Source organism: Mobula birostris, chromosome 5 (genome assembly GCF_030028105.1).
Source record: "Mobula birostris isolate sMobBir1 chromosome 5, sMobBir1.hap1, whole genome shotgun sequence".
In the NCBI taxonomy this organism is placed as follows: domain Eukaryota; kingdom Metazoa; phylum Chordata; class Chondrichthyes; order Myliobatiformes; family Myliobatidae; genus Mobula; species Mobula birostris.
Window position 1 is genome coordinate 136,016,357 of NC_092374.1, and position 144,179 is coordinate 136,160,535.

A 144,179-nucleotide genomic window follows, 5' to 3' on the forward strand; every position below is an offset into this window, starting at 1 on the left:
GTCGCTTATAAATTTCAATTTTGTTTAGAATGAAAACAAAATAGTGCATTGCAATTATGTCATCCCATAATTTATCAAGTTATTCTTCATCATAGTCATCTCTGAAAATCCATAATTTCATTAAAATTGCTTTCCTCTTCATCTTACAATGGGGTTCTTCCCAAATGTGATAAACAAAAATAACAATTTCATTTATATGACACCTTTAATATTGGACAGCAAATTTACAAGTTACACAAACTATGCTGAGCTAAGTAAGGAGATAATATGATGGATGGCAAAAGGTTGGTAAAAGAAGCGGTTTTGAAAGGAGAAGAGAAAGATACAGAAGCAGAGAGATTAAATGAGGGAATTATAGAGTTTAGGCAAAGAGATTAAATTTGAGGATGAACTGAACTGAAGAGGCTCTGATAACTTAGAGTGTTTTATGGTTAGATACAGAAATGGGGATAAGAAAAAGCTTGGAAATCTTAATAAACAATTCCATCTCCTTGCTAAATTGTTATGTTGTTGATCCAAGAATCTTAACTGAAGCTGTTTAAACATTTGTGAGCAACTATTGCTAAACCCATTCACAGTCGTGAAGAGATTCTTTGAATAATTTCCGTTAAGACACTAAAGCTAGAGGAACTCAAGATGACAGTATTATGAACAAAAGACAACTTGTTAAAGAATACACACAAAAAAGAGGCTCATTTTTTGAATTTTGTAGTTAATTCATAAAGAGCTTTTGAAATATTAATCAAGTTTTATGAAACAGTTCTGAAAAACTGCATTTCTATTAAGGAACTTGTTAAAAGATGTTTGCTCACAATTTTGCTTTGAATTTCAATACATACATATAGAGGCTGTTAGTCCTATTTCTTCTATTCCTTTCACAAAAAAACTTTTCTAGTAATAATTTTTTACCACATTATTTTTTATCTATTTCCCACAGTCTCTGCTGCAAGCGTTTCAAATATTAAAATCATCGCTGTGATTACAGACAGCACAAATATCTAAATGCCCCGAAAAACTCCATCAGTCTTTAATACCATATAAACATTGTCAATCATTAAACCACAGAGGTTTACAGAAGCAAAAAAAAATGCTTTCTTTGCAGCATTCATATTTCAAGAATCAGAGAGATAACTGCTTCAAAAGTGGGATAAGACTGGATTATTACAAAAATACATTAAATTGTCATGTTTTTCAATGACCTAGATAAAAACTTCACCAGCCTTTTTCTCCTAAGGAGTTTATATCATAATACATTTCCACTGCCGGAGATACTGCCCACAGGTTAGCAGGCCTCATTTCAAATCTCTGACAGCAATACGTGTCATTTCATGCTTCATCATGATTTCACATGTTCAACAGAAAGTGAGGTCACTCTGTATATGGAAATCACTGTCTGCAGGGCAAAAAAATTAAAAAAGGTGATACTCAGGCTAGATTGCTGCTTTAACCTTGTTGGCCTTGGCAAATATGGTGTGGCCTGATACATTATACCAGCAGGAATTATTTATCAGGGAGGAACAAGCTTGATATTTCAGAAAATAATGAGATGGCCAGACTCCAGCTGAAACTTTATGGTCCACAGAGCACTAAATCATGAATCTAGAGAAATTCTGTCAGTATATTCAATAGGTAATTTTTTGTATTGTGTGAGACGTTACTGGGAAACACTCTCAGGCTGAGTTTGGTGCAACCTTGAAAATGAGTAAAAGTCCATTTTTTTGCCACCCCTTATCTTTGATATGCTGAATTAGTGGAGATAAAAGAGGATTACTACCTTGGCTTGCCGCAGTTAGACATTAGTTGCTATCTAAATGTGTTAGCATCAACAAGTCTTGGTAAATCTGAAGCCAAAGAACTTTATATTTTACACAAAGGAAGACAGATGTATTTATCATTCATGCTTTAGGATGTCACTATAATCATTCCTTAAAGCATTGTCATGGGCCCAACCATCTTCAGATGTGTCATCAATAGCCTTCCTTCCATCATAAGGTCAGAAATGGGGATATCCATTGATTAACACACTCCATTTGATTCCTCTCAGCAAGTTAAGAAGACTACATCAACATGCAGCATACCTAGACTACATTCAGATATAAGCCAATAAGTTGCCCATATCATCTGCGCCAAACAGGTGCACGTATAAAGTATTTCTCCAATGGGAGATAGTTTATTCTCTTATTGATAGCATTCAGAGTTATTTAATTATGGGATCTCCCACTGCTGACATCCTGGAGGTTAACATCAATACAAAACTTAAACAGACCAACCAATAAGTACCGTTGCAACCAGGTATCGGACAAAATTTAGGGGGTGGAGTAAATATTTTCCTCTGACTTAAACGCATTCCACAATCAAAAACAGGGCAGGTCTCTAATTTGGTACCCTGTCCTCCAGTACCATTCACCCCTTCCACAACCAGCAAGCAGTGCCTGGCTCACTTAGGTTACTCCAACTGCAACTCTCGGTCTCCCAGCCTTGAGCACCAAGGAGAACATGAGCAGCAGACAAGAGGGACACAGCCAGCTGTACATTCCCCTTCAAATCATGCACCTTCCAGACTTACTCATCATACATTGTTGTAGTGTCTAAACCCTGGAACTAAGAGCAGGGAGGTTATGCTGCAACTGTACAGGGTACTGGTGAGGCTGCACCTGCAGTATTGTGTGCAGCTCTGGTCTCCTTACTTGAAGAAGGATATACTGGCTTTGGAGGCAGTGCAGAGGTTCACCAGGTTGATTCCAGAGATGAGGGGTTAGACTGTGAGGAGAGATTGAGTCGCCTGGGACTGTACTCACTGGAATTCAGAAGAATGGGAGACGATCTTATAGAAACATATAAAATTATGAAAGGGATAAATAAGATAGAGGTAGGAAAGTTGTTTCCACTGGTAGATGAGACTAGAACTAGGGGACATAGCCTCAAGATTAGGGGAAGTAGATTTAGGACAGAGATGAGGAAGAACTGCTTTTCCTAGAGAGTGGTGAATCTGTGGAATTTTCTGCCCAATGAAGCAGTGGAGGCTACCTCAGTAAATATACTTAAAACAAGGTTGGTTAGCTTTTTGCATAGTAGGGGAATTAAGAATTATGGGGAAAAGGAAGGTAGGGTGGAGATGAGTCCATGACCAGATCAGCCATGATCTTATTGAATGGTCGAGCAGGCTCAATGGGCCAGATGGTCTACTCCTGGTCCTATTTCTTATGTCCTTATGTTCTAACTCCTACCCAACCGCACTGGGAAGTACCTTCACCAGACGGACCGGAGTGATAGAGGAAAGTGATTCACCTTCATGATTATTTTCTTCATTTATCTACACATTCTTCCCAGGAATTACCCTCGAGAACTTCTGTATATCTTTCCATGTAAGCACATCTAACCATAATTGTGAAGATTACAACTGTATGCATTACTCTAGGCTCACCAGTGCCCTGTAAAGTTTCAGCAAAATTTTTTTTTGATATTCCATCTTCGTTGCAAGAAAAATGAATATACCAATAGCCTTTCTAATTATTACTGTACCTGACTGCCAGGTTTTTTTCTTCAGTGTACCAGGACTCCCAACTCACTTTGTACTGCAATGTTTTTTTTTTTCCAAAGAAGAGAACCTCACGGTTTTATTATATTTCATTTGTAAACTTCTTGTCCACTCACTTAACTGAACTATATCCTTTTTTGTCTCCTCCATACAAGAAATAAACTTATCTATTTTGTAATAGATATTCACTGTCCAGGGGGCCTTGTTTTTCTTTGCCAAGTTTAGATTTCTAAACAGTAGCAGCTGACACTTCTAAAGATAAAAGTGTTGTTTTTGAATAAGTTAAACTTCCATCCAATATTCTTCATTTAGCTTTTTGTTTTAAATGGAAGCCAGTCTTTAATTCTCCATGTGAATTGCAAGTAGTTTGAAGTTAAAAAGACAGTTTTGCAAAGAAACAGTGTCTATAACACAGGATGCTGACTCCACAGCACCTGGTCTAACCATTGAAGAGGTGCAGTGTAAATCAATAGATTATTTAATTAAGCTTGTTTCAAAGTAGACAGTGTTGGCTAAGTTGTTTAGGTCAAGGAAATTTGCAGACCAGATTGATATTATCACTTGACAAATTGTATCACCACCTGATAAGAGAATTGCAAGGAATCTGACTGCAAGACCCTACAAAGGATTGTGAGGACTGTTGAGAGGATCATCAAGGTCTGCCTTCTACCCGTCCAAATATTTATCAGAAGTGCTGTGTAAGCAGATCCTCAGAATTCTCGAGGTTCCCTCCCATCCCACAATCTCTTTGATATCCTACTATCAGGCAGGAAGTACCATAGCATTATGATAAGGACTGTCAGGATAGGAAACAACTTCTTCTCCTAGGCCGTAAGACTACTGAACTCTCTGCCATCACCAAGGTCATCACCTTTGAAGCACCGGTAGCATTATACTGTTCACTTTTTGACACGTGTCGCAAATGCACCTTATGTTAAATGTCAACTTCTGGAATATATTTTATTATTTGCTAATTTATTTGTGGTAATATTACTTTATATGTTGCATGTGAGTTACATGTACTGTGTTGTGCACCTTGGTCTGGAGGAACATTGCTTCATTTGGTAGTATACATGTATATGGTTGAATGACAATAAACTTGAACTTAAACGATATTCATGTCTGTCTAAAAGCCTCGTAAAGTGAATGTCAAATTAAATTTATTATCAAAGTATGTATATGTAACTATATACAGCTTTTGATTCAGCCGGTAACAGTGGTGTTGTCGCAAAGTTAAATAATTTAATAGCAAATAGATCGTCTGGGGTGCCACCAAGAAGGCTAATCAGGTGAGCAGCTCTGATGGAAAACGCCAAATAATCCTGTTTCAGCCTGCTACAGCTGAGAACCACAACTACATCTAAGGTCTGTACAGTCAGTAATTTCATTTTAAGGTAGTTAAGACATCTATCGCTACTCAAAGTCGACAGAACTTGAATAGACTCTGGTCTCTGACGTGGTTTCCCTTTAAGTCAGCGGAAGAGAGAATGCTACCCCAGTTTAAAAGTTCACCTATGAAAGCATGGCTTTCAACCCCATTACCGACTATCTTGCTGGCCAGCGTACAGTCTCTGGTAAATAAAACTGAAGATCTCCGAGGAACCTTAAAAGCTGTTGCATTTTTTGTTTCACGGAATCTTGGTTATCCCCCACCATTCCGGACGTAACGATACAGCTTGATTGGTTTACAATACACTGCCAAGATAGGACTGCCAAGTCTTTCAAAGGCAGAGGAGGTGGCGTATGCTTTTTGATATATACTACTATATGCTATAAGGTAGTAATATATACTCTAGGATATATATTAAAGTTTACTTAATAAAATAATGTAACTCCTGATGCCTTTAAACCACTTCATCAATGTGTTCTGCTACTTATAAAGATGTGTGGACACATTAATTGGCTATCCCATCTCATTCTTATGGCAATATTCATCACTTTACTCTCCTCCATCGATGTTACTTCAAATAACTTCTTTCGGTCCATTCTTGCTGAACTAAAACTGGTATTATCCCAGTTTGGAGTCTTTACTGCTACTTTGTTTTTCTCCTTTTCCATAGCTACAGTAATTCAAACAAAGCAATGATCATTGCAATACAAACTCTTTTTACCTAATAGTCCCTTTATGCACTCAGCCTCTTTCCCTAAAGATAATTCCAGAATTGTCTCCTTTCCTTTTAGAGTTACTGCTTTTTAACTCCCCCAACACCCGCCCCGACTCTCCACTTTCCATAGGGGTTGTTCCCTCTGTGATTCCCTTGTCCATTCATCCCTCCCCACTAATCTCCCTCCCGGCACTTATCCCCGCAAGCAGCACAAGTGCTACACCTGCCCATTGACCTCCTCACTCACCTCCATTCAAGGGCCCATACAGTCCTTCCAAATGAGGCAACACTTCACCTGTGATTCTGCTGGGGTCGTCTATTGCATCCAATGCTCCTGATGTGGTCTCCTCTACATTGCTAAGGCCCATCATAATTTGGGTGATCACTTCATCAAGCACCTCTGCTCCATTCGCCAATAGTGGAACTTCCCAGTGGCCAAATATTTTAACTCCTATCCCCATTCCCATTCTGACATGTTGGCCCATGGGCTTCTTAATGAGACCAACCTCAGGGTGAAAGAGCAATGTCTTATATTCCATCTGGGTAGCTTCCAACCTGATGGCATGAATGTAGATTTCTCCATCCGGTAAAAAAAAATTCCCGCCCCTCCCCCCGCCCACTGCTTCCTCTGTTCCTCACTCTGGCCTCTTCTGCCTTCTCACCTATCACCTCCCCCTAGTGCCCCTCCTCCTTCCCTTTTTCCTATCGTCCACTCTCCTCTCCAGCCTTTACTTTTCTCACCCACCTGGCTTCACCTTCAATCTGTCCTTATTCCCTTCTCCCACCTTTTTATTTTGGCATCTTCCCCCTTCCTTTCCAGACTTGAAAATGGGTTGCAGCTCAAAAACTCCATTGCACCTCTGATTTTGTCCTTTCCTTCTTGTTTAGAAAATAGTCTACACCTTTATTTCTTCTACCAAAGTGCGTGACCATACGCTTTCCTACTCAATATCTTCATATGTCATTAGGTTCCGTATGATATTTGATAGTTCCAGGTAGGACTGTTCTTTGCAATGTCTGCTTTTCTGTCCTTAATTGCCACATCCTGGCACAGCAACTGAAGTTAATCCCGGAGGAGAAATGGAGCAGTGTGTGCCATAGTGGGAAATTTAGCATAGATTCAACAAAACCACCTGGAATGATATTGTAACAGAGACCTTTATTTATAACAGTGCCACGTGGAAGTGATCATGGAGAAAACTAAAGTTCTCAAGTTAAAGAGAACTAACTTGATAAACCGTGGTTTCCACTTACCTTTCTCCTCTGAGAGACTGATTTAAGATCATGACCCACAGTGGAGAATCTTCAACAATGAGCCTTCCATTGCCTCCTTATTGTTTGCATCCATACCCTGTTGTTTGTGTTCAAGTTCTAGGCCACACTTGGAGTACTTCCTATAGTGAGGCGACCAGAACTGGACACAAAGGATGTGGAAGCATTGGAAAGGGTACAGAGGAGATTTACCAGGATGCTGCCTAGTTTAGAGAGCATGCATTATGATCAGAAATTAAGGGAGCTAGGGCTTTACTCCTTGGAGAGAAGGAGGATGAGAGGAGACATGATAGAGGTGTACAAGATAATAAGAGGAATAGATAGAGTGGATAGCCAGTGCCTCTTCCCCAGGACACCACTGCTCAATACAAGAGGACATGGCTTTAAGGTAAGGGGTGGGAAGTTCAAGGGGGATATTAGAGGAAGGTTTTTTACTCAGAGAGTGGTTGGTGTGTGGAATGCACTGCCTGAGTCAGTGGTGGAGGCAGATACACTAGTGAAGTTTAAGAGACTACTAGACAGGTATGGAGGAATTTAAGGTGGAGGGTTATATGGGAGGCAGGGTTTGAGGGTCGGCACAACATTGCAGGCCAAAGGGCCTGTAATGTGCTGTACTATTCTATGTTCTATGTTAAAAAATCATATTGTAGGCATTCAACAAACCCACTCTCTTGAGATCCATTACCATTCTGATTTTTCCAATACACCTGCATATTAAAAACTCCCTATGACTATCATAACATTGCCCTTTTGACAGGCCTTTTCTATTTCCCTCTGTAATCTGTGGTCCACATCCCAGCTATTGTTCGGAGGCTGGTATATAAATGCCATCAGGGTCCTTTTACCCTTGCAGTTTCTTAACTCAAACCACAAGGATTCAACATCTTCTGATCTTTTGTCACATCTTTCTACTGATTTGATGGCATTTTTTACCAGCAGAGCCACCCCACTCCCTCTGCCTACCTCTGATACAACATGTAACCTTGAATATTCAGCTCCCAACTACAACCAACCTTCAGCCATGATTCAGTCAGTACTGTAAATCATAAACACAAAGTACTCTGCAGATGCTGGGGTCAAAGCAACACGCACAACACGCTGGAGGAACTCAGCAGGTCGGGCAGCATCGTTGGAAATGTACAGTCAACAGTCCTCTGCCCCTTCCCTCGTCAGTGGTGCCCTCACCCGCATCTCCTCCATTTCCCACACTTCGGCCCTCATCCCATCCTCCCGTCACCACAACAGGGACAGAGTACCCCTTGTCCTCACCTACCACCCCACCAGCCTCCGGATCCAGCAAATTATCCTCTGCAACTTCTGCCACCTTCGACAGGACCCCACCACTAAGCACATCTTTCCCTCTCTACCCCTCTCCGCTTTCCACAGGGATTTCTCCCTCCGCGACTCCCTAGTCCACACATCCTTCCACACGGATCTCCCACCTGGCACTTATCCCTGTAAGCGTAAGTGCTACACCTGTCCCTACACCTCCTCTCTTGCCACCACTCAGGACCCCAAACAGTCCTTACGGGCGAGGCAACACTTCACTTGTGAGTCTGTTGGGGTCACCTATTGCATCCGGTGATCCCGGTGTGGCCTCCTCTACATCGGTGAGACCCAACGCATATTGGGGGACTGCTTTGTCGAGCACCTCCGCTCTGTTCACCACAACAGATAGGATCTCCCAGTTGCCACCCTTTTCAACTCTGCTTCACGTTCCTACTTGGATATGTCCATACATGGCCTCCTCTACTGCCATGATGAAGCTAAACTCAGGTTGGAGAAGCAACACCTTATATACCGTCTGGGTAGTCTGCAGCCCCTTGGCATGAACTTTGAATTCTCCAACTTCCAGTAATTCCCTCCCCCTCCCTTCCCCATCGCAGTTTCACTCTGCCCCCCCCTCCAGCTGCCTATTATCTCCCTCTCATGGTTCCGCCTCCTTCTACTACCCATTGTGAATTCTACCTATTCCTTCTTCACCTTTCCTGCCTATCACCTCCCTGCTTCCCCCCCCCACCCCTTGATCTTTCCCCTTACTGGTTTTTCACCTGGCACCTACCTGCCTTCTCCTTCCCACCTTCCCCCCACCTTCTTTATAGGGCCCCTGCCCCCTCTCTCTTCAGTCCTGATGAAGGTTCTCGGCCCGAAGCGTTGACTATTCGTTTCCATGGATGCTGCCCGACCTGCTGAGTTCCTCCAGCGTGTTGTGTGAGTACTGCAAGTCATGCATCCAATGTATTCAGAGGAAGATGTTGCCTATGAGAGTTGCTCCATTATATCATTTACAATGTACGGGACCACTTGATTTAATGTGTATCTGATTCCTGTAATGTTGCAAGTGTCTTGGTCATCATGGATCACAACACCAGATATGCTCAAGCCTTCTCCACAAAGGATCAGAGAGCATCTACAGTTGCCAAAGTGTTGTGGGAGAAGTATTTTGTTCATTATGGCCTCCCAAGAAGGATACATAGTGATCAGGGAAGGGATTTTGAGAGTCGGCTCATATATGAGTTACTGAGCATGCTTGAAGTCAAGAAGTCAAGGACCACGCCCCATCACCCTCAGGGCGATCCTCAGGCTGAAAGGTTTAACTGGGCATTGCTAGACCTGCTTGGAGCCCTGGATGCCAACAAAAAGAACAAGTGGAGCCAGCATATTGGACATCTGGTACACTGCTACAACTGTACAGAGAATGAAGCTACTGGCTACTCACCGCACTATTTAATGTTCAGATGCAAAGAGAAATTACCTGTAGATCTCTATTTTGGAACTGGTTGTGAAAACTTGCTGCAGAAGATGTATGTGTCTGACAAGAGTAAAGAACTGCTAAAAGCTTATGAGCTAGCAGCGATTTCTACCACCAAGGAAAAACAAGGAAACAAGAGGAGATATGATCTAAAGATTAGTTTCTTCCAACTGATGCCTAGGGACAAAGTTTAAATAAGAAATTTGGGGCTACCAGGGAAGCATAAGTTGGCTGGCTGCTTGGAGTCTACACCTTACGTAGTGGAGAGCCAGGTGCCAAATTTGCCAGTTTCCCAGGTGAAGCCAGGGGATGGGAATGGTCCTGTCAAAATTTTCCATCAGAATCACCTTTTACCCGGAGGGCAGGAAGAACGTGTTGACCCAGAACCTGACACGGAACCTACACCTAGTGGAACTCTGTACAGGAGGAGGAGGAGAAGGCACAGAAGGTGCCCCTTTACAATAGTGTGATTTCAGTGGAAAGAACTGAAGAGGGACCAACCACTGAAAACTGTACAGACTCAGAGGATGAGGAAATGGGAGTGTGGCATGCTTTACATGATAATAGATAGCGAGGGGAAACTGGGCTATATATAATTATATATAATATAAAAAAATATAATTGGGGATAAAGCTGAGTTCAGTCATGTGGCCGCAGCTCCTGAGTCACCAGAAGGTACAAGTGGTAGACAGGAGGAGGCATCCCCAAGTAAACAGGAACAGTCACAGGCGGTGCCTGAGGCTGAAGAAGATGAAGATGCGATAAGAATGTCTCAGAGTCAGGAAAAACCCAAATAGACTGGCACCCAGGAAGCAGAGTGTTGCGTCCATCCCAATAGTGAGGTATGGCCATTTACAAATGGATTGGGGGTCCTGAAATCATAAAGTACATTTGAATACTGTATTATTATTAATGGTTTAGTAAGTTTCAAAGTCATGAGGACATGACTATTTTTGGTGGGAGGAGAATGTAACACCCTGGTTAAGATTTCTACTACTATGCTATGAGGTAGTTTACTTCAGCATTTTTCAGTAAAATCAGTGTGTCCTGTTTGAAAAAATGTTTTGGCTTCAGCCAAAGATAAAGAGCTACGTTGTCCAATTCAAGAGTGTTTTGTCAGAAAGATCAGGATCATGGAATGTGAGAGAAGATTCTAGAGAACTGGAGGTAGGGGTGGGGGAAGAGTTTCCGAAGGGCAGTAGTCTGGTTTGGCGTTTTTTGGCAGGATGGGTGGAGAGGAGAGCACAGAGGAGACACCTGGAGGATCCCATCTGAAGGGGAGACCTGATTGCAGGTAGTGCTTCACGAGGTGATGGAATCCAAGAAGAGAAGTTCCACTTGCTGTTAGTAATGAGAATTCAGTGCCGTGAGTAAAGTGATACATCCAGCTAATACAGGAATGAACTCCAGAGTTCTAGTGCACATTTAGACTGGTTTAACTGTAATGGAGCCTTTTATCTCTTCTTTTTCTTTCTCTGTTAACTGTTTAATGAAGTTAAAAATTGTTAGATATACTTTTCTAAATAATTTTTGCTGGTGTACAATCTGTCATTTCTGGGTTACCAACAACTGTGTATGGGCAATTATTATACAGCATTCACTCAAATCCAGGTTCCTTTAATTGGAACATCACAGCATTCCTGTTTGGTTAAACTCCAAATCATACCAACCCCCTGATGTGTATTGCTTATGAAAGGCAGTCTTCTCACCACTGAGGCACGTGGCTGTTAGCAGAGTCAGCTAAAGAGCCAAATTGGTTTACGAACCTGGTGAGAGGGTTACGGGTACAAAAAGCTGAAAATGTTATCAATGTGGCAAATCCTCCCATGATGCAAATAACTGTTCTTTCAAAGAAAAAACTTACAGAACGTGTTACAGACAAGGCCACATAGAGGGAGTGTGCAAGTCCAACCAAAAGCACAACCAAAGAGAAATGCCACACAGAGTGAAAAGTTTCAAATACAAAACTAAAGAAATGCATAAAGTGACTGAATGTGAAGCTGAATCAGACAGCAGAGAGTGTGATAAAGGTGAGCTGTCATGCATTGAACTGCACAGCATTACTGAAGCAGTTTGCAAAATCATATGGATCACAATAGATGTGCCGGGTGTAAAAACTGAAAATGGAGTTGGATACAGGGTTAGCTTTGTCTGTAATTTCAGAGGCTGACTCCAACAGACTGTTTTCTAAGCTGCCAATAGAAAAGATCTCGGCGATGGTAAAGACCTACAAAGGTGAAAAAGTGTCACTCAAAGACAAGCTGAAAGTGAATGTGACATACAGAGGCAAAACTCAACAGTTTTAGCTTTATTTGTTGAAAAGTGGAAGGCCAGCACTTTTCAGATGTGAATGGTTGAGTGGTTGAGAGAAATCCAACTAGACTGGCACAAAATATAATCCAGTACAATCGTTTCATCTTTGGTGTCGCATCAGCTCCAGCAATTTGGCAAAGAGCAATAGACCAAGTGCTCCAAGATATCCCAGCAACACAATGTTACCTTGATGACGTCATCGTGACTGGCAAGAATGATGAAGAGCACCTCCAGAAACTTGGTAAAGTGCTTATCAGGGTGAGTGAGTATGGACTGCGTGCAAAGAGAGAAATGTGAGTATTTCAAGAATGAAACCTCAAATTGTGGGCATGTCATTGACAAGCATGGCTTACATTAGTCATAAGAGAAGATTGAAGCAGTGCTACAGGCACCAAAACCAGAAAATGTTTCACAACTCATGTCATACGTGGGCCTTGTAAACTATTACCACCGGTTTCTCCCAAACATTGCACCCATTGAACACACTGTTACAGACAGGAGCAAAGTGGGAATGGTCAGAGAGATGTGAAAGAGCATTGAAGGAAACAAAGAGACTAATAACATCAGATGAACTTCCCACCCTTTATGATCCATCTCTGCCCATCAGAGTGGTGTGCGATGCATCCCCTTATGGCATTGGAGCCATTTTGTCACACACGATGAAAGACGGATCTGCTTCAAGAACACTGCCAAGTGCAGAATGCAACTATGCACAAATTGACTGAAAGGCCCTTAGTGTAGTATGAGGAGTAAAGAAATTCCACCACTACCTCCACGGACAAATATTCATGCTAGTGACAGACCAGCAGCCTCTTATATCCACTTTCAATCCCAGGAAAGGAATCCCAGTGATGTCTGCTACCCAATTGCAACGTTGGGCAATTTTCCAAGGAGTCTACTCTTATGACATAGAGTTCATGGGTACCAAACAACACAGCAATGCTGATGGCTTATCGCATCTTCCACTGTTGGCAACTGAAGAATAAAAGTCTTCATTCTGTAACCCAGCAGAAGTGTTCCACTCAGCTTTGGTGGATCAGCTGCCTGTAACAAATTCTAAAATACAAAGAGAAACATTGAATGACCCGACACTGTCAAAAGTCTATGACATCACCATGCAAGGATGGACAGCTCATGGTAATCTTAAGTTTCCAGAGTTCTCAGTGAGAAGAGAACAACTGTATGAATGTCAAGTAACCCTGATGTGTGGATCTCGTGTTGTGGTTTCCTCAAAACTGTGCACCAGAGTGTTGGAGAATCTGCACGAAGGACACCTGGTACAGTCAAGATAAAGAGTCTCGCCTTGCAGCTACGTGTGGTGGCTGGGAATAGATAGACAGATTGAAGTCTTGACCAAATGCCACGAAGTTCAAAATACGCCCTCACAGGCACCTTTACACCCATAGGAGTGGCCATCTCCACCATGGCAAACAGTGCATGTTGGCTTTGCTGGGCCATTCATGGACTCAAGGTTTCTGATCCCTGTGGATGCTCTTTTGAAGTGGCTGGATGTCATACTAATGAAGTCACCCACCTCAGAGAAAAGACTGTTTCCACTCTGAGGACTATGTTCTCCAGAAACGGCCTACCTGAACAAATGGTGAGTGACAACAAACCACATTACACATCAGAAGAGTTCAGACTATCCATGAAGAAAAATGATATCAGACATTTCAAGTCAGCTCCTCACCACCCAGCAATGAATGGGTTAACTGAAAGGTTTGCCCAAACCTTCAAGAAATCCATTAAATCTTTGGACAAGGAGGACATTTCTCTACAGCACATGGTGGGCAATTCCTCTTTGTGTATCGGAACAAATCAAACACCTGCAATGCTGTTCATGAGTAGGTATCTGAAATCTCACATGAACCACCTGAAACCAGATCAACAGAGGGATGTGCAGAATAAATCAGCAAGCAGCTTCAAGGTTGGACAGGAAGTCCTAGTGCATGATTACCGAGAAGACAAGTGGACACGCGGTAGGATATCTCCAAGAACCAGACCACTGATGTACACAGTGGATATTGGAGATCATACATGGAGACGTCATGTAGACCAGATACTGAATGCTCAGCCGAAGAACACTCCTGGGCTGTCTGCATCTAACAAGACAGACGCATTGCATCTACCAGACGTACCTCTAAGTGATGATCATGTCACTAATTGCAATGTGACACCAGCAACGGAGAAAGTTGTCTTAGACGATAGACCTACCAAACCTGATGCCACTTCACAGGTCTAGAGGCGTTACGAGAATGTTGTCATTGACATGACACCTGACAAACCTAATGCCTTTCCACAGGTCCAGAAGCGTTATCCTGAAAGAAGCAGAGCGCCAAAAGACTGAATCTTTAGTACAGTGAAGATAGTGATGGACTGTTATTTAAAAAAAAGAAAAAAATCAAGCAAACACTGTTATTGTGAAGGCATGTTTATCTGAACATGGCCTGTGAAAGGGAAATTGAATATTTTGTTACGTATACAGTGTTATGTTACATTAATATAAAGGAGGAGGAAGTATAGTGTACAGATCTATTTTTTAGCGCAATGACTCCCCTAGCACTAATTATTGACTGATAACTTACCCATGCGCATTGATTTGTTGTTCTCTCTGCAAAGCAAATATACAAGTTAACTTCACCCCCGAGTGCATGCCTTTATTTATTTGATATGTAGTTATACAAACACAACATGAGTCATATGGGGAAGTGCCCAATCAAAGTTCCAGAGTGATTTAAAACCACTTGGAAATGGTCAGTATAGTGTTTCAATCTCTGAAAAGTTGTCTGTGCATTATTATACAATTATACCACTCGATTACAGTATCTTGATGCAGCTTCCTTGAAGATTTTACTGCTTTGATGATGGTGGGATTGTAATTATTTAGTTTTGAACTGGTATCTTGGACTATCTCCTGCTGCTGTAACATTTGTATCAGCTTTAATAAACATAAGTTAGATGTACTGAATGAAACAACTAAAATTCCCTGATGGTTTTGAATTAATCTTTTCATTAACAGCTTCTGATATTGTCTTCAAGTTGCAGATAAGAGAAATGGTGCCTTTTTGGTCCTGATATCAATCTTTTTACTTTTGCAGTTTTTCTTTGTTGTTGGTTCTTTCATTGAAGACATACTTTGATTACCATTCTTTTTGTCAGTTTATGCTTGAACAGATCCTACATTTACAATTAGTGTTTGTTTTGTAATCTGTGTATTTCCATCATGACGCCCATTAATTTCTGTTGTGAATTCTTCCTCATTTGTTTGAACACATTCCCATAAATATCTTGATCTCAATTGTATGTTAACTTTTGCTTTCCTTGTGTAACGCTCAGTTATATTGGCTCGTATATGTCTAGGGGAAATCCCACCCCGCACCTGCCTCAACGTTTCCCACGGAGTCGGTTGCCGCCCGAATCAATCCCAAACATCAATCATCAGCCAGCACGCCCAGTACGTTTTACCAAGTACACTTTATAGATATTACTAATTCTATGACATTAATATAAATTCGATACAGGAAAGGAAGTAATGAAAAAAAAGGTGCCAAGACTTATCAAAGTCCAAGTTCTTCGTGCACAACTGTTGGAGCTCAATCGATTCCTGACGACCACCCGAATTCTGTCGACTCACGGCTCAGGACCACCCGAAGTGATCAACCGGAGCCTTTCCGCACGTCCGTGGTCCTCCCCGTCTCTCCTCCGACTCCCCGTCTCTCCTCCGACTCCCCACCAAAACTCCGTCCCCGGTCATATGATTCAGCATTAACATCCGAAAACAAAACGATACATGACCACCCGTTGGTTAATAGCACCCTGCTATCTATATTAACCCAGGCAAATGTCTAGCTAGAGATTTTCTCAGCATTTAACATAACATAGAAGCATTCCCCAGTATAACATAACAAAGAAGCCATTTTAAATTTAACATACAAAAAAAAGAAAGACCCCGTACACTTGGTTGATTCTTTTTATAAGTTTAGTTCAACAAGTGTTTTTTTTTAACATTTCCTGGAGTCTATTCATTTATTTGTCTGGTTTTCTTCCTTTTGTGATAACTTCTTGTAATACTATGGCAAACACTGCAACTCTTCACATTTGTCACTAACAGCTGAAAAGTGATATGTAGTACTTCCTTACAAGGGAAAGACACTTTTGTTGAAAATGGTTTTATACATTAAACATTTCACTCCTGTCAGTTACAATATGGGCAAATTTAGAAATCCTAGGTTTGTAAATTTAGTCAGCTGCATCATGGGAACTAGCGTCTGTAGTATCAAAGATATCTTCAAGGAGCGGTACCACAAAAAGGTGGCGTCCATTATTAAGGACTTTCATCACCCAGGCTATACCCTCTTCTCATTGTTACCATCAGGAAGGAGGTACAGAAGCCTGAAGGCAGTTCAGCGAATCAGGAAAAGTTTCTTCCCTTCTGCCATCCAACTTCTGAATGTACATTGAACCCATGAATGCCACCTCAGTACTTTTTTTATTTATAATTTTGCACAAATTTTAAGTTTAACTATTTTATATATATATATATATATATATGTAATGGCATTTAATGCTGCTGTATGTATTTCACTTTGTGCTGTTCTGTATTTCACTTTAGCAGTTCTGTGCAAGTTGCTTATTTTCAGCTTATGTTTGGGTTATTGTCGAAGATAAGAGATGAGGAGAAATGTGTGCCATCCATTTAGGATAGCCGAACTGAAGGGGAGGTTTCTCTGGTGAGGGACACTAAGGTTGAGCTTGGGGTGTTTTATTGGTTTAAGAGAGAAGAAGAGAGAAGATGCTGGAGAGAAGAGGTCATAGGATTCAACCCGGAGTGGGACCGTGATTCGGCAAAGTCCGGGGTGAGATCGATTGAGGATCGGTGATCTGTGAACTCCAGCTTGTGCACATTAGACTGTTTCATTAAAATGGGCCCTTTTCTTTTTTTGTTCTTTTCTTTACTAACCCTTTAGTCAAATTAAGAATGATAAAGATAAATCTTTTAATTGTATACGGTGCACTATCTGTTATTTCATGGCGCTCATTTGTAACAGGGTAACAAATCACACAGCATCCACACACACAGGTAGTTTGGGGTGGGCTCGCGCATCAATCTCACAAGTTTGGTGGGGCTGGAAATGGTCTTCCCTAGACTCACCCAGCCGAGGAAACCAGGGTGTTTCAAATATATATAACCCCCAAATCCCTCCTTTCCGCACAACAAACAAACAAAAACAGAACAGGCACATCAACCCCCAAATCTCCCTCCCCCACACAGAAAAAACCAAGAAAGTTCAGGTGAAAAACACAGAATATAAAAAACTGTAAGACTGAAAAAAACAAGTCAAAACGCAGAAAACCTGGGTAATATTCTCTGGGCACAGCACAAGCCTTTCCCTCTCAAGTAGCGGAGCAATCTTCCAGCGATCAAAAGGCGCTCTCCCCTTTCCGGCAGCAGAGCGATCCCACCAGTAATCAGAAGGCAGACTCCTCTCTCGGGCAACAGAGTGATCCCACCAGCGAATGGAAAGCAGGCAGCTGGCGCTCACCTTCCAGATTCACCTCAATGTTTCACTCTCCGTCGTCACTTTAATTGGCAAAATGAAGTCAAACATCGGCTTGCAGACTCCTCGCCATGAGGTTCGCGCACGATCTTTTCTATATTATCGCATATTGCATTGTACTGCTGCAGAGAAATTAACAAACTTCATGACACATGCTGGTAATACTAAACCTGATTCTGATTCCAAAGTCTAATGAAATGAACAGGAATTCTTGGGAAACCCAAGCTTGCTCATGACACAAACAGTAAATCCCTTGTCATACGTATCCAACACATTTCTCCTCATTTCCATTTAGAAAAAAGATTGGAACTTTATTAAGGTGAAGAAAATAGGACTGGAAACTATGCAACTTGAGAGAGACAGTCACTAAAGTGTATATAAGACCATAAGACCATAAGATCTAGGAGCAGAAGTAGGCTACTTGGCCCTTCCTTATCCAGGTCATCCATCTTGTCCAGGTGATTTATTTACCTTAAGAATTTTTAGTTTCCCAAACCACTTCTCCCTAGTAATGGCAAGTTTACTCACTTCTGCTCCTGATTCTCTTGAAATTCCACAGCGAAGGCTGATGCAAATCTGCCATTTCCTTGTCCCCCACTGTGGAAGTCAAACCCAACATAAAAGTCAAAGAGAGGGCAGAAATGTAAGAGTAGCTATCCGACTGCTGGAAAATTATACTGCATATCTCCACAGCTGTACTGTGCAGATCATTCTGACTGTTTACCTGGTATGGAGGCACCAACGCACAGGCTTGCGAAAGGCTACAGAGGACTGAGTCACAGCCAGTCTCTATCATGGGCACAAGCCTCCCCACTTTCTTCAAGAGGTGGTGCCTCAGAATGGCAGCATCATCATTAAGGACCTTCACCATCCAAAGAATGCCCTCTTTTCATTACGACCATCAGGGAGGAGGGACAGGATCCTGAAAACCCACACTCACTGATTCAGAAACAGCTTCTTTCCATATGTCACCAGATTTATGGAATGTCCAGAAACCCATGAAGAATGATCTCATTTTTTTTTGCTCTATTTACTTTGTGATACATAGGAATTTTATGACTTTTCATTGTACTGTTGACACAAAACAAGTTTTTATCTCATATTAGACAGTGACTATAAACCTGATTATGATGGCTGGCAATAACACAGTGGGCTTTCTGAGTTAAATGATTCTGAATTCAGTCAAAAATCATTGAGATTTTCAATTTTCTAATTAAAAATTGATTCTTCCTGGAGTTATTTATCAGATTGTTTCCTAAAATCCTGGAAAATCCAGGTTATTGACACAATTTCCACATCAGTTATGTATAGGACGCCATAATTTTTTAAGCAATGCTCACATTGGTCCTTAAAGAGGGGGCTTAGACTGACTTAAGACCATAAGATATGTGAGCAGAAGTAGACCATTCGGCCCATCGAGTCTGCTCCGCCATTCAATCATGGGCTGATCCAATTCTTCTAGTCATCCCCACTCCCCTGCCTTCTCCCCATACCCTTTGATGCCCTGGCTAATCAAGAACATATCTATCTCTTAAATACACCCAGTGACTTGGCCTCCACAGCTGCTCATGGCAACAAATTCCACAGATTTACCACCCTCTGACTAAAGTAATTTCTGCACATCTCTGTTCTAAAAGGACGTCCTTCAATCCTGAAGTTGTGCCCTCTTGTTCTAGAATCCCCTACCACGGGAAATAACTTGGCCATATCTAATCTGTTCAGGCTTTTTAACATTCGGAATGTTTCTATGAGATTGCCCCTCATCCTCCTGAACTCCAGGGAATACAACCCAAGAGCTGCCAGGCGTTCCTCATATGGTAACCCTTTCATTCTTGGAATCATTCTCGTGAATCTTCTCTGAACACTTTCCAATGTCAGTATATCCCTTCTAAAATAAAGAGCCCAAAACTGCACACAATACTCCAAGTGTGGTCTCACGAGTACCTTATAGAGCCTCAACATCACATCCCTGCTCTTATATTCTAAACCTCTAGAAATGAATGCCAACATTGCATTCACCTTCTTCACAACCGACTGGACCTGGATGTTAACCTTTAGGGTATCTTGCACAAGGACTCCCAAGTCCTTTTGCATCTCTGCATTTTGAAATCTCTCCCCAACTAAATAATAGTCTGCCCATTTATTTCTTCCACCAAAGTGCATGACCATGCACTTTCCAACATCGTATTTCATTTTCCACTTCTTTGCCCATTCCCCTAAACTATCTAGGTCTCTCTGCAGGCTCTCTGTTTCTTCAACACTACCCACTCCTCCACCTATCTTTGTATCATTGGCAAATTTAGGCACAAATCCATTAATACCATAGTCCAAATCATTGACATACGAGGGGTGATTGATAAGTTTGTGGCTTAAGGTAGAAGGAGTCAATTTTAGAAAACCTAGTACATTTTTTTTCAACATAGTCCCCTCCTACATGTACACACTTAGTCCAGCGGTCATGGAGCATACGGATCCCTTCTTTGTAGAAGTGGTCCACAGCAGGTGTGATTGATAAGTTCGTGGCATAAGGTAGAAGGAGATGAGTTATTAACTTCAAACTTTCTGCATTATCACTCAAAGACTTGACCTGTACGTGCAGGTAACAAGAGCATCTTGGACCTCCAGGTGGTCCACAGCAGGGGTGATTGATAAGTTTGTGACCAAAGGTGGAAGGACATGAGTTATACAGCTCTTGTTACATGCACATACAGTTCAACTCTTTGCATGAAAATGCAGAAAGTTTGAAATTTCTCATCTCCTTCTACTTTAGGCCACGAACTTATCAATCACCCCTGCTGCGGACCACTTCTACAAAGAAGGGATCCATATGCTCCACGACCGCTGGACTAAGTGTGTATATGTAGGAAAAATACATGTGCTAGGTTTTCTAAAATTGACTCCTTTTACCTTAGGCCATGAACTTATCAATCACCCCTCGTACATCGTAAAGAGCAGCGGTCCCAACACTGACCCCTGTGGTAACTCCACTGAGACTTGTGTCAGCAGTGCCCAACACTGGTCACTCCCATGACAACTATACTGTAGTAACATTGCACTCCATGAAAGGTTGTTAAACCTATTTTACCTTTGATTCTTTGATTCTCCAAATGCTACAACAATTTCCTGGTCACATTTGCTGTTCAGTCTTATTCATATCCTAAACTGTCAAACCTTTAAACTCAGTCCTGCTCCCAGCAGTGTACTTTGAATGCAAAACTGTATAATGCCCATTTAAACAGCTGAGATTTGCAATGGGTCTCAAGAGAGTCATTGCATGCAATTGAAGATATACCTGCAAAGGACTAATGAGCAGATTCATAGGAAAAGAGCCAAATCATCAGATCACTTTTAACCAGTTGGGCAAAAATAGTCTCCAGTGCTTTAAATTGCGTAGCTACCCTTACAGTGACCATAGACAGCAAAATAAACATGAGCTATAACGTGCAAAGGTCAGGAACAGAAAAATGTAGTTCGGAGTCACGAGGAAATTAAAGAATTAATGGATTCGCATGAAATTCTGAAAATACAGTAACTAAAAGGTATCATAGATCAAAAGAGCAGCAAACAATCTGACAAAATGAAATGTGACCAATGGTGAGTGTTCTAAGGGAAGGCCAAAATAGGCTCTATATCTACACCATAGCTGTTGTCCAGAAGCCAGTAAGAACATAAAGGTAAATTTTCTAGACTGTCAGTGGAGAACAGATCCATTAAAAGTACAGGTTTTTCTACCTCTGGAAGTTAATGAATTTTGTGATGCCTGTGGTTGTCAGCTACCTGTTCAAACCAATGGCAACAGAACACGCAATGAATATTGAAACAGTTTATGAGAGGTGATCCTTGATTGTCCTGAGTGCAAAACTGTTCACCAGAAAACTGATGGATGGGAAAGTATCAATTTGTAGTTTAAATACTGAAATATTGTTAAATATATTAAACTGCAAAAATAAATTTTACAGAACCAACGCACTTCCATTAAATGCATTTCTTGATATTTACATCAACTAATATAGCATTGATGGGGTAAAAATCTTCAAATGTAAAAGGACATCAAATTTAGATGAATAGAAATTCAAGGTTTGGGTCCACACAGGCAGCTCAGTATTTATTACATAGCCCTGTGTATACTGTCAGCTCCTGATGCTCTCGTGACTGTAATTGAAACAAATGAGCCCTGATGTTGACAGTTAGTTGTGATTTCCTCTGGAGAATCCTTATGAAAACAACTGAAACATCTCAAGGTGTAATATACATCTGATAGCTCTGTAGCAGACTCCTGCGGTAGGCAAATGAATTGAGTGGCGACCACCAGTACAACTAGTGTTTTTCAGCCTCACAATTAATCACAAAAAAACAGGCAAAACATGAGCTCTGCTTAGCAGCTGTTCAAAACATGTTACTGAATTGAGGAAATGACAAATTCCACTGAAGGATAATTAAAAATGCCCTATAGCTTGCAAGGCAGATGATTCTTTTCCAGCACTTCAATTTATGTGCTATTTATTATGAAGCCTTTGCCCCTTGGGTGTAATGACTGTAAAGCAACACCTGCAGTCCCTCAGTATTTGATTTACTGGTCTAAATTGGACATCCAGAGTGGATTAAGCTGGAAAGTGATCAAACTTAATTTGCAACCTGATTAGACAAACTGCTATATAAAATAATAGGACTGAAGTAGTCCCCAGTAGAAATGTTACACTCACTTTAGCTAAAATTGATCAGCATCAAGTGACCATATGTCAACCTTGAATTTTCATTATAATCCTTTGTCTATTTATCTCTTAAATAAAAAAATGCATAAAAAGGAAAACAACCCAAAGTGTTCAAGTTGAAAGTTAGATTTAATTATAAAGATGAACTTTTTGAAGACGATTTAGTTTTGCTAATTCTATTATGTTACTTACAATACCATTATTCACAACTTAATGGTCAGTTATTTGAAATGTTATGACATAAAATCAAATAATTATAGGCATTTATTGGTGCGTGGCCAAGTGGTTAAGGCGTTGGTCTAGTGACCTGAAGGTCACTAGTTTGAGCCTCAGCTGAGGCAGCGTGTTGTGTCCTGGAGCAAGGCACTAACCACACATTGCTCTGTGATGACACCGGTGCCAAGCTTTATCAGCCCTAGTGCCCTTCCCTTGGACAACATTGGTGGGGTGGAGAGGGGAGACTTGCAGCATGGGCAACTGCCGGTCTTCCATACAACCTTGCCCAGGCCTGCACCCTGGAAGCCTTCCAAGATGCAAATCCATGGTCTCACGAGATTAACGGATGCCTATTATAGGTATTTATAGCACAGAAGAAAGCTTTCCAGCCCATCATAACCATAACAGCCAAAAGCAGATTTACGTAAATCCCATTCCCTAAATCTTTATGGACGGTGCAACAATTTATAGTTGGTCAAATTCTCATCCAGGCACTTTTTAGTGTGATGAGGACTTATTCTTCCACCTGAGTCCCAGACTTGCTTCTTAAAAATAACTGAAGATTTGTTGAATAATTGTAATAATATTAAGCCACAATTACTGCTTACTAATCTTTGCCATAATGTGTGTGGATAGAAATTCCTTCAGGCATATATTTCAAAACATGGTGCATCATAATTGAAAAGGAAATGTGTGGCATTTCACCATCTCCCCTGAACTTTAATGTATGTTCAATTTTCATTTCAGGTTTTGCACCAAGTTGAAAGTTCCAGTTATAAATTGTGCTTGTTATTTTTTGGTTTAATGTTTCCTGAGAACTCTTCAATGGGTTTCGTTCTGAAGCTGCTACTTACATCAAACACCCTACACTTCACCAGGCAAAGTTTGAGGATTTACTGGTGAATGCTTTTCTAGTCTTCAATGTCAAGGTCTGCATAGCACACCATTCCCCAACCTATCATCCCCTGCCCTCCATCCCGCAAAACAGCTGGAAAAGCTTCAGCATCTCTGTAATAGATGGCCCTGGGCATACCAAGTTATCTAAGACTTTCAGTAGTTCTGGAAGTTTCTGATATTCAAAACTTCAAAAACATTCGACAACTATTAAAAACTGGAAAAGGAAAATATTTTTTAAAAAAATAGAAGTAAATCAATTGCAATGTGAAAGAAAACTGAAAAAGGTGTAAATGAGATAGAACCATCGAATTATAGTCTAAAGCACAGAAGCAGTCTTGCAACCAGTCTATCAACCTTAATCTCATTTCCCCGCATTAGGCCAGTTTTCCTCTACTCCTTCACTGTTCAAACATCTGTTCAAATGCCTTTTAAATCTTGTAATTGTATCTGGTTGTACCAATTCCTCTGACAGCTCATTCCATATAACCACCATCGTTTGTGTGAAAAACCTACCCTTCAGATCTCCAAAGGTATAGAATGAGCTATTGTAAAATGCGAGAATATCTGTAGATTCTGGAAATCCAAGTAATGCACACAAAATGCTGGAGGAGCTCTGCTGGCCAGGCAGCATCTATGGGAAAGAGTAAGCTGTCAACGTTTCAGGCCAAGACCCTTCATCAGGACTGGAGAAAAAAAGATGAGTTAGAAGGTGGGGGAGGGGTGGAAGTACAAGGTGGTAGGTGATAGGTGAAACTGGGAGGGGGGAGGGGTGAAGTAAAGAGCTGAGAAGTCGATTGGTGAAAGAGATAAAGGGCTGGAGAAGGGGGAAATCTTATAGGAGAGGACAGAAGGCCATGGAAGAAAGGGAAGAGGGAGGAGAACCAGAGGGTCGTGATGGGCAGGAAAGGAGGTAAGATGTGAGAGAGAAATGGGAATGGGGAGTGGTGGGGGAGGCATAACCGTAAGTTTAAGAAATCGAAGTTTGTGCCATTAAGTTGGACGCTACCCAGATGGAATATAAGGTGTTGCTCCTCCAACGTGAGTGAAGCCTCATCACGGCAGCAGAGGAGGCTGTGGACTGACATGTCGGAATGGGAATGGGAAGTGGAATTAAAATGGGTGGCCACCGAGAGATCCTAATATCTCTGGTGGTCAGAACATAGGTGCTTTGTGAAGCGATCTCCCAATCTATGTTGGGTCTCACTGATATACAGGAGGCCACACAGGGAGCACTGGATATCATAGGTGACTCCGACAGACTCTCACCTGGAAGGACAGTTTGGGGCCCTGAATGGTAGTGAGGGAGGAGTTGTAGGGGCAGGTGTAGTACTTGTTCCACCGGCAAGGATAAGTGCCAGGAGGGAGTTCAGTAGGAAGGGACGAATGGACAAGGGAGTTGGTAGGGAGCAATCCCTACAGAAAGCAGAAAGTGGAGGGGGAAGGGAAAGATGTGCTTGGGGAGGGATCCCATTTGAGATGGCAGAAGTTACAGAGAATTATGAGCTGGGCGTGGAGGCTGGTGGGAATGGTAGGTGAGGACAAGAGGGACCCTATTCTTGGTGGGGAGACGGGAGGATGGAGTGAGGACAGATATGCGTGAAATGGAAGCAATGCAGTTGAGTGCAGCTTTGATGGTGGTAGAAGGGAAGCAGCTTTTTTTTGAAGAAACGGGACATCTCTTTAGTTCTGGAAAGAAAAGCCTCATCCTGAGAGCAGATGCAGCAGAGACAGAGGAATTGAGAGAAGAGAATAATATAAAGGTAAAATCCCATGGCTTTACTGGAAAGATACTGGCATGGATAGATGAATGGCTGATAGGCAGGAGGCAGCGAGTGGGAATAAAGGGGTCTTTTCTGGTTGGCTGTCAGTGTCTGGTGGTGTTCATCAGGGATCAGAATTGGGACCACTGCTTTTCACATAGTTTGTCAATGATTTGGATAATCGAATTGATGGCTTTGTGGCAAAGTTTGCAGATGATATGAAGATATGTGGAAGGGTAGGTAGTGCTAAGGAAGCAATGTGATTACAGCAGGACTTAGACAAATTGGAAGAAAGGGCAAAAAGTGGCCGATGGAATACAGTGCTGGGAAATGTATGATAATGCTTTTTGGTAAAAGGAACAATAGTGTGGACTATTAGCTAAATGGGGAGAAAATTCAAACATCAGAAGTGCAAAGGGACTTAGGAGTCCTTGTGTAAGACTCCCAGAAGGTTAATTTACTGGTTGAGTCAGTGATAAAGAAGGCAAATACAATGTTGGCATTTATTTCAAGGGGAATAGAATATAAAAACAGGGAGATAATGCTGAGGCCTTATAAGACACTAGCGCAGGCTGCACTTGGAGTATTGTCAAGTGCTTTGGGGCCCCAAATCTCAGAAAGGATGTGTTGTCGTTGGAGAGAGTCCAGAGGAAGTTCAGGAGGATGATTCTGGGAATGAAGGGGTTAACATATGAGGAGTGTTTGGCAGTTTTGGGCCTGTTCTCACTGGAAGTTGGAAGAATGTGTGGGGATCTCATTGAAACCTACCAAATATTGAAAGGACGAGATGGGCTGGATGTGGAGAGGATGATTCTTATTGTGGAGGTGTCCAGAACTAGAGGGCACAGCCTCAAAATTGGGGGTGACCCTTTAGAACAGAGATAAGGAAATTTTTTTTTTAGCCAGAAAGTAGTGAATCTGTGGAATGCTCTGCCACAGACAGCTGTGGAGGCCAAGACCGTGGGTATACAGTATTTAAAGCGAAAATTGATAGCTTCCTGATCAGTCAGGGCATCAGAGGTTATGGCGAGAAGGCAGGTTTGTGCGGTTGAGTGGGACCCAGGATCAGCCATGATGGAATGGCGGAGCAGACTCGACTTGTTGAATGGCCTAATTCTGCTCCTATGTCTTATGGTCTTATGGGTTGGCATCTTTACAAGTAGCTGTGAGAGTCAGTGGGTTTATAAAAGGCATCAGTAGACAAGCTGTCTCCGGAGATAGAGACAGAGAGATTGAGAAATGATCTATTGCTTCATTTGTCCCTCACAGTTGTTTCTGTCTGTTGCATTGGATATGCTCCCCACCCTAGATCTAGTTGGCCCAGGTTCAATGAGTGGATTTCTCAGTGTCATTGCAAAGAAATTACCATAGGTCTACAGTTCATCACTATATTTCATGAGGAGTTCAATATCAGAGCAGAGACAGCAGAGGCAGCATAGAGTGACCCGTGTATTCAGGAACTCCACATGTATGTGGAAATCCCAAGCTAGTACATCTACCATTCACAGCAGAATCTCTGGTTTTTCCAAAGCTTGCTTCAGTGCAATATGTTCTCTCCTTGTGTGAAGTTGATTTTTGCTGACAGGAAGTTTAGAAATAGATAAGCAATATTTTCTGCAAGTTAATGATACAATTTGGTTTCACTTCTTCATAATCCTGTTTTTGGATCTGACTTGTTTCAGAAGTTTGACATGAACCTCAATATTAATAAAACTGTATAAAATATAGAATTGAAAAAAAAACTTGGAAGCAAATCAGTTTTCTATTTACTATGCATTTTGCTTATGGTTCAACCACTATGATTTCTAAAAAGGTCATCAACATAATTTCCTACTCTTCCTTAAGTAACAGCAGGATTTTCAACCCACTGATAAAGTGATCTATTTGAGATGAAATTGTGTTATGTGCCAGTTATCATAAGGCACAATTTGAATTATATCCCCTGGATTCTTATGCATTTCTAAAAATATCATTCATTCATTCATTCATTCTAGATCATTTGATTTACCGTCATATGAACCACAGCTCCTGCTTGTACCGCAAGAGAGTCCTTCTCCTTCCTTATCACTTTGACTGGCTAGAATGGGTTTGCTTCTCTCAGTGGCTTGGCTCAGTGATGCAGTGATGAAAGCAGCTACCTGACTGTTCCAGTGACCTGGATTCAATACTAACCTCTGGTGCTGTCTGTGTGGAGTTCACAAGTTCTCTCTGTGACTGCATGGATTTCTTCATAATGTTCAGTGATTGTGCGATCAGTATAGATTTTACAGCAGGAAGAATGGAAATCTGTTGGTGTTTACCATGACTGTACTGGAATGCAAGATTATTTTGACACATAAGAGCATACATTTTTTAAAAAATTATTTGTTCATGAAACACAAAGCCAGAATTCATAATACACCCCAAACACTTGAACTGAATGACTTTCCAAGATATTTCAAGGAAGAAACAGCCATTTGGAATCTCAGCAGACCTGCATGTTGCTCGGATTTCCAGCATCTGCAGATTTTCTCTTGATTCTGTTTGGAACCTGCCAGCTTGCTAAGGGTTTGGATTCACATTAAGGCAAAGAGTTTAAGGTTGGTAGATTTCCCTGGGACATTTTGGAGGATTGAATGGGATTTTAAGATAAAGGTGATCATCACTGATATTTACTCTATTTTTATTTAATTAAATGAATGTAAGTTCATTTAAGTGTCACCATACATCACGTGTGTTGGGCATGTGGCCAAGTGGTTAAGGTATTTGTCTAGTGATCTGAAGGTCGCTAGTTCGAACTTCAGCTGTGGCAGCGTGCTTGTGTCCTTGAGCAAGGCACTTAACCACACTTTGCTCTAGTGTCTGCGCAAGGAGTGGCGCCCCACACAGACTTCCAATCTGCACCTTGTAAGGCATGAAAATGCTCGATGCAGGCCTCTCATGGTCTGAGTCGACGTTCCCCCATACATCATGCTACCCATTTGACCTTCCTTCACTGGTTGTGATCTTCTGCAGCATTCTCCAATAGAATGAAGGAAGAACGCTTAATTTGATGTGAATTTAGGGTACCTGCTAACTAATTGTGCTGCAAAATATTTTGAAGAAGTTACTCTTTAAAAAGTTTATCATTTAACATGTTTATGATACTTTAGCTTCTGTTGTTATCATTTGCGTATGTTAAAAAATCACTTCGGGCTGTATGAAGTGTCTTATTGAAATTGTGCTTTTTCTTTCCCCGTTTCCCTGTATTGAGATTTTTGCGGCATGTTTCATAACATTACACCTGCATGCCAGGTATATATTCTGAAATTGGTGTCTGTTAGGAACAGATGACAAAAAAAAGACTTTTTGCCAAAGGGATCACTACATCTTATTGAATAACGCTTTCTGCGATTAGCAATCATTGCCTATGGCTTCATTTTTAATTGCAGATCAGTTTTTTTCCCCCTTTCTCCACTTTCATGTTTTTCACTCTAATTTGTCCTTTTCTTCTGCTGAACCATGGTTCGATAAGTACCAAGGTACACATTTATTTCTCCCCCAAAGGGACAGCCTTCTTTTGTGAATCTATGTTAAGTTCCATCACATGATTAGACCATGGAGATATTCAGATCAGATCCAATTTTGTTTTTACCTCATATCCACATGTCTGTATTCACTCTTAGGGGAAGAGCATTCACTCTTAGAGGAAGATTTTAGTTGCGTCCCATACAGTGCCATGTAGAGTCATTAGGGTTGATCATCTGTAACTAAATTACTGAAACACGAATTTCATTCTTCAGGCCAATAAGGCTGATGTTTTGCAGGAGAAAGGCACAGAATTATACATGAGGCTAATATTTTTCAGGGTATATTAACGCATGAATTTAAAACAAGAAGATTTTAATTGAATTCATATTTATGTAGGCAATATGAGTTGATCAGAGCATATATAAGGATGAAAAATTGGACCTGATGATATGTTTGTTCATTTCATTATTCTGAACAATTTCTTTGAAAGATGATTTACAGACAAGAGGATATTGAAGCAAATGTGGGACCAGTGCAAGGTAGGTGTAGTTGGGAGTGACCCTAATTTCCTTATGAGGGCACTCAAGGCTGATTAGGAATATTGCCAGGAGTGGTCTTGTCATCTTTCTTGTCAGATCCATGGATGGACATTTTGAGAGGATGGGGTAAAGTGCAGTTTGTAATGAAAACCAAATTTTGAAAATCTTCAGTGTTGTTAAGTATAATACTTCAAACAACAGTATTGTATTTATTCACAGAAATAGGACTAACACAAAGTTTCATCTTGTTGAGTACATCTGCAACCATGGAGGATTCTTGTGTCTCAACTGTTTCATAGTAGTTATCTATGAGGTACTGGATTTTATTGCTACTGGGGACATCTGCACGAAAAGTTTCATGTTCCTGCCAGGACATCTCCCCTAACTCCTAGAATTCCCTGAGCATATCCATCCAAAAGAGCATTGGGTTGCCTCTGCAGACAGATATGAAGGAAAGTATTTGTCGTTTCCTGAGATGTTATGCAGACTGGCTTCCATTATTTCAGCTGAAAACTGGAGCAGATACCCTCCAAACTTACGCGCATTAAAATTACAGTAAGCAATCAGCATATTCCCCAAATATTTCTAGGGCCTAGAAATTTTCAGTGTCCTGAAAAGCATGCACTTAACATGCAGTGCACACAGCAAGTTTATTCAGGCACCTCAGTGCCGTAATATTTGATTGCATGGAAAACTCAAACATTGTGCACAATGAAATAGGTTTGCATGTTTAATGTGCTCAATAGACTGACCTCTATTCACAGCTCAGTCAACCCAGAATGGGAACTTTGGTACATCTGTTGCAGAGGCATTGAAGATTGGGGCAAAAACATTAGCAAGAAGTCTTTTTTGACTGAAGGAGTTTATTGGCTTAATAGGGGAGTTGGGTTATGCTGAAATGAGGGGAAATTGGAGTAGTGATCAGGTTTTGGACTTGGAGGAGAGTTGCCACAAGGATTAAGTATTGTTTTACTTATAAGACACCCACCTGAAGCAAATTTTCTGTTTAGGCAATCTCCTGCTTTATGTAATGTTTATTCAGATTAGAGATTTACCCGTTGGGGCAAGATAAAGAAGTTTCCAGTTGAGAAAAAGAAGGTTCCATGTTGGCTTAACTGGGCAAAAAAATGGTGGATGTAGTTTATTAAGTATTGCATTTGGGAAGATATAACAAGGAAAGGAAATATATAAGAAACAGAAAGGTATTGAATGATTTGGAGCACCAAATGGAGCTCGGATGTTTTTCTGCAGATCCATCAAGGTGGCAGAATAAGTTATTAAGATTAAAAAATTATAAACCATAACATATAGTAGCAAAATTAGGCCATTCAGCCCATTGAGTCTGATGCATTCAACCCAATTCTCCTCATAACCCAAAACTGCACACCAATCAAGAACCTGTAATTTTCTGCCTCAGATGTACTCAATGACTTGGCCTCCACAGTACTCTGTAAACAACAGATTCCACAGATTCATCACCCTCTGGGTAAAGGAATCCCTCTTTATTTCAGCTTTAAAAGGACATCCTTTCAGGCAAGGCAAAGAAGGGCAGGGTTCTAATGCAGGCAAACAGGATCAGTGTAGATGGGCAAATGGGAGGCATGGACCTGATGGTCCAGAGGGCCCATTTCTGTGTTGTCCATCTCCCCTCATCCTTTTGTATCCATTGAGTACAGGCCCAGAGACACCCAAATTTTCTTATATGAATACATGATTTTAATCAATAAATTTCATTCCAAAGAAAGTATACGTAAATACAAAACAGACTTTCTTTACATTCATAATACCCACCCAAGTCTATGCATTCATCAGGTCATCAAGTCAATACATTCTACGTACAACCACCAATGCCACACATGGGGGTTCTTGGAACAATATACCCAAAAGTGTTTGAGTTGCTGTTATACTGTAGCCACCCTCTCAGTGTGTAGTGGTGGCAGGGCATCAACATTGAAGCCATTTCCAGAAAACTTTCCTCTGGAGATCCAAGATTGGGCATTTCCAACAGATCGCAAAGCAGAGAGAAAAGAGAAATGGCATAACCAACGTTGTTCTTATCCTGATGGAAACACATTTGTCCATCTACACTGATCCTGTTTGCCTGCATTAGGACCCTCCCCTTTTTTTGTCTTGCCTTTTTAATTGTTTGCTTATATGACTCTGAAACATGCAAATGGTATCTCATAGGGTCTGAAGGTATTGAATCATTGTGTGTAAAACTGTGGAAATGCAAAGATAAAAAGACCCTGGTGGAAGTTATATACAGACCCTCAAACAGATGTGGTCTACAAATTACAACGGGAGATAAAAAAAAATGCATGCCAAAAGGGCAATGTTGCAATATTCATGAAAGTAGATTGAGGAAATTAGGTTGGTGCTAGATCCCAGGAGGGGGAATTTCTAGAATGCCTTTTGAGATGGTTTTTTAGAGCAGCTTATGGTTGAGCCCTCTAGGGGATCAACTATTCTGGATTGGGCGTTGTGCAATGAACTGGAATTGATTGGAGAGCTTATGAGAAAAGAACCCTTGGGGCAAGTAATCATAATATGATTGAATTCACCCTGAAATTTGAGAAGGAGAAGCTAAAACCAGATATATCAGTATTACAGTGGAGTAAAGGGAATTACAGAGGCATGAGAGAGAAGCTGGCCAAAATTGATTGGAAAAGAACACTGTTGGGGAAGATGGCAGAACAGCAAAGGCTGGAGTTTCTGGGAGCAAATCAGAAGGTGCAGAATAGATTCATCCCAAAGAAGAAATATTCTGAAGGCAGGATAATGTAACTGTTGTTGACAAGAGAAGTCAAAGCTAACATAAAAGCCAAAGAGAAGGGATACAATAAAGCAAAAAATAGTGGGAAGTTAGAGGAGTGGTAAGCTTTTAAAAACCAAAAGAAGGCAACATGAAAAAGATGGAATATGAAGGTAAGCTAACCAATATTATTAAAGAGGATACTGAAAGCTTCTTAAGATATATAAAGTGTAAAAGTGAGACAACAGTAAAAATTGGACCGCTGTAAAGCAATGCTGGAGAGGTAGTAATGGGGGACAAGGAAATGGCGGACAAACTGAATAAGTATTTTGCATCAGTGTTCACTGCGGAAGGCACTAGCAGTTTGCCGGAAGTTCGAGAGTATCAGGTGGCAGAAGTGAATGAAGTTGCCATTATATACTAGGAAGAAGGTGCTTGGGAAACTGAGGAGTCTGAAGGTAGATAAGTCACCTGGACCAGGTGGTCTACACCCCGGGTTTCTGAAAGGAGGCTGAAGGAGATGATTGTAGAGGCATTAGTAACGATCTTTCAAAAATCACTAGATTCCGGAATGGTTCTGGAAGACTGGAAAATTGCAAATGTCACTGAAAGGAAATTTTAGGCCAGTTAGTCTGACCTCAGTGGTTGGGAAGATGTTGGATTGTTAAGGATATGGTTTCGGCATACTTGGAAGCACATGATAAAATAGGCCATAGTCAGCATTGTTCCCTCAAGGGAAAATCTTTCCTAACAACACTATTGGAATTCTTTAAAGAAATAAAGAAATAACAAGCAGGATAGACAAAGGTGAATTGGATAATGTTACACGAATTTTCAGAAGGTCTTTGAAAAGGTAGGCTTATTCAGAAAGTCAGAAGGCATGGGATCCAGGGAAGTTTGGCCAGGTGGATTCAGATTTGGCTTGCCTGCAGAAAGTAGAGGGTGGTGGTGGAGGGAGTACATTCGGATTGGAGGGTTGTGACCAGTGGTGTCCCACAAAGATCGGTTCTGGGACCTCTACTTTTCGTGATTTTTATTAACGATCTGGATGTGGGGGTAGAAGGGGGGGTTGGCAAGTTTACAGACGACACAAAGGTTGGTGCTGTTGTGGATAGTGCAGAGGATTGTCAAAGATTGCAGGGAGACATTGATAGGTTGCAGAAGTGGGCTGAGACGTGGCAGATGGAATTCAACCCGGAGAAGTGTGAGGTGGTACACTTTGGAAGGACAAACTCCAAGGCAGAGTACAAAGTAAATGGCAGGATACTTGGTAGCGTGGAGGAGCAGAGGGATCTGGGGGTACATGTCGACAGATCCCTGAAAGTTGCCTCACAGGTAGACAGGGTAGATAAGAAAGCTTATGGAGTGTTAGCTTTCATAAGTCGAGGGATAGAATTTAAGAGTTGCAGGGTAATGGTGCAGCTCTATAAAACTCTGGTTGGGCCACACTTGGAGTATTGTGTCCAGTTCTGGTTGCCTCACTATAGGAAGGATGTGGAAGCATTGGAAAGGGTACAGAGGAGATTTACCAGGATGCTGCCTGGTTTAGAGAATATGCATTATGATCAGAGATTAAGGGAGCTAGGGCTTTACTCTTTGGAGAGAAGGAGGATGAAAGGAGACATAATAGAGGTATACAAGATATTAAGAGGAATAGATAGAGTGGATAGCCAGCGCCTCTTCCCCAGGGCACCACTGATCAGTACAAGAGGACATGGCTTTAAGGTAAGGGGTGAGAAGTTCAAGGGGGATATCAGAGGAAGGTTTTTTACTCAGAGAGTGGTTGGTGCGTGGAATGCACTGCCTGAGTCAGTGGTGGAGGCAGATACACTAGTGAAGTTTAAGAGACTACTAGACAGGTATATGGAGGAGTTTAAGGTGGGGGGTTATATGGGAGGCAGGGTTTAAGGGTCAACACAACATTGTGGGCCGAAGGGCCTGTACTGTGCTGTATTGTTCTATGTTCTATGTTCTATGTTCTAAAGTGTCACACATGAGGCTGCTTAATAAGTTAAGAGCCCATGGTCTTATAAGAAAGATACCAGCATGGATAAAGTAGTGGCTGATTGGCAGGAGGAAAGGAGTGAGAATAAAATGAGTCTTTCTGCCGAGTTCCACAGGGGTTTGTGTCAGGACCGTTTCTTTTTACGTTATATGTTAACGACTTGGATGACAGAATTAATAGCTTTATTGCAAGGTTTGTGTATGATACACAGATAGGTGGAGGGGCAGGTAGTTTTGAGGAAGTAGAATAATTATAGAGGGATTTAAACAGATTAGGAGAATAGGCAAATAAGTAGCAGGTGGAATATAGCGTGGGGAATTGCGGGAAATATAATGGTAGATTATTTTCTAAATGGAGAGAAAATTCAAAAATCTGAGGTGCAAATGTAGTACCCCTGAAAAAGGGATATGACAAATGAAACATTGACATGCTATGTTCATTCATCAGTGACTTTATGGAATGAGTATGGCGTGTATTACCACACCCCAGGCATTCTGGCAGGCATGAGCAATCAATCAACCTCTGCCTTAAATATACCTAATGACTTGGCCTACACAGCTGCCTGTGGCAATGAATTCCACGGCCAAAGAAATTCCTCCTCACCTCTGTTCTAAATAGATATCCCTCTATTCTGAGGCTGTGTCCTTTGGTTTTCGACTCCCCATCACATGAACCATCCTCTGTATATCCACTCTATCGAAGTCTTTCAACATTCAATTAGTTTCAATGAGATCCCTCCTCATTCCTCTGAATTCAAGTGAGTACAAGGCAGAGGCATCAAAAGGCTCCTCATATGATAAGCTTTTCAATCCTGGAAACATTTTCGTGAACCTCCCTTGAACCTTTTTCAAGGTCTGCACATCCTTTCTTAGCTAAGGAGCCCAATACTGCACACAATACTTCAAGTGAGGCCTCACCAGTGCCGTATAAAGCCTCGACATTACATCCTTGCTTTTATATTCTAGCACTCTTGAAATTAATGCTAATATCACATTTACCTTCCTCACCTAACAGGAGACAGATCAAATGGCCTGCAGCTAGCATGACTTCACTGTGGAAGCAGTTTGATGAAGATGTTAACCAGATTCTGGAGGCAACGGCGAAGGGAGGGGTTGATAGGATGCTGCAAGCCATGACAACAATTATTGTTAGTATCGCAGCTGAACGGTTCGGAGAAGAGGAGAAGGAAGGCTCCAAAACATCTTACTCGAAGAACCAAAGAGCGTTGAGGATCCACAACATCAGGCAGGAGATGAAAGTGCTGAAGTCCCAATACAAGGAGGCAGGAGAAGAGGAGTGCATTGGCTTGGCCCAGCTGATGTGAATACTACAAAAGAAGATTAGGGTCCTCCGCCGGACAGAGTGGCATCGGAGGCAGCGTCATGAAAGGGCCCAAAAACATGCTGCCTTTATCGCCAACACCTTCAAGTTCACCAAGGAGTTGCTGGGGGAGGAGCGCAGTGGGAAACTGGCCTGTTCTCAGGAAGACATCCTAATAGATGGATGTCTATTATTTTATTATTATTTTATTATTATTATTATATATATTATTATTCGGATATTTCCAACATCCGAAGGAGATATATAATGACCCTGAAAGAGAGCAGGAGTTGGGAGAGTGCGACATCCTAACAGACCCACCTGAACCGGATGTGCAGTTCGACGTGTCAGAGCTGCATCTAAAGGAAGTCAGAGAGGTCGTCCGCAAAGCAAGGGCAAGCTCAGCTCCAGGACCAAGCAACACCTTGTACAAAGTGTACAAGAACTGCCCCAAACTCCTGCTGCGTCTGTGGAAGATCCTGAGAATCTTCTGGAGAAGGGGGAAGATCCCAGAACAGTGGAGAGTGGCTGAAAGGGTGTGGATCCCGAAGGAGGAAAATGCCACTCTAGATAGATCAGTTTCGCATCATCTCTCTGCTGTGTGTCGAGGCGAAGATCTTCTCCAGTGCAGTTTCCAACCGGTCGTGCACCTACCTAGCAAAGAACACCTATATTGATACATCAGTCCAGAAGGGTGGCATTTCAGGGATGCCGGGCTGTCTGGAGCACATCGGTGTGGTGACACAGCTCATCAGGGAGGCCAGAGAGAACAAGGGCAACCTGTCAGTGTTGTGGCTCGACCTGGCAAATGCATATGGCTCCATTCCCCACAAGCTGGTGCAGCTCACACTGACCAAATATCACGTCCCCAGCAGAATCAGAGACCTTATCGCTGATTATTACAGCAACTTCAGGATGAGGGTCTCTTCAGGAGCAATTACATCAACCTGGCACAAGGTGGAGATTGGCGTCATCACAGGGTGCACTATCTCAGTGACACTGTTCTCCCTAGCCATGAACATGCTCACTAAGTCTGCTGAACCAGAGTGCAGAGGGCACAGAATGAATTCCGCTCAACGGCAACCACCTATCAGGGCATTCATGGATGACCTCACAGTCACCACAGAATCAGTCCCAGGCTGCCGGAGGATTCTGCAAGGGCTCGAAAAGCTGGTGGAGTGGGCCCGGATGCGTTTCAAACCTGCCAAATCAAGATTGATGGTGCTGAGGAAAGGGAAGGTGGAGAACAAGTTCCGGTTCAGCATCGCAGGCACAGCCATCCCAACCATCACAGAAAAGCCAGTCAAGAGCTTAGGCAAAGTTTTTGACAGCTCTTTAAGGGACACAACATCCATTCAGGCAACCTGCACCAAGTTGGATGGCTGGCTGAAATCTGTGGACAAGTCTGGCCTACCTGGGAAGTTTAAAGCCTGGGTGTATCAGCATGGCATTCTTCCCAGAATCCTGTGGCCCCTCCTCGTCTATGCAGTTCTGATCTCGACAGTCGAAACCTTAGAGAGGAGGGTTAGCAACCACCTCAGGAGATGGCTGGGGCTGCCAAAGAGCCTGAGCAGCATCGCACTCTATGGACACCACAACAAACTGCAACTGCCTTTCAAATCCTTGGAGGAAGAATTCAAGGTAACAAGAGCCAGAGAAGTGCTACAGTGTAGGGACTCATGCGACCCGAAGGTGGCTAGAGCAGGGATCCAAGTAAGTACTGGCAGGAAGTGGAGGGCAGAGGAAGCTGTTCAGGAGGCAGAGGCGAGGCTGCGTCACAGGAGGCTGGTGGGAGTGGTCACACGAGGCCGAGCTGGGCTAGGATCCTTTCCAACTCCCCGAATGGACACCAGAGGGAAGGAAAGGTGTCGTCTGTTTCAGGAGGAGGTGAGAGCAGTAGTGGAGGAGATGAGAGCCTGCAAGGCGGTGGGAATGAAGCAAGAGGGAGCTTGGACAAGATGGGAGAATGCGGTTGAGAGGAAAGTGACCTGGGCTGATCTTTGGAAAGCTAAACCACACCGCATCCAATTTCTCATCCAGGCAGTGTACGATGTGCTTCCAAGCCCATCAAACCTGCACACATGGGGCAAGGCAGAGTCATCTGTGTGCCCACTGTGCTCCAAGCGAGGAACTCTGGAGCACATCCTCAGCGGCTGTGCAAGGGCACTTGGTGAGGGACGGTACAGGTGGAGGCATGATCAGGTCCTGAAGACCATCGCTGAAGCCGTCAGCGCAGGAGTTGAGTGGACGAAGTGGTCCCGACCCTCCAAGCAGAGCATTGCCTTTGTCAGAGCTGGGGAGCAGCCAATACCTGCCAAAAGAACATCTGCAGGCATTCTGACCTCTGCAAGGGACTGGCAGCTGTTGGTGGACCTCGAAGGGCAGCTGAAGTTCCCCAACCATATCGCAGCCACCACCCTGCGACCAGACATTGTCCTAGTGTCTGAGTCTACTAAGCAAGTGGTGCTGCTGGAGCTGACAGTCCCATGGGAAGATCGCTTGGAAGAGACCTTTGAAAGGAAGCTCTCCAAGTACGCAGGACTGGTCAGCAACTGTCAGCAGGCTGGATGGAGAGCGAGGTGTCTCCCAGTGGAGGCTGGTTGTAGGGGATTCGTAGCCCGTTCTTTATTTAGAGCCTTCAGCATTTTGGGCACCGGGGGAGAGAGGAAGAGGAGAGCCATCCACAGTACCACCGATGCGGCAGAGAGGGCCTCAAGATGGCCGTGGCTGAAAAGGGGGGAGCCATGGAGTCATAAGTAGCCAGCCACCTGGACACTAGCTAGGGTCTGATCAGCCCCGGCTGGGTCACCTGGAGGAGGTTGTATGATGTTGGAAGACCTGAAACACCCGATGATTCCAGGAACATCACTGAAGATGTTTCCAGAAGCATCAATAGATGTATGTACACAACCACCTGCAAATTCACCTTTAGGGAATACTGCATAAAGAATCCCAAGTGCCTTTGCACCTCAGATTTTTGAATTTTCTCTCTGTGCAAAAATAGTCTACTCTTTTATTTCTTCACCAAAGTGCATGATCATACCATTCATGATATTGTATTCCATCTGTCACTTCTTTTCCATTTCTCCTAATCTATCAAAGTCCTTCTGTAATCTTTCTGTTTCCTCAGCACTACCTGCCCCTCCACCTATCTTCATATCATCTGCAGACTTAGCCACAAATCCATCAACTCCATCATCCAAATCATTGACATATAACACAAAAAGAAGCAGACCCCTGTGGAACACCACTAGTCACCAAGAGTCAACCAGAAAAGTCTCCATTCATTCCCCCTTTTTGCTTCCTGCCAATGCTCTCTCCATATTAGTATCTTTCCTGTAATACCATGGACTCCGAACTTGTTAAGTTAAGTAGCCTCATGTGTGGCACTTTGTCAAAGACCTTCCGAATATCCAAGTACACAACATCCATCGATTCTTCTTTGTCTATCCTGCTTGTTATTTCTTCAAACAATTCCAATAGATTTGTTGGGCAAGATTTTCCTTTCAGGAAACCATGTTGACATTGATTCTTGAAAGATTGTTACTAACGCCTCCACAGTCACTCAGCCACCTCTTTCAGAAACTTTTCAGTTTCCCAAGCACCTTCTTCCTCATAATGGCAGCTTCACTCACTTCTGGCACATTGCTTGTGTCTTCCACAGTGAAGACTGATGCAAAATACTTATTCAGTTCATTCGCATTTCCTTGTCCCCCATTACTACCTCACCAGCATCATTTTCCAGTGGTCTGATATCTATTCTCACCTCTCTTTTACACTTTATATATCAGAAGAAGCTTTTGGTATCCTCTGTAATATTATTGGATAGCTTACCTTGATATTCCATCTTTTCCTTCTTAGTGACTTTTTTAGTTGTCTTCTGTTGGTTTTTAAAAGCTTCCCACTCCTTTAAATTCCAACTAATTTTTGCTCTATTATACTCCCTCTCTCTGGCTTTCAGGTTGGCTTTGACCTCTCTTGTCAGCCACAGTTGCATCATCCTGCCCTTAGAATACTTCTGCTTCCTTGGGATGTATCCTGTGCCTTCTGAATTGCTCGGAAAAACTCCAGCCATTGATGTTCTGCTGTCATCCCTACTAGTGTTTCCTTCCAATCATGACTCTCCCATGCTTCTGTAATTCCCTTTACTCCACTGTAATACCGATACATCTGACTTTAGCTTCTCCTTCTCAAGTTGCAAGGTGATTTCTATCATATTATGATCACTGACTCCTAAGGATTCCTTTACCTTCAGCTCTCTGATCAACTCCAGATCATTGCACAACACCCAATCCAGAATAGCTGATCCCCTAGTGGTTTCTACCACAAGCTGCTCTAAAAAGCCATCTTGTATGCATTCTACAAACTCCCCCTCTTGGGATCTGGCAACAATCTGATTTTCCCAATCTACATGCATATTGAAATCCCTATGACTATCGTAACATTGCCTTTTGACATGTGTTTTCTATCTCCCATTGTAATTTGTAAACCACTTCTTTGCTACTGCTTGGAGGTCTGTAAGTAATTCCCATCAGGGTTTTTCTTACCTTTGCAGTTTCTACACCTTCTGATCCTATTTCTAATGATTTTATTTTATCCTTTACTAACAGAGCCACCCTCCCCCCCCCCCACCTGCCTGTCTTTTCAAAACAAAATGTATCCGTGGAAATTAAGCTCCCAGCCATAATCTTCTTTCACCCGTAATTCAATGATGCCTACAACGTCATACCTGCCAATCTGTAACTGTACTACAGGTTCATCTACCTTATTCTGTGTACTGTATGCACTGAAATATGATGCCTTCATCACCTTTTTCAATTTTGTTCCCCTTTTACATTGCAGCTCATCTTGTTGACTGCAATTTTGCCCTATCATTGGGCCTTCCCTTGCAGGCAGCCTCATCACATACTGCATCTGTTTGTAAACAAAGCATCCCCAATACACTGTGGTGAGCACTAGGGTTCATTATAGGCTCAGGTGTTGATGTCTGATCCAAACTGATCGTTTTCTGTCGATGTGTCAGCTGACCTGATATCATGGCGTCTGATTTGGGTAGCATAAAAACACGTGCTAGGACTTTGATGCATGATGAAACTGGGCCAGTGCAGAGTGCACATGAAGTAGATTAGGCCATCTCATTATCATGATTGTATTGTCTATCCTGTGTCAAATCAGTCACATGTTGTCTCAACACTCAGTCACAAAGTGCAGTTTTGTGAGTGGCTGGAATCCATTGAAGGATGTTGGCACTAATTGAATCAATGTTGCTTTGAATGGGAGCTGAGTGTCCATTGTTTGCAATTGCTGGTGGAACTCTGCCCACAAGTTTAAAACAGGTTGCCAAAGTGGTGATATAATGTGGGTGCAGCATTCACAGGCTCTTTGTACTGCTCCTTAGCAAGGCAAATTACAGGGATAGGGCTGTTAAACAAATATCCATTACTGAAGAAAATCAACAATCAATTGACAGCTGGTTCAACACCATACCAAAAAGTCATGCCTCTTCAGACGGGTGATGTTCTTAAACAAACATACCCGAACATTGTCATATTTTCTGAACTGCTTTCCCTTTTTTGGAAAAAAAAGTAGCAAGCTCATACCAAAACATTAATCTAAATGCATTATGCCATCAATTACATTGTTACATACTTGTGAAAATATTCAAGTAACTACTTATTTACAAAGATACTCATACAGTAATACATTTCCTAAATCTCTTGTCCATTTGACCTCAATATCCATGCTGCAATCTAGATCCAATATTTCTGTCTTTTAGCATTGTGTTCAGTGGCCAGTGGATGCAATGTCTGTCGACTGTTTTTGTAAGTTAAAGGTGAGCTCATTTTAAATATTTCATTGATTTATTTTAACTATTAGTTTATTTTAACCTTATTGGCAGTAAACAAGGAGAATAAATCTTTAAACAAGTCACCTGCAGTCTCCCAGGTAATTACATAACCAATACACACATGCTGGAGAAACTCAGCAAGCCGGACGGCATCTAGAGAGGAATAAAGAGTCGACATTTTGTTCCCACCCATTGGAGAGCTTGACTTGCTGAGTTCCTCCAGCATTTTATACGTGTTGCTCGAGATTTTCAACATATGGGAATACAAATCGTGGGTCCTGGTTGTTCAGTGCTGTGTGTGGTGGTCTAAATAATTCATTGTCAAGCAGGTGTAGACTTTGGTGAGATAGAGATTCTTGATCAATAAAGGCAACGTATACATAAAGCAATATCTCCCACTTACTCCAAACTCAAGGGATAGCCATGGGCACCTGCTATGCCTGCCTTTTGGTTGGCTATACGGAACAGTCCATGGTCCAAGTCTTCCCTGGTAATGCTTCTCAACTCTTTCGCATTACATTGATGACTGCATTGGTGCTGCTTCATGCACCCATACAGAGCATGGCAATTTCATCAACTTTGCCTGCTACTTTCATCTTGCCCTTAAATTCAATTGATCCATTTCTGACAATTCCCTCCCCTTTCTCAAGTTCTCTGTCACCATTTCTGGAGACGAACTGTCAACCGACATCTTTTAGAAACCAACCGATTTCCACGGCTATATTGACTATACCTCTTTCCACCCTATCTCCTGTCAAAATGCTATTCTGTTTCTCGCCACCACATTTGTTCCAATGATGATGTTTTGCTTTCCAAAATATCAGAAATGTACTTCTTTTTCGAAGAATGGAGCTTCCCTTTCTCCACCATTGATGCTGCCCTTATCCTCACCTCCTCCATTTCCTGGACATCCGTGCTCACCCCAGCTTTCCGCTGCTTTAACAGGGATAGTGTTCCTTTTGTCCTCGCCTGGCACCCCTTGAGAGTCTGCATCCAGCACATCGGTCTCCTCAACCTCCGCCATATTCAAAGGGATCCTACTACCAAACACATCTTTCCACGACCCCCCCACCCCCCACTCTCTGCCTTCTGCAGGATTTACTCCATCTGTGACTCCCTTGTCCACTCCTCCCCACTAATCTCCCTCCTGGGACCTATCCTTGCAAGGGATGGAAGTGCTATACCTCCCTCACCTCCATTCAGGGACCCAAACAGTATTTGCAGGAGGGGCAACACTTCACTTGCAAATCTATTGGGGTCAGCTATTGTGTCTGCTGCTCTTGATGCACCTCTTCTACTTTGCTGAGATGATCATAAATTGGGGGACCACTTCGCCGAGCTCTTGTATTCCATCTGTCGACAGCAGAATTTCCCATTGGCCAACCATTTTAATTCCTATTCACGTTTCTATTCCGACATGTCAGTCCATGGCCTTCTCTTCTGCCGTGACGAAGCCACTCTCAGGTTGGAGAAACAGTACCTCATCTTCCTTCTAGGTAACCTCCAACCTGATGACGTGGGCATCGAGTTCTCCTTCTGGTAGTTTTTTTCTTTTTCCCTCCCCATGTCCTCTTCTTCCATCCCTCACTCTGGCCTCTTACCTCTTCTCCTCACCTGTCTATCACCTCCCCCTGGTGCCCCTCCTTCCCTTTCACTCTCCGCTCCTATCAGACACCTTCATCTCCAATCCTTTACCTTACGGACCCACCTGGCTCCACCTATCACCTTCCCCTCCCCCGCCTTTTTATTCAGCCATCTTCCCCCTTCCTCTCCAACCCCTATAAAGGATCTCGGCCCAAAACATCAACAGTTTTTTCATTTTCATATTCAGCGCCTATAAAAACATCCACCATCCCCCCTCCCCCAGAAGTTTTCATGTTTTATTGTTTTACAATATTGAATCACAGAGGTTTTAGTTTGGCTGTTTTGAAGCTGATCAACAGAAAAAGACTCTTTCATGTCAAAGTGAAAACAGATCTCTACAAAGTGATCTAAATTAATTACAAATGTAAAACTTGATTGCAGAAGTATTCACCCACCCTTTAATATGACACACCAAATCATCACTAGGGCAGCCAATTGGTTTTAGAGGGCACATAATTAGTTGAATGGTGATCACTGTGTGCAGTCAAGATGTTTCAATTGATTGTAGTAAAAATACGTCTGTATCTGGAAAGTCCAACTGCTGGTGAGTCAGTATCCTGGCAAAAACTACACCTTGAAGACAAAAGAATACTCCATGCAATTCCATGAAAAAGTTATTGAAAAGCACAAGTCAGGAGATGGATACAAGAAAATTTCCAAGTCACTGAATATCCCTTGGAGTACAGTTAAGTCAATCATCAAGAAATGGAAAGAATATAGCGCAGTTGTAAATTGCCTAGGACAGCCCGTCCTCAAAAACTGAGTGACCGTGCAGGAAGGAGATTAGTGAGGGAGGCCAACAAGAGACCTATGGCAACTCTGGAGGAGTTAAAAGCTTCAGTGGCTGAGATGGGAGAGACTGCACATACAACAGCTGATGCCCAGGTGCTTCACCAGCTGCAGCTTTATGGGAGAGTGGCAAAGAGAAAGCCACTGTTGAAAAAAAGCTCACATGAAATCTCAGCTGGAGTTTGCCAGAAGGCATGTGGGAGACTCTGACGTCATGTGGAAGAAGGTTCTATGGTCTGATGAAACCAAAATTGAGCTTTTTGGCCATCAGATTAAACGCTATATTTGGCGTAAACCAAACACCACACATCATCAAAAACTCACAATCCCCACCATGAAGCATGGTGGTGGCTGCATCATGCTGTGGGGATGCTTCACTGCAGCAGGCCATGGAAGACTTGTGAAGGTGGAGCATAAAATGAATGTAGCAAAATACAGGGAAATCCTGGAGAAAAACCTGATGCGAGAGAACTATGACTTGGCAGAAGATTTGTTTTCCAGCAAGACAATGACCCCAAGCATAAAGCCAACGCTACACAGAAATGGCTTAAAAACAACAAAGTTAATGTCCCGGAGTGGCCAAGTCAGAGTCGAGACTTCAATCCAGTTGAGGATTTGTGGCTGGACTTGAAAAGGTCTGGTCGCTCATAAGCCCCATGCAATCTGACAGAGCTTGAGCAGTTTTGTGAAGAAGAATGAGGAAAAATTGCAGAGTAACAGATGTTCAAAGCTGATAGAGACCTATCCACACAGACTCAAGGCTGTAAATGCTGCCAAAGGTGTATCTATTAAATGCTGACTTGAAAGGGGTGAGTACTTATGCAATCAATTATGTTGTGTTTTACATTTGTAATTAATTTAGATCAGCATGGTTTCTTTAAGGGAAAATATTGCCTGATGAACCTGTTGGAATTCTTTGAGGAGATTACAAGTAGGATAGATAAAGGGATGCAGTGGATGTTGTCTATTTGGTCTTTCAGAAGGCCTTTGACAAGGTGCCACACATGAGGCTACTTACCAAGTTAAGAACCCATGGTATTACAGGAAAGTTACTAACATGGTCAGAGCATTGGCTTATTGGTAGGAGGCAGCAAGTGGAAATAAAAGGATCCTTGTCTGGCTGGCCGCCTGTGACTGGTGGGGTTGTTGTTGGGACGCTTCTTTTTATGCTGTACATCAATGATTCAGATGATGGAATAGATGGTTTTGTTGCCAAGTTTGCAGATGATATGAAGATTGGTGGAGGGGCAGGTAGCGTTGAGGAAACAGGTAGGCTGCTGAAGGACTTAGGCAGATTAGGAGAATGGGTAAGGAAGTGGCAAATGAAATACAATGTTGGAAAATGCATGGTCATGCACTTTGGTAGTAGAAATAAGTGTGCAGACTATTTGCTAAACAGGGAGAAAATCCAAAAATCTGAGACGCAAAGGGACTTAGGAGTCCTTGTGCAGAACACTCTAAAGGTTAACTTGCAGGTTGAGTTGGTGGTGAGGAAGGCAAATGCAATGTTAGCATTCATTTCAATAAGGCTTGAATACAAGAGCAGGGATATGATACTGAGGCTTTATAAGGCACTATTGAGGCCTCACCTTGTGTATTGTGAACAGTTTCAGACTCCTTATCTAAGAAAAGATGTGCTGGCATTGGAGAGGGTTCAGAGGTGATTCACAAGGATGATTCTGGGAATGAAAAGGTTATCATACAAGGAACGTTTGAAATCTCTATGTCTATATTTGCTGGAATTTAGAAGGATGAGGGGGTATCTCTTTGAAACCTTTTGAATGTTGTAAGGCCTAGTCAGAGTAGATGTGGAAAGGATATTTCCTTGATGGGGGAGTCTTGGACAAGAAAGCACAGTCTCAGGAATGAGGGGTGTCCATTTTAAACGGAGATGCAGAGAATTTTCTTTAGCCAGAGGATGATGAATTTATGGTACTTGTTACCGCAGGCAGCTGTGGAGCCCAGGTCATTAGGTGTATTTAAGGCAGAGATTGAAGGGCCCTTGATTGGACATGGCGTCAAATATCATAGGGAGAAGGCTGGGGAATGGGGTTGAGGAGGGGAAAAAAAGATCAGCTATGATTGAATGGTAGAGCAGACTCGATGGGCCAAATGGCCTAATTCTGCTCCTATATCTTAAGGTCTTATTTGTTTTCACTCTGACACAATTGAATCTTTTTCTGTTGATCAGTGTCAATAAAGCCAAAGAAAATCCACTGTGATTCAATGTTGTAAAACAATCAAACATGAAAACTTCCAAGAAGGGGGATAAATATCTTTTATAGGCACTGTATGTTGCCTGGCATGTTATATTCCTCCAGTATTCTGTGTGGTACTCTGATTTCCTTAAAGTAAACTGTTTAAACAAAAAAAATAGTTCAGATAGGGATGAATATAGCTACTAGAAATAATTGTGGTCCATCTGGCAACTCAACTTCAACTTAAGTTCTGAGTTGACAAGTTGAATTCTGAGATTTTGAGGATGAAATTCAGCTGTACTCATTGATTTGAGAGTCAGATATACCCCTGAGATTAAATTCTGTGGTATTGATCAGACAAAAGAGACAAGAGGTTATGAATACAAATAAGGAAGCTATGTAAGAGAATCAACCCTTGCACTCATCCAACAGATACAAAGGTTTTGTAGCTTTATGTCTGAGAGCAGAGCTGGGGAAACTGACCACATCACCTTTGTGTAGCTGGGTCATTCAGTTCGATAAACGTTGTCACGTTGGAGGTCAGTATGGTTAGGGGAAATGTAAGTGTTCTCTGCAGCTGTGAATGTGAATCACAAAGACTGTATTATCTGCCAGGTGCCAGAATTATGCACATATCCCTGGGCTGGAAAGGAACTTGGATTAGGGGAGAAAAAATTCATTGCTGATGTCCTGTGATCTGAGGAAGAATATCTAACAGCCAAAATAAAAAGCAGAACTACACATTCTGGATAACCGTCTGGGCCATGTGCAAACTGAGATTGGTCTGTGAGATGTGGGATTTGAATATGTGGCTCAAAGGCAGGTGAAGGATGGGATTCAGTTCATGGGCAATGACATGAGTATTAGAGAAAGAAGAAACTCTTCCAGTGGTGCTTCACTTGAATCATGCATTCTGGTCAATGAGCATAGAGCAGTAAAGCACAGGAACAGAGCTTTTAACCCATCATGTCGGTGCCAACCATGATACCAATCAATCAACTGTCCCATTCTGGCACGTCTGTCTATGGCCACAATGAGACCAAACTCAGGATGGAGGAGTACCCACTCGTATTCTGCCTGTGTAGCCTCCAACCTAATGACATGACCATTAATTTCTCCAACTTCCAGTAATCTCCCCTCTCCTTCACTCTTTTTTCCATTCCCCATTCTGGTTACTCTTTTACCCCTTCTCCTCACCTAACAATCTCCTCTCAATGGTTCCTCTCCTCCTTCCCTTTCTCCCATGGTCTTCTCCTGTCAGACTCCTTCTTCAGTACTTTTCATCTTCCACCAATCACCTCACAGCTTCTTACTTTAGTCACCCTCCCCCACCCACCCACCTGATTTCACCTATCACCTGCCAGCTTCTACTCCTTCTGTTCCTCCCAACTTCTTATTCTGGCTGCTGGCCCCTTCCTTTCCAGTCCTGATAAAGGATCTCAGCTTGAAATGTTGACTGTTAATTCCTCTCCATAGATGCTGCCGGACTTACTGAGTTCCTCCAGCATTTTGTGTATGTTGTCCCTTTAAATTTTTTCCCTCTCACCTTAAAGCTATACTGTCTAGAATTTGTCCTTTACGCCATGGAGAAAATGACTCTGACTATCTACCTAATCAACGCCTCTTATAATTCCATATACCCCTGAGAGGTCAGCCCACGTACATATCCTTTGAACTTACCCAACTTCCCCACTCACCTTCAATGTCCTCTGGAATTAGACTGTTCAAATCTGAGAAAAGGATACTGGCTGTCTACTTTATCTATGCATCTTATAAACCTTTATCAGCCTCTGCTGCTCCAGAGAAAACAATCCAAATGTGTCCAGTGTCTTATAGCATATACCCTCTAATCCAGGCAGCATCTTCTGTATGCTCTAAAGCCTCCACAAACTTCCTATAAAGGGGTGACCAGAACTGAATACAATAGCCCAAATGCAACCTAACTAGTTTTACAAAACTGCAACATAATGTCCTGCCTCTTGAACTGAGTGCTCAACTAATAAAGACAAGCATGCCATACACGCGAGCACTTTCAGGGCACTATGGACTGGGACCTCGAGATCCCTCTGTATGTCAACATTTGCCTTTTACAATGTATTGTACCTTCACATTAGATCGATGAAAATGTAACAGCTCACTTCTGGCCAGATTAGGCTCCACGTATCATTTCTCCACCCATATCTGCAACTGATCAACAATGTAGCCTTCAGTATCCTCTTTGATAGACTGGCTGGTGGCGCAGTGACATCAGCGCCAGACTCCCTAGCGAAGGTTCCCGGGTTCGAATCCAGTCGGGCCGCTCTCGGGTACGCTTTCCATCTGTGCCGGATTGAGTGTCGAGCTCACAACTCAGCCTCGTAAAAACAAAACTGCGCTGTGAGAAGGACATGGGGGCCCATTCACAGAATCTCTCCTCCAAGACAACCACTTGAAAAGGTGGTTGCCGAGGCTCTGGCAGAGTATGACACGCAAAAAAAAAATCCTCTTTGACAGTCTTCTAAACAATCTACAGCACCAGCAATATTGAATTGTCTGCAAACTTAATAAATTATCCATCTACATTTTCAATCAAGTCATTTATATACAGTATATCACAAATAGCAAAGGCCCAGTATGGCTCCCTATGGAACTTATCGTGGAACTTGTCATGGACTCCAGCCAGAATAAGTCCTATCGATCACTACCTTGTGTTCTATGGGTAAAACGGATACTGAATCTGAACAGCCAATTCACCATGGAGCCCGTGGATCTTAATTTTCTGGATGAACTTACCATAAGGGACCATACTAAAATCCATGCAGACAACATCCACAGCTCTACCTTCACCACCCCCTCAAAAACTCAGTCAAGTTAGTAAGATATGACTTGCATGGCAGAAGGTCATGGTGGCTGTTCCTAACTAGGTCATGGTTTTACAAATGCTCTTAAATCCTATCTCTAAGAATCCCCTCCAGTTGCTTCCCTATGACTGGCATGAGACTCACTGGCATATACATTCGGTGGGCACCTTATTAGATAACTCCTGTGCCAAGTAATGTGGCCACCGAATGTGTGTTTGAGGTCTTCTGCCGCTGTAGTCCACTCACTTCAAGGATTGGCATGTTGTGCATTCAGAGATGCTCTCCTGCACATCACTGAAACTTGTGCTTACTTGATTTACTGTTGCCTTCCTTTCAGCTTGAACCAGTCTGGCCATTCTCCTCTGACCTGCCTCATTAACAAGGCGTTTTCACCAACAGAACTGCTGCTCATTGGATGCTTTTTGTTTTTCACACAATTCTCTGTAAACTCGAAGACTGCTGTGCATGAAAATCCCAGAGGATCAGCAGTTTCTGAGATACTCAAACCACCCTATCTGGCACCAACAATCATTCCATGGTCACAGTCACTTAGGTCACATTTCTTCCTCATTCTGCTGTTTAGTGTGAGAAACAACTGAACCTCTTGACCATGTCTGCAAGCTTTAATGTATTGAGTTGCTGCCACAGGATTGGCTGCTTAGATATTTGCATTAACGAGCAGGTGTGTAGGTGTACCTAATAAAGTGGCCACTGAGTGTAGTTTTAAGGATTATCCCTATTTCCCTTCATGAATAATGACGAACGGATGTGGACTTGTCCAAAAGCAGCTGTCTCAATTAATTCCCCTTAATTCCTGTGTAATGTTCTTGTAGTTTATCCTGCTTTCAATCAATATCAGCAAGACCAAGGAACTGATTGTAGACTTCAGGAGAGATAAACAAAAAGTCCATGTGCAAGTCCTCATCAGAAGATCAGAGATGGAGAGGGTTAGCAACCTTAAATTCCTCAGTGTTACTGTTACAGAGGATCTGTCCTGGACACAGCACATAAGTGCAATTATGAAGAAAGCACGGCAGCACCTCTACTTCCTTAGGAGTGCGTGGAGATTCGGCATGACATCTAAAACTTTGACAAACTTCTTCAGATGTGTAGTGGAAAGTGTATTGTCTGGCTGCATTGCAGCCTGGTATGGAAATGCCTATGAATGGAAAATCCTATATATCACCCTCCCAACCATTGAGTGCATCTACAAACGTACATGAAACACTGTCCATCGTCAGAGATTGTCACTATCCAGACCATACTCATTTCTCTCTGCTGCCATCAGGTAGAAGGTATAAGAGCCTCAGGACTCACACCACTCAATTTAAACAGTTACTGCCCCTCAACCATCAGGCTCTTGAATAAAAGGGGATTGTCCATCCATTAAGATGTTCCCAGAACCAATGATCTCACTTTAAGGACTCTTTATCTCAATACCTCATGTTCTCGTTAGTTATTGCTATTTATTGATATTTGCATTTGCACAGCTTGTTGTCTTCTGCACTCTGGTTGATCTTTCCTTGAACCTGGTATAGCTACTATTCTATAGATTAGTTGAGTATGCCCATCAGATCACATGGACAATGGGAATAGGTATGCCAGCTGCTGTTACAGTTTAATGTTCAATACCATCATCCCCTCAGTACTAATCAACAAACTTCAAAACCTTGGCATCTGTACCACTCTCTTTATTTGGACTCATTGAGAGTGCACTGTCAGTATGGATTGTGATAACATCTTCTCCACTGCCAGCCAAAAAAGGCGCGCCTCAAGGATGCATGCTGAACCAGCTGCTCTACTCTCTCTACACTCATGACTGTGTGGTTTTGCATAGCTCAAGTGCCACATATAAATTCACTGATGACAACACTGTTGTTGGCAGAACCTCAGATGGCGACAAGAAGGCGTACAGGAGCAAAATAGATACACTGGCTGAGTGGTGTCACAACAACCTCACAATCAACATCAGCAAAACCAAGGAATTGACTGCGGACTTCAGGAAGGGGAAATTGAGAGAACACACAACACACACCAGACCTCATGGAGGGGTCAGTATTGGAAAGGGTGAGCAGTTTCAAGTTGTTGGGTGTCAATATCTCACAGGAGCTATGCTGGGCCCACTAGATTAATGCCATCATAATGAAGGTGCACCAGTAGCTATAATTCATTAGGAGTTTGAGGAGATTTGCTATGCCAATAACTCTAGCAAATTTCAACAGGCATATGGCAAAGAGCCGTCTAACCGGTTGCAATGTTGCCTAGTAGGCATGCACCAACATACAGGGTCTCAAGGGGCTTCAGAGGATTGTTAACTCAGCCAACTCCATCATGATCACAAATCTCCCCATCACCAAGGACCTTCACCATCTGAGGCATGCCCTCTTCTCATTATCACCATCAGAGAGGAGGTACAGGAGCCTGAAGATCCATGCACAATATTTTCAATTCAGCTTCTTCCCCTCTGCCATCTGAATGGTCTCTGAACCCTGAACACTACCTCACTATTCCTCTTTCACATTACTTATATAACTTACAGTAATTTGTTATGACTGCATTTTACATCTGCCATTAAGTAATAACTTTATGTCAGTGATAAATAAATACGATTCTAATTCTGCCTTCTTTCTTGAAGGAAGTCACAATTATAGTGTCTATGAAGCCCCCTGGCATCATGCTCTTCTTAGATATAGTACATATGGTAGTGAATTTGCAATTACAGTTCTTCTCCTTCAAGTTATTAGATCATTAGTAAAGAGGTACCCAAGCTCCACCACTCGGCCACTCAAAAGAAGATGCAGGTGGCAGCACCAGTAACTCTACTGTACATGGTCATAAACACAAGCGATTCTGCAGATGCTGGAAATCTAGATCAACACACACAAAACGCTGGAGGAACTCAGTAAGTCAGGTAGTATCTATGAAAATGAATAAACAGTAGACTTTTCAGACTGAGACCCTTCATCAGGATTGGAAAGGAAGGGGGATGACACCAGAATAAAAATGTGGAGAGAAGGGAAGGAGGATAGCCAGAAGGTGATAGGTGAAACCAGGTGGGTGGGAAGGGTAGAGGGCTGGAGAAGAAGGTATCTGATAGGAGAAGAGAATGGGCCGTCAGAGAAAGGGAAGAAGGAGGGGCAGTAGGGGGAGGAAGGGGGAGGTAGAAGGCCAGAGTGGGTAATAGAAGAGGGAAGGGGAAAGGAAAAGAAAAAAAGAGAAAATAAATCACTGGAAGGAAAAATCAATATTTATTTCATCAGGTTGGAGGCTACCTAGATGGAACATAAGGTGTTGCTTCTCCATCCTGAGAGTGTCCTCATTGTAGCAGAAGAGGAGGCCATGGACTCTCGTGTCAAAATGGGAATGGGGATAGGAATTAAAATGGTTGGCCACCTGGAAATTCCTCTTTTGGTAGATGAAGCAGAGGTGCTCGACAAAGCGGTTCCCCCAATTTACATCAGATCTCACCATTGTAGAGCAGGCCACATCGGGTGCACTGGTTATAATAGACAACCCCAACAGATTTGCAGATGCAATGTTGCCTCCCAGAAGGACTGTTTGGGGTCCTGAATAGATGTGAGGAAGGAGGCGATTAATCAGGTGTATTAGGCAAATATCTCTTGCATGCAGGGATATGTGCCAAGAGGGAGATGAGTGGGGAGGGGCAAAGGGAGTGATCCCTGTGGAAAATGGAAAGTGGAGGAAAAGCAAAGACGTGTTTGGTGGTAGGAATATGGTGGAAGCTGTGGAGAATGACATGCTGGATGCAGAGGCACATAGGACTGTAGGTGAGGGCAAGGGGAACGCTAGTACTGTGAACACGGTGGGAAGATGTGGTGAACGCGTATGTCTGAAATATGGAGCAGATGCGGGTGAGGGCAGCATCAATGATGGAGGAAGGGAAACTCATTCTTTGAAGAAGAAAGGCATGCCCTAGAGAGGAAAGCCACATTCTGGGAACAGATGCTGTAGAGATGAAGGAACCGAGAAAAGGGAATGGCATTTTTACAGGAGACAGGGTGGGAAGAGGTATAGTTAAGATAGCTATGGGAATTGGTAATTTGTAAAAGATGACGGTTGATAGCTTGTTTCCAGAGATGGAGATAAAGTGATCAAGAAATGGGAGAGAGATATCAGAAATGGACCAAGTGAAATTAAAGACAGGGTGCAAGTTGGAGGCGAAGTTGATGATATTGATGAGCTCAACATGGGTGCATGAAGCAGCATCAAATCAGGATTTAAGAATGTATACATGATTCTTTATTGAAGGCAATGGCTTGAGCATAATCATAGAACACCACAGTACAGTGCAGTCCCTCAGCTCTTGATATTGTTCCCTAAGATCAATTCCTCCCACTTAGCCTTCACTTTTCTTTCATCTAAGTGTCTCCTCAATGCTACTTTCTGTGTAAAACCAAATACCTCTGACATCCCTCCTATACTTTCATCCACTCACATTAAAATTAGGTCCTCTTGTCTCATCCATTTCCAGCATGGAGAAAAGGCGCTGGCTGTCCACTCTATCATCTTGTATATCTCCGTCAAGTCTCCTCTCATCCTTCTTTTCTCCAAACAGAAAATTCCTAACTCACTGAACATTTGCTTATTAAACATGCACTCTAATCCAGGCAGATTATTCATCGTCTGTATTATTTCTGAAACTGCTGCTTATGGAAGGTGTAATGATATCATCAGTGAAACAGTCCTTCTGATTTTTCCATTGCTCACTTAATAATTATTTAGGCTGTACCACAACAGCAATTTATTGAAGATTCATTGCAAATTTTAAGGAAGAAAAGTTGCAATAATTGTATCCAAAGTTCAAAGTGCAAAGTAAAATTTATTATCAGAGTACATACATGTCACCACATGCAACCCTGAGATTCTTTTTCTGCGGGCCAAACTTTGCAAATCTACAGAATAGTAGCTGTAAACTGTAAACATCAGGAACTGTTAACTGTAAACAAACTGTGCAAATGCAGATATAAATAAATAGCAATAAATAACGAACATGAAATAAGAGTCCTTAAGTGAGTGTAGCTATCCCCTTTTGTTCAAGACCCTGATGGTTGAGGGGTAGTAACTGTTCTTGAACCTGGTGGTGTGAGTCTTGAGGCATTTGTACCTTCTACCTGATGACAACAGCGAGAAAAGAGCATGGCCTGGGAGGTGAGGATCATTGATGATGGATGATGCTTTTCTATGACAATGTTTCACGTAGATGTGCTCAATGGTTGGGAGGGTTTTTCCCATAATGTACTGGGCTGAAAGCACTACCTTCAAAGGCATTAGTGTTTCCATACCAGGCTGTAATAGAGCCAATCAGCACACCTTCCACCACACATCTACAGAAGTTTGCCAAGGTTTTCAATGACATGCTGAACCTCCACAGACTCCTAAGGGGACTGTTGTGCTTTCTTCACAATAATATTTATATGATGGGTTCTGGATTGGTTCTCTGAGATCGTGACACCCAGGTATTTAAAGTTACGGACCCCTTCCATCTTTGATACTCTGATGATTACTGGCTCATGAACCTCTGCTTTCTCTCCTGAAGTCTGCAATCATTTCCTTGGTCTTGTTGACACTGAATGAGAGCTTGTTGTTATTACACCACTCAGCCAAATTTTCAATCTCCCTCCCATACGCTGATTCATCACCCCCTTAATACAGCCCACAACAGTGGTGTCGTCAGCAAATTTGTACTGTATATGGTGTGGGAGCTGTACTTAACCACTGTTCAGTATTCCATGTTAAGCACACCTCTAAGCTGAATGCAGTGCATAATCACAATAACACAAGACCGTTACAGAGTACACTATTGTGCTTCATAATTAAATGATATTATCTAACTCCTTAAAATACAGAAGCAAAACTTGTTTGTAAAGTAGTCAACTAGTTTGGAAAAGCATATGGAAAATCAAACCAAAAAAGAGTTTCTCATTATCATGTTTTCAGGCTGTAAAGTTGATATCAGGAGACACAAGAGACGTGTCATTTTGTGGTTTCAATTCCAGGAAGTTATTGAGTTATTTGGTGTTCTATTTTCTTCAGGATAGTGTTTGTCTCAGTTCTTGTTCTGGTGAAAAAAGTGCAAGTAAAATGGAATTTATTTACAAATGTTCTAAGTTAGTTATTTCATTTATGGTGAAAGGCCTTAACAGAGTGCATATGGAGAGGATGTTTCCTATCATGAAAGAATCTAAGACCCAGACGACGCAGCCTCAGAATAGAGGGCATCCTTTTAGAATGGAGATTAGGAAGAATTTCTTTACTCAGAGAGTGGTGAATCTGTGGAATTCATTGCCACAGGTTGCAGTGGAGGCCAAGTCTTTATGTGTGTTTAAGGCAGAGGTTGATAGATTCTTGACTGGTCAGGGCACGAAGGGATACAGGAGAAAGGAAGGAGACTGGGGCTGAGAGGAAAATTAGATCAGCCATGATGAAACGATGGAGCAGACTCGATGGGCCAAATGGCCTAATTCTGTTCTTGTATCTTATGGTCTGTATACTGAATGATTATGGAGTCATAAAACATGGAAATTCCCCATTGGGCTGATCCTATCAACACTAACCAGTGGATACACTTTGGTATTAATCCCTCTTCTAGCACTTGAACTAATGTCCGCAGGAGGAGAAGATGGCAGTGCAACGCAGCTCGCAGTGGCCACACCGGTGCTGATGTCTGATATTTGTCAAGTAGGGTGCCGTGCACAATCCTGATTTGATGGAGACAGACGTGAGAGCACAGAGGAACATCTGATGAAACTTCTGAAATGCCTGTTTTGCTGCTGCTACCACTATGTGGTCCGAAATCTCCAGAGGGGAAGGCCCCGAGTCCTTGACTTTGCTTGTTGCTCGGCAGCCGGGAGGGGTCGGAGCGCTTGGCAGAGGATGGTGCTCGGAGAAGCTGTGTCAGAGGGGCTGGTCAGAGGCTCGAAGTTTTCGGATGGTCTCAGAGTTGGCTGCGGTCGGGTGCTTCCAATGCATCGGCAAGTTGTCGGCACTCGGAGGTTCATAGCAGGGAGAGTTTCTCCCTTCTGCCGCCTGCGTGAGATGATGAGTTGATCGGAACTTTGAGACTTTTTTTTACTGTGCCCATAGTCTGCTCTTTATCACATTATGATAATGCTTAACATTGTTGTAACTATATGTTATAATTATGTGGTTTTGTCAGTTTTAGTCTTGGTTTGTCCTGTTTTTTTTTGTGATATCATTCTGGAGGAACATTGTATCATTTTTTAATGCATGCATTTCTAAATGACAATAAACGAGGACTGAATGTCCTCATAATCTAATCTAATCTAAACTGCACGTCATCCTCCAGCTGAGGTTTGACCAGGGTTTTATAAAGTTGGAGCCTTGTTTTCAATGCCCCAACTAATTGAGGTCAGCAACCCAAATACTTTTAAACCAGGTTATTTGCCTGGCACTGCCACCTTCAAGGACCTTTGGATTTGCATGGCAAGGTCCCTCAATTGCTCAGTACTCCCTTGGACCCTATGTATGTCCTAGCTTAATTAGTACCCTCAAAATGCATCACCTCTCATTTATCAGGATTAAACTGAACCTGCCACTTCTTAGGTCATTTCACCAATACATCAATATCACCTTTTAACTTAAGACTACCTACCCTACTAACAACAACTCCACCAATGCTACTTGGGAGGAATTAAAGCGATGTGACAGGGAAAAAGTAGCAGTAGAAGGCCAGTAAGTGGAGGAACTGAGGGAAAGGTAGAGGTCAGGTCGAATAAGGCTGAAAGGAAGGAGAGGCAGGACCGGTTTAATGAACATGATGGTCTGATGATCTGAACTGTATTTATTTCAATGCAAGGGATATTATGGTTTTAAGGCTATATTTTAGGACTCCAAACAGCTAGCAGGAGATAGAGGAACAGACATTTCAGCAGATTTTGGAAAGAAGTCAAAGCCATGGTAGTGCATGACTTTATTTTTTCCAGTGCTGAGTGGGATTCCCTTTCTGCCAGAGGTTGAAACATAGAACATTACAGAACAGTGCAAGCCTTTGGCCCATGATGTTGTGCCAACCTTTTAACCTACTCTATGATCAATCTAACCCTTCCCTCCTACACAGTTTATTGTCTTTTGTACAGTGGTTGAATGCCCAGGTTGGATTGATTGATGAAGGCCAATGCACCGAATGCTTTCTTAACCACAAAGTCAACCTGTGCAGCAGCTTTGAGTGTCCTATGGACTCAGACCCCAAGATCCCTCTGATCCTCCACACTGCCAAGAGTCTTACCATTAATACTATATTCTGCCATCATATTTGACTTACCAAAATGAAGCACCTCACACTTATCTATATTGAACTCCATCTGCCACTTCTCAGCCCAGTTTTGCATCCTATCAATGTCCCGTTGTAACCTCTGACAGCCCTCCACACTATCCACAACATCCCCAACCTTTGCGTTATCAGCAAATTTACTAAGCCATCCCTCCACTTCCTCATCCAGGTCATTTATAAATATCATGGACAGTAGGGGGCCCAGAACAGATCCCTGAGGCACACGACTGGTGACTGACCTTCATGTAGAATATGACCCATCTACAACCACTCTTTGCCTTCTATGGGCAAGCCAGTTCTGGATGAACAAAGGAATTTCCCCTTGGATCCCTTGCCTCCTTACTTTCTCAATAAGCCTTGCATGGGGTACCTTGTCAAATATCTTGCTGAAATCCATATGTACTACATTATCTCACAGCTCTTGGACTCAATCTCCCAACTAATGAAGGCCAACACAGCACATGCTCTCTTAAATTCCAGCTTCCGCAGAAACTTTGAGGGATCTATGGATATGGACCTCAAGATCCCTCTTTTCCTCCAGATTGCCAAGAACCCTGTCATTAGCCCTGTATTCAAATTTGACCTTCTAAAATAAATGACTTCACATTTTTCTGTTTTGATCTTCATTTTCCACTTTTCAGTCCAGCTCAGCATCCTGCCAAGATCGTGCTGCAACATACAACAACCCTGCACACAATCCACAAATCCACCAACCTTCGTGTCATCTGCAAACTTACAACCCAACCTTTGACTTCCTCATCTAAAATTCAATGTTCAAAGTATCCATAATAGAATAATAACCGTAATAGAATCAATTCAATAAAAGGTCACACCAACTCGGGCATTCAACCACTGTGCAAAAGACAACAAACTGTGCAAATACAAAATGAAGAAATAACAATAATAAATTATTATTTGGAAGAAAGACAAGGGCAGCAAGGTTCAGGAAATAGGGGTGACAAGTGATGTTACAAATGTAGTCAAAAAGAAAAAAGAAGCAGATGTAAGGATGAGGAATTTGAATTCAGATGGGAACTTTGAGGAATATAGGGAGCAAGAGATGGGGTATAGAAAAGGGGGCAAAACTGTGAGCACCAGAGAAGGATAGGAAGGAGAGAGGGAGGGAGTGAGGGCTTCCTGAAGCTGGAAAATTCAGTGTTTACGGGTTGCAGATTGCCTGATGGATTATGAGGCATTACTCCTCTAATTTGCATTGGATCTCACACTGGCAGTGGACAATGCCAATGAACCATGAGTTGGCATAGGAATAGGAAGGGCATGCAATTGTGAACTTTGGATGGCCACTGTGGACAGAGCGTAGGTGCTCTGCAAATCGGTCAGCAAGTCTATGCTTGGTTTCGCTGACGTAGAGGAGATGACATTGGGACCATCCAATTCAGTAGATAAGGTTGGAGAGGAAGCATCTTCACCTCACGAGGAAGAGCTGTTTTTTATCTGCTTTAAGAAGGAGAAAGTGTTGAAGAGTATTAAGATGAATAATTCTCCAGGGCTTGATAAGGAGCCTTTCAGATTATTGATAAAGGCAAGAAGAGGTTGCTGGAGGGTTGACATAGACTTCATAAACTCATCAGTCACAGGTGAGATCCCAGGAGATTGGACAATAGCCAATTTTATTCCTCTTTTTAAGAGAGGCAAAAGTGCCAACCAGGAAGTTATAGGCTGGTGAGCCTTACATCAACGGTATGGAAATTATTAGAGTAGATCATTAGGGATAGGAATTAATTGCATCTGGAAAAGCACAGGAATAGACAACACTGTTTTATTTGGGAAAGGTCAAGTCTTACAAACGTGTTTGAGTTTTTCTGAGGAGGTGCTGAAGATGATTGATAAGACATGGTCCCTCATGGCTGTGTGATTCAGGGAATTAAGACACATGGATCTATAGAGACTAGGCAGATTCCATAGGGAATACTGAGGCCTCTGTTGTTTGCAATACGCGCAAACGATATGAACAAAAATACAGGTGGACTGATTAGTAAGCTTGCAGATGGCACAAAAATTAGTGGAGTTTTGGACAGTGAGGAAGGTTGTTAAAGAACCAAGCAGGAGATAGACAATAGATGCAGGAGTAGGCCATTCGGCCCTTCAAGCCAGCACCACCATTCACTGTGATCATGGCTGATCATCCACAATCAGTATCCAGTTCCTGCCTTATCCCCATAACCTTTGATTCCGCTATCTTTAAGAGCTCTATCCATCTCTTTCTTGAAAGCATCCAGAGACTTGGCCTCCACAGCCTTCTGGGGCAGAGCATTCCACATATCCACCACTCTCTAGGTGAAAAAGTTTTTCCTTAACTCCATTCTAAATGGCCTACCCCTTATTCTTAAACTGTGACCCCTAGTTCTGGACTCACCCATCAGTGGGAATATGCTTCCTGCCTCCAGCGTGTCCAATCCCTTAATAATCTTATATGTTTCAATCAGATCCCCTCTCATCCTTCTAAATTCCAGAGTATACAAGCCCAGTCGCTCCAATCTTTCGACATATGACAGTCCCGCCATCCTGGGAACCTATGCTGCACTCCCTCCATAGCAAGAATGTCCTTTTTCAAATTTGGAAACCAAAACTGCACACAGTACTCTAGGTGTGGTCTCACCAGGGCCACGTACAGCTGCAGAAGGACCTCTTTGCTCTTATACTCAATTCCCCTTGTTATGAAGGCCAGCATGCCATTAGCTTTCTTCACTGCCTGCTGTACTTGCATGCCTGCTTTCAGTGACTGATGTACAAGAACACCTAGATCTCATTGTACTTCCCCTTTTCCTAACTTGACTCCATTTAGATAATAATCTCCCTTCCTGTTCTTACCACCAAAGTGGATAACCTCACATTTATCCACATTAAACTGCATCTGCCATGCATCTGCCCACTCACCCAGCCTGTCCAAGTCACCCTGCATTCTCATAACATCCTCCTCACATTTCACAGTACCACTCAGCTTCGCGTCATTGGCAAATTTGCTAATGTTACTTTTAATTCCCTCATCTAAATCATTAATAGATATTATAAACAGCTGTAGTCCCAGCACTGAACTCTGCGGTACCCCACTGGTCACCGCCTGCCATTCTGAAAGGGACCCATTAATCGCTACTCTTTGTTTTCTGTCAGTCAGCCAATTTTCAATCCATGTCAGTACTCTGCCTCCAATACCATGTGCCCTAATTTTGCCCACTAATCTCTTACGTGGGACCTTATCAAAGGCTTTCTGAAAGTCCAGGTACACTACATCCACTGGCTCTCCCTTGTCCATTTTCATAGTTACATCCTCAAAAAATTCCAGAATATTAGTCAAGCACGATTTCCCCTTCGTAAATCCATGCTGACTTGGATCAATCTTGTTACTGCTATCCAGATGTGTCGTAATTTCATCTTTTATAATTGACTCCAGCATCTTTCCCACCACCGACATCAGGCTAACCAGTCTATAATTCCCTTAACCAGTCTATAATTCCCTTTTTTCTCTCTTCCTCCCTTCTTGAAGAGAGGGACAACATTAGCCACCCTCCAATCCACAGGAACTGATCCTGAATCTATAGAACATTGGAAAATGATTACCAATGCGTCCACGATTTCTAAAGCCACCTCCTTAAGTACCCTGGGATGCAGACCATCAGGTCCCAGGGACTTATCAGCCTTCAGACCCAACAGTCTATCCAACACCATTTCCTGCCTAATATAAATTTCCTTCAGTTCATCCATTACCCTAGATAGACCATTTGGAAACGTAGGCAGAGAACTTCATTCTCTACAATGTAGAAGATTGAGGGGAGATTTGATAGACGTATGCAAAATTATGAGGGATATAGATAAGGTAAATACAAGCAAGATTTTTCCACTGAGGTTGGATGAGGCTACAAGTAGAGATCATGGTTAAGGATAAAAGGTGAAATGTTTAAGGGGAACACGAGCGGAAACTTCTTCATTCAGAGAACTGTGAGTGCGGAATGAGCTGGGAGCACAAGTGGTGGATGTGATTTCAATTTTCATGTTTGAGAGAAGTTTGGATAGGAGGGGAATGGAGGGCTATGGTCTGGGTACAGGTCAATGGGACTGGGCAGTTTAATTGGTTCATCACAGACTAGATGGGCTGAAGGCTGTTCCTCTATTTCTGTGCTGTAGTTTTCTGTGACTCCATAAATGATAGGTGGATTTCAATCCAGACAATTCTGAAGTGTTGCGCCTTGGAATGTCTTAAAAAAGAAGAAATTATGCAGTAAATGGCAGGACCACCAGAAAAATTGATGTATAGAGGGATCTTGAGGTGCACATTCATAGTTCACTGTGGTAATGCAAGTAGATAAGGAGGTAAAGAAGATATAGGACATACTTTCCTTAATCAATGCAACTGTCGAGTTTAAAAATTGGGAAGTCATGTTGCTGCCATATGAATTGTTGGTCAGGTCACATTTTGAGTTTTGTATGCAATTTTGTTCACCTCTATTTGGGGATATTGGACAAATTTGGATTGTTTTCTCATCGGAGGCTGAGGGTGACCTAATACAAGTCAGCAATCCCAACCTGTTCCCTCTGTTGGCTGTGGCCAATAGATGTTAAAGAGTCTTTGAGGCAATCTTTTATACACTTCAACCGTAAGGGATCTATCCTAGGTCACCAGACAAAGCTTTGAGACAATGCTTTCATTATGACCATGCCTAGTTGACTGGCATGAAGCTCCTCGAACACTTTAGCTCTCAGCTTAGGTAGTACAACAAATCTCAATCTCCACATAAGGCAACCTCCATCAAAGGCAATTTCGTCCCGGTGCTGGTAAAAATGGGGGGAGCTGGAATTTTAGGTGTACATTCCAGTCATTCTGGGTGGCCATGTAGACCTGAGACAGTGTGGGGTCCTTTCTACCTTCCCCTTGAATCATCTCTGCCATACAAAGGAGACTTCCACTTTGCATTAAGGAGAATATGATTTTTCAAAATTTTTCAGGTATTTCCTTTTCCAAAGGCAAACAGGACAATCCATCAGCATTTCTATGATTAGTTGTCCTCTTCAATTTGATTTTGTAATTGTGTTCTGCAAGAAACAGAACAAATCTCTACATTCATGTTCCTGTTGTGAGTGGAACACTGTTCTGTGAATTGAAAACAGACACCGATTGTTGTTGGTCAGTAATAAGGATAAACTCTCTCCCATTTAAGTACCGGTTGAAATGTATTACAGCACAAACTAGACTCAAGAACTCTCTGTAAATCTGTGCATAACTTTTCTTTGCAGTGGTAAGGGAACGTGATGGAAAAGCTACGGGGTGTTCTAGTCTACAGTCCTGATCAAAAGGCTACAGAATCTGGGCCTCTGTACCTCCCTCTGCAACTGGATCCTTGACTTCCTAACCAGAAGACCACAATCTGAGTGGATTGAAAATTACATCTCCACCCTCCTGACAATCAACACTGGCACACCTCAGGGAAGTGTGCTTAGCCCACTGCTCTAATCTCTCTACACGCTTGACCGCGTGACTAGGCACAGCTCAAATGCCATCTATAAATTTGCTGATGATACAACTATTGTTGGCAGAATCTCAGATGGTGACAAAAGAGTGTACAGGAGCAAGATATACCAGCTAGTTGAGTAGTGTCACAACAACAATCTTGCACTCAACATTAGCAAGACCAAATAACTACTTGTGGACTTACGGGAGCATAAGATGAGGGGACACAAACCAATCCTTATAGAGGGATCAGAGGTGGAGAGAGTGATCAATTTCAAGTTCCTGTGTGTCAGTATCTCTGAGGACCTAACCTGGACGCAACATGTTAATGCAGCTATAAGGAAGGCAAGACAGTGGCTATATTTCATTAGGAGTTTGAGAAGATTTGGTTTGTCAACTAAAGCACTTGAAAACTTTTTAAGATGTATTGTGGAGAGCATTCTGACTAGCTGCATCACTATCTTGTATGGGGGTAGCTACTGCACAAGATTGAAATAAGTTGCAGAAACTTGTAATATTAGTCAGCTCTATCATGGGTATCAGCCTCCGTAGTACCCAAGATGTCTTCAAGGAGTGGTACTTTAGGAGGCGGCGTCCATCATTAAGGATCACCACCAACTAGGACATGTCCTCTTTGCACTATTACCGTCGGGAAGGGGGTACAGAAGCCTGAAGGTGTGCACTCAGTAATTCAAGAACAGCTTCCTCCCATCTTCCATCTGATTTCTAAATGGACATTGAATCCATGAACACTACCTCACTAATTTTTTCATTTCTGTTATTTTGCACTGCTTATTTTAGCATAACTATTTCATGGACATACTTAATGTAACTAATTTTTTCTCTATATTTATTTATCATGTATTTCATTGTACTGTTGTGATAAAGTTAACAAATCTAGTGATATATGCTGGTGATATTAAACCTGATTCTGATTCACTTCCACTATTCATAACATATGACATGACTGCACCTATACCATAAGCTGAGACATCACAGGTAAGCTTCACCGGACAATGTGGATCATAATTTCTGAGTAGTTTCTTATGTCATCACTTCTTTTGTTTGGTTTAAAGCCATCTCAGACAGCTTTGTCCATTGTCATGTCTTCCCGATCTGTAGTGATGTTTCAAGGGGTGGAGCACAGTAGCCAGATTTGGCAGGAACCTGTTACAGTAACTGACAAATCCTAAAAAGGATCACAACTTTGACCTTGGGAAATCCATCACTGCTTGAAATTTCTCAGCACGTTTGTGTTACTCTTGTGTGTCAATGGTGTGACCACAGTAAGTGATTCTTGGTTTAAAGAATTTACACTTGTCACGTCAAGCTCTGAGCTCATAACTTTCCGATCTTTATAACTGTCTCAAGATTTCGGAGCTGTTCGTTGTCATCCTCACTGGTAACAATGATGTCATCCAGGTAACACTGAGTGCCTGGGCAGCCTTGCAGCACTTGGTCCTTAGCTTTCTCCCAGAGTGCAGGAGCAGATGCTACTCCAAAAATAAGCCTATTATAGTGATAAACCCTTTTGTGTGTGCTTATGGTGAGAAACACTTTGGACTCCTTCCATCTCCATCTGTAGGCAGGCCTCAGACAAGTCCACTTTGCGGAAGTGTTTTTCTCCAGAAAGGTTTGCAAAGATATTCTGTGTTCTGGGCAGGGGGTATTGATCTACTTTTAGTACCGGGTTGATAGTAACATTAAAATGACCACAGATCTTGACAGACCCGTCCTTTTTGGCCAGTCGGAACACTGGCATTGCTCATGGGCTCCACTCAACCTTGGAGAGAATTCCTTCAGCCTCCATGCGATCTAGCTCACTGGCTACTTTATGCTAGATGGTGTAAGCATGCAGATGGGCTTTGTAAAACCTGGGTGTGGCATTTTTGTTTAGCACTATCTTACACTTCATATGTTTCAATGCCATCCTTGAACACTGTTCTGGGATCATCCAGTACCTTTCTTAATTCACTTTCAGTTGACTCTATTGCAGGGTACGTGGCATGCAAATGTGGATGGATCTCCAATCAAGTTGTAGTTGTCTCAGCAACTCATGTCCCTACAATGCTGGCCCTCTTGCTTTTATCACATACAAGCCCAATGTGGCTAGTTGGTTGTTGTACTTCACTGTTACAAATGTCATTCCCATAGAAGTTATCTTTTCTCCAGTACAGGTTCTTAGTTGGATATCTGCAGGCTTCAGTTCAGTATCTTTGAAATGTTGCTCAAGATCATTTTGTGGAATGATTGAAACAGCCAAGCCAGTGTCCAATTCCATTTTAATTAATTTGCAATTCACTTCTAGTGTGAGCCATATTGCTCGTGTCTTGATGGTTTTCGCACTGTAAATGTCAGGACTACCAAATCCTGTGTCACTCACAACACTATCAAATTTTTCATCAACGACAATGCAAATCAGTGCTCCCTATGAAATTGCAACTTGATTTTTATTAGCTTTTTCTCTTTCCTGTGCAATCCATTTATTTTTGTCTGCCCGACATGTTCTCTGTATGTATCCTACTTTTTTGCATTTTCTGCAAATTTCACCTATAAACCTGCATTGGTCTGGTGTATGTGAGCCTCTACCAATGTTAACACAATTAGTTCGGCCCAGCAAGTTTCTGCTTAAACATTCCAATTTTGTTCATGCTCATTCCTGACTGCAACTCAATTGCACCTCTGGCTGCTTTTTCCATTAATACAGCAACTTTAACTGCTTTTTTAAATGTGAGTTGTGCTTCAGTTAGGAACCATTTTTGAATGCTTCCTTGTAACATTCAACAAGCTAAGTGATCTCTCAGTGCATCATTTAGCGCATCACTGCACTGACAATAGAACATAGAACATAGAACAATACAGCACAGGAGCAGGTCCTTCAGCCTACAATGTTGTGCCGAACGAGCTAAAAAGCAAATCAAAAATACCCAAACAGTAATCCCTCCTGCCTACACTGTCTCCATATCCCTCCATCCTCCTTACATCCATGTGCCTCTCAAAACATCTCTTAAAGGCCCTTCATGAATTTGCCTCTCCCACCACACCAGGCAGAGAATTCCAGGCAGCCACCTCTCTCTGAGTAAAAAACCTACCCTTCACATCCCCTTTGAATCTACCTCCTCTCACCTTCGGTGCAAGCCCTCTAGTTTCAGGCATTTCAACCTGAGAAACAAATACTCTGCTCTACTTAAGCCCTCCTTAATCTTGTGAATCTCTATCAGATCCCCTCTCAGCCTCCAGTGCTCCAGAGAGGGGAAAAAAAACAAATTTATCCAGTGCCTCAAGATAGCACATGCCCTTTAAACCAGGCAGTATCCTGGTGAACCTCTTCTGCACCCTCTCCAAAGCCTCAACATCCTTCCTGTAGTGGTGCAATCAGAACTGTATGCAATACTCCAGATTATAAAGTTGCAACATAACCACTTGACTTTTAAACACAATGCCTTGATTAATAAGCAAGCATTCCATAAGTCTTCTTAATCACCTTATCAACCTGTTAGCTACTTTCAAGGAGCTAAGAACTTGGATTCCAGAATCTCTCTGCTCAGCAATACTCCCTTGCCCTTAACAGTGTGCTGCCTCCTTGCATTTGCCCTACTGCAGCATAACCCCAACATTTATCTGGATTAAACTCCATCTACCATTTCTCAGCCCATATTTACAAATACTTTTTACTGTGATGTATTCTCTGCCAGTCTTCTACACTATCCACAACTCCACCAATCTTGGCATCATCCACAAATTTATCAACCAATCCATCTACGTTTTCATCCAGGTTATTTATATACATTACAAACAGCAGAAGTCCCAGTACAGATCCCTACGGAATTCAACTAATTACAGACCTCTGGCTGGAATAAATGGCTTCAACTGCTACCCTCTGTCTTCTATGTGCAAGCTAGTTCTGAATCCAATTCACCACGGATCTCATGTATTTTCATCTTTTAGATTAGCCTCTCATGAGGGACTTTGTCAAATGCCTTGCTAAAATCCATGGAGGCAACATTCACCGCCCTAACCTCATCAATCACTCTTGACACCTTGTCAAGTTGGTAAGACACAGCCTGCCCCACACAAGCCATGCTGCCTCTCCCTAATTAGGCCTTTTGAACTCAATGCCAGATGTTCATATATCCTATCCCTAAAAATTTTCTCAGGCAATTTTCTTACAACTGACGTAAGACTCACCAGTCTATAGTTCCCAGGACTTTTCCTTGTTCCCTTCTTAAATAGAGGTACAACATCAGCCACTCCCCAGTCCTCCAGGACCTTGCCTGTGGCTAGAGAGGGCATCAAGATACTGGCCTCCTTCAACAACCTGGGGGACTTAGCCACCTTAATACTCATCAGGAGGCCCAACCTTTCCTCCTCCTTGACCTCTGAACACCTTAACATATTTGTACACTCAACACCAATCTCCTGGTCCTCCATATCCTTTTCCTTGGTAAATACTGAAGCACAGTACTCATCAAGTACCTCACTCACATTCACTGCATCCAAGCAAATGTTTCCCCCTTTATCCCTGAGTGGTCCCACCCTCTTCCTTGTTATCCTTTTGCTCTTGATGTATGTATAAAATTCCTTGGGATTCCCCTTAATCCTGCTTGCCAAGGACTTTCCATGGCCCTTCCTATCTTTCCTAATACCCTTCTTTCATTCTTTTCTGTCTTTCTTATACTCCTCAAGTGCTCTGTTTGATCCTAACTACAGAAGCTTTACATAGTTTTCCTTTTTCATCTTGAATAAATTCATCATCTCTCTGGCCAAACAAGGTTTTCTTATCTTTGCATCTTTGTCCTTCCTTCTAACAGGAACATAACCCTCTTGTACTCTGTGCAATTGATCTTTAAACGCCCTCCACATGTCTGATGTGGACTTGCCAGAAAAAAAGGTGTTCCCAATTAACGCTTCCTGGTTCCTGCCTAATGTCCTACTCTGATGTAAAACTCTCCTGCAAGGACCAGACCTATCCTTTTCTATAGCTATCCTGAAGGTTTAAGAGTTGTGGTAACTGTTCCCTAACTGTCCACCCGCTAAAGGGTCAGTCACCTAGCCAGGCTGATTACCCAACACCAAGTCCCATACAGCTCCTTCTTCATTTCAGCCATCCACAGTTTGATTTAAGAAACCCTCCTGCATACACTTAACATCTCTGCCCTATCTAAACCCATTCCCAGTTTATATTAGAGAAGTTGAAATCCCCTATGTCAACAACCCTATTATTTTTACACATTTCCTTAATCTGATAACATGTCTGTTCTTCAATGTCCCGATAGCTATTGGGAAAGGGGGGTGATCTGTAAGACAATCCCATCAGTGTGATTGCACCCTTCCTTTGAATTCCACCCAAATGGGCTCAGTGTCTAACCCCTCCATTATGTCTCTCCTGAGTGCAGCTGATCAGTAATGAAACCCCCTCCCGTTTTACCTCCTTCTCTATCTAAAACTTCAAAAACCTGGCACATAAATATCCATACCTGACCCTCTTTCAACCATGTTTCAGTAATGGCTCCAATATTGTAGTTCCAAGTATTGATCCATGCTCTAAGTTCATTAACTTTACCTATAATAGTCATAACATTAAAATATAATGTTTTTGGGAGGAGAAGATGGTTAAGTGCCCTGTGCATGGAGCACTTTGGATAGATATCTCTGACGAGTGGATGAGAGACTCCAATTATCCCCTCAGTTGGAGGGACTTGTGGTCAGATGCCTTGCAATTCCCAAAGAAATAGTATTAATGAATAAATAAGCATTGGGAGGAGAAGATGGCGTTGCGACGCAGCTCGCAGTGGCCACTCTGGTGGTGATGTCTGTTATCTGTCAAGTAGGGTGCCGTGAACAATCCTGATTTGATGGAAACGAACGTGAAAGCACAGAGGAACAACTGGAGAAACTTCTGAAATGCCTGCTTCACTGCTGCTGCTACTGTGTGGTCTGGAATCTCCGCTTTGCTTGTTGCTTGGTGGCTGGGATGGAGTTGAAGTGCTCAGCAGCGGATGGTTCTCGGAGAGGCTGTATTGGAGGGGCTGGTCAGAGGCTCAAAGTTTTCGGATGGACTCAGTGTCGGCTGTGGTCGGGTGTTTCAAATGCACCGGCAGGTTGTCGGCGCATGGAGGTTCATGGCAGGGAGAGTTTCTCCCTTCTGCTGCCTGCATTAGGTGGTGGGTCGGTGGGGACTTTGAGACTTTTTTTTACCATGTCTATGGTCTGCTCTTTATCAAATTATGGTATTGCTTTGCATTGTTGTAATTATATGTTATAACTATCTGGTTTTGTCAGTTTTAGTCTTGGTTTGTCCTTTTTTTGTGATATCATTCTGGAGGAACATTGTATCATTTTTAATGCATGCATTTCTAAATGACAATAAATGAGGACTGAGTGTCCTCATAATCTAATCTAATATACACTTCAAAGTATCTGACCCATCATATCTGTTATTTTGGTTTTGCCTGTCAATACTTTCCCTGACATTTATCTTTTGGTCCATTCCTTCCCTTAACTGACCTTGTCCTCAAACAATTTCTTCAATTGAGCTAAGTAAACTGAAATGGACTCCCCTTTCTCATGATTTTGCTTATGAACCCTACAGTGTACTGCAATTAACAATGGTTTCATTTGTAAATGTTCCTGCATTATGTTCATGATATCTGCAAAGCTCCTTTCAGCTGGTTTACTTGGAACAGTTAAACTTTTAATCAAACTGCATGCTTTTCCACCTACTGTATGCTGCAACACTGGCACTCATTTCTTATCAGCTTTTCCAATCGCTTTAAAATACTGTTCAATTCATTCACTATATGTCATCCAGTTATCTGTTGAGCAATCAAACATCTCTATCTTGCCAATGTAGCCAGCAATTTCTGCTTCTTTAAAATTTATTTTTACTATCGCCCCATACACACTGGTTATGAACTTGTGGCTGTACATTTTGCTTGTCAATTTCATTTGCTTCCTGCCCTTTTTTTAACTGAACTGTCTCCCCTTCCAAAGAAAAACATGCTGCACTTCAACAGATAGGTAGTCATTTTGGATTTGTTTTAAAACTTCCTTGTTGCCACTGTTATGTTTTATAACTCTAGAAACTACTTGAAAGAAGAACACAGGAGCCGGGAAAGTGTGTCTACTTACTTTTTCTTTAGTGAGGCGCTCATATGTTACATGGTGGTGTAATAACATATGCCATCAATGCACTTCTTACATACTGTATAACCCGTAATGAATTATGTAAACAAAGAATGTTTAATCAAGCAATATATTTACAATATTACTCAAATATTACTGAAATATTAAATGCACTACAGCTTTGTTATAAATTTCTTCTCTCACAGATGAGACCTGTATATTTTTATGATTGCATTTGTTATCAAACCAGTAAAACAGAAAATGTTAGGAAGTTTGCAAAGTACAATTATACTCCAAGGTTTTGCTTTTTCCACTGAGGCTGATGTAGAATAGCAGCTGCTCTCTTCATTTTGTAGGTTATGGACTCATGCCATTGGTAACGCACAGGTCTGCCATTGATTACATCTGAATTCTTTGTGATATTTCATTCCTACTCATTGCAATATACCTGCAGAATTTTCATCATGATAAAAGTCATGCAACTTGAGGGAGATTGCTTGCAGAGACCTAAAATATTCTTCAGTGCATTTTAGACTGGAACTGATCACATGGGAAAGCTATGGTTTTAATGAATGAGTTATGCAGAGGAGAGGTGGATCACATTAGCCTCCAGATGGCTGTGGATGAAGAGGTGCGACCTGTGGACCAATGCCGCTGAGCTAGGACACAAGCCAGGGCCTGACCAAACACCCCCAGTTACCCCAGCACATCCTCAGATCTATCTCAGCATCAGATAATTTTGCTGAGAATCTTGTGAAAAAGTGCTTCCGAGCATGAGAATCAGCAATGGTTCCCATTTGTACCGCTCTTACCCTAACATGAAATAATCCCTTTATGCAATGAACTCAGATGATTCTCACAAGGGTACGTAAGGAGCAGAGGAATTAAACAACTCCAATATGTCTGTCACACAGCTTTGCAGGCTCAGGGTTTCAGAGGGACTGTGAATAAACCTTGTGTGGCAGTTGTAGTGTGCTGATAGCATTAACGCTAGAAAGCAGATTGGACTACAGTGATAATGTTGCCTACATCATTACGAGAAACCTTTTTGTGCAAGCAAGGGCAAAGGGAGCTTGGAAATTTCTGGACCAGTCTCTCACTTGAATCAAATTGCCTCCCTGTAAATTGTTGGCAGGGTGACCAGTTTACTCAACTCACTGTCCTTGTTTATTTGTTTTAGTTTGGATATCAGTGCACCAATGTTGCCCTCTAATGCTGCCTTTTCTCAATCGTGATCTAATCTCTCTCCGAATGCTGCTCATGTCTCATCCCTAAAATTTAAACTTTTCTTCTTCACTGCCTATCTACCAAGAGGAGCTTCCCCCAGTATGAAATAAATAAATAGAGCACAATTGGTCTCAGATGAAATGAGTGATGCCAAGTTAGCACACTGTTTGTCTACTTTACAGTTTTCTTTATCTTTGCTCGATTTTATTTTGCAAATGTAAAATAAGACCAGACCTTCGTAAAAACAATTTGTTTTATTCTCTTACCAAAGATCTATTAGAAGCAACTATGGAGCAATTGACAGGCCATTGTATGTTGTGTGCTTATATTCCTGACATGTTTTTCATAACTGGTTTGCTGAAAATGATCTTGACTGTGTCACTGAAATTTATTAGATTATCATTTATTCTTTAATTTAAAAATAAAATGTCGATACCTTAGAAGCAAATCTGGTGCATTACTAACTTACTGAAGTTAAAATTTGTGTGTAATTAAATAGCACATGTAGTACTATGCAAAAGTCTTAGGCATAACTATATAGCAAGGGTGCCTAAGGCTTTAGCTCAGTACTGTAAATATAATCATTTGCCGGGAACTTGAGTTCAGTATTCTTTGCGATGCACTTGCACATGAGCTCATATCTAAAGCCCTATGCTGCTTGAATTGAAGCTACCTCTGAGTATACATCAAGCAACAGGGGATTTGAGTACAGCAGATAATTTCAAAGACTGCTCTTTCTATTTAAAAGTAAAACCAATGCATTCATCCACAATGTACACACAAGGAAATAAAAAAATAAAGGAATGCAGTGCCCTTTATTTTCTTGCTTCTACCTTCATCTGTTAAACAGCATGTTCTTTAGCCTTTATATTTCCCTAGATCTTCACATAGAAGGCAAATCAATATCAATCCCATATTTCTCTAGTACTTATAACTATGATCATGATGTGAGGGCTTTTTCATTAGAAATAGTGTAAAAGGGGAAACATATTACTGCAAAGAAGCATTATTGTGCTGGGAATGTATAAACAGCTTCAAAGAATAGAGCAACATGTTCATAATGGAAAGTAAAAGCTCTTCATTTTTGTCTTCATTGTCTTCCCTTCCTTTCTAAGCAACACTCCTTTCTTCTACTATCAATAGGAGATTCTTCTTAGCAAAATGAAGTGCATTCATTCAGCTTGAAAGAAGCTTTTAAACTTACATTCAGTCCATGCATAACGGGTGGGTATACTGGAGCACAGCAATTTTAGGAAGTGCAATAAAGCAGTTTTCATCCCTCATGGATTGGAAATAAAGGTTTGTTTGCTGTATGACAATCAAAGATTTCTATATCAAGTTGGAAAGAGTTAGATAAGTAGTCCTCATGACAAGCAGCTCATATAATTTTTCCTCCCTTGTCAACGCCGACCCTTTTTTTTTCTTCACATGATCCTTGCCAGATTGTTCTCACACTCTTCTCAGCTTCTAAGACGGGCTTAGGCACAACTATTTGGTCTGATAAATGGGTTCCTTTGATTCGGTAGCAGCCTTCAGGAAAAAGAGAGATAATCCTGGATAATGTGGACACAGTTTTCATTTCTTGTCATCCAATTAAACTGCAATTATCCAAAGTGCAGGAGCAGAAAAAAAAACTGCCGAAAGAATAGAGGGAGAATGAGAAGTTTGGAACTGCGGGGTTCTTTATGATGGTCACATTAGCCCAGATTTGTTCTATTCTAAGAAAAAAAGCACCATTCCAAGCAATTGGCAGCACACAGCAAGAGGCAGACCAGCTGCAACCAGTGGCTGAGAATTAGATGCCAGAGCTTTGCACACCGACAAGTACAGCACAACTAATTTAATTTTTTTAAAGAATACAATTATTTGATTTAATTACACTTAGTAAAATGATTGATTATACATTCTAAAATTTTATTAGTTAAAACAACATTTTAGTAGTGGTATTATAAACATGCAGGAACTGAACAGGAGTTCAAAAATGGTGCGGGGGAGGGGTGCAAATCTTCCTCAAAAGTGACTACCCAATAAATGCCAATAAAACTAACAATCTGAGCTTATATTAGCACCAAAAGAGGGGCATATTGTTTGCCCTTGGATGAATCAGTGAATGAATATGGGAATGCAAAATTTCCCCTCAAAAAATAGTTGAACAATAATCCCAATTAATTTAGTTCTTTGTTATTTCAGAATCAGAATCAAGTTTATTATCACTGACATAAGTGATGAAATAAATTATAATGACATGTAAATATAATGACTAATTATAATGACCATAAATTATAATGACAAATATATACTGTATAGTTATATATTAGTTTATATTTATATTTGTCATTATAATTTATAGTGCATTTTATATATAATGTACGGTACTGCGCAAAAGACTTAGGCACATATGTACAGCTAGGGTGCCTAAGACTTCTGTACAGTATTGTATATAAAAATTAAATAAGTAGTGTAAAAACAGAACAAAAATGATGGGTTAATTGTCCATTCAGGAGTCAAATGGCAGAGAGGAAGAAGCTGTTGCTAAGATATTGAGTATGTGTCTTCAGACTCCTGTACTCCCTCTCTGACGGTAGCGATGAAAAGAATACATGCCTTGTGTGGTGGGGGTCCTTCACGAAGATTGCTGAGGCATTGCCTATTGAAGACGACCTCGATGATGGGGAGGTGAGGGCCCATGGTGGAGCTCGCTGAGTTTGCAGCCCCTTGCAGCTTTTTCTGATCCTCGTACCAGGCAGTGATGCAACCGGTGCAAGCTTGTTGTCACGACACCACTAAACCAGTGATCTTTCTCACTCCTGTATGCCAAATCGTCACCTTCTGAGATTCTACTGAATACAGTTGTGTCATTGGCAAATTTATAGATGCCTAACCACACAGTCATAGGTGTAGAAAGAGTACAGCAACGGGCTAGGCACACATCCTTGAGATACATTGGTGTTGATTGTCAGCGGGGAGGGAATGCTATTTCCAATCCATACTTGCTGTGGTCTCCCAGTGAGGAAGTTAAGAATCAGTTGCAAAGGGAGAAACAGAGATCCAGGTTTTGAAACTTATTGATTATTACTGAGAACATGAAGTGTCAAGTGCTGAGCAGCAGTTATTAAATTAACAGCAGCCTGGCATATGTATGCTGTTCTCCAGGTGGCTCAAGACCAAGTGGAGAGTCAGAGAGGTTGCATCCACTGTTGACTTATTGTGGAGGCAGGCAAACTGCAGCAGGTCCAGGTCCAGGTGCTTGCTCAGGCAGGAGTTAACTCAAACCATGATCAACCTCTCATTAGCATTTCATCACAGTAGATGTGAGTGCAACTGGGTGAGAATCACCGAGGCACCTCACCCTGCTCTTGTTGGGCACCGGTATGATTGATGCCCCTTTGAAGCACATGGGAGCCCCCGACTGCAGCAGTGAGAAAAAAAAGTTTTGAAGAAATCATTTTCCTTAATATGTTAACCTAAATAACTTTTCTTCTCCACCTACCAACAATATTTCCCACTTAAGAAATAAAACATAAGAATATTTTAGGTAATAAAATTGAACTACAAAACAGGCTTTGACCTGTGTCATCGGGAATTTGTTGAACTAAAGAGTGAGTGTGAACCTGTGGAATCAGAGAGTAGGGCTTTCAAATCCATATTACACATTTAAACAGATTTCTATTTGTCACATTCTTATCTGATATCTTCTTTGTCTAGAATACAAACATATTTTAAGGACAGGCCTTTTAAACAATGGCAGACATTTCACTTCACAGTCCAACTATCCACCTGTTATTTTTTTCCCCAAGGCGAAACCTAAATTAAGGCTCAAGCATGATTCTTGTGAGCTATTTATAATGGAATAAGCTGAGCTTGTTTCCTGTTACTTTTGTTGTCCTTATATGAACTTATCCTGAAGGCGGCAATCTATCCATACTTCGGAGAATGGGTCTATTGAACGTCCCAACTTTGGAAAGCATTGAGAGCCTTCGTCCTCCAGAGGTTGCTGAGAAGGTATCCCAAGCAGAATTATTCCATGAACTGCCTTTGGGAGACTGTTGCAGCTGGACAGAGATCTTAAAATCTTCTATGTCCACACATTAGGCACCAGATGAGTGGAGAACAGCAAATGGAAGTGCAGCAGGAACAAGCCAGGCATTTACAGGCCATCTGTTTAACATCAGTGATAGGGAAGTAATTGCAAAAACTATTGCAAGGGACAGGATTAGTCTACACTTGGAGTGTCAGGAATTAATAGAAAAAATAGCATAGTTTTGTTCATGTAAGGTTCTGTTATACCAATTTGCTTGAGGTTCTTGAAGAAGGAATAAAATGTATTGATGGTCCCTGCTGAAGAAGTCTATATGGACCTTAATAAAGCCTTCGACATAACCCCCCTTAACAGGTTGATTCAAAAGGTTAGCACCCATGAGATGCAGGACAAGTTGGATCCAAAATTCATTTAGGCAAAGGCTGATGGCCAAGAGATTTTTTTGTGATTAGAGGCCTATGGCCAGTGGGCTACCGCAGGGTTCAGTCTGTGACCCTGCTTGGTATGTGTCTTCTCTAGCCACAGGCGAGGTCCCGGATGACTGCTGAGTGACTTGTGCTGTCCGTCTATTTAAGAAAGGAACAAGGGAAAATCCTGGGAACTATAGACCAGTAAGTCACATGTGCGTTGTACAGAAATTGCTGGAGAAAATTCTTAGGAATTGATTATATGACCATTTGGAAACCCATGGCCTAATTAGGGAAAGCTAACATGGATTTATGGGGTGTATGGGGTGTCTAGGAAGGGGTAGCACCTCTGGTGGGGGGGCCAGACGTGCCCTTTTCAGGGCAGCTCGTCCACCTTTGGTCCCCATCTGGCGCTCAGCTGTCACCTGTGGCTCCAAGTAGCTGTAACACACGCAGCGGCCACACCCCGGTGAACCGTCTCGGCAGACGGGCCAAACCAGGTGAGGGTAGCTATTATAATCTATTATAATGAATGGTACCGCCCTAGGAAATATTGAGAAATGGATGGACCTTGATGTCCAAATCTGAAGATCTTTGAAATGGCAGCACAGGAAAAAAAATGATGTAAAAGGCATTGGGGATACCTGTTTTCATTAGAAGGCACAAAGCAGAGGACCGGAAAGTTATGGTACAACATTATAAAACATTGGTTAGGCCACAATTGGACTATTGTGTGCAAGTTTATCACCTCACTATAGAACAGGCACATTATAGAATCAGGTTTATTATCATTGCCTTATATAATGTGAAATCCATTCTGTTGTGGCAGCAGAACAGTGCAAAGATAAAATTGCCACAAATTACAAAATAAATAGTGCAAAAAGGAATACTGAGGTAGTGCACATGGGTTTATGGACTGTTGAGAAAGCAGTTGGTGGAAGGGAGAAAAATGTTTCTGTATTGTTGAGTGTGGATCTTCAGGCTCCTGTACCTCTTCCCTGATTCTAATAAAAAGGAGGAGGAATGTACTGGATGGTAAGGATCCTTAATGATGGATGCTGAATGCTTGAGACACTGCCTCTTGAAGAGGTCCTCGATGGGGGGGAAGATTGTGCCCATTATGGAGCTGGCTGCCTCTGCAATCTTCTGCAGCCTCTTGCAACCTCTCTGTAGATAACTTGAGAATCACAAGGATGAAGATGCCTGGGTCAGAGGGTTTTCATTTATGAGAAGAGATGTTCTCTTCTATTGGTTTGTTAGAGTCATAGAATCATACAGTATAGAAACAGGCCCTTCAGCGCACTATATCTATGCAACCATTGAGTACTTAATTCAGATCCTTGTTCAGGTGCATCTTAAATGTCGTAAGAGTACTTGCCTCCACAAACCTTCTTAGGGAATACATTTCAGATTGCAACTACCTTCTCCTTCAAAAAATCAATCTATTCCTGAAATTCCAGCTGAACCTTTTGGGCGTAACCTTAAACCTCTAATGTCCAATCATAGACACCTCTGGCATTGAGAAAAGTCCTTGCTATCCACCGATCGACACCTCCGATAATTTATCTGGTCCCTCCTCAGTCTCTTCTGCTCCAAGGAAAACAAATCAGTTTGTCCTAATAATTGAAACATTTCATCCCAGGGCATATTCTGGGTACTCTCCTCTGTACCTTTGCCAGTGCAATCATGTCTTTCCTAGAGTGTGGTGGTAGAACTCTACGTGATATTCCAGTTATAGCATAAAGAAATGTACTTAATGGGTCAATGGTTCTATTTAATATTAGAAAATGTAAACAGTATACAACCTGAAATTCTTACTCTTCCCAGACATCCACAAAACAAGAAGAGAACCCCAAAGAATGAATAACAGTAAAATGTTAGAACCCCAAAGCCCTCTCCCCCCTCCCATGCACAATCAGCAGCAAAGCATCAAACCTCCCCCACTTATTTCAGCAGGAATCATCAGCACCCACCACCCACTCAATGGCAATCAATGGCAAAATCCTCAAAGAGAGACCATGACCTGCAGTCTAACAAAGCTAACTGGTCACCTGACAATTTGATATGCCACAGGCTCTCTCTCTGTCTCTCTCACTTTTCCACAGTGAGAGGAGAGACCAACAAAAGAAAACAACTCGCTGATTATGTTGTTACAGTCTGCTGTGTTGATTTATTCCGAGTTCACCGACTCGAGAATTGGCAGCAAACACTCCCCTACCATAGAGAGAAAGAGAGAGAGAGGGGGGGAGACCCGAGTACAGAGGCCTCCGACAGCCAATCCACTGTTCGCGGTGTTCCGTTTCTCCTGCCACCTCTCAGTCAGTGACACCGGCGTGCAATTGGCTCGTCCACAGGGTCGCAGGGCCTTACCCCTAAGGTGCGCGAATTCCAGGCCACATCCTGGGGATATTGAAAAGCGGCCATTCAGTAAGCTCCAGGAGCAGGAACCACTGCCATAAAGATCCACAGATTGAGTGCAGCTGTGGATCACAGACTCCAGAATCAGAATCAGGTCAATTATCACTGGCATGTGACATGAGATTTGTTAACTTAGCAGCAGCAATTCAATGCAATACATAATCTAGTGGAGAAAAAAAAAATAACAAGTAAACACGTAAATCAATTACATATATTGAATAGATTTTTTTAAAATTGTGCAAAAACAGAAATACTGTATATTAGAAAAAAAGTGAGGTAGTGTCCAAGGGTTCAATGTCCATTTAGGAATCAGATGGCAGAGGGGAAGAAGCTGTTCCTGAATCACTGAGTATGTGCCTTCGGGCTTCTGTACCTCCTACCTGATGGTAACAGTGAGAAAAGGGCATGACCTAGGTGCTGGAGGTCATTAATAATGGATGCTGCCTTTCTGAGACACTGCTCCCTGAAGATGTCCTTGGTACTTTGTAGGCTAATACCCAAGAAGGAGCTGACTAGATTTACAACCTTCTGGAGCTTTTTTCAGTCCTGTGCGGTAGCCCCTCCATACCAGACAGTGATGCAGCCTGTCAGAATGCTCTCCATGGTACAACTGTAGAAGTTTCTGAATGTATTTGTTGACATGCCAAATCTCCTCAAACTCCTAATAAAGTATAGCCGCTGTCTTGCCTTGTTTATAACTATATCGATATGTTGGGACCAAGTTAGATCCTCAGAGATCTTGACACCCAGGAACTTGAAGTTGCTCACTCTCTCCACTTCCGATCCCTCTATGAGGATCGGTATGTGTTCCTTCGTCTTACCCTTCCTGAAGTTCATAATCAGCTCTTTCGTCTGACTGACGTTGAGTGCCAGGTTGTTGCTGCGGCACCACTCTGCTAGTTGGCATATCTGACTCCTGTACGCCCTCTCGTCACCACCTGAGATTCTACCAACAATGGCTGTATTGTCAGCAAATTTATAGATGGCATTTGAGCTATGCCTGGCCACACAGTCACGTGTATATAGAGAGTAGAGCAGTGGGCTAAGCACACACACCCTTGGGGTGCGCCAGTGTTGATTTTCAGTGAGGAGGATATGTTATCACCAATCTGCACAGATTGTGGTCTTCTGGCTAGGAAGTTAAGGATCTAATTGCAGAAGAAGGTACAGAGGCCCAGGTTCTGCAACTCCTCAGTCAGGATTGTGGGAATGATGGCATTAAATGCTGGGCTATTGTCGATGAAGAGCATCCTGACGTGGGTGTTTGTGTTGTCCAGGTGGTCTAAAGCTGTGTGGAGAACTATTGAGATTGCATCTGCTGTTGACCTCTTGTGGCAATAGGCAAATTACAATGGGTCCAGGTACTTGCTGAGGCAGGAGTTCAGTCTAGTCATGATCAACCTATCAAAGCATTTCATCACTGTAGATGTGAGTGCTACCAGACGATAGTCCTTAAGGCAGCCCACATTATTCTTTTTAGGCATTGGTATAATTGTTGTCTTTTTGAAGCAAGTGGGAACTTCCACCTGTTGCAGTGAGAAGTTGAATATGTCCTTGAATACTCCCACTAGTTGGTTTGCACAGGTTTTAAGAGCCTTACCAGGAACTCCATCGGGACCTTCCACCTTGCAAGGGTTCACTCTCTTTAAAGACAGTCTAACATTGGCCTCTGAGACAGAGATCACAGGGTCATCAGGTGCAGCAGGGATCTTCACAGCTGTAGTTGTGTTCTCCCTTTCAAAGCGTACATAGAAGGCGTTGAGTTCATCTGGTAGTGAAGCATCACTGCCATTCATGCTATTGGGTTTCACTTTTTTCCCAGGATGGAAATTTCAAATACTAGAGGTGTAGCTTTACGTTGAGACGGAGGAAGTGAAAGGAGATAGTGGAAGCAGATACAATAGCAAAGTTGACGAAGCATTTAGATAGGTTGATGAACAGCCAGGGAATAGAGACAGTTAGCCCTTGTGTAGGCAGACGTGCTTTTGAAATTAGCATTATGCTCTATTCAGACATGTTAGGCCAACAGTCTATACTTGTGCTGCAGTATTCTATATTCTATATTTTTATTACTGTGCTGATGACCTCCTTAATCAATAATGCACTGTCCCTCCTCTGTCATATCCTTCTCGATCACACCTGAAACTTCTATACCCCGGAATGTCTTTCAACCATTTTCAGTTCATCTGAGAGTGTGGGTCAGTCAGGTTACTTACGTTAAAATAAATCCAACTTGATAAGTAAACTCTTATGATGAAGATGGCAGTACTACAGTACAATGAACCTCCCTGTAAGGATACTGGCCTTATTCCAGTTAAGGTACAACCCCTTCTGTTTGCACAGATCTGACCTATACCAGAAAAATTCCCAATAACCCAAATATCTAAAGCCCTCTGCCTACACCACCTCTTTAACCACACATTTATCTGACTTTCCTTAGAGGTGCTGGTCTTTAATCTGCTAATAACCTCTAAATTCATGTTAGAGAACTGCATCCCTTTCTTGTACCAGGTCATTGTAGCAACATGTATCACAATGATTGACTGTTCACTCTCCCCATTCAGATTTTCCGGCAGCTGAATCAATCTCCATTCTAATGCATGCCTAGGAGGTATCAGGCAGGTGGGACACTCTCCTTGCAATAGAACATACTGCTCGTATGTTAGAAGTGCTGTCTCCATGCGACTAGTTACCATAATAAACATTCAATGCCGAATGCAATGCAGGTAGAGAACAGATGCGTGGCTCCTACAACTTCCTCTAGAAAAATATTTTGTGTCCATTATTGCAGGGATGGGTCTTTCTGCACTTTCCTCTGTCTGAGTGGTGCTCTTTAGCTAATAATTAATGAGCTGGAAAACACTGCAGGTTGGCCAGTTATTCAGTGAAGGACCACCAGCTACATTCAATTCATGTAATTGCATATTCCAGAATGCGGTTTGGAAGTCAAAACTGTGCTGGAGATTAAATGTATGTTTATCCTGCCTTCATTGTCTCCCACTGAAATCACCATTCCATCAAAGGGAGTTTGTATTTGAGCCCTCAGCTTTACACCATCCATATCTAGCCTGCGCTCTTTATTTGAAATGGTCACTGATCTTCATTCAATGTGTTCTGAATTTTCAAAGTTCAAAGAACTTTTAAACAATGCACTTTATTAGTAGTTTTTAAATGTTTCTGTTTTGGCAACTGTGAAACTATTTATATGGCCAGGAAAATGAACAAAATATATTAATGATGATATGTTACGGAGCTTTGGGGCACAAAGGAATCTGGTGTCTTTGTGCATGATTCACAAAGTTACTGCAGGTGTAGTGAATAAGGCTAAGTTATTGCAATTGCTATATGAATGTTATTGTTATTGTCATGGAAATTAAGTGCCATAGTGGGTGATTACACTTCCGCATTGTGGTTTACTCCAGCTCCAAATTTTTATTTTTGTTTGTTTTTAATCATTAAACACTTCTAGAAACAGTTAAAAGCCCTTCTGTCAGAAGATCAATGGGGTGCTTCATGGGCGGGGTCTTACTTTCAGCTGCCCGTGGCCACATCTCTGCTTCTGCTATACTATGCCTTGCAGTGTCCACCACAGTGAAGGTGACAGAACCTTAGGAGCCTTGCATCCACAAGAGGTTAGTAAAGTTGCGAGGCCAGTGCCAAGGATGACTGCAAGATCAAACAGAATCCTACCCAATATTTCATATAAAAGAGACAAATGGGAACCAATGAGATTTTCTTAATCTGCCAGATATGATTTACTAAATAATCCATAATCAGTCTTGGATTGAGAAGACAACACCAAAGTCTTTTTGACCAAAATCTGTCTCTAATGGATAGGATTTTGAATGCACCTTTGATCATGAATGACTGATGACTGAAATGTGACTGACAATGCATTAAATGAACAGACTAAATTTGTCCTTTTTGTGGTCAGAATGTACCTTACTCCATCAGATCAATCTCACAAATAATAAAAGATTATGTGTTATTGAAGACAACCACACTCAATAGATAACCCTATCTGGTCCAGCAGTTTAGCAAGGTCAGACAATGTGGTATATACAGTTCTTATAAATATATTTATGTCATAATGTTTCCACTTTGAAAAGGAAATAAACCCACACAAACCATTAGATATTTACATTAGTTACAAAATGCATTATGGGCCAGTGGCTTCATAGCTCTTATTAATTTCTAATACCTCTTCAACAGCAATGGCACATTGTTATTTTGGAAGAGTCCACCCTAGTTACCTGTATTTCAGGTAGATCATCTCCTCCTGTAAATTGCATCAGCCCCTTGGTTGTGGATCTTCTGCACCTCCTGAACCATGCAATGATGTTTACATCATAAAAATAATCATAAAACTCAAAACCATCCTCACTTCCAATACCTTGTCTTTCTGTACCAATAGGATCAAACAATGGGTAGTACAAGAGCGGTAAATCTTTCATCCATCTTCAATGTGTTTTTCCTGATTCCTGGCCACTTTCTCCATTGCTTGGCTGTTGGAGCTTTCTTGTAGTATCTCCTACTTGAAACCATCTCTCCCAAACTTATGACTCCTCTTTTTTCCTCCTACCTCTTTTTCAAGTCAGACGAATATAGGGCTAAAGGATTTGCATTTATGGGTCAACAAGACTGTTGCTGGTGGAGATTGGGTCCTGTGCAAGAACAGGTTGCACCTGAGCCAGAGTGGGCCTAAAATCCCTATGGGAACTATTTGCAAGTGTTGTTGTTGAGCTTAGCGTAATTTGGCAGGGAAGAGGGTCCGAGTATATACATCAAATACAGAGCAAAATGAGAGAATTTAGTGGGCAGCACAAACATGCAGGTGACATACCAATGATCAGGATCAGAATCAGAATCTGGATAATTTTCACTGACATATGTTATTAAATCTTTTATTTGAGCAGCAATACAGTGCAATACATGAATAGTTACATAGAACATAGAACATAGAATAGTACAGCACAGTACAGGACCTTCAGCCCACAATGTGCTGACCCTCAAACCCTGCCTCCCATATAAGCCCCCACCTTAAATTCCTCCATATACCTGTCTAGCAGTCTCTTAAACTTCACTAGTGTATCTGCCTCCACCACTGACTCAGGCAGTGCATTCCACGCACCAACCACTCTCTGAGTAAAATACTTTCCTCTAATATCCCCCTTGAACTTCCCACCCCTTACCTTAAAGCCATGTCCTCTTGTATTGAGCAGTGGTGCCCTGCAGAAGCAGCGCTGGCTATCCACTCTATCTATTCCTCTTATTATCTTGTACACCTCTATCATGTCTCCTCTCATCCTCCTTCTCTCCAAAGAGTAAAGCCCTAGCTCCCTTAATTTCTGATCATATTGCATATTCTCTAAACGAGGGAGCATCCTGGTAAATCTCCTCTGTACCCTTTCCAATGCTTCCACATTCTTCCTATAGTGAGGTGACCAGAACTGGATACAGTACTCCAAGTGTGGCCCAACCAGAGTTTTATAGAGCTGCATCATTACATCGCGACTCTTAAACTCTATCCCTTGACTTACGAAAGTTAACACCCCATAAACTTTCTTAACTACCCTATCCACCCGTGAGGCAACTTTCAGGGATCTGTGGACATGTACCCCCAGATCCCTCTGCTCCTCCACACTACCAAGTATCCTGCCATTTACTTTGTACTCTGCCTTGGAGTTTGTCCTTCCAAAGTGTACCACCTCACACTTCTCCAGGTTGAACTTCATCTGCCACTTCTCAGCCCACTTCTGCATCCTATCAATGTCTCTCTGCAATCTTTGACAATCCTCTACACTACTACAACACACCAACCTTTGTGTCGTCTGCAAACTTGCCAACCCACCTTTCTATCCCCACATCCAGGTCATTAATAAAAATCACGAAACTTGGAGGTCCCAGAACAGATCCTTGTGGGACACCACTAGTCACAATCCTCCAGTCTGAATGTACTCCCTCCACCACGACCCTCTGCCAATTCTGAATCCACCTGGCCAAACTTCCCTGGATCCCATGCCTTCTGACTTTCTGAATAAGCCTACCATATGTAACCTTGTCAAATGCCTTACTAAAATCCATATAGATCACATCCACTGCCATACCCTCATCTATATGCCTGGTCACCTCCTCAAAGAACTCTATCAGGCTTGTTAGACACGATCTGCCCTTCACAAAGCCATGCTGACTGTCCCTGATCAGACCATGATTCTCTAAATGCCCGGAGATCCTATCTCTAAGAATCTTTTCCAACAGCTTTCCCACCACAGACATAAGGCTCACTGATCTATAATTTCCCAGACTATCCCTACTACCTTTTTTGAACAAGGGGACAACATTCACCTCCCTCCAATCCTCTGGTACCATTCCCGTGGACAACGAGGACATCAAGATCCTAGCCAGAGGCTCAGCAATCTCTTCCCTCACCTCATGGAGCAGCCTGGGGAATACTCCGTCAGGCCCCGGGGACTTATCCGTCCTAATGTATTTTAACAACTCCAACACCTCCTCTCCCTTAATATCAACATGCTCTAGAACATCAACCTCACTCATATTGTCCTCACCATCATCAAGTTCCCTCTCATTGGTGAATACCGAAGAGAAGTATTCATTGAGGACCTCGCTCACTTCCACAGCCTCCAGGCACATCTTCCCACCTTTATCTCTAATCGGTCCTACCTTCACTCCTGTCATCCTTTTTTTATTCACATAATTGAAGAATGCCTTGGGGTTCTCCTTTACCCTACTCGCCAAGGCCCTCTCATGCCCCCTTCTTGCTCTTCTCAACCCCTTCTTAAGCTCCTTTCTGCTTCCCTATATTCCTCATCTGATCCTTGCTTCCTAAACCTCATGTATGCTGCCTTCTTCCACCTGACTAGATCTTCCACCTCACTTGTCACCCATGGTTCCTTCACCCTACCACTCTTTATCTTCCTCATCGGGACAAATTTATCCCTAACATCCTGCAAGAGATCTCTAAACATCGACCACATGTCCATAGTACATTTCCCTGCAAAAACATCATCCCAATTCACACCTGCAAGTTCTAACCTTACAGCCTCATAATTTGCCCTTCCCCAATTAAAAAGTTTCCTGTCCTCTCTGATTCTGTCCTTTTCCATGATAATGCTAAAGGCCAGGGAGTAGTGGTCACTGTCCCCCAGATGCTCACCCACTGAGCGATCTGTGCCCTGACCCAGTTCATTACCTAGTACTAGATCTAGTATGGCATTCCCCCTCGTCGGCCTGTCCACATACTGTGACAGGAATCCATCCTGGACACACTTAACAAACTCTGCCCCATCTAAACCCTTGGAACTAATCAGGTGCCCTGTTATTTTTGCACCTTTCCAAAATCTGCCTCCCAATCTGCTCCTCTGTATCTCCGCTGCTACCAGGGGGCCTATAGAATACCCCCAATAGAGTAACTGCTCCCTTCCTGTTCCTGACTTCCACCCATATTGACTCAAAAGAGGATCCTGCTACATTACCCACCCTTTCTATAGCTGTAATAGTATCCCTGACCAGTAATGCCATCCCTCCTCTCCTTTTTCCACCCTCTCTACCCCTTTTAAAGCACTGACATCCAGGAATATTGAGAATCCATTCCTGCCCTGGTGCCAGCCAAGTCTCTGTAATGGCCACTACATCATAATTCCATGTATGTATCCAAGCTTTCAGTTCATCACCTTTGTTCCTGATGCTTCTTGCATTGAGGTACACACATTTCAGCCCTTCTACCTTACTGTCTTTACATCGTTTATTCTGCTTCTCTTTCCTCAAAGCCTCTCTGTATGTTAGATCTGGCTTTACTCCATGCACTTCTTTCACTGCTCTATTGCTCTGGGTCCTATCCCCCTTGCAAATTAGTTTAAACCCTCCCGAACCATGCTAGCAAACCTACCTGCAAGGATGTTGCTCCCTCTCGAGTTCAGTGCAACCCATCCAATCTGTACAGGTCCCACCTTCCCCAGAAGAGATCCCAATGATCCAAAAATCTAAAACCCTGCTCCCTGCACCAACTCCTCAGCCATGCATTTAACTGCCATTACAATAAGAGATATAAAAATAAATAGTGCAAAAAGAGAGCAAAATATTGAAGTAGCATTGATGGTTCATGGACTGTTCAGAAATCTGATGGCAGAGGGCAGGAAGCTGTTCCTAAAATGTTGAGTGTGCTTCTTCAGGCTCCTGTACCTCCCCCCTCATGGTTGTAATGAGAAGAGGGCATGTTCTAGATGGTGAGGGTCATTCATGATGGATGCTGCCTTCTTGACGATGCACAACAGAAGAATGGAAGACTAAATTACATCCATATTAATAAAATTAGTCTGCCCAGTAAAGTAGATGAACTTATAGTGTTAATCAGCATGTGAGAATGTGACGTTGCAGGTAACACAAAAACATGGCTGAAATAAAAGCAATTTATTTCACAAGAAATTTGGAATAACACCGAAGATGGAGAAAAGGTCAGTTACATTAGCTGCTCCTTTGCACCATGCAGCTGACACCTTTTTCTGGCTTGCTTATACCCATTCTTGTTGTTTTTGAATATAAGATGGACAACTCTGGTCAGCACAAGCGAAACATTCTCTACTTGTGCAGGACATTGTATTTTTTTGCCCACCAGGAACTCCAAATGTTCCTCCTCAGTCTCTGACATCTCAGGATTGCCTGCAAAGTTTTGTCCGCCACCCATTTTACTGCTTAAGATACAGAGCAGTGCAGTCCCAAGTTCAGTCTAGACTATTCTGAACAATTAGCGTCAAAACGTCGTGGCTATAGTAATTAGCACTTTAAGTGGCCAAAGCATCTCCAGGCTATGTGTGTAAAAAGGAAATATAGATATATATATAATATATATATTATCTGCTGAGGGCAGGACTGGCCTTAAATGATTTACCTCGGCCCTCAAATACCCAGCTGGTCATCACCTTCTAGGTCATGTATAATGAAAAACAATTTGATTGAAATATTGTACTTTGAAAGGGCCACAGGACTGTACCCAGCCTCAGGAAAGAATAGAATTTTTTTACACAGATTTAGATATACATTTAGATGTATTTAACTAGAAAAAAGTCCTCATCTTAATTTTGTATTCATTATTCCCATCTGGAATTCATAAATGTCAAAAGATATTCACAAAAGATAGATTGTTTCTCTTAGTGCTGGAGGATTTAAATTAAGTATATGCTTGGATTTGGCAGTGCAGAGATCATGGTTATTATACTGTCAATTACGTGTGGGCTAACGTAGTTCACACTATATGTATAAAAGAGAATTGCCCTTTTTTCAGTAGCAATAAGCAAATGATTTCGAAGTTCATTACCCAGTTGGTAACACTAACTACACCATAAATTGTTTCAGGCCATTATAATCTGGTTCTGAAACTTATCCCATTAACTTCAGTTGAATGAAATTTAGAGGCAGGGTACATGCACTGTCACTGGGGTCTTTATTGTTATCAATAGGGATGAATGAATGCTTAGGTAGTATGCGATCAAAGTTCAAAGTAAATTTTATCATCAGAGTACATATATGTCACCACATACAAACTTGAGAATCATTTTCCTGTGGGCAAACTCAGCAAATCTATAGAATAGTAATGGAGGGGAGGAGAAGGTTGCGGCGCAATGCAGTGCGCGTGGCCGCTCTGAAATGATATCGTATTTGTTAAGTAGGGGCCATGCATAATCCTGATTTGATGGAGACAGACGCGAGAAGCACGGAGGAACATCTGGAGAAGCTTCTGAAATGCCTGCTTCGCTGCCGCTGCTACTGTGCGATCGAGAATCTCCGGCGGGGGAAGGCCCCAAAACCTCGGCTGTGCCTATTGCCTGTTGCTGGGGCCAGGGTCGAAATGCAGAGATGGTGCTCGGTGCTCGGTGTCGGAGGGCTGGTTGGAGGCTCGGAGTTTTCGGACGGACTCAAGAGTCGTCTGTGGTCGGGTGCTTCCAGGGTGCTGCATCGGTAAGCTTGCGGTGCTGGAGGTTCATGACAGGGAGAGTTTCTCCCTTCTACCATCTGAAAAAGATGATGGGACTTTCGAGAGACTTTGAGACTTTTTTCTTACTGTGCCCATGGTCTGTTCTTTAGCAAATTACGGTATTGCTTTGCACTGTTGTAACTATATGTTATAACTATGTTGTTTTTGTCAGTTTTCTTAGTCCTGGTTTGTCTTGTGTTTCTGTGATATCTTTCTGGAGGAACATTGTATCATTTCTTAATGTATGTATTACTAAATGACAATAAAAGAGGACTGCATGTCCTCATAATCTAATCTAATCTAATCTATAACAAGATCAACCGGAGTGCAGAAGGCAACAAACTGCAAAGGCAAATATCAATTAATAGCAATAAATAATGAGAACATAATTCAACAAGATAAAGAGTCCTTGAAGTGAGATCGTTGGTTGTTGAAACATCTCAGTGCGTGAGCAGCTGTGTAGTTATCCCCTTTTGTTCAAGATTGAGGAGTAGAAACTGATGTTGAACTCGGTGGTGGGAGTCCTGAGTCCTGAGGCTCTGATGGCAGCAGAGAGAAAAAGAGCATGGCCTATCTGGAGAGGATCTTAGATCTCATGGATGTACAATAGTGTTTCATGTAGATGTGCTCAATGGTTGGGAGGGCTTTACCTGTGATATGCTGGACTGAATCCACGACCTCTTGTAGGATTTTCCGTTCAAAGGCTTTGGTGTTTCCATACCAGGCTGTGATTCAGCCAGTCAATACACTCTCCACCGTACTTCTATAGAAGTTTGTCAAAGTTTTTGATGACATGCCAAATCTCTGCAGACTCCTAAGGAAGTACATGCTGGGCCCAGGACAGGTTCTCTGAATTAGTAACACCCAGGAATTTAAAGATGCTAACCCTCTCTACCTCTGATCCTCCGATGAGGACTGGCTCAAGGATCTTGGATTTCCCTCTCCTGAAGTCTACAATCAGTTCCTTGATTTTGCTGATATTAAGTGAGAGGTTGTTGTTATAACACCACTCAGCCAAATTTTCAGTCTCCCTCCTGTATGCTGATTCATCAGCACCTTTGATACACCCACAACAGTGGTGTCATCAGCAAACTTGAATATTGCGCTAAAGCTGTACATAGCTGCACAATTGTAGGTGTAAAGCAAATAGAGCAAGGGGCTAAGCACACATCCCTGCAGCGCTCCTGTGCTGATAGAGGTTATGGAGATGACCATTCCAAACTAACTGGATTCTGCAAGTGAGGAGATCCAGAATTCAATTTCATAAGAAGATATTGAGGTCATGGTCTTGGAACTTAATGATTAATTTTGAGGGGATGATAGTATTAAATGCTGAGCTGCAATTGATAAAGAGCATCCTGATGTATGCATCCTTTGCTGTCCAAATGTTCCAAAGTTGAGTGAAGAGCCAAAGAGATGGCATCTACTGTGGACCTGTTGCTCTGGTAGGCAAAATGGGGAGGATCCAAGTCACCTCTCAGGCAGAAGCTGAAACGTCTCATCACCAGCCTCGCAATACACTTCATCACTGTAGATACAAGCACAACTGGCCAATAGTCATTGAGGCAGGTCTTCTTGGGCCACCAAGCACTGCCAAAGTAAGAAGTTAAAGATATCCATGAACACACCAGCCAGTTGGTCAGCACAGGTCTTTAGTACTCAGCCAGGTAACCCATCGGGTCCAGATGCTTTCCTTGATTAATCCTCCTGAAGGCAGTCTGCATGTTAGCTTCAGATACTGAGATCAAAGGACCATCAAGAGATGTGGGGGCTTGCAATGGTCCCTCCATGTTTTGGTGATCATCTGGAATTGAAGACCTGCTGTCCCCCATGTCACTTAATTTAACTTTGCCATAGCTGTTGAGCATCCCTTGTTGATTCCAATCTGGTCAGGAATCCTCACTTCACTCATGAGTTGGCTTTACGGAGATCATGTCTGTACCTCTTGTAGCATTTTTGGTCTTCAGACTTGAATGCCTCTGATCTGGCCCTCAGCAAATTTTGGATCTGATGTGTTTCAATAAACCAATGCTTATGGCCAACTCAAAGAAGTAATGGGATTGAGTTATGCTGTAGTTCTAAAAGTGAAACTATCAACATTCATTCTTAACCTTTTGAAACTAATGGCAACATTGGAATTTCACTGAGTGCATAACTTATTTCACAAATCTCCACTGATTATTACAAGTGATTCAGTATAGCTCTGTAGGCTGTTTGTAACCTTATCTGCCACAATCAAGAGAAATCACTTGATCTGCCTTGAAATTCAGGTGTTTATGAATTAGCCTCATGCAAAATATTTTAAACTTTATATATGTAAGGTCTAATTGAGTTTTAAAGGGATGTTGTCTTAATTATGGACTATCAAACTATATGCTCACAGTATATACAGTATATTGGGATAATTTAAATGAATATTTCAAAATATATGTCTTTTTTAAAACAGGGTTACAATATTTAACCCTTGCATTGATAATATGTCTGTCTGAGATCTGCAAAATATCTAAAAAAGTTGGATGAGCTTTAGTTTCCTGGTTTGAATTTAATGAAAATTATTTAATACCTCAAGCTGTGCAGCTAGTTTGATGACATCATAGCTGCTGACTCTTTGTACAAACTTTACGTTGAGTTCAGCTGAGAGTTTTTTTTATTTAGAGATACAATACAGTAACAGGCCTTTCCGGCCCAATGAGCCCATGCTGCCCCATTAACCTACTAACCTGTTAAGTCTTTAGAATGTAGGAAGGACCTGGAGCAGCTGGAAGGGAACCCACACAGTCATGGGGAGAATGTACAAACTCCTGACAGACAGCAGTAGAATTTAACACGGGTTACTGGGGCTGTAATGTTGTTACACTAACCACTAGGCTAAGTGTTGTGTTGTTGTACTGCCACTCTCTGCATCTGCATGTAACACACTTTGAAAACACAGACCGCGTTGCAACTGAGGCCTGCTTCTTGCAGTCACCACCTGTGCCAGACTCACAGCAGCATAGTTTTGCAGCTATTGCAACCTACGATGCTATCGCAAACCTTCCATGAGGTTTTGCTGACTGCAAGGAGAAACTAGGCTACGAGCAGCCGTCCGTGTACCACCTTGATGGCATTCTAATAACTCAAGCTATCAAAACATCTTTTCACCATTTTCAAATACACTTGGAGAAAAAAATTAAGTGAGAACAAAATTTTATAACTGACATAACATGTGCCAAATGGTTAGTAATAAGCTGTGGGGCCAAGTGCAATGTGTATCCACCTCTCCTACTCAACATCCCACAGAATGTCCCTGGACACAATAGCGAATCTATGGACAAAACAAGAAATCAGTCGTATGTGAAGAAGCTAACCAATCATCCAGTAAAGACTCAGTCATTAGTTGCCAGTGTGATCATACACTGTAATATTCCAGCGAGATTGTAGTGCAAGATTAGTCCGTTAAATACCTTACCCCTCTACCAACTTAACTCTTGTTATATAGTGCTCTGTTTTTCAGACTGTTGAAGTCAGGATTTAATGCAAATAGCATGCAAACCACATCTTGATATGCATAATATTTATACACGTGAAACTACCAAATGATCACTGTGGCAAAATTTAAAATTATATATTTTATAGTGTGTCTTCAAATAATTTTCATATCTTTTAACATTTTAACTAGCAGATCGATATGCTAAAGTTAGCCCTGCATTCAAATAGGAGATTATTTTCCTTTATCCGTTTTTGTTGCAGTTCAATAACTACTGGGAATGGCCGAATGTACTTTAAAAGTGTGAGCCTGTATTTGATTGAAATGGGAGGTAAAGTGGTCTTAGTGGACAAATAAATGGGAAGAGTACCAAGTAATTGCATGGGTTCAGTGGTCCTGTGATAAATGAAGAAACTTTAAATGTATCTGAGATGTATTATCACAAGCATAGCCATGGGCAAGTTTTATACAGCAGTGAGGCAGCTGGGCCCTGTGAGATGGTGCTGATAGGAGGGGTACTATCAGGAGGCAGGCTGGGTAATTACAATGCTCTATTTGAACTACCATGGTGATATTGTACTTGATAACCAGAGAATAATAATGAAAAAGGAGCAGTGATAATGCAAGGCTAAATGGTTGAAAATAGTCTGTCACAGCCTTAGCCCTGAGGGAGTCTGTGGGGACGTTGAGCTATCTTCTGCAGTTCTCAACCAGAAAAGAAAGACATTTTGCCTTTGTCATTCTTTTTTTCTGAATTTACTCCTAATAGGATTGTAGCAAAAATCTGAAGAGCAATCACTGAGATGTGAAGCAAATTTGATTTATAGTAATAATTGCTTAACTCATTGAAACTTGTGACACCAATACACTTGCAAATATTATATCAATTACTTCATGGAATTTTGCTTCTGAGACTTTTAACTCAAATATGAGCAGGTTGGATCATATCAAAGATTAAACTGTCAAAATTGTGCAACAGGAATCAACCAATTTCAAAGCTGGTTACAGTCGAGGTAAGATGAGAGAAGAGTGGAAATCATGGGAAGAGCACGAGTTATTTAATAAGAATGTCTACTTTCTTTTAATAATCATTGTACTTTCAACCACCAGTGGTTGAATTTCCAGAAACCTTGGTAGCTTAAAATAGACATGAAGGGCTAAATTTATTGCCTTTATAGCACTGCTTATGAATCAGATGGAGCTGAAGTGTAGTCTTTAAATTACAGAGTACACCATCTGCAAACCCATTCCCCAAAGCTGCCAACCATCCCAAATTGAAAAGGTCTTCCCATATTTCAAAAATAAATTACTGAGCCATTTATAATTGATTTGGAACACCTTATATCCTTGCTGATTTTTCAGATCTAGAAGAATGATCCAATAACTGGGGTCTTCCAGTCAGTAGAGATTACTGGTAGTTTCACACTGGCTTTTTTAAACTTACCTATTACAAACATATAGTGATCTCCCTGCGGGCACTTCAGGGATCAACTGAGAGAATTTTGCCCAGTGAGGGATAATCCTCACTCATCAAACCTACAGTAGCTCACAACAACTTTGCAGTAGTACTCAGTGATTGATGGTGGGCTGGGCTATGGGGGTATATGTAAAATTTCATGTTAGTGATCCAAGTTAGTGATGACAACATTACACTTCAAACTAGAAGCAGATTGTAGATGGGGCTTGTCATCATGGCCAAGACTTACTTTGTCTCTGAGTAGGATCCTTAAATATTAATCCAGGTAGATCTTCAAAGAATGGGGAAATTTTAATAATCATCAGCTATTTGCAACAATGAAGATTTTGAAGTTTAACCATTTTAAGGGTTGTATTTATTTTTTGAGTAGATATCTGTAGTTCTCAGTGCATTACATGGCACCGTCCCATTTTGTATTGCTCATTTACTCGAATTGCTGTCTTGGTTTTATTGTCATTTTCACATTTATTTTAGCAAGAATTTTATGGGAATTTTATCAGGTTTCTTTCTCTCTGCTGGTACGAGGTGTCATACAACTTTGTACCTGTGTTTGGTATACAGTAATACACAAAATGTACTGAGAAATTTCCAACTTTTTTAAGGTTTGCAATGAGAATTGGATATCGCCGTATTAGCTGTAGTGAACATACTTATTTTCTATTCAGTTCTCCATGAAGATTGTTAATATCAATCAAATAAATGTGAATGGCAAAAACAGCTTTCTACATATAGCTTATTTGGGCAAATCTATTTGTATTAAGAACAAACTTTGTGTGGCAATATGATTTCCTCTTTTCCTCTCAGCTTCTCCTTGTTCATGAATGAGTCAGGTACTTTATCTAATTTAATTATAATATAATCTTTGATGATTCCACTGAGCCTTCGTAACACCAGTGGCTTCGTCAGCACTTACGCAGGTGACCTCACGGACTTCCTGCTTTCCAGTGCTGGTTGAACTTGACACCATTATGGTGATAGTGTTAAATGAATGGAAAGAATTCGTTCTTAGGAAATATGTAAGCAGATTTTATTTATTATTCATTTCATTTAGTTTGAATGTTTAAAATTGATCTTTAACATGTGGATGTAGGTTTCAGTGGGCTGACTGTAAAAGTCAGATTATTTTTAACAGATTTAAACATCAAAATATATCTCTGACAATCATAAACATTAGCCTGATAAATAAGATGGCTCTGAGAGCTGGTGATCTAGGGGAGGAATCTCACCAACTGATAAAGCTGTCCTGTGATTGCTGCCAGTGCTGAGACTCTGTCTCATGGAAATGGTGGGAGTTGAACTCCCATGGAATGCTGCACCCAGGGCCATGCTGAAGCAAACAACTACATGACCCAAGGAGTGGTTGCCAGTGATTTTGGAGCATTAATTCATGTTCTTGACTCCTGTCCATTTCTTCCTGTATAAATAGGACTCAAATAATTGTTCATCTCAGTAAGTTAGTGCTGTTCCTCAAAACTCACAAACTATAACAATTCCAACTGGCATTTCTCTGCTAATATTTGTCATCCTAATATGCATTACCTAACACTTGTCTCGATTAAATTGCATCTGCCACCATTCCACCCAACTTTTGAACGGATCTATGTCCCACTGTATCCTTTATCCTTTCACAGCCTTCGTAGCTGGCAACCAGCCCACAAACTGTTGTGTTGTCGGCAAACTTACTAATGCAGTCCATCTACATTCCCATCCAAGTTATTTATAAATACCGTATATGACAAATAACAATGAACCCATTATGGATCATAGACCCCTGTAATACATTAGTTATCAGAAAAATAACATCCACCACCTCACTCTGCCTTCTACCGCTGTGCAATTTTGGATTCAGTTTAACAACACACCATGGATCCTATGATCTAACCCAGCATATCATCCTGTTGAACCATAAGGCATTAAGACATAGGGGCAGAATTGGGCCCTTCAGCTAACTGAGTCAGCTCTGCCATTCCATCAAGGCTGATTTATTATCCCTTTCAACCCATTCTCCTGCCTTCTTCCCATAACTTTTTAGGCCTTTTACTAATCAGGAACCTATCAACCTCCACTTTAAATATACTGAATGGCATGGCTTCCACAGCCATTAATGACAATGAATTCCACAGATTCACCACCCTATGGCTAAAGAAATTCCTCTTAATTTCTGTTATAAATGGATGTCCTTGTATTCAGAGCCTGTGCTCTCTGGTCCTAGACTCCCCATTATAGGAAACATCCTCTCCACGTCCACTCCATCTGGGCCTTTAAATATTTGAGCAGATACCCCCTCATTCTTCTAAACTCCAGTGAGTACAGACCCAGAGCCATCAAATGTTCTTCATACATTAACCCTCATATTCCCGGGATTATTCTTGTGAACCTCTTCTGGACCTTTTCCAATGCCAACACATCCTTTCTTAGATAATAGGCTCAAAACAGCTCACAATACAACAAGTGCATTCTAGCCAATATCTTATAAACCCTTGTTTTTTATATGTTACTGTTTTTTCTGATAATTTCTCTTCAATTGATGCAAGGCTCAATGGCTTGACGTACCCCAGCTTATCCTTACTGGCCTTTTTGAATAAGAAACAACATTATGCATCTTTTCATCTTCTGGTACCTTGCCTGTGGCTAGCAAAGATGCAAATTTCTCTGTCAGAGCCCCAGCAATCTCCTCCCTCACTTCCCATAGCATCTTGAGATAGATTCCGTCAGGTCTTAGAGGTTTATCCACCTAAACATGTACAAGTATTTCCAATGTTTCCTGCTTCCTGAACAAACTAGTTACGGAATATCAGCATCCCCTTCCCTGACTATCCATCATAGAACATAGAACATCACAGCACAGTACAGGCCATTCATCTCTCGATGTTGTGATAACCTTTTAACCTATCCTAAAATCAATTCAACCCTTCCTTCTGACATAGTCCTCCATTTTTCTGTCATGTTTGTGCCTTCATCTTCCTCCTCCTTTTCCCTGGTGAACACTGATGGGAAGTGTAAAGTATTTATATAGGATCACACTCATATCCCCTGGCTCCACACATTCGTCAATGGCCACGTTATTAGGTACTTCCTGTACCTAACAAAGTGGTCACTGCGTATATGTTTGTGGTCTTCTGCCGCTGTCACCCATCCACTTCAAGGTTGATGTGTTGTGCATTCTGAGATGCTCTTCTGCACACCACTGTTGTAACACATGTTTCCTTGAGTTACTGGTTACCTTCCTGTCAGCTTGAACCACTCTGGACTTTCTCCTCTGACTTCTCTCAATAACAAGGCCATCTCACTCACAGAACTGCCACTCACTGGATGTTGCTTTTCGGTCGGCTTCTTGTGTTAAATAAAAGCAGTCTGTCCTATTTGTCCTCACTTGCTCCCTATTCTGCTCCTGCTTATCCTACCTACTACACTTCTTATGCTTTGTTCTTATTCTGATCAAACCTTCAATTTCCTTTATTAGCCAATGTTCCCTAATCCTTGCATCTTATACTGAGAGAATCCTGCTGGTTCTGAACTCCACTATCTCACCTTTAAACATCTCCCACAATGGATGTTAACCTTCCCTCTGGCAGCTGCTCCCAACCTACTTGAAGCATGTCTTGCCTTATATTGTGGAATCAGCCCTATCCAAATATGACCTCAATTCTAGGACCAACCTTATCTTTTTCCATGACTATTTTGAAGTTAGCTATAGTCTCTGTTTCCAAAGAATTTCTCCACAGACACTATCACCACTTACTCATCCTCATTCCCCAAGATAAGGTCAAGTACTAACCCTTCATTAGTAGGACACTGTACATAGCGTTTGTTCGTTCATTATATGCCGTATCATTTCCGTGGGCAATCATGCTCTTTCCATTGACCAGGACTTGCAATATGAACCAGCTGCACATACGACCATCCACCACCTGCTCCCATGGCTTCACGCGACCCTGATCGGGGGGCTAAGCAGATGCTACTCCTTGCCCAAGGGTGATCTGCAGGATAGCAAAGGGAAGGAGTGATTTACATCTCCTTTGTTAGAGATGTATCTCCACCCGCCATCCAGCACATAATGTACGCTTGAAAGAAAAACCTCTTGAACATATTTTGCAAATTCCATCCCATCCAAGCCCCTTAAACAAAGGCAATCTCAGTAATATTGGGAAGTTAATATCCTCCACCTCTACAACCCTATTATTTTTACACCCCACTGTAATATGATGGGGTTATAGTATAGGCTTTTCAATATGGTGGATGTTTGTCAAGTCGAGTTTATCATCATATGCTTAAGTATGTGTGCATGGGGTAACAAAACCCTTACTTACACCACATTACCGGCACATAGCAACACAGAAGCAGCATACACAAGATAAAAACATAAATGAACACTTCATCAAGTGCACGTTTAAGTCATCTGTCCATACATATATGAATGATAAAAGATAGCACTGGTGAACCATAGCGATGTTCTATGGGCTGAGGACGATATTTGTAAATTTATTTTTAAATATACCTCTTTGGAATTACTCTCACTGCAATCTGCAGCATGTAATTTCCCGCTAAACAATGTACCGTTAAATTGACTTAATGATCTACAGATTTCTCGATCACCTGAAGGTCTCGGCGAACCAGATATGTATGGCACCTTTAAGTGGACAAAGGTTTATTGCCATGGCTGGAAGTGAGACAGGATGAGGGAGACTTCCAAGCCAGGCTGAAACGTAGAGGGATAAGGCCCCCTCTACTCAGCATATTATTAACAAATGTGCAGTTGCTGAAGAACAAAATTAAGGATTAAGGGCAAGTTACTGTATCAGGGAGAAATGCGAGTCTGTTATATTCTATGCTTGACCAAAACATGGCTTTTTCCCAGCCCACCAAATACAATGAAACTGGAAGGCTTCTCGGTTTACCAAATGGAGTGAATGGTTGATTTGGAAAAGGCAAAAGGTGGAGATGTGTGTTTCATGATAAACTCACGGTGGTGTTCTGATGTAATATTTTGTCAAACTGGTATTCCCCAACCTTGAATACCTAATGGTCAAATGCTGTCATTTACCTAGGGAGCTCTCCCACATAATCCTGACTACAGTTTACATACCACCAGTGGCCGACTATAATCAAGCACTTGAGAGACTGCATGATGCTGTCTCCAGAAAAGAAACAGCCCCTCCTGAACCACTTCAAATTACAGTCAGAGACTTCAACCAGGCTTGTTTGAAGAAACCCTGCCCAATTACCATCAGGATATAATCTATAGCACCAGAGGTCGCACCACACTAGACCACTGTTATACAAAGATGAGGAATGCCTACCATTCCATGCCCTGACCACATTTTGGTAAACTGGATCATCTGACTGTCCTTCTCCTAGCTGCATGCATGCAGCGGCTAAAGAGCAGAGCTCCAGAGATAGAACATCAAAGAGGTGGTCATGGGAGGTAGAGGAGCAGCTATGGGATTGCTTCGAGTCAGTCGACTGGGCCATGTTCAAGGACTTACCTCTGAACCTGAATGAATACACCATGGTTGTTGTGGACATTATTAAAACAGTTGTAGATGAGTATGTCCCCACAAGATCATACAGTCTTCCCCAAACAGAAGCCCTGGATGAACAGTGAGATGCGCAATCTGCTGTGATCAAGTTCAGAAGCATTCAAGTCCAGTGACCGAGAAAGTTGAAAGAGGTCCAGGTATGATCTCCAGAAAGCAATCTTCACGAGTGAAGTGGCAGTCCTGGACTAAACTTGAATCAATGAAGGGTGTTCGGCAATTGTGGCAGGGCATGAATTCTATCACCTCTTATAAAGTTAAATCAAGCAGCATAGGTGATAGCAGGCCTACACTTCCCGATGAGCTCAACGCCTTCTAAGCTCACTTTGACTGCCAGAGCATGGAGGAACCATCATAAAATCCCACAGCCCACAATGAACCTGTGATTTCAGTGGAGTAATGTAATTGGTGGAAATGTACACAATTCACAACTACTGACATTGAGTCACTGTAAGAGGCTGGTCTTATGTGATGATGTACTATGTGAAGTTCTGTTACTGTGCTTCGTGTTCCATTTTTGAGGAAGAGTAAATGAGTTGTTATGGATTTTCTTAAACATAAAATGCTTTATTTGCGAAAACCTGCGTTGGTGACCCCGATGCTCTAGGACAATTCCAGAGTTACTGAGCATTTCAGCCAACACAGTTGCTTTGAAACTGCTGGAGTTTTGACTATTGGAGTCAAAGTGTGCCAAGCAGATGCTCTCCTTGCCCAGCCTTGGTGATGCTAAGTTGTCAGAGTTAACGGACCACATGCTGTCCCTCCTGGGAAATCACTATCCTTGTTTTAGTTTTAAAGAACTCTTCATCCAGCAAATGCCTGATCAAGTTTGCATGCCCCTTGCTAATGCACCCGTGAAGGGCTATAGGGAGCTTGCTAAAATGGCTGATAGTCTACACACAGCTGGGCAGTTGGTGCATAATTCTACCCCTGAGCACCAGATTTCCACAACTGGCCCACAAGACTGTGCACACATGCATAGATTGGACCAGAAAAGCTGGCAATTGTGAAGTCTGAGTTTGCCAACATACAAAGACTTGGTATTGTACGCCAGTCAAATAGCCCCTGGGCTTCACCCCTCCATGTCCAATGGTGGTCGCCGCCCTTGTGGCGATTACCAACACCTTAACGAGGTCATCACCCCCAGTCATTACCCGGTACCAGACACTCAGGGCTTTTCTGCACATTTAGCCGGAAAGTTAATTTTTTTCAAAGTCGACCTAGTTAGGGCTACCTTCAGGCACCTGGGTGCTCAGAGGTCATTCCCAAAACAGCTGTAATAACCCCATTTGGCCACTTTGAGTTTCTGCACATGCCATTTGGGCTGAAAAATGCAACGCAGACTTTCCAACAGTTGATGGACTCTGTATCAGATAACTTAGGTTTTCTTTTTGCTTACTTGGATGACACACTTGTCACTGGCGCATCCAAATCCGAACACGAATCCCATCTCCGCACACTTTTTTGAGCACTTAAGCCAACACGTGTTGACTATTAACCCTACTAAATGCCAGTTAAGGTTGTCAACCATTGACTCACTGGGCCATTGAATCTCCACAGAAGGTGCAAAACCCCTCTCATCAAAAGTAGCTGCAATTATGAATTTCCCACCATCCCTCACTACTAAAAACTACAGGAGTTTTCAGATATGGGGAATTTCTAACAACACTTCATTCCACAAGCTGCTGAACTTATGCCCCCCTCTGTAGTGTGTTTAAAGGCGATACCACTAATCAAGCACTTGTCTGGTCAGCAGACGTGACCAGAGCATTTGATGGTACCAGACGAATTCTTTCTAACACGACCCTATTGGTGCACCCTCTCCCAACGCACCGATAGCCATTACTACTGATGCATCTTCAGCCAGAGCTCCACCCCCCCACCCCCGAAAGGAAGTACATCACGTTTGACCATGAGCTTCTCGTTTCCTGTCTGGCAGTTTTCTACTCAAGGGCCACCATATCACAATATTTCATTGACCACAAACCCCTTGAACATGCAATAGCCAAAATATCAGACCAGCAACAGCAAGGCCAACACACCTACATATCAGAATTCACAAGTGATATACAACATATCAAGGGGCAAAATAATGCAGTACTCCCAAATAATTAGCTATCATTATTCTTTCACTCAGCTTATCATGGTTTATCAAGTTTTTGAAGTGGTTCAAAAATGCATATTATTATTTTGAACATCTGAAATTTCTTTTCAACTTTATGCTATAACAAAAGCCTGCAGAGAATTCTTCACATTTTTATTTTTTAAAAAAAGGAATGGAGATATAGCTAAATATTTCCTTTTGTTGTAAGCAGCTTCCTTTCAATGGCTGATATGATCACAAAGCTAGATGTATATGAAAGCCTGTCATGCAATTTCCAAATGAAATGCCTGACTAAGAGTCCCCTATCGCTATTGCTCACCTAGCCTTTGACCAACCTTGCTGCACAACAGATCCAGATGCGGTCCCCTGATCTGGCTGCAGCTGTCATTTTCTCCTGAGTGGCAATTCCCCCAACAACATTCAAAATGACAATTTTGTTTGAGAGGTGGCTGCCACAGGAGATTCCTGCACTACTTGTCCTCCCTTTGTGGTGGTCACCCATCGAGCTGGTTGAAACTTCACGAAACTCCTATCCCTAATGATCTTCCTCCACCTAACTACCTCTCCAGCTGACCCACACAGTCCGAGACATAAACTCAACATGACTAACTTCTGCAACTGGTCATAGATTTGAAGAACTTCTTGTTTTGCAATAGCTTTATAAGCAGAGTAATATTGTTATAGCAATGTTTCAAGTGGTCTGTTATGGCATAGCAATGAACCTTCTTGCACTTTGACTCAGGGTGTAAAGGGTTTCAAGACCCTTTCAAGGGACTTGAGGCACAGAATCCAGGCAGATAGTTCAGTGCAATCAGTGTAGCATAGCTTGTTTCAGCATTAACAAGTAAGGATGACTAATCTATTTGTAGAAATATAGAATATATAAGAAATGCTAATTTGTATTTTTAAAGTGCACATCCAGTGTCTAATTGAGCAAGTTCTGCTGAAGAGCAATTCCAATTAGTGAATCAAACTGCAGGAAAAGCAAATAATTATCCTAATAATGCCTTCAAACCAAATGAACGGAAGTCACAAAAACCAAGCCATTTAAACATAGACGAGCTTCTATGTAGGCTGGGTGCACAGGCAAGTACATATAGACAGCACTTAATGTTGGAGGGAATTCTGAGAGACAGGATCTATTAACAATTGGAGAGACATAGTCTGATTCAGGACAGTCGGCATGTCTTTCTGCATAGGAAGTTGTGTCTGACAAATCTTTAGGAGGTCTTCAAGGAGGTAGTTGAGGGCAGGGCTGTGGATATTGTCTACATGGATTTTAGTCAGGTCTTTAACATGGTCCTTCATGGCAGGCTTGTCTGGAACATTAGACTGCATGAAATTCAGAAGAGCTAGCTGCTTGGATTCATAATTGGCTTAGGGAGGGAGCAGAGCGTAATGGTCAAGGGTTGCTTCTTGGTCTGGTGGCCTGAGTACAGTGGAGTGCCTTGGGAGATGGTGTTGGGACCTTTGTTGTTTATTGCTATGTATAGAGCAATGACTCCCCTTAGCAATACATATGGACTGATATCTTACCTATGTACATTGATCTGTTGGCTATGCATGTGCATTGATCTCTCTCTCTCTCTCTCTCTCTCTCTCTCTCTCTCTCTCTCTCTCCCTGCTATGTGTCCCTGCTATGTGAATACATTATTTAAAGTCAACTCTCGCATGTGTGCTTTTATTTAATTGATATGTAGTTGCACAGACACAACAAATTGGCAATGAGTATACCAGAATATTAGCGAATATCACCAATGGCACTAACAGTTACAGGACGACACACTTCAGAGAGGGACTAGGAGAGGAAAGAGTTAAACAGTACAGAGAAGGCTGTCATGGACACTAACAAAGGGACACATGATTAACTGCATTGTACACAGTGAAAGATGCACAACTAGCAAAGTTAAAATGAAAATAAAGTGTTGCAATTTTACAAAATCACTTGAGGCCTAGACCACTACAAATAACTGAGTGATTTAGATTTTGCAAAAGGGACCAGTCAAAGGTTGAAAGCATTTCTGAATACATTGCAGAATTGCGCAAACTTTCCCTGTACTGTGACTTTAGAGGTGGACCTTCTGATGCATTAAGTGATAGGCTTGTATGTGGTATGCATAGTCAAAGTATTCAAAAGAGGCTACTGTCAGATAGAGATCTAACCTTAGAATGGAAATTGACCATTGCAACATCGTTAGAGACTGCAGAAAAGGATGCAGCAGAAGTAAAAAGAAAGAGAGTTTAAATGTGAAACACAGAAAATGTCTCTGAATGGTGTAAAAAGCCAAAAATGTTATCAATGTCGCAATTCCTCCCATGATGCACATGACTGCTGGTTCAAAGTAACAGTTTGCAGAAAGTATCACAAACAAGGTCACATAGAGAGAGTGTGTAAGTCAGACAAAAAGCTCAATCAAAGAGAAAAAGCACACACAATGATAAGTTTCAAACACAAAACTAAACAAATGCATAGAGTAACTAAATGTGAAACAGAATCAGACAGCACAGAGTCTGACAAAGGTGAGCTATCAAGCCTAGAACTGTGTAGTATTATTACTGAAACAGATCACAAAATCATATGGATCATAATGGATGTGTCTGATGTAAAACTGAAAATGGAGCTGGATACAGTGTCAGCTTTGTCTGTAATTTCAGAGGCTGATTACAACAAATGGTTTTCTAAGCTACCATTAGAAAAGACCTCAGACATGCTAAAGACATACACAGGCGATAAAATGTCTCCCAAAGGCAAACTGAAAGTAAGTGTGATGTACGGAGGACAAACACAGCACTTAGAGTTGAAAAGTGGAGGAACAACACTTTTCAGATGTGAAGGGTTGAGAAAAATCCAACTACATGGGCACATAATAAGAGCTATCAATGTGTCATCAACAGGCAACTGAAGCCCAAACGGTAATACTAACCAGAGGCTGTCACTGCTGCTTAATGCTATTGAGAAGGTGTTTCTGAAGTGTTTGGTAAACTCAAAGGCATGAAGACCAGAGCTGAAATGGGTGCAACAGCAACACCAAGATTCCATGAAGCGTGTCCAGTGCCTTATACACTGCATCTTGAAGTGGATGCTGAACTGCAGAGCTTGGAGGCATCCGGAATTTTTCCAAATTGGGCAATGCCCATTGTCCTGAAGATCAAGAAAAGGAAGGCCGGAGCTGTTAGCATATGCAGGGACTTCAAAGTGAGCATCAACCTTGTACTGCGTACTGTGCAGTATCCCCTGCCACGAATAGGAGACATGTTTGCATCTTTGGCAGGCCGGGAGAGATTTTCAAATGTTGACTTGTCACAAGGCTATCTGCAAATGGAGATTGAGGAGTCAAGCAAGAATTTCCTCACAACCAACACTCACAAAGGACTGTTCCAGTGTAATTGTCTTGTCTTTGATGTCACATCAGCTCCAGCAATTTGGCAAAGAGCAATGGACCAAGTGCTCCAAGATATCCCAGGAACACAATGTTACCTTGAAGACTGGCAAGAATGATGAAGAGCACCTCCAGGACCTTGGTAAAGTGCTTAGCAGTGTGAGTGAGTGTGGTCTGCGCACAAAGAGGGAGAAATGAGAGCTTTTCAAGAATGAAATCTCATTTCGTTGACAAGTTATTGACAAGCATGGCTCACATAAATCACAAGAGAAGATTGAAGCAGTGCTACAGGCACCCAAACCAGAAAACGTGTCACAATTCAGGTCATATGTGGGCCTTGTAAACTACTACTGCTAGTTTCTCCCAAACATTGTGACAGTGCTGCATCCATTGAATGTACTGTTACAGACAGGAGCAAAGTGGGAATGGTTAGAAAAATATGAAAGAGGGTTCAAGGAAACAAAGAGTGTAGTAGCATCAGAGGAGCTGATCACCCGTTATGACCCATCTCAGCCCGTTAGACTGATGTGCAATGTTTTCTGTTTTGGCAAAGGTGCTGTTTTGTCACACATTATCAAAAATGGATTTGAACATCCAATTGTATTTGCTTCAAGATCACTGACAAGCGCAGAACACAACTATACACAGATCAACCGAGAGGCCCTTGGTCTAGTACGGGGAATAAAGAAGTTCCAACACTATCTCTACGGACAAAAGTTTATGTAAGTGACAGATTGCCAGCCCCTTGGGTTCATTTTCAGTCTCAGGAAGGTAATCTCAGCATTGTATGCTACCTGGTTACAACGTTGGGCACTTTTCTTAGGAGACCACTCTGATGACATCGAGTTCAAGGGTACCAAACAACACAACATTGCTGTCGGCTTGTCACGTCTTCCACTACTGGCAACTGAAGAAGTAAAGTCTTCACACTGTGACCCAGCAGAAGTACTGGTGACCAGTTGCTAGTGACAAATTCTGAAATATAAAGAGAAACAAAGAATGACCCAACATTGTCAAAAGTCTTAGACATCACCATACAAGGATGACCAGCTCATGGTAATCTTATGTTTCTAGAGTTCTCAGTGAGATGAGACTAACTATCTGCATGTCAAAGAATGCTGATGTGTGGATCTCGTGTTGTGGTTCCCTCCAAAATGTGCCCCAGAGTGTTAGAAAATCTGCATGAAGGACACCCGGGTCCACTAAAGATGAAGAGGCTCACCTGAGGCTAAGTGTGGTGGTCGGGAATAGATAGATAGATGGAAGAATTGATCAAAAAGTTCAAAATGCACCCCCCACAGGCACCGTTACATCCATGGGAGTGGCTGTCTTCACCATAGAAAAGAGTACATATTGACTGCAATGTGCCATTCATGGAATCCATGTTTCTGATTGCTGTGGAATCAGAAGTGGCCTGAAGTTATTCCAATGAAGTCAACCACATCAGAAAAGACTGTTACCACTCTGCAGACTATCTTCTCCAGAAATGGCTTACCAGAACAAATTGTGAGTGACAGAGGATGACAATACACATCAGAGGAGTTCAGACTATTCATGAAGAAAAACAGCATCAAACATTTCAAGTCAGCTCCTCACCACCCAGCAATGAATGGGTTAGCTGAAAGGTTTATCTAAACCTTCAAGAAGTCCAGTAAAGTGATGGATAAGGAACCCATTTCTCTACAGCACAAGGAGGAGAACTTATCTATGTGCATTGATCTCTCGCTCTCTCTCTCCCTGCAATGTGAATACATGAGTTAAGCTATCTGCTTCATGTGTCCTGTTACTTTAATTGATATGTAGTTGCGCAGGCACAACATTTATAACTTATATAAAAATTGGATGTAAATGCAGTTATATAAGTTGCATGATACTAAACCAGTTGATGTTGCCGGTAGTGTGGAAGATTATGAAAAAATTACAAAGAGATCTTAATCAGCTAAATATGTAGGCTGATGAAATGTGTCAGCCTGAAATATTGAATGGTTATTGCTTTCCAGAGATGCTGCCTGACCAGTTGAGTTCTTCCAATGTTTTGTATGTGTTACTCTGGATTAACAGCATCTGGAGAATCTCTTGTGCTGAGGATTGGCAAATAGTTTTGAATCCAAATAAATGTGAGGAGTTCCATTCCAGGAGACCAAACCAAGTTAGGACTTGTACAGTGATTGGCAGGGCCGCAAGAAGTGTTAGGAACAGAGGGATCTCGGGGTGCAAGTGCATAGTTTGCCGTAGTATTGGTTTTCACAAATCAAATAGCAGAAGCATATGCTTCAGTAAAAAACGATGCAACTCAAAACTTTCATGCGGTAACAGTCCTTTATGCAACTACATCATCACATCAAGTCAGATCAGCCTTGCAAAGTGAAAGCTCAACTCAATGCTGGTGGTTGTGAATTATTCAGGGTTCCACCAGTTATATGACCCTACACAGGCCCGCGCAGAATTCACTAAACCAGCATCGTGAATCTGTCCGGAGCTCAGATTGCATGTTCCATGGGTGGAGGAACCGCAGATGCCTCTGGCTCATCCAGAGACCTGTTGATGTGCTTGTGGTCGTGTTGTGATGTCAGTAGTATGGCGGCATAATCCTCCAAATTTTGGTGAGCCGGTTTAATATGCTCTACCAAAATATGTTCAGGCTTGCCCCTCTTATCAACATTATGTCTTTTCTCCCCATTCTAAAACTTAGAATGAGCCATTGTAAGGGGGCCTAAAGGGATACTGGTGTGCACTACAGCAGACGAAAAGAAACGAGGTGGAGCGTAGGTGTACAGGAACCCAAGTTTGCTGTACACTATGATGGGGAATTGTGAAAAAGAAATTAGTTTACTGAGGAGGGTGGAACGCTGCTGAGAGGCCGGCCAGGTAGTCATAGCTTCAGGAGTGAAATCACCTGGCACTCGGAATGGCTTTCTGTACACCAGTTCAGCTGCAGACCACTGCAGGTCCTCTTTTCTAAGCCCCTACAGGACCCATGAGAGACGAACATGCCGACACTCATTGGTCAGGGAAACTCACAAAGCAGCCTTTAAGGAGCAGTGAAACCGCTCTCATAGGCCATTGGACTGCGGGTGATACGCAGTGGTGTGATGTGACCTAACACTGAGGTTCTGGCCATCACATTCCAGAGGACTGAAGTTAATTGGGAACTGTGGTCAGAGGAAATATCAGATGGGGTGTCAAATCGAGCAAAACACCCAAGCCACATCTGTGGTCGTTGTCAATACTACAGAGACAACACCTGACTACCTGGTGGTATGGCCCACCATGGTAAGGAGGTGTGTGAAACCGCGAGAGGGAGGAAGAGGACCAGCAAGGTCCACATTGACATGTTAGATCATCGCTCAGGGACCTCAAAAGGTGCTAATGGCGCCTGAACATAATGGTTACTTTTTGCCCACGCAGGCTGCAGTCCAATCACGCATGTCCTTTCTAAGGTTGTGCCACACAAACTTTGGTGCAACCAGTTTCTGTGAGGCCTTCCAGCTTGAATGCAAAGGCCAATTATAGGCATCCATTAGCCTTGTGAGACCATGGATTTGCACCTTGGAAGGTTTCCAGGGCACAGGCCTGGGCAAGGTTGTATGGAAGACCGGCAGTTGCCCATGCTGCAAGTCTCCCCTCTCCACGCCACCAATGTTGTCCAAGGGAAGGGCACTAGAGCCGATACAGCTTGGCACCAGTGTCGTCGCAGAGCAATGTGTGGTTAAGTGCCTTGCTCAAGGACACAGTATGCTGCCTCAGCCAAGGCTCGAACTAGTGACCTTCAGATCACTAGGCCGACGTCTTAACCACTTGGCCACGCGCCAACCCAGCAAGAGCCAGTAAATGGAGCCAAAAGCAGTTTGCGAGCACTATGGAGTAAGGGTTGAGACATTGCACGGGAGAGAAGCCCCAGTTCCCTTAAACTTAATGTCAGCCAACTGCAGGCTGCTGCTGTTCGGTAAGCCTGGACCTCTGGGTCAGTAACTTGGTCAGCTGCCATACCAGCATAGTCAACACTGTATGGGGTCAACATGACTAGGAGAGGCAATCAGCCACTGTATTAGTTTTCCCCCTGATACGTTGTATATCATTTGTGAATTCCGATATGTAGGTGTGTTGGCCTTGCTGTCGTGCAGACCAGGGTCTGATATTTTGGCCATTGCGTGTGCGAGGCATTTGTGGTCAATGAACATTGCGGTATGGTGACCCTCCAGGAGGAAACGAAAATAGTGGACAGCCAGATAGAGACCAAGAAGCTCACAGTGAAACGTGATGTACTTCCTTTCGGGGAGTTGGAGCTGTCGGCTGAAGAAGGTGAGTGGCTGCCATACGCCTCTGACCGACTGCTCCTGCACAGCACCCACAGCATAGTCTGAAGCGTCAGTGGTAATGGCAATGGGGAGAGGGTGCGCCAGTAGGGTCACGTTAGAAAGAGCTTGTTTGCCATCATCAAATTCCCTGTTCCTGTCCGCTGGCCGCTCAAGCACATGATTAGGGGTACGTATTCCCTTTAAGTATGCTATGCAGGGGAAGTATAAGTTCAGCAGCTCGTGGAATGAAGCGGTGATAGAAATTCATCATGCCTAAAAACTCCTGTAGTTTTTAGTAGTGCAGGGCAGTGGGAAGTCCATAATAGTGGTTACTTTACATGGGAGGCATTTCACACCTTCTGCAGAGATGCAATAGCCAAGAAAGTCAATAGCTGACAACCCAAATGGCATTTAGCAGGATTAGTAATCAACCCGTGTTGGCTTTAGCACTCGAAAAGAGTGCGAAGATGAGATGCGTGTTCATATTTGAATGGACTTGTGACAAGTTTGTCATCCAGGTAAACAAAAAGAAAATCTAAGTCTTTTAATACAGAATCCATCAGCTGTTGGAAAGTCTGTGCTGCATTTTTCAACCCAGACGGGATGCGCAGAAACTCAAATAGGCCAAATGGGGTTACCACAGCTGTTTTGAGAATCTCCTCCGAGCACACAGGCACCTGATGGTAGCTTCTAACTAAATCGACCTTGTAAAAAATTAGCTTTCCGGGTAAACATGCCAAAAAGTCCTGGATGTTTGGGACCGGGTAACGATCGAGGGGGTGGTGGCCATGTTAAGGCATTGGTAATCGCCACGTAGGCAGCAAGCACTATCAGACTTAGGGACCATATGGAGGAGCAAAACCCAGGGCTATTCAATTGGCATTCAACACCAAGTCTTTCCATGTTGACAAACTCAGACTTCGTGGTTGCCCGGCTTTTCTGGGTCCAGTCTACGCAGGCGAGCATGGACTAGCGGACAAATAGTGGAAATGTGGTGTTCGACCCCCATGTTTTGTGACTGTAGTGGAGAACGAAGGCTTGGTAATGTTTGAGAATTTGCCAGCAGTCGAGTAGACTCACATGCAGTGGTGCATTCACTTGACAGAGTCTTTGTGGGGAACTTGCTGGAGGAGCAGGGTAAGGATCCCAAATCCTTAAAATCCACAAACTGGCAGTTCTTAAGATCAACTAATAATCCTTGGGCACACGGGAAATCTGCATTGGGCAGTGGTCTCACCACTTCAGCCAGAAAGAGGTCCCATGTGTAACGTTGCCCACTGAAGCAGAGCATCGTCCATCGTGTCCTGTAGGTCTGGATCAGCTGCCGTTGTTAGCCTCCTGCAAGATTTTGTCACTCTTTGCCTTCTCATCAATAGGCAATTCTGGCAGTACACTTACATGAGTACCCATGTCACACAGGAAGCGTCGCCCTGAAAGGGTGTCTGTAATGGACGGTAGACATCCCTGGCAGCTGGAACCCACAGTGTTCACAGACCTCAGATGTCCCAAAGTGCTGGCACTGATGAACCTGCAAGACGTATCGGCACTTCCTAGCATTCGTACAAAAGCGAGTGTGGTAAAAACACAGACCCGGCATTGCCTGTTTTGCAGCCATGGGTGTTCTTATGTTGACTGCCTTGCTGACTGGGCTTACTGAGGTAGAGAACAGAGGAGGAATGATGCCCCGCTGGCCGGCTGAGTGTAGACTATCAGTCATTTTAGCAAGCCCCTATAGTCCTTCATGGGTGCATTAGCGAGGGTCCTGCAAACTTGATCAGGCATTTGCTGCATGAACAGTTCTTTGAAAATAAAACAAGGACGGTGATCTCCCAGGAGAGACAGCATGTGGTCCAATAGCTCCAAAGGCTTAGCATCACTGAGGCCGGGCAAAGAGAGTGACCGTTTGGTGTGCTCAGACTCCAACAGTCCAAAAGTCTGTAAAAGGTTAGTTTTCAGCATTCGGTATTTATCACGTTCTAGTACACTCACCACTCATGCTGCCGTGGAGTTACTGAACGATGCTACCACATAAAATTATTTGATGTTGTCGGCAGTGATTTTGTGACAGCATGAACTGGGCCTTAGCTGGTAAAAACCAAGGCAAATTCAAGTTAGTTTTCATTAAAGTAACTTGAAATTTGGATGTTTGCCTTCTGGATAGAAGAACATTTATCATTCATTGTTGACCGGACGTAACAAACTTGCTCTTCTGGCTATTATTCTATTTACTTGACAACAAGTCATAAAGTTTAATAATACAGTGGTGTATGAATTTGAAAAGTAAGTAGCTGTTCAAAGTATTTGGCAAGATCAGCATTCTGGGAGAGACCAATGTTATCAGCAATGAAGAACATGCATCCTTGACCTCTCCCGGTACAACAAAAGTGGGAAAAGTTTATTGTTTATTTGAAATTACTCTGTTCATTTTGAACAGGAAATGCTGAGAGTTTCCGATAATGGTAAGTTTGGACAGTCATGGTCAAAAAAGCAGAAGTACTCCATGAAAATGGTAATGACGGAAGCAGGTAAACCATCAGATATAACCAGAAACACTGATAGCGTCACTATTTAGAAAGTACTCCCAAATAATTAGCTATCATTATTCTTTCACTCAGCTTATCATGGTTTATCAAGTTTTTGAAGTGGTTCAAGAATGCATATTATTATTTTGAACATCTGAAATTTCTTTTCAACTTTATGCTACAACAAAAGCCTGCAGAGAATTCTTCACGTTTTTATTTAAAAAAAAGAAATGGAGATATAGCTAAATATTTCCTTTTGTTGTAAGCAATTTCCTTTCAATGGCTGATATGATCACAAAACTAGATGTATATGAAAGCCTGTCACGCAATTTCCAAATGAAATGCCAGTCTTTGAACTTCACTGAGTTGGCACTGTAACAATAATTTTGCAACAGGACTGAACAGATAATACCTCAATTGAATCTGATGTCTTTTTCTCTTTGCCATCTGAAAGAACTAACCTATTTTTAGCTTCAGGATCAACACAATGTCTGCAGTCCCACCCAATTCTCACATATTTTATTTTATTTCAGAAATTGTTTGATTGCTGCTCATGCAACATTTTGGAGAGAGATGTATAACTGAGTGTTCACTGTATCAACAGAGGGTTGGTTAGCTCATAGAAAATAGATTTGTGGATTTTGCAGCTTTGTCCAGATCGATGGCTAAAATAAATACAGACCGTTTTAAGTTTTGGACTTGAAAAAATCTGAACGGTTTGGAAATTCAGAATGAATACGTGCATACGGCTAAAAAAAAAAGAAAATGTTAATATTTCAGGCTTTCATAAGAACTGAAAGAGATATTTTGGCCAAGGACAAATTTATGACATCAGTGTTGGAGACATTGTTTCTGATATACTGTATATGAATGATTTGGACAAAAAAATGTCAATAGGCTGATCAGTAAGTTTGCAGACAACATAATTTGTAGGTGGGGAATCCAGGGGGGGGGGGGATGATGAGGAGATGAGGAGGTTAAACCAGAGGGAGGTGATGGGTGATGGGTGATGGTGGGGAAGGCCAAATTCAGGCTGGAGGAACAGCACCTTATATTCCACCTGGGTGGCCCCCAACCTGTTGCCATGAGCATCGATTTCTCTAGCTTCTGGTAACTTCTCCCCTTCCCTTTTTCTTTCTTTTTCCATTCTCCACACTGCTTACCTTCTCACCCCTTCTCTTCACCCCACTTGCCCATTTTCCTTCTCTTTCTTCCATGGGCCACTGTGGTCTCCTACTATTCTTCAACCCTTTATCTCTTCCATCTATCACCTCCCAGCTTAGAGTCATAGAATCATAAAACAAGTACAGCTCAGAAACAGGCCCTTTAGCCCATCTAGTCCATGCCAAGCCATCTAAACTGCTTAGTCCCATCGATCTGCACCCGGACCAGAGCCCTCCATACCCCTACTATCAATGTACTTATCCAACCTTCTCTTAAACATTGAAGTTGAACTCCCATGCACAGGCAGCTCATTCCACACTGTCACAACCCTCTGACTAACGAAGTTTCCCCTCATGTTCCCCTTAAACTCTTCACTTTTCACCCTTAACCCATGACCTATACTTGTAGTTCCACCCAACCTTAGTGCTTACATTTTCCCTACCTATACCCCTTATAACTTTGTATTTCTCTATTAAATCTTCTCTCAATATTTTACATTCTAGGTAATAAAGTTCTAACCTATTCAATCTTTCCTTATAACTCAGATCCTCCTGTCCTGGCAACATCCTTGTAAATTTTGTCTGCACTCTTTCAATCTTACTTACAATTTTCCTATAGGTAGGTATCCAAAACTGCAAACAATACTCCATATTAGCCCTCACCAATGTCCTCATAACAACTTCAACATAACATCCTATCTCCTGTACTCAGTACATTGATTTATGAAAGCCAATGTGCGACTTTCCTTATGACCCTATCTACCTATGATATTACTTACAAGGAATTACGAATCTGTCTTCCTCGATCCCTCTGTTCTACCAGACTTCTCAGTGCCCTATACTTCCGGTCTAGATGGTGCCAGTGGACAACGATTCCTCCAGCGACATCTTCCAGATGGTCAATCATTTCAGTTTTTCTATGCCTTCTACTTATTCTTTTTATCTTAATTTTGTTTCCAAATGGCTAGAGCTTGTGACTTACAGTCTGTAGCTCGATCAAGTGAGCTATCACTCTGCTGACCCCAAGAAAACTCTACGAGAGAAAGGCGAGCACGTGCTACCACAAGGAGAAGCTTTGAGATGGGACAAGGATCATGATCGATTATATTTCTCTCCGATTAAAGTGCCAAGGAAGATTGAAACATTGAGGCAAGTACAAAGGAGAGCAAGCGGTTCTCGGAGAGGCCGCTGAGTTTGAGTCACTGCCCTGGAAGGGCCCCTGGTTTGAGTCCCTGCCCTGGGAGGGGCTGCTGGTTCGAGTTGCTTCCCTCGGACTGATACATCTGCACCGTCCATTCCCCATTGGAAAGGCCTCAGGGCTCTCAGGTTCTTTCTAGAACACAGATCCAATCAGTTCTCTTATGCTAATACTCCTCTCCATCTGGCAGAACATGTCCCTACCCAAAACAGATTTACCTGCGATTCTTGTCACTTTCTACAAGCCAAAGTTGTAGCCATGGGTAACCACATTGGCCCAAGCTACATATGCCTTTTCATTAGCTAAGTGGAGTAGTTTTTGTTTAAAACCTACTGTGGCACCATCGCTAAGCTCTTCCTCTGCTACATCAGTGACTTCACTGGTGCTGTCTTTCAACTTATGTAGAACTCATCAGTTTCATTGACTTTGTCACTAACTTAAATCTGCCCTCAGGTTCACTTGGACTATTTCTGCCACTTAGCTCCCTTTTCCTGATGTCTCCACCTCCGCCTGAGGAGACAAATTGATTTTAAACCCGCTGACTCCAAGAGCTATCTGGAATATCCTTCTCCCGCCTTGTCAACTGTGAAGATGCCAGCCCTTTCTCTCAGTTTCTTCGTCTCTACTGCAACTGTTCTCGAGATGAAGCCTTCCACTCCAAAATATCTCAGGTGTCCCTTTTCAGGAAATATGGCTTTCCTTCTAATGTGGTTAATGAAGCCCTCACCCACGTCTTCTTTATTTTCTTCACTTCAGCTCTCACCTAATATTCCCCCAATCTGTGTTGGGATAAATATCCTTGATCCTTGCCTTTTACCCTACCATTCTCAACATCCAGCACTTCCTTCTCTGATATTTCTGCCAGCTTTAATGTGATTTCTACTATCATCCACTTCTTCCTCTCCCCACCTGTGATTTGCACAGGAGCCACTCTCTCCGTGACTCTTATCTCTGACCCTCTCCAGGCACATTCCATTGCAATCATAGGAGGCACAAACCACACATCAAAGTTGCTGGTGAACGCAGCAGGCCAGGCAGCATCTGTAGGAAGAGGTGCAGTCGACGTTTCAGGCCGAGACCCTTCGTCAGGACTAACTGAAGGTAGAGTGAGTAAGGGATTTGAAAGTTGGAGGGGGAGGGGGAGATCCAAAATGATAGGAGAAGACAGGAGGGGCAGGGATAGAGCCAAGAGCTGGACAGGTGATTGGCAAAAGGGATATGAGAGGATCATGGGACAGGACCCCCAGGGAGAAGGAAAAGGGGGAGGGGGGAAAATACCCCAGAGGATGGGCAAGGGGTATAGTCAGAGGGACAGAGGGAGAAAAAGGCGAGTGAGAGAAAGATTGTGTGTATATAAATAACGGATCGGGTACGAGGGGGAAGTGGGGCATTAGCGGAAGTTAGAGAAGTCAATGTTCATGCCATCAGGTTGGAGGCTACCCAAACGGAATATAAGTTGTTGTTCCTCCAACCTGAGTGTGGCTTCATCTTTACAGTAGAGAAGGCCATGGATAGACATGTCAGAATGGGAATGGGATGTGGAATTAAAATGTGTGGCCACTGGGAGATCCTGCTTTCTCTGGCGGACAGAGCATAGGTGTTCAGCAAAGTGGTCTCCCAGTCTGCGTCGGGTCTCGCCAATATATAGAAGGCCACATCGGGAGAACCGGACGCAATATATCACCCCAGCCGACTCACAGGTGAAGTGTCACCTCACCTGGAAGGACTGTCTGGGGCCCTGAATGGTGGTAAGGGAGGAAGTGTAAGGGCATGTGTAGCACTTGTTTTGCTTACAAGGATAAGTGCCAGGAGGGAGATCAGTGGGGAGGGATGGGGGGACGAATGCACAAGAGAGTTGCATAGGGAGCGATCCTTGCAGAAAGCGGGGGGGGGAGGGAAAGGTGTGCTTAGTGGTGGGATCCCATTGGAGGTGGCGGAACTTACGGAAAATAATATGTTGGACCCAAAGGCTGGTGGGGTGGTAGGTGAGGACCAGGGGAACCCGATTACCACAACACCTCCTTCTTCTTCTTCCTCCTTCCACCTTCCTCCTTCGCAACCATCCTGAAACCAAACAGGAAGAGGTCAACGTGCATCTCATCCGGGCTCCTTTATTGCATTCAGTGCTCTTGATGTGGTCGTCCCTACGTTGGTGAGACCAAGTGCAGCCTCGGGATCAAATTTGCCTATCAACTGCACTGTGACTGCGTTGGCCATCTGGAGCTCCTGGCTGCACTTCAGCTCATTTCCCTCTGCCCATTCCCACACCAACTTGTCTCCTCAGTCGGCTCCTCTGCCAGGGTGAAGCCAAAGGCAAACTAGAAGATCAACCTCTGATATTTCACCTGGACACTCTATAATCCACTGGCATGAATATTAATTCAAATTTTAAGAAACCCACTCCCCCTCTGTCCCTCTCTCTCTTCTGATCTACCCAGTTCCTCTCATACACTCCTCTGCAAACACCCACCCTGCACCCAACACCCAGCTGCCTCTGCCACCTACCCTATGTACCCATCGCCACATACTCCTCTGACTATTCCCATCTGTCCACTCCAGTCTCTCATTTGGTTCCACTCTTCACTTTCCATTCTTATTATTTTCTGGAGCTCTTTGTTACCTCCAATTATCACCTCCCATCCTCTGTTATTACTTCCCTTGCTCACCTGATTCCATTTGCCATTCATTTGCTCCTCCTCAGATGGATTCATCTGTTGCTTGCCTGCTCTTGCCCTCCTCCTCCCCCTCGTCATACTGGCGAGCTCTCCTCTACTCTTCCTGTACAGGTGAAGAATCTTGACCTGAAACATTGTCCTCCATAAAATGCTGTCTGTCCCACTGGGTTTCTTCAGTAGTTCTATTTTTAGTTCTTGACACAGTACACACGGAACAACAAGAAAAGAGGCCATCTTGGTCCATGTAATGGAAATGAGTCTGGCCAGGTGATCGGAGTTTCAATGGGAGAGCATTTTGACATCAGCCATCACAACTATGTAAGTTTTCAATAGTCATGGATAAGGATAAAACTGGAGCTCGGGAGAAAGTGCTAATCTAAGGGAGAGGCTAAATGTAACAGTAATGGTCAGGACTGAGAGGGAGTAGGTTGGGTGCATCTGTTTTTGAGTAAGTCCGCCCCGACATGTGGGAATGGTTTAGCCGCAGGCTGGACACAATTCAGGACCCGCGACGAAGAATGACAAGGTTGGCAAGGCTCAGGAATCTTGGATAATGAGAGATTTTGCAAATTTAGTCAAAGAGCAAAAAAAAAAGGATATGAAATATGATATGGCCTGTCAAACAAAAAAATATACAATGCTGTTCCTCCATTTCAGAAGGGTGATAGAATAATAAAAAGAAGATGAGAATCTCACAGAAGATTAAGGTACATAAGATGCATGGGGTTTGTGAAATTGGATTAAAAATTGGTTTGGCCATAGAATACAGAGGGTGGAGGGTGTTATTCTGACTGGCAGTCCACGACCAGTGATGTTCTTTGAGATTTGTATATAACTATAGCTGGGCTGATAAATAAATTTGCTGACGGCACAAGAATTGTTGGGGTTGTGGAAAGAGAAGCAGGTTGCCAAAGTATACAGTAAGATATAGACCAGTTGGAAATGTAGACAGAGTAATGGCAGATAAAACTTAACCTGGAGAAGTGTGACACTCTGGGAGATCAAATGTGAAAGGAATCTATGTAGCAAATGGCGGGAGTCTTACCATTGTCTTACCTTATACAGAAGGTTTGTGGGTGTAAGACCACCACTCTCTGAAAGTGGCAACAGAAGTAGTTAGGGTGATAAAGAAAGAATACAGCATACTGGTCTTCATCAGTGAGCTTCAAAGGTCCGAAGATTCATTTTATTATCAAAGTATGTATGCAGAATACAACTCTGAAACTTGTCTTCTCCAGATAGCCACAGAATACATCAAACCACATAAGGAGTTGAAGGCAGGACATCAATCCCCCTGTACGAAAAGAGAAGGAAACAAAGACACACAGATCCCAAACACCCCAACACCTCCCTCACACAAAAACTAACAGATTATCCAAATTCCAGCCCACCAATCCGCAGTGAGAAAGAAAGGGCAAAAAATAAACATAGAACTGTAAGAGGCCAATACGAACTACAGCTAGATTGAACTTCAGTCCGATTCATAAACCTCACAATTTCGCTAACATCTCTGAGAGCAGCGGGACCCAGTGGCTCCTCTGAGGACAGTGACTCGATCCAGCAGCCCCCCTGAAGACAGTGACCTAAACCAGTGGCCTCTCAGAGGGCAGCAACTTGAACCAGTGCCCCCTCCATGTCAACGACTCGATCCAGCAGCCCCTCTGAGGGCAGCGACTCGAACCAGCAGCTCTCCAAGAACCGCTCACTCTCCTCTGCATTTACCTCGATGTTTCAATCTTCCTCAACATTATAACAGGCAAGAAATGTAGTCGATCATGGCCCCTCGTCTCATCTCCAAGCTTCTCCTTGTGGTAGCATGTGCTGGCATTTCTCTCCTGGAGTTTTCTCAGGGACAACAGGGTGATTGCTCTCTTGATCGAACTACAGACTGTAAGTCACAGGCTCCAACAGTTTCAAAGACAAAACTAAGATAAAAAGAGTTAGTAAAAGATATAGAAAAGCGGAAATAATTAACTACCTGGAAGTTGTTGCCCGAGGAATTGTTGTTCGCTGGCGCCATCGTGACCAGGTTAGGGTGTTAAATATAAAAGTTGGGAAGCCATGTTACAGCTGTATAAAACTTTGCTTTGGTCACATTTTGAATTCAAATTCAGAAAGATATGAAGGGTTTGGAGAGGATGAAGAAGAGGTCCACTGAGATGTTGCCTGAATTAGGTGGCTGGTCTTGTGCTTGAAGGAGAGATTGGACAAACTTGGAATTGTTTTCTCATAAGTGCTGGGGGATGAAGGGCTATCTGATAGAAGCATTTAAATATGTGAGAGGTATAGGTAGGGTAGATAAATCAGGGTCTCATTCCCAGAGTGGAAATGGACATAACTTGTGAGTGGATTAAAGGAGGCAAGTCTTTCACACTGAGAGTACTAGTGTCTGTAACACACTGCCAGGGAATGTGATAGATACAATAGGAAGGATCATGAGGCATTTAAATAGGCACATGAAGAGACAGGGAATGGAGGAACATAGACCATTGGTATTAGTTTAAATTAGCATCATGGTCGGCACAGAAAAAAAGGCCTGTTCTTGTGCTGTGTTTTATGTTCTGGAGAGTTGAATTACAACCATGACAACAGGATTATCAGAAATATATTGGAAGAACCTTTGGAGTCAATTGGTCAGAGGGCAGTATGGTGGGCACTTTGGAGAGGATATCCCACATGTTGTTAAAGCAAGAGAAATAAAGTTTAGGGGAGATTTATGAGGCAATTGTTTACACAGGGAGTAGTGGGTGCCTGGACTGCACTTCCAGGTATGTGGCAGATGCAGATATGATGGCAACTTTTAAGGGAAATTTAGACAAGCACATGAACAGGTATAGATTTGACGGATATGGTCCTCATGCAGGCAGCTTTGAAGTTGAGATTGGTCACATGGTCAGAACTGATTTCGTGGGCCAAATAGGCTGTTCCTGTGTTGTACATTAGCAACTATATTCTGCAATCTCATATTAAAGAACTGCATCAGTGAGAAGAGGATGACGAAGAGGTAGAGGAGGAGGAGGATCTACAGTGAATGTGGCCTCAGGCAAATACTCAGTCCATCCCTGAATGCAACATCTTTCCTATTCAGAATGATGAATAACAAGATGTCAATACACAGGACTAAAATGTGGCAATACCCAGCTGCACCTACTGAAGCTCAGCTGCTTCCTTCGGACTCTGAAACTAAGTTGTTATTATCCAATACCCAATCAGCAGCAGTCCAGAGATCATTGTTCACACAAAACTAACATGGCTCAGCCACTTAAATAATACGTGTGTGTGTGTGTGTGTGTGTGTGTGTGTGTGTGTGTGTGTGAAGAATATTCATATGTAGAACTGGTGATAGCTGGAGTCTGTGCTGGAATGTTGCCTAACATACAGTAGTATGTGGGTGGAGTTGTGCAATTATTGTTAAATGATTTGTTATTTGTTCACTGGCCATGACCGTATTTCTGAGGTAATTAAACTTCTTGTACCGCTGGAATGAATCATGGACGCTTTGACACTAAAAGCAGTCAATGCAAAAAAGAGGGGCATATTTAATCAGGGATTGGTGCTGGGACCTTTGTTGTTCATTATTTGTATAAACAGTTTAGCTGAGAATATACAAGGCATTGTTTGTAATCTTGCAGATGGTTAAAATACAGCAGATGGTGTTATAGACAGTGAAGAAGGTTATCAGATATTACAGGGAGTCCTTGATCAGCTGAGTAAGTGGGCTGTTGACTAACAAGTGGCATTCATTTCAGATAACTGCAAGGTATTAATTACAGTCTGGGAATTCAAACCAGAGTAGTTCTTTTACAATGAATGGTAAAGCCTTAGGGAGTGATTTGGGGCAGAGGAATCTTGGAGTACTAGTGCAGTTTCCTGAAAGTGTATCACCATTAGGCAAGGTGGAAAGAAGGCATTTGGCGCACTGACCTTTATTAGTTTTGGCACTGAGTATAGCACTTGGGAAGTTATGTTGAGGTTGTACAAGATGTTGAGGAGTGAGTGAGTGAGGCGTCCATAGGTCAGGGATGTTGCGTCCTAGTTGTCTAGGTGTACAAGCCTGGGAAGTACGATATGCCTTTGTAATGAGCTTCCCCTCTCCATGCATCCGTTGAACACAAAAGAACAGCAGAGACCAACACCTAGATGAGCTGCCAAGAACAGTTGATGAGCCTCATCTGCCTGATGAGACTGCACTTGAAGTATTATGTTCAATTTTGGTCAATCCTGTTACAGGAAAGAAGTCATTAAAACAGAAGATTTATGAGAATGTTGCCAGAACATGAGGGCTTAAGTTTGAACAAAAGATTTGTCAGGCTAGGACTTTATTCCTTGTGTAACACCCTGGGAAAGGTTTCACTGCTACTGTAATGGTCTTTCTGTAGGAGCACTGCTAATGTAATGGTTTCTCTGTAGAAGCAGTGTTTGGGTTATGGCTAGAGATAACGGGGGCAATGGAATGTGTGCCATCCAATGAAGGGGTGTTTTTAGTCGTTATGTGCCTGAGACCGAGGTGATCTGGGTCTTTTGTTCGGCGGAAGACGGGGAGAGAATATGCCTGAAAGGAGAGGTCATAGACACCAGAAAGAAGTGGACTTGGAGTGGGGCCGGGAGTTGACGAAGCCCAGGGAAATCGATGGAGGACCAGCAGAAGGGAAACCGTGAGCTCCAACATGTGCACATTAGACTGTTTCATTAAAATGGGCCCCTTTTCTTTTTGTTTACTTTACAAACCCTTTAGTCAAATTAAGAATTGTAAAGCTAAATAATTTAATTGCATATGGTGTACTGTCCGTTATTTCATGGTACTGATTTGTAACAGGGTAACACATCACACAGCATCCACCCAAACAGAGGGATTTGCACCTCAATCTCATACATTTGGTGGGGCCAGAGATTGTCCTCCCTAGACTTACACAGCCGACAGAACACGAGGGTTACACTCGGAACATAGAAGACTAAAGGGTGACCTTCATTGTCATCATCATTATGGGCTGTGTCGTATGATGTAGGCAATCATTGTGACCATGATTGTTCTTGGCAAACTTTTCTACAGAAGTGGTTTGCCATTGCCTTCTTCTGGGCAGTGTCTTTACAAGGAGAGTGACCCCAGTCATTATCAATACTCTTCAGAGACTGTCTGCCTGGCGTCAGCGGTTGCATAACCAGGACTTGTGATATGCACCAGCTGTGACCCTGATCGGGGGTTGTGGGGGTGGGTAAGCATGTGCTACGTCTTTCTCAAGTGTGACCGGCAGGCTAGCGAAGGGAAGGAGCACCTTGCACCTCCTTTTATGGAGACATATCGCCACCCCGGCACTGAAGGTGTATAAAATCATGAGGGCGAGTATGCACAGTTTTGTTTCCAAGGAAAACCAAAAACAAAGAGCGTAGGTTCAATGTGAAGGTGAAAAATATTTAAAAGGGATCTGAGAGATACTTTTTCATATAGAGGGTAGCTAAATATATGTGCCTAAGACTTCTGCACAGTACTGTAAATGGAATGACTTGTCAGAGACGGTCATTGAGGCAATTATTGCAACAACTTTGAAAGATATTTGGATAAGTGCATGGATAGGAAAGGTATAGAGGGATTATAGTCCAGACACAGGCAAATGGGACTAGCTTAGTGTGGTTGACATGGATGATTGGACAAAAGGGCACATTTCTCTGCTGTATTGCTTATGACTCCATAAATTCCTAGTGAACCTCCTTGAAATGGGTCATCATCCCTGTCCAAATGACTACCATCATCCCCTCTAAACCTTTGATCCCTTGCATTGAACCAATGCTCTCTGGGGTTCCCAAGGGGAAAAGATTCTTACTCTCTGTGTATCCACACTCCTTATGATTTTCTATACTTCTTTCAGGTCACAAATGCCACCCCCCTTCACCAAGCCTCTTCCTCTCCAAAGAAAGCAAAGCCGGTTTATCCATTTCTTCTCATAACTGAAGTACTCCATCCCACACCTGATGAATCTCCTCTACATCCTCTCCAGTACAATCACATTCTTCTGTGGCAACCGGAATTGCTCACAGCATTCCAGCTGTTGATCAACTATTGTTTCATGTAGCTGAAGCAAAATCTCATTATTATTTTACTTTGTGGCCCAGCTACTAAAGGCAAGTATCCCATATACATTCCTCACCACCTTAATCTACCTGTTCAATTATCTTCAGAGATAAGTCATAGAGTCATTGAAAAGTACAGCCCAGAAACAGGCCCTTTGGCCCATCTGTGAGGTTGATTTCAATGTTAAAGAGAGGCTTGGATAGTTTCATGGATGGTAGGGGTGCCAAGCCATTTGAACTGCCTACACCCATGAACCTGAACCCAGACCATAGCCCTTCATACCCCTACCATCCATATAATTATCCAAGTTTCTCTTTAACGTTGAAATCAAGATTGCATTCGCTACTTGCACTGGCAGCTCATTCCACACTCTCACAACACTCTGAGAGAAGAAGTTTCCCCTCAGGTTCCCTTTAAACTTTTCACCTTTCACACTTAACCTATAACCTCTACTTGTAGTGCCACCTAACCAGTGAAAAAGCCTGCTTGCATTTACAATATCTATTCTACTCATAATTGTGTATACTTCTATCAAATCTCCCTTCTATCTTCTACGTTCCAAGGAATAAAAGTCTAACTTTCTGTATAAGTCAGGTCCTTCAGTCCCAGCAATATGCTTGTAAATTTTGTCTGCATTGTTTCAGTCTTGCTTATATCTTTCCTGTAGGTAGGTGACCAAAACTACACACAGTGCTCCAAATTATGCCTCTTATATTCCAAGTTACTTTGAGACTTTTTTTTTTACTGTGCCCATGGTCTGCTCTTTATCAAATTATGGTATTGCTTTGCACTGTTGTAACTATATATTATAATTATGTGGTTTTGTCAGTTTTAGTCTTGGATTGTCCTGTGTTTTCTTGTGATATCATTCTGGAGGAACGTTGTATCATTTCTTAATGCATGCATTTCTAAATGACAATAAACGAGGACTGAGTGTCCTTATAATCTAAGTTAAAATGTCTTCCACAAATTCAACATAACATCCCACTCCTGTACCTAATACATTGATTTATGAAGGCCAATGCGCCAAAGGCTTTCTTAACATCCCTATCTACCTGTGATGCCACTTTTAATGAAATATGGACCAGTTTTTCCAGATCCCCTTTGATCTACCATGCTCCTCAGTGCCCTACCGTTCACTGTGTAAGACTTCCCCTGGTTTTTCCTACTGAAGTGCAACACCTCAGACTTGTCTGCATTAACTTCCATCTGCCCATTTTTTAGCCCATGTTTCCAGCTGGTCAGGTCCCACTGCAAGCTCTGATAGTCTTCCTCGCTGTCCACTGCACCACCAATCTTGGTGTTATTCGCAAATTAGCTGATCCAGTTAACCACATTATCATCCAGATCATTGATATAGATGACAATCTACCAGGACAATAACAATGGACCAGGCATCAATTCCTGTGGTACTCTGCTAGTCATAGACTTCCAGTCAAAGACTTCTATCACTCTCTGGCTTCTCCCACAAGGCCAATATCTAATCCAATTTACTACCTCATCTTGAATGCCGAGTGGCTGAAGCTTCTTGACCAACTTCCCATGCTGGACCCTGTCAAATGCCTTACTAAAGTCCATGTAGGCAACATCCACTGTCTTTCCTTCATCAACTTTTCTGGTAACTTCCTCAAAAAAACTCTAAAGATTGGTTAGACACGACCTACCATGCATGGTGTCATGCTCTCTATCCCTAATCAGTCTGTGCTTATCCAAATATATATCCAGTCCCCTAGAATACCTTCCAAAAACTTTACCACTACTAATGTCAAGATCACTAGCCTACAATTTCCTGGTTTATTTTTAGAGTCTTTCTTAAACAGTAAAACAACATTGATTTAAATATCTCTGTTAGGGTGTCTGCAGTTTCTGCACTTGCCTCCCGCAGGGATCGAGGAAGCACCTTGTCAGTTCCCTGGGGATGTATCCACTCTAATTTGCCTCAAGACTGTAAACCCACCCTCCTCTATAATCTGTATAGGAACTCCGATGCTCTGTTGCTTCACTTGACCTTGTTCTCCTAAGTCCCTCTTGTCCTCAGTACTCTTCCCTAGGCCCTGACCATCACTCTACTGTATATGTCCAACCATTATTAGTCCTACCAAAGTGCATCATCTCATATGGTTATATGGTTAAGTTCAATCTGCCTTTTCTCTGCCCAATTTACCATCCGGTAAGACAATCCTTCAACAACACCAGCAAATTTCATCTTAGATCTAACTAATCATACCTCCAGCATTCACATCCAGATATTTCAGAAATAATGCACATCCCAGCACCCATCCCTGTGTGATTCCACTGGTCAAAGGCTTCTAAACACAAAAGCAGCCCAGTGATAGAAGCACTCCTACTAACAAGAAAATTTTGGATCTAATTTGCCAATGTCCCAAGTGCCAGCAGTTCTAATATTTTTGACCAGTCTCTGATGGAATCATAGAAGCCTGTAGAACAAAGGTAAGCTTTTTGACCCCCATCATCCATGCTGCCTGCTTTAGAGTGGTGTCTGTCTATGTCTTTCCTAAGTAGGTAGCTGGCCACTGAAGAGCAGGGAGGTGAAGAGGACTGCAGTGTTGATGGGAGATTCCTTAGTCAGAGGAACAGAGACAAGGTTCTGTGGGTACGGTAGAGACATCTGGATGGTATGTTGCCTCCCAGGCAACAGGATCAGAGATGCCTTGGATCAGATCCATGGCATTTTCAAGTTCGCAGTGAGCAACCAGAAGCCTTGGTACACATTGGCACCAATGACGTAGGTAGACAAGATGAGAAAATCCTGAAGAAAGATATAGGGAGCTAGGTAAAAAGCTGAGAAACAGGATCTCCATGGTAGTAATCTCTGGATTGCAGCCTGTGTCACATGCCAGTGAGGATAAGAATAGGATGATTTGGCAGGTGAAAACATGGCTGAAGAAATGGTGCAGGGGGCAGAGGTCCAGATTTGTGGATCATTGGGATCTTTTCTGGGGAATGTACAACCGGTACAAAAGAGACATATTACACTTGAACGCAAGGGGGTCTGATATCTTTGCAGAAAGTTTGGCTAGAGTTGTCCGGGAGGACTTAAACTAATTCATCTAAGTCTGTGGGATGGGAACTGAGTGATACTACTGAAGATGAGGTTATTGGTTTACAAACAGAGGCAATGTATAATAAGATTCTTAGCAAGGAGAGGCTGATGATAGGTCAAAATTGCAGTCAACACAAGTTGTGATGTAAAAGGCAGACAAAATCAAAAAGGATGAATACAGGACTGAAGGTGCTATGTTTGAATGCATGCAGTGTACAAAATAAGGTAGATGAACTTGTAGCACAGTTACAGATTGGCATGCATGATGTTGCAGGCATCACTGAATCATGGCTGAAAGAAGATTATAACTACTCATACAGTGGATGAGTTCTCCATTATGTGCCCTCTGAGTGTAGCTGGGATATTGTCCCTGATTAGTCGTGTAACTCCCTCACTCATCCAAGTCTCTGTAATGGCCAAAACATCATAGTTCCATGTACTGATCCATTCCCTAAGTTCATCACCTTTACCCTTAAAACCCCTAGCATTAAAATACACCAATTTCAGACCATCCTTTCCATTGTGTCTATTACTCTGCTTCTGCCTGTTTTTACTGACCCTGACACTTACCTTCTTCTCCATTCCTCAACTTTCTGATCTGGGTCTCTGGTTCCCAGTCCCCTGCCAAACTAGATTAAACCCTCCCGAATAGTACTGGTGCACCTCCCAGCCAGGATATTGGCTCTCCTGCAGTTTATGTGGAACTTGTCCCTCCTGTATAGCTTACCCTGTCCCAGAACAGGTTCTAATGATCAAGGAACTTGAAACTCTGCCCCCTGCACCAGTTCCTCAGCCACTCATTCACCCTATTCCTGCCCTGGCTAGCATACGTAAGCGGTGGCACAGATGGTAGTGAAGAAGGCATTTGGTATGCTTGGCTTCAAAGGCCAGGGCATTGAGTGTAAGAGTTGGAACATCATTTTGCAGCTGTACAAAGCATTGGTAAATTGCACTTGGTATGTTGTGTACAACTCTGGTTGCCACACGACAGGAAGAATGCTGTACCAATAGAGATTTTACTTGGAAGGGAGAGCTGTAGTTATAGGGAGAGATGAGATCAATAGTTCAATACTTCAATCGTTCCATTTAATATCAGAGTAGGTGTACAATCTGCACCCTGAAACTCTCACTCTCCACAGATATCCTTGAAGCAGATGAACAACCCCAAAGAATGAACGGCAGAAGAAACGCAAGAACTCCAAAGCCCCCTGCCCCCTCCCAAGCACAAGCAGCAGCAGGCAGCACTAACCCTCCCTCCTGCTGGGAGAAGTTGGCCTCTGGTTAGGTATAGGCTGAGGGAGTCTCGTATAGAATGATGACGGACATAAATAGAGTAGACAGCCAGAATTCTTTTCCCTGTACAGGCGAGTCTAGAACAAGAAAGTAGATATTTAAGGTGAAAGGAGAGAAATCTAAGGAGATTAGACGGGGAAGCTTTTCACATCAGGGTGGTGGTTATCTGGAGCAAGCGAGGCAGATCTAATTACAAATTTAAAAAGGCAAGTGGACAGGTGATTTACTTAGGAAAGACATAGACAGATATCACTCTAATGGCATGTGGACAGCTACCTACTTAGGAAAGACGTAGACATAAAAGTTAAGGAGTTGTGATCAAGATACCCTAACTGCTCACCCACTGAAAAGTCAGTCACCTGGCCAGGCTCATTACCCAACACCAGGTCCAGTATAGCCCCTTCTCTTGTTGGACTATCTATATATTGAATTAAGAAACCCTCTTGGATGCATTTAACAAATTCTATCCCATCTCAACCTCTTGCACTAGGAAGTTCCCAGTTTATATTAGGGAAGATGAAGTCCCCCATGAACACAGCCCTATTGTTTTCACACTTTATCTTCCTATATTTGTGTTCCTCAATATCCCAGTGGCTATTTGGAGGGTCTCCAGTATAATCTCATCAGAATGATTGCACCCTTCCACACCTCCGGGACACTTTCTTCGCCGTTTGTAATGGAACTGCCTGTTATTTCATCCTCTGTCGGATCCATGCCTGTAATCGCTGTTCTTTGACTTTGTCATGTTAGGCAAGGATTGCCAGGACTTCCATCTGCAGACCCCAGAGCCTGCTGGCTCTGACACTAGCAGGCATGAACTTCGGATTGCGGCCCTCGCCATCAATCTCGGCGGCTCCACCAACCCAGGGCATATTCAAAACCCAGACTCCATTACCATCAATGCGGGCTCCAACGACCCTGGAAACCTTCAAAGCGATTGTGCAACCTCCAACTGCGACTCCAGCCTTGAACTCCAGGCCGGGTCTTCACGTGTTGCTATAGTGACTCCCGTCTCCCCTTCCCCCACCACCACTCTGCAACCCCGTTTCCCTCAGATCCCACCGTCAGCTCATGGGTCCTCAGAGGCTCCATCTTCCTCTCACCCCAACCCTCCCCTCTCCATTGACACCCCCAGCCTCCCCCCGACCCCTCTGATCCCACTTCTCATCTGTGCCGGGTCTTTACCATCCCCTCCGACCTTCAACTCCCTGAGGCAGAGCACTCTGTCCTCAGTAAGGGCCTCACCTTTGTCCCCCTTCGCACACACCTCAGCGAGTTCCGTGTTCACCATGACGCTGAACATCTTCTTCCGCCGGCTCCGTCTCCGAGCCCACTTCTTCGGCAAGGACTCCCCCACCCCCACCTATGACCCCTTCTCCCATCTTCAACCCTCCTCCTCTTCATGGACACCCCGTTCTGGTCTTCTGCCTGCTCTGGATCTCTTTATTGCTAACTGCCGACGGGACATCAACCGCCTCGGCTTCACCACACCTTGTCCCCATTCCAACCTCACTCCATCCGAACGCTCTGCTCTCCAGTCCCTCCGCACCAATCCTAACCTTACTATAAAACCCGCCGATAAGGGGGGTGCTGTTGTAGTCTGGCGTACTGACCTCTACCTTGCCAAGGCACAGCGACAACTCGCTGATACCTCCTCTTCTTTACCCCTCGATCATGACCCACTAAGGAGCACCAGGCCATTGTCTCCCACACCATCACCGACTTTATCCGCTCAGGGGATCTCCCATCCACTGCTACCAACCTTATAGTTCCCACACCTCGCACTTCCCGTTTCTACCTCCTACCCAAGATCCACAAACCTGTCTGTCCAGGCAGACCTATTGTCTCAGCTTGCTCCTGCCCCACCGAACTCGTTTCTGCATACCTCGACACAGTTTTATCCCCCCTTGTTCAATCCCTTCCCACCTATGTTCGGGACACTTCTCACGCTCCGAATTTTTTCAAGGATTTTAACTTCCCTGGCCCCCACTGCTTTATTTTCACCATGGATGTCCAGTCCCTACGCACCTCCATCCCCCACCAGGAAGGTCTCAAAGCTCTCCACTTCTTTTTGGATTCCAGACCTAACCAGCTCCCCTCTACCACCACTCTGCTCTGTCTAGCGGAATTAGTCCTTACCCTTAAAAATTTTTCCTTTGGCTCCTCCCACTTCCTCCAAACTAAAGGTGTACCCATGGGCACCCGTATGGGTCCCACGTATGCCTGCCTTTTTGTTGGCTTTGTGGAACAATCCATGTTCCGCCTATACTGGTATCTGTCCCCTACTTTTCCTTCGCTACATCGACGACTGCATTGGCGCTGCTTCCTGCACACATGCTGAGCTTGTTGACTTCATTAACTTTGTCTCCAACTTTCACCCTGCCCTCAAATTTACCTGGTCCATTTCCGACACCTTCCTCCCCTTTCTTGATCTTTCTGTCTCTATCTCTGGACACAGCTTACCTATTGATGTCTACTATAAGCCTAAAGACTCTCACAGCTACCTGGACTATTCCTCTTCCCACCCTATCTCTTGCAAAAATGCCATCCCCTTCTTGCAATTCCTCCGCCTCTGTCGCATCTGCTCTCAGGATGAGGCTTTTCATTCCAGGACAAGGGAGATGTCCTCCTTTTTTAAAGAAAGGGGCTTCCCTTCCTCCACCATCAACTCTGCTCACAAATGCATCTCCCCCATTTCACACACATCTGCTCTCACCCCATCCTAGTCATAGTCATAGTCATACTTCATTAATCCCGGGGGAAATTGGTTTTTCATTACAGTTGCTCCATAAATAATAAATAGTAATAGAACCATAAATAGTTAAATAGTAATATGTAAATTATGCCAGTAAATTATGAAATAAGTCCAGGACCAGCCTATTGGCTCAGGATGTCTGACCCTCCAAGGGAGGAGTTGTAAAGTTTGATGGCCACAGGCAGGAATGACTTCCTATGACGCTCAGTGCTGCATCTCGGTGGAATGAGTCTCTGGCTGAATGTACTCCTGTGCCCACCCAGTACATTATGTAGTGGATGGGAGACATTGACCAAGATGGCATGCAACTTAGACAGCATCCTCCCACCACTCCACTAGGAATAGGGTTTCCCTTGTCCTCTCCTACACCCCACCAGCCTTCAGGTCCAATATATAATTCTCTATAACTTCCGCCACCTCCAACGGGATCCCACCACCAAGCACGTCTTTCCCTCCCCCCCCCCGCTTTCTTCAAGGATCGCTCCCTACGCGAATCCCTTGTCCATTCGTTTCCCCCCCCCCATCCCTTCCCACCGATCTCCCTCCTGGCTCTTATCCTTGTAAGCGGAACAAGTGTTACACATGCCCTTAGACTTCCTCCCTTACCATCATTCAGGGCCCCAGACAGTCCTTCCAGGTGAGGCAACACTTCACCTGTGAGTCGGCTGGGGTGATATACCGCGTCTGGTGCTCCCAGTGCGGCCTTCTATATATTGGCGAGACCCGACGCAGACTGGGAGACCACTTTGCTGAACACCTACGCTCTGTCTGCCAGAGAAAGCAGGATCCCCCAGAAGCCACACATTTTAATTCCACATCCCATTCCCATTCTGATATGGCCTCCTCTACTGTAAAGATGAAGCCACACTCAGGTTGGAGGAACAACACCTTATATTCCATCTGAGTAGCCTCCAACCTGATGGCATGAACATTGACTTCTCTAACTTCCGTTAATGCCCCACCTCCCCTTCGTACCCCATCCGTTATTTATTTATTTATTTATCCCCCCCCCCTTCTTTCTCTCTCTTTTTTCTCCCTCTGTCCCTCTCACTATATCTTCCTCTGATGCTCCCCTCCCACTTTCTCTCTCCCTAGGCCTCCCATCCCATGACCCTCTCCCTTCTCCAGCCTCGTATCCCTTTTGCCAATCAACTTTCCAGCTCTTGGCGCCATCCCTCCCCCTCCTGTCTTCTCCTTTCATTTTGGACCTCCCCCCACCCCGCCTCCCACTTTCAAATCTCTTACTATATCTTCTTTCAGTTAGTCCTGACGAAGGGTCTCTGCCCGAAATGTCGACTGTACCTCTTCCTATAGATACTGCCTGTCCTGCTGCGTTCCACCAGCATTTTGTGTGTGTCACTCAAACTTTGCTCAGCAGACATTGTCTCTAATTCAGGCAGCGCCGTAGTAAATCTCCTCTGCGTCCTCTCAGTAGCTTTCACATCCTTCCTATAATTGCTTCAGAAAAACTTTTCTCAATACAAAGCAAATTCTGCTCCATCCAATCCCTTGGCACTATGTCTATCCCAGTGAATATTAAAGAAGTTTAAAATTGTCTACTATTACAACTTTTTTTATTCCTACACCAATCTCTAATTTATCTACATATTTGCTCTACTAAATCCTGCTAACTATTCATGGGCCTAAACTATAACCCATCAAGGTGTCATGGTCCGGATCGGGGTCCCTTTAAATTTACCTTGTTTATGTTACGATCCGGACCGTTGATTCCCTGTTTTCCCATGTCCCTCGGCTTTGGTGATTAGAGGCAATTAACGCTCGGCTGAACCGGTAGTTTATAGTCTCCGGCTTTCAGCCGTTCGGCGCAGGAGCGTCTGCAAAGTCACCAAAGGTACGGTGTGCTGATGTCATCTGGCCAGAGCAAGCCTAGTCTCTGCCGAAGCGAGTGCCGGTAATTCGCCCTTCCTCACCGGAGCAACCCTGTCCAGATACCTCGCTGAAGCGAGCCTGCAAAGTTTCCTCACCGAGGTGGGTCCATCAGTTAACCCGCTGGAGAGAATCAGGAGCCGCTGTCTACTGTTCCTGGGCCGAGTCTAGAGCTCGCCACTACCCGGAGGTTCCAAGTACCATGTCCCGGCTCTGGCGGCATCCAAGTACCATGTCCAAGTCCTGGCTCTGGTGGTATCCAAGTACCACGTCCAAGTCCTGGCTCCGGCAGCATCCAAGAACCACGTCGAAGTCCAAGTCCTGGCCCTGGTGGCATCCGAGTACCAAATCAAGTCCTGTCCCTGGCGGCATCCAAGTACCTAGTCAAGCCCTGGCCCTGGAGGCATCCGAGTACCAAGTCAAGCCCTGGCCCTGGAGGCATCCGAGTACCAAGTCAAGTCCTGGCCCTGGCGGTATCCAAATACCAAGTCAAGTCCTGGCCCTGGCAGCATCCGAGTACCTAGTCAAGTTCTGGCCCTGGCGGTCTGTGATTCCTGTCCTACCCCCCTGTCTGAATCTCTTCTCTGCCCCTCTCGCCTCTAGCCCTCATCCGTAGCCTTCGTCTGCACCTCGGTCTAGTTCTATCACTGGAGCTAGATAGGAACTGTGTTGTTCTTTGGTGTTTGTCTTGTCTTGTCCTCGCCTCCGTGGGGTAAGTCAGGCCGTCTTGCCGTTGCCCCGCAGAGGGTCATGAGTCCCGGCCCTATGTCTTGTACCCAAGGAGGGGTCCTGGCTCTCTGTTCTGTGTGTGAGTCCCAACCCTATGTCCTGTTTCCAAGGAGGGGTCCCGACTCTGTGTTCTGTGTATGTGTCCATGGTTCCATGTACCTGCTCTCCCGAGACCGAGGCTCTGTTTTTCCATGTTCCTCCTCTCCCTAGCCCATATCATGTCCATGCCTGGTTCTGGGGTCTGAGCCCAAGGCAAGACCCAGGTACTGGGCCCTTGCCCAGTCTCTGGCTTGGAGTCCATACCGTAACCTCACAAGATGTGTCTTGCATTTGGGTCCACCCTTGCTCCCAATGCCCCCGTCATTGTGACACAAGGTGATTACCCCCTTCCAATTTCTAAATTCTACTCCTATATCCTCACTGGAAACTACCCCCCCACCCACCCCCAGAATATCCTCTCTTAGTGCAGCCATGTTTTTCTCCCTAATCAGTACATCACTCCCACCCATCTCTTACCTCCACCTCTATCCTACCTGCAGAATCTGTACCCAGAAGCCTGAGCTGTCTGTTCTGCCCTTCTCTCGACCATATTTCCATAATAACTATAATATCGCAATCCCTCGTGTGTATCCATGCTAAGCATCTTGCACTAAAATGAGTGCAATGTCACCTTTTGGGCCTTCTTTGCTCCCTGTCCTGACCCTGCCTGTCATTCCTTATGGACTTGCTTACCTTCACTGCTAGCATTTGCTTTAACCTTCTCATCTTCCGCACTCCTACTACCACCACCAACACCCCACCCCTCAACTAATTTAAACCCTTCTGTGTAGCTTTAACAAATATTCCCACCAGAATCATGGTCCTCTTCAAATTCAGGTGCAATCACTCCCAGAGGAGATTTCAATGTTCCATGAACTGGACCCCTCCTGCCAGCACCAGCTGTTTAGCTACACATTCATCTTCCCTACCCTGCTGACGAGTCTTTGTCACCACAAGTGCTCCAGAAGTTACAGAGCTGGAGATACTGCTTGTTGATCTGCCTAATTTCCAATATTCGCTCTACAGGGCCTCATCCTCCTGTGTCATTGGTACTACTGAGTACAACAAGCTCTGACTTTTGATTTCTTTATCACTACATCTCCCCACTTCTCCACCCTCCTTTCTATGCATCAGAGCCAGTCATTGTGCTGCTGGATGCTCTCCTCTGAGAGGTCATCCCCACCCTCAAAAGGATATACCTGTTATCCATGTGAGTAACCACAGGGGAATCTTGCACACACTGTCTATCCATTATATCTTTCCTGGTGGTCAATCAGCTACTAGTTGCCTGTAACGTCAGAGCGATCACCTCATAAAACATCTTGTCTATAATGCTCACAAAAATGATCCTGAGTGATTCCAACTACAGCCTCATTGCCTGATGTGATCAGTCAGAGCTGCAGCTGGATGGACTTCGGGCAGGTATAGTCACAAGCAAGAGACACGGTAAATTACTCTGAACTCTCACATTTTGCAGGAGTAGCATATGACTGATATCTCTAATCCAACTAAAAATATAGAGGAAAGTAAAAGATCTTACCTTATCTTACTTACTACTGGTAAGCCTCCTTGCCACAGCCTCACTTGACAAAGCCTCAGCACTTATACCTCAAGTAATGCACTTCAGCCTTGCACAGCCTCTCCCGAAGTACCTGTTCCAAAATGGCCACTCCAGCTGAGCTCTTTAAAAATCTTTCCTCAAGACCTCATTAGGTCTGTTGGGAACTAAACCCAGAGCTCGTGCACTTGGTTGATGAGTAAGAAGGTTAGAGGGAGTCTGAGGATACTTTCTTTGTCCAGAGAGTAGTTGCACAGTCTGAGAATGGCGAACGATGTGAATAATTTTTCACCATTTAGTAAGGTGAGAACTTGAGCTGTAAAGACATAGAGGGCATGAGCCAAAAGCTGGGGAAATGGGTGTAGTAGAGACTGTTGATGTGGATAAGGTTGGCCAAATGGATTGTTTCTGTGTTGTATGACTTGATGAGACACACTGATTGGCCTCTTTTCCTGGCTTACCCTTATTTTGTGACATTCCTTAATCTTCCCACCAATCTGCCAGGTTACTATGGAAGCAAGGGAAGAGATTGTTGCACGTTTGGTGATGATCAGTGGCCACAGGAGTAGTACCAGATGACTGGAGTGTGGCAAATGTTATTAATGATCCGGAAGAGCGGACTGAGTGTAATGTATCTAAGTTTGCTGATGATACTAAATTGAGTGGAAAAGCAAATCGTGCAGAAGTCTGCAGAGGGATATAGATAGGTTAAGTGAGCAGGCAAGGGTCTGGCAGATGGAATACAATGCTGGTAAATGTGAGGTCATCCACTTTGGAAGGAAAAATGAAAGAGCAGATTATTATTTAAGTGGTAGAAAACTACAGCATGCCGCTGTATAGAGAGACTTGGGAGTGCTTGTGCATGAATCGCAAAAGGTTGGTTTGCAGATGCAGCAGGCTATCAAGAAGGCAAATGGGATGTTGGCCTTCATTGCTAGAGGGATTGTATTTAAGAACAGGGAGGTTATGCTGCAACTGTACTGGTGCGGTCACACCTGGAGTACTGCGTGAAATTCTGGTCTCCTTACTTGAGGAAGGATATCTTGGCTTTGGAGGCGGTGCAGAGGAGGGTCAACAGGTTGACTCCAGAGGTGAGGGTGTTAGACTATGAGGACAGATTGATTCACCTGGGACTGTACTCACTGGAATTCAGAAGAATGAGAGGAGATCTTATAAAAAATTATGAAAAGGATAGATAAGATAGAGGCAGGAAAGTTGTGAAACTAGAACTAGGGGACATAGCCTCAAGATTAGGGGGCATAGATTTAGAATGGAGATGAGGAGGAATTGCTTTTCCTGGAGAGTGGTGAATCTGTGGAATTCTCCGCCCAGTGAAGCCGTGGAGGCTACTCAGTAAATATATTTAAGACAAGGTTGGATAGATTTTTGCATAGTTGGGGAATTAAAGGTTATGGGGAAAAGGCAGGTAGGTTGAGATGAGTCCATGGCCAGATCAGCCATGATCTTATTGAATGGCAGAGCAGGCTCAATGGGCCAGATGGCCTACTCCTTCTCCTATTTCTTACGTTCTTATTCCTTTGATCAAGAATGTGTCTAGGCATAACCCTGGCAATTATAGACCAGAGAGTCTTACTTCAGTGGCAGGAAAATTATTGAAGAAGATTCTTAGAGGTAGAATTTATGAACATTTGGAGAAGCATAGTTTGATTAGGGATAGTCAGCATGCTTTGTGAGGGGCAGGTCATGGCTCACAAGCATGATGGAATTTTTTGAGGATGTGACAAAGCACAGTGAATGTGGCATACATGGCTTTTAGTATTAAACAAGAGAAAATCTGCAGATGTTGGAAATCCAGAGCAACACATATAAAATGCTGGAGGAACTCGTGGCAGGCAGAATTTATGGAATAGAATAAACAGTAGACATCTTGGGCTTAAACACTTCTTCAGGACTGGAAAGGAAGAGGGAAGACAACAAAATAAATATGTGGGGAGAGGGAAAGGAAACTAGCTAAAAGGTGATAGGTGATAGGTGGGGGTGGGAAAGGTGAAGGGCTGGAGAAGAAAGAATCTGATAGGAGAGGAGAGTGGACAATTGGAGAAAGGGAAGGAGGAGGCGACCCAAAGGGAGGTGATAGGCAAGTGAGAAGAGGTAAGAGGCCAAGTGTGGGGAATAGAAGTAAAGGGGATAGAGAGGGATACACTTATTTACCGGAAGGAAAAATCAATTTTCACGCTATCAGGTTGGAGTCTACCAATGTGGAATATAAGGTGTTGCTCCTCCAGCCTGAGAGTGGCCTCATCGTGGCACAAAAGTAGGCTATGGACCAACAGGTCGCAATAGGAATGGGAATCGGAATTAAAATGTTTGGCCACCAGGAAGTTTTGCTCTTGGCGGATGGAGCAGAGGTACTCGATGAAGCAGTCTCCCAATTTACAACGGGTTTCACCAATGTAGAGGAGGCTGCATTGGGAACACTAGACACAATAGATGACTCACCAGATGCGCAGGTGAAATGTTGTCTCACCTGGAAGGACTGTTTTGGCCCTGACTGGAGATGAGGGAGGAGGTGAATGGGCAGTAATAGCATTTAGGCCACTTGCAGGGGTAAGTGCTGGGAGGAAGATTAGTGGGGAGGGATGAACGTTCAAGGATTTCATGGAGGGGTCAATCCCTGCAGAAAGTGGAGAGAGGGGGGAGGTAAAAATGTGTTTGGTTGTAGGATCATTTTGGAGATGATGGAGGTTGTGGAGAATGGTGTGTTGTATGCTGAGTCTCATGGGGTGGTGAGTAAGGACAAGATCACAGTTAGGACAACAGAATGATGGAGTGATCATGGATTTCAGGAAATGGGTGAGATGCGGGTGAGGGCAGCATCAATGATAGAGGAAGGGAAACCCTATTCTTTGAAGAAGGAGGACATCTCGGATGTCCTGGAAAGGAAAACCTCATCCTGTGAACAGATGTGGTGGAGACAAAGGAACTGAGAAAAAGTGAATAACATTTTTACAGGAGACAGTGGGAAGAGGTATAGTCAAGTTAACGGTGGGAATCAGTAGATTTATGAAGGATGTCAGTGAACAGTTTGTCCACAGAGATGGAGAGAGGGAGATCAAAAAAGGGAAGGGAGGTGTCAGAGATGGACCGTGAATTTAAGGGCAGGGTGGAAGATGGAGTCAAAGTTAATGAAACTGACGAACTCAGTATGTGTGCATGAAACAGCACTAATGCAGTCATCAATGTAGCGGAGGGAGAGTTGGGGAGCATTACTGGGGAAGGTTTTTAGTACAGTGTTTCATAAGGTTCCCCATGATAGGATCATTCAGAAAGTCAGGAGGCACGGGACCCAGGGAAGCTTGGCTGTGTGGATACAGAACTGGCTTGCCCACGGAAGGCAGAGGGTGGTTGTAGATAGAGCATATTCTGCCTAGACATTGATAACTAGTGGTGTTCCACAAGGATTGGTCTGGGACCCCTGCTATTTGCAAATTTGTAAATTTGCAGATGACACAAAGGTTGGTGGAGTTGTGGGTAGTGTAAAAGCTTGTCAAGGGTTACAGAAGGATAGTGACAGGATGCAGAACTGGGCTGAGGAGTGACAGATGGGGTTCAGCCTGGAAAAGGGTGAAGTGAAAGTTGAATTTGAAGGTAGAATACAGGGTTAGTGGCAGGATTCTTAGCAGTGTGGAAGAACAGAGGGATCCTGGGAGCTACATCCACAGATCCCTCAAAGTTACAGTGCAAGTTGATCGGGTTGTTAAAAGGTGTGTGGTATGTCAGCCTTCATTAGTCAGGGGATTGAGTTCGAGAGCTGTGAAGTAATGTTGCAATGCTAGAAAACCCTGGTTAGACCACACCTGGAATATTGTTTTCAGTTCTGCTTGTCTCATCATGGGATGGATGTGGAAGCTTTAGAGATGGCGCAGAATCGATTTACCAGTATGCTGCCTGGATTAGAGAGCATGTCTTATGAGGATAAGTTGAACATGCTAATGCTTTTCTCCCTGGAGCGAAGGAGGATGAGAGGTGACTTGACAGAGGTGTATAAAATGGTAAGAGGCATAGATAAAGTGGAGAGCCAGAGACTTCCTCCCAGAGCAGAAAGGGCTAACAAGATGATCATAATTCTAAGGTCATTGGAGGAAAGAAGGGAGATGTCAGAGTTGGGTTCTTTACACAGAGAGTGGTGAGTGTGCGGAAAGCCCTGCCAGAGGAGGTGGTAGAGGTGAACACATTAGGGGCATTTAATAAACTCTTAAACATGCACATTGATGATAGAAAACTGATAGAATGTGTGAGGGAAGAGAGTAGGTTAAAAGGTTAGCACATCATAGGCTGAAGAGCCTGTACTGTGTTGTAATGTTTTTATGTTCAAAGATATTTCCTGATGTCTCTTTGCCCTCTTGATTTCCTTATTTCAGTACCCCCACATGTTTTCTATGCTCCTGAAATGCCATTCCGTTTTTCTGTTTTCAGTTCTCTCTACTTTCAAGATGCTTCCTTTTACTTCACTGTCCAATATCCAAGGTTCAGTGCACTTGTCCTACCTGTCTGTGTACATACATCTACTGATACTCCTGAATACATCTTCAGTGATGTTCCTGGAATCATCGGGTGTTTCGGATCTTTCAACATCATACAACCTCCTCCAGGTGACCCAGCCGGGGCTGATCAGACCCCAGCTTGTGTCCAGATGGCCAGCTACTTATGACCCCATGGCTCCCCTCTTTTGAGCCACAGCCATCTTGAGGCCCTCTCTGCCGCATCGGTGGTACTGCGGATGGCTCTCCTCTTCCTCTCTCCCTAGATGCCCAAAATGCTGAAGGCCCTAACTAAAGAACAAGCTACGAATCCCCTACAACCAACCTCCACTGGGAGACACCTCGCTCTCCATCCAGCCTGCTGACAGTTGCTGACCAGTCCTGCGTACTTGGCGAGCTTCCTTTCAAAGGCCTCCTCCAAGCTATCTTCCCATGGGACTGTCAGCTCCAGCAGCACCACTTGCTTAGTAGACTCAGACACTAGGACAATTTCTGGTCGCAGGGAGGTGGCTGCGATATGGTTGGGGAACTCCAGCTGCTGTTCGAGGTCCACCAACAGCTGCCAGTCCCTTGCAGAGGTCAGGATGCCTGCAGATGTTCTTTTGGCAGGTATTGGCTGCTCCCCAGCTCTGACAAAGGCAATGCTCTGCTTGGAGGGTCGGGACTGCTTCGCCCACTCAACTCCTGCGCTGACGGCTTCAGCGATGGTCTTCAGGACCTGATCATGCCTCCACCTGTACCGTCTCTCATCAAGTGCCCTTGCGCAGCCGCTGAGGATGTGCTCCAGGGTTCCTCGCTTGGAGCACAATGGGCACACAGATGACTCTGCCTTGCCCCATGTGTGCAGGTTTGATGGGCTTGGAAGCACATCGTACACTGCCTGGATGAGAAATTGGATGCGGTGTGGTTCGGCTTTCCAAAAATCAGCCCAGGTTACTTTTCTCTCAACCACATTCTCCCATCTTGTCCAAGCTCCCTGTTGCTTCATTCTCACCACCTTGCAGGCTCTCATCTCCTCCACTACTGCTCTCACCTCCTCCTGAACTAGACGACGCCTTTCCTACCCTCTGGTGTCCATTTGGGGAGTTGGAAAGGATCCTAGCCCAGCCCGGCCTTGTGTGACCACTCCCACCAGCCTCCTGTGACACAGTCTTGCCTCTGCCTCCTGAACAGCTTCCTCTGCGCTCCACTTCCTGCCAGTCCTCACTTGGATCCCTGCTCTAGCCACCTTCGGGTCGCTTGAGTCCCTATACTGTAGCACTTCTCTGGCTCTTGTTACCTTGAATTCTTCCTCCAAGGATTTGAAGGGCAGTTGCAGTTTGTTGTGGTGTCCATAGAGTGCGATGCTGCTCAGGCTCTTTGGCAGCCCCAGCCATCTCCTGAGGTGGTTGCTAACCCTCCTCTCTAAAGTTTTGACTGTCGAGATCAGAACTGCATAGATGAGGAGGGGCCACAGGATTCTGGGAAGAATGCCATGCTGATACACCCAGGCTTTAAACTTCCCAGGTAGGCCGGACTTGTCCACAGATTCCAGCCAGCCATCCAACTCGGTGCAGGTCACCTGAATGGATGTCGTGTCCTTTAAAGAGCTATCAAAAACCTTGCCTAAGTTCTTGACCGGCTTTTCTGTGATGGTTGGGATGGCTGTGCCTGCGATGCTGAACCGGAACTTGTTCTCCACCTTCCCTTTCCTCAGCACCATCGACCTTGATTTGGCTGTTTTGAAACGCATCTGGGCCCACTCCACCAGCTTTCAAGCCCTTGCAGAAAAAACCGGCAGCCTGGGACTGATTCTGTGGTGACTGTAAGGTCATCCATGAATGCCCTGATAGGTGGTTGCCGTTGAGCGGAATTCATTCTGGGCCCTCTGCACTCTGGTTCAGCAGACTTAGTGAGCATGTTCATGGCTAGGGAGAACAGTGTCACTGAGATAGTGCACCCTGTGATGATGCCAATCTCCACCTTGTGCCAGGTTGATGTAATTGCTCCTGAAGAGACCCTCATCCTGAAGTTGCTGTAATAATCAGCGATAAGGTCTCTGATTCTGCTGGGGGCGTGATATTTGGTCAGTGTGAGCTGCACCAGTTTGTGCGGAATGGAGCCATATGCATTTGCCAGGTCGAGCCACAACACTGACAGGTTGCCCTTGTTCTCTCTGGCCTCCCTGATGAGCTGTGTCACCACACCGATGTGCTCCAGACAGCCCGGCATCCCTGAAATGCCACCCTTCTGGACTGATGTATCAATATAGGTGTTCTTTGCTAGGTAGGTGCACAGCCGGTTGGAAACTGCACTGAAGAAGATCTTCACCTCGACACACAGCAGGGAGATGATGCGAAACTGATCTATCTGGGTGGCATTTTCCTCCTTCGGGATCCACACCCCTTCAGCCACTCTCCACTGTTCTGGGATCTTCCCCCTTCTCCAGAAGATTGTCAGGATCTTCCACAGACGCAGCAGGAGTTTGGGGCAGTTCTTGTACACTTTGTACGAGGTGTTGCTTGGTCCTGGAGCCGAGCTTGCCCTTGCTTTGCGGACGACCTCTCTGACTTCCTTTAGATGCAGCTCTGACACGTCGAACTGCACATCCAGTTCAGGTGGGTCTATTAGAACGTCGCACTCTCCCAACTCCTGCTCTCTTTCAGGATCATTATATATCTTTTTCAGATGTTGGTCTATGTCTTCCTGCGAACAGGCCAGTTTCCCACCGCGCTCCTCCCCCAGCAACTCCTTGGTGAACTCTAACACAAAATAATCTGCAGATGCTGTTGTCAAATGAACACTCACCCACTTCAACTCTGCTTCCCATTCCCATTCAGATATGTCCATACATGGCCTCCTCTTCTGCCATGATGAGGCTAAACTCAGGTTAGAGGAGCAACACCTCATATACCGTCTAGGTAGTCTCCAGCCCCTTGGTATGAACATAGAATTCTCCAACTTCCGGTAATTCCCTCCCCCTCCCTTCCTCTATCCCTATTTCATATCACCTCCCTCATAGTTCCGCCTCCTTCTACTACTTCGCATTGTTCTCCTGCCAATCACCTCCCTGCTTCCCTTCCCCCACCCCTTTGTCTTTAAAATTACTGTTTTTTTTCAACTACCAGCATTTTTCAATCCCTCCCCAAAGTTCTTCCGTCAGTCCTGACGAAGGGTTTCGGCCCAAAACGTCGACTAATCTTTTCAACTGATGCTGACTGACCTGCTGAGTTCCTCCTGCGCATTGTGAGTGTTCCTTGGTGAACTTGATCTTCTTTCGTAGTATGCACATCAGCTGGGCCAAGCCAATGCGCTCCTCTTCTCCTGCCTCCTTGTATTGGGACTTCAGCGCTTTCATCTCCTGCCTGATGTTGTGGATCCTCGATGCTCTTTGGTTCTTCGAGTATGGTGTTTTGGAGCCTTCCTTCTCCTCTTCTCCGAACCGTTCAGCTGCGATGCTGACAATGATTGTTGTCATGGTTTGCAGCTTCATATTATGGGAGCATGTAAACTCTCACTATTTCATTCTAGAATTTCTCAAGAAACTACAGATGCTGGAATCTGGAGCAACACACAGCCTGCTGGAAAAACTTAATTGATCTTGCAACATCTGTGGGGAGCCGGGGAAGGAACTGTTGGTATTGCAGATCGAAACGCTGCATCAGGAATGCAATTAAGTCACAGTTCATTATAGTGAAAAACAACACAATTATCACTGCTTAAATGCTCAAATCATTCTTCAGGCCATGAAATTCAAGTGAATGCAACTGTGCGTCAGAATTTTTACCCCTTGTTTTCCAGGAAGATTGAATTTCTAAACAATGATATCTATTATTCCAGATCTGAGGAGAATCATTTGAAACAATAACCGTTTCTCTTTCCACATGCCTCCAGACCTTCTGATTATTTCCCATATTGTCTGGCATTATTGTTCAGGTATGTTTTACAAAAAGTAAGCATTAAGAGATTAAAAATTGTTCGTGAATGTGAAACTCTTCCCAACAATCATTGGAAGAAAAGTGGGAAGAAAATTGTGAAAGATATTTCATTTTCAATAAGATTTATTTCAACATAATTATTTCCCTGAAGCTGATGAAAACAATAGCTTCTATCTTTTCTTACCACACACTGTATTTAATTTATATTCTTGGCATTTGGAATGTAATCAGTTTGAAGGAGCATGATACAGCCCATGGGCATGCCTTTGTGTTTGCTGGGCATGCTGGAGAGTTAGTGCATAATACTTCAAATCTAGCCAATGGCAGTGTTTTCAAAAACACCAGCAGTTCACAATAAGTTGTAACCAATACAGGATCTTAAACCTAAGGATAATATTGCTAATGTAGTGACGAGTTTGACTAAGATGAACAAATAATGAGTTGGAAAACAAACCTTTATCCTATTAAAGATGGGGAAAGTATCTGCTGTAAGAAGAAAGCCAAAATTAAAACATGAGGGTAGACCAAGTAGTTCAAGGGAATTATTGTTAAGGCAGTAAGTCTTTTTACCAGCATTAATGTAGTACAGTTAACAGCAATTTGATAACATCTTTTGTTTCTCTTTCAGCAAATATGTATATGCGGTGCCTTGACAATTTCATGTAAGTCTTAAACTCACTTTCCCTCATGTAGGTATTAGAAAAGAGGTTAATTACCTTAGATTGAACCCTGACAAATGGGGTGAAATGGTGAGCATTTCTTTAATACATTAGATGTATTTCTTATTTCAAGCTTTGAAAGATTTGTACAATCTTGCACAATTATTAGAATTGTGGATTAACTTAGAAAAATGTATGTAAGACATTATATTTCAACAGTTACTTTATATATTTAATTTTTAGACTTAGTTTTTTATATTATATTTTAGCAGTTGATAAAGATGATACCTCACCTTGGAAATGTACAAACATTAGATCACATTACAGCCTTCAGGACATCAGAAATGTCTATTGTTACTTTGTTCTACATACCTTTTATGCTTTTATTCTATTACATTCCAGATTTAATTATATATCACTGCTATGTTGCATTTTATGCCTCTTCAATCTTTCTCTTTGTAACTCTTCCTTGCTGACATGCTCAAAAAAATCTCCACGTAAAACATCAGTGCACTTAACCATTTTTAAAGCCACAAAGTAGCTAATTACCTAAAATCTACAGTAATGAGGCCACGCAGCAAACTAATAGAAAGAAATTGTATTGTCTTAAATTACTACAAATCAAAGTTGCACCTACTGGACTAAAGAAATTCACCAATAGTTTTAAAGTTTCTTCTGCTGTCAATAAAATAAAACAGCATATCCTTCCTTTCCTTTATATTAAATAATTTTTACAAGATTAGAGGTACAATAGATAGATAAAAGACATTGTTTAGATGTCTGGAAAGCCCTACAATTACTGTATATTCTTGACTTGTGCTTTGCTGTTACTAGAAATTCAACGTGAACACAAAACCACAAGAATTTTTAACAACAAAGCAACCACTTACTATGTGAACAAACATCAGGCTAATAAACTATTTTAGTGGCAGGGGCAATTGAAAGCATAAAATTCTGAATTGATCAGAGTAGAAACATTTAAACTACTGTCTGGTCAGAAGAAACTGAAGTCCAGTATATGATGCAGTGGGCAAAGACAAAAATAAGGAAGGGAACCTTTCTGTCAGGAGACACAAGAGACTGCAGGTGTTGGAATCTGAGGACCTGGAATATTGAGAAAGCCCATTTCCCTCCGTCCCTCCATAGATACGGCCAGACCTGTTGAGTTCCTCCTGCTTACCTGTGTTGCAGCTTTCTGTTGGAGTTTCGCTGAAACAAAATGGACAGTGGGAAGATACAAATGCAGATTAACAAAATATCTGAGCATTGGACATAAAGCATTGACTGTTTCTCTTTCTACATGTGCTACCTGACCTGCTGAGTTTTTTTTTCCAATGATTTCAGCTTTTATTTTGGAATTGTCTTTGTGGGTAGCAAATGTGACCACACTATTTAAGAAAGAAAAATGAAAGTATACAGGGGACTACTGACCTGATAGACTAATATCAATGATAGAGAAAATGCTGCAATCCCTAATGAAAGATATAATAATAGAACAGTTATAAAGACCGATAGGATTAAACAGAGTCCACATGGATTTCTGAACAATAAATTGTGTATGACTAACCTATTGGAATTTTTTGACGTTAGGGTTAGTTGAACAGAGAAAGGGAAAATCAGTTGATGTTGTATGTTTGGATTTTTGGAGTGCTTTTAATAAAGTCCCACATAAGAAGTTGGCAACATTGTGAGAATACACAGCATTAGAAAGTAGTATACTGACATTTATAGAGAATTGGTAATGGGTCATGTGAGCATGTGGCCAAGTGGTTAAGGCATTGGACTAGCTACCTGAAGGTCGTGAGTTCGAGCCCCAGCCGAGGGAACGTGTTGTGTCCTTGAGCAAGGCACTTAATCACACATTGTTCTGCGACGACACTGGTGCCAAGCTGTATGGGTCCTAATGCCCTTCCCTTGGACAACATTGGTGTCGGGGAGAGGGGAGACTTGCAGCATGGACAACTGCTGGTCTTCCATACAACCTTGCCCAGGCCTGCGCCCTGGACAGTGAAGACTTTCCAGGCGCAGATCCATGGTCTTGCAAGACTAACGGATGCCTTTATTATTATAATGGGTCAGAGTGGGAAAAAAATGAATATTTCTCAGATTGGCAAGTTGTGATTAATGTTTGGGCCCATAATATTCAGAACGTGTAGCAACAATTTGGCTGAGGAGACCAAATGTCAAATTTCCAAGTTTGCTGAATTGTAAACTAGGATTGTGAGAAGAAGCTTCAAGCAAATATGGGCAAATAGAAAAAGTGACAAAGAACATGCCAGATAGACCATAATGTGGAAAATATGAGGCCATCCATTTTGATGAAAATAAAAATAGAACATTTGTTAAATGATGAGAGACTGAGT